Source organism: Oncorhynchus tshawytscha, linkage group LG26 (assembly GCF_018296145.1).
Source record: "Oncorhynchus tshawytscha isolate Ot180627B linkage group LG26, Otsh_v2.0, whole genome shotgun sequence".
Lineage (NCBI taxonomy): Eukaryota > Metazoa > Chordata > Actinopteri > Salmoniformes > Salmonidae > Oncorhynchus > Oncorhynchus tshawytscha.
The window spans coordinates 43,667,641-43,811,819 of NC_056454.1; the positions used below are offsets into that span (position 1 = coordinate 43,667,641).

A 144,179-nucleotide genomic window follows, 5' to 3' on the forward strand; every position below is an offset into this window, starting at 1 on the left:
TGTTGTCTTGTTTTCCCTTGTCTTGTTTTGTCTTGTTTTGATACACCTGTACTGACCTCGCCTTCTGGATGGAAGCGGGGTGAACAGGCAGTGGTTCGGGTGGTTGTTGTAGTTGATGATCTTTTTGGCCTTCCTGTGACATCGGGTGCTGTATGTGTCCTGGAGGGCTGGTAGTTTCCCCCCGGTGATGCATTATGCAGACCTCACCACCCTCTGGAGAGCCTTGGGGTTTATGGCGGTGTAGTTGCCGTACCAGGCGGTGATACAGCCAGACAGCATGCTGTAAATTGTGCGTATGTAAAAGCTTGTCAAGTTTTTAGGTGACAAGCCACATTTCTTTAGCCTCCTGAGATTGAAGAGGCTCTGTTGCGCCTTCTTCACCACACTGTCTGTGTGGTTGGACCATTTCAGTTTGTCTGTGATGTGTACACCGAGGAACTTAAAACGTCCCACCTTCTCCACTACTGTCCATTGAATATGGATAGGGGGGTGTTCCCTCTGCTGTTTCCTGAAGTCCACAATCATCTCCTTTGTTTTGTTGTTTATTCTACCTTTTAATGTTTTAATGTTGGTAAGTTGTTCTTATATCCAATAGTTCTTCCCAGATGTATGTAACAACACTTAAGATTTTTTGGGCTAACAATGTAAGAAATAATACATAAAAAACAGATTACTGCATAGTTTCCTAAGGACTCGAAGCAAGGCGACAATCTCTGTTGGCGCCATCTTGCCATTATCAGGAATGGCATGTGTTTTTGTTTGTTAAGATATTTTGACGAAATTGGACTGATTGTTAGTTGTTCATAAGTACACATCACTGTGCATAATGCCTGGCTATTGAGAAAGTTGTCAGGCCTATGCCCATACTCATTGAGGGCTTGATGATTAGTTGACAAGTTGAATCATGTGTGCTTGTTCAAGGTTACAATAAAAATGTGTACTGTTAGGGGTGTTTCGAGGACTAGAGTAGTGAATGAAACACTGGGCTATGCTGTACAATTCTATTTCAGACTGTCCATTGCATTTACCTTATAATATTAATTTACAGTATGTGAAACAAGATTATTGTTATATTGGGCTTGTTTTACTGTATCCATGTGGAAGAGGAGTTGACGTAAAAGGGCAGCATAGCATTTTTTTTAATGGAATGAATTTTATTATCAGAAAACTTAACCTCATTAAACCTGATCCTCTGGTCATCTGTTCGCTGATCAAAACACAAAGCATAGGCAATCTACGCCAGTCACATGAAGATGACAAGGTGGTGCCGGCAGCTCTGCTTCTAGCTCCTAAACAACTTTGCCATATTTTTTATTTGGTGTGTTATTTCTTACATTATTAGCCCAGGATTTGTTTTGTGTTATTACATACAGCCGTAAATAAGTTATATATTTCTTAATTCCATTATTTTACTTTTAGATTTGTGTGTATTGTTACATATTACTAGACTTGGGAGCTCGAAACACAAGCATTTCGCTACACTCGCAATAGCATCTGATAAACATGTGTCTGTGACCAATAAAATTGTTACCTGTTAGGTATTTACAGGTATTGGTGCATCATTACTGATTGGATATAGTGGGTATCCTCACCTGTCCGTCACTGGTTCCGCATTTCTGAATGCTTCTACGCTGCCGTAAAATTTGACATCCATACCGCCTCTTATTAGCTCTATGTCTCTTACATGCCAATGTTAAGAAGTCATCTTTTTAGGGGGTGTATACACTCCCCCCAAGAGGAACTATACACGCACCAGCATGTTATTTATACTTGGTTTGTCCATTCTGGGAGACATTAAAATTGCTGCTTTGCGTGCAAATGTTAATTAGATCAAGCATAACCGGGGATAGCAGACAGCCGCATAGGAGATTTTTTGGGGGGCAGTGTCGGAGGTGTAACTGCATTGGATCCGTAAAAATCGCTGAGCAGCTGTTCTTGCGATCACTTGTCAAGAAACCACACCAGTTCCACTTGCGTTAGAAGTCCAGAATGAGAAAGTGTGTTATATAGAAATAATTACGCTCAAATTGAGCCGCTTGTGGACTTGACATCTCTAATTTAGTTTCACCTCCAACACTGCCAAAACAACTGCCAAAACAACTGCCAAAACGACTGCTATGTGGACGTCGGCTAAAAAGGATCTGATTGAATAAATCCCTAAAGGACCATGTTCAGCACTAACGCATCTTGAGATCTCTCTTGAACAAATCAATCATTGAATGAATGACAGACCTCTCAATTTATTATCCCAACACAGCCCAACTTTCATCTTGATTAACTTATGCGCAGTTCTCACACAATTTATGGAGTGTCGAACTGAATAGAAATTAAGAGCGGGCTGACATGGTTGAGAGCTTTGGCTTGACATAAAGGGGGAATTCAGAAAGAGTGGGACATCTTATAAACTGGAACAGCGTAATCCTGACGCATTTATTTCTTGGTCTGACCTTGGTCTGACGAGAGAAAATCTAAACTATTGTTACTAATCCCTTGCAGAGAAACCACGTGATCAAAATCACATCACTTCATTAGCATAATGTCATAGGGGAGCTTTTTTTTTTCATTTTGATGTTAAATAATGCACTGTGCCAAATTGTGATGTAAATGTGCATACTATGTACTGGTCCCAGTTTATCTAACCTGCTGTCCCAGTCTAACAAATGCGAACTGAAAGTATGGTTTTGCCTATGAGTACACAAATGGGTGTCATGCCTACTACAAGTTATTCTTCAGATTCATGCAGAGCGGGGCGGCAGGGTAGCCTAGTGGTTCGAGCGTTGGGCTAGTAATCGTTCTGCCCCTGAACAGGCTGTTAACCCACTGTTCCTAGGCCGTCATTGAAAATAAGAATTTGTTCTTAACTGACTTGCCTAGTTAAATAAAGGTAAAATAAAAAATAAAAGAAAGAAAGAAAGAGCATCCTCTGACCTCTTGTGTTAAAGAAATGTGAATGAAACCACAATGTTAAAGAAACCTCAACGTCAAAGAAACCACAACATTACAAAAACCACAATGTTTATTTCACTAAAAAGACAAAAGACGATTCATGCACCTGTGCAGCGCTGAAGTTAATGCTTGAAACAGTGACTATTATTGGTTTAATGTGTCTTGGTTAACGTAACATGTCTTCTGATTTCAGAACTCCCTTTTACTAAGGAATCACAAAAAGTCTAATTAAAGCCTTTCTGCAATATCTGCAATAATTGGATAGCCTATTCTGTGATGAATACTGGGTAGCCCATGCAAACCTCACCGGAAAGCATTGCATTCTTTAAAAAAAAAAACGTATTCAATCATTTCACCCACACTGCTCGCATGTGAATGAGTATCTGTGTAGCTAGGAGCTAAAATATAACTTGGTTCTGTTTGAGCCGTTCTGCATGCTGCAAGTCCTCTATTGGATATCAGGAAGACACAGACCCACGTGGATACTTGAAAGACCAAGAAGGTGAGAATAATTAAAGATAACTGACTAGGTTTCCCTTTTTATCTGTGAATTAATCGTTGGAGTAGAGAAACATATATATACCTGGAACCAGATACAAAGAGGACCATACTGTACGCGTGTCAGGTAAAATGACTACCCATCTCCCAGGACAAACTAACTAGCAATAGCTAGCGAGCTAAATGTCCAAGGAACGTTTCATGCCTGTATCGACCTGCTCCGAAATTAATATAGTTTGTTCACAGTTGGTTTTGATATTAAAACCTGCGTGTCGTAACTCCATCTGGTGAGGATGGACAAAATCAGGTGGACGAAAGCGCGTGGCTGGTGTAGTCAGCATTTGGAAACTGTGTTTCAGATATCTCCTTAAAGTAGTAGAGCTGCTCCTCTCCTCACAGAAGTCCTCCACCTGCAAATCAAAGGCCCAAATTGGGCTTCTGTTACAGGTGTGGTTGTGAATCAACCTTTATTTGCATGCAATTAACATATACTGAACAAAACTATAAACGCAACATGCGACAATTTCAAATATTTTCCTGAGTTACAGTTCAAATAAGGAAATCAGTCAATTGAAATAAACTCATTAGGCCCTAATCTATGGACTTCACATGACTGGGAATACAGATATGCATCAGTTGGTCACAATTACCTTTAAAAACACTTCTAGCACTGAGATGCAGTGCCTTAGACAGCTGTGCCACTGAATTTGACTGGTTAAATAAAGGTACATTTAAAAAAATAAAAAATTATTGCTTACACCTGCCCAAACCATAACTCCACCACGACCATGGGTCAGTCTGTTCACAACGTTGATATCAACAAGCCACTCACCTACACGACACCATACACGTGGGACTGCGGTTGTGAGGCCGGTTGGGCGTACTGCCAAATTCTCTAAAACGAGGCAGATTATGGTAGAGAAATTAACATTAAATTCTCTGATAACAGCTCTGGTGGACATTTTTGCAATCAGCATGTCAATTGAATACTCCCTGAAAACTTGAGACATCTGTGGCACAGTGTTGTGTGACAAAACTTCACATTTTAAAAGTAGCCTTTTATTGTCCCCAGCACAAGGTGCAACTGTGTAATGTTCAAGCTGTTTAATCATCTTCTTGATATGCCACACCTGTCAGGTGGATGGATGATATTGGCAAAGGAGAAATGCTTGCTATCAGGGATGTAAACAAATTTGTGCACAAAATTGGAGAAATAAGCTTATTGTGCGTTCATGAAATGTGGGACCAACACTGTACATGTTGCGTTTATGTTTTTCTTCAGCGTATATTAACATGCACTACCATTTCTCCCGAAAGTGGAATAACTGCTCTGGTTCTCTGCATGAAACAGAGGCGTGCTTCCCCCGCGCTGAAAGAGTGTCAGACGCTGCTGAACTAATAGTCAAAAGTCAGATGAGTATTCTATGGTTTCAGACCGCACTCTATCCCCGCTCTTCGAAAGAGAAAGTCATGTATTTTTAAGGTTGGTGCATCAGAGTGGTGTTTGAACTAGGGATTCTTTTACATCCACAGTGACATTTAAGATGACTCATTGTATTGTTCTATTTCCAACTGACTGTATCATACCTCTATTGAGCATGTAAATTTGCCTGGAGGATCACGAGAGTTCAGATGAGGACACAGGGCATTTTAAATCATGCATTGGACATTGATTTTTACAATCAACACATTTTAAATGTAAGTTACTATATTTTGGGAAGATCCGATTGACTTGCAAAGCTCAGAATTTTAATTGACATCACAGTCAACTGAACTATTACAAGGAATGGGAATAAGCCACGTTACAACATATAATTAATAAAGTCTTCAATTTATTAATAAATATACATCTATACAATATATCTGTACAACTGCAACTATACACAACATAAAGAAGTTAAGGTAAATAAATTTCAAATATTGTTATAATCAGAAAAACCTGATTAGAGATCCTCTCTTCATACATACCTTTGTGACGTAAACTTTATCACAACCATACATTGATTAATATGGCAGATGTGTTAAGGTAAATTCCAGTCACAGGCATTTCTCTAAAGGATAGGATCTGGTCCTATCCTTTAGAGAAATGGGCTGTTATGTTTTGTCTTTTTGTTGTTGTTGTGTGAAACATATACATCAGTGACTTTACCTGGCGGAACAAACTCATCTTTCTACTTTACAGCAAAATGTTTCACCTTTGAGCATTATCCATCTTTGAAACATTACTTAGATAAATGACAGCATTGTGTAATACACCAAATTACACCATCCATTTGTTATAGACTTGAACAGATGATGATTACAGTACAGGTGGTTCATGTTCAGATCTATGATTCCCTTAGCACATAAAGGAAACACAAATGAACACTAATTAATTTAAACAAAGATCTAAAGGGTTTAGAAAAAAGGAGGTTAAAACAACATGAAGAGGCACTCTAACAGAAGGCAGTAAAGTCCTTCATTCTTTCATTCTCTCATTTCAATGTTCGTGGTCATTGCCACACGGCAGAGTTCACGGTTCACTTACATGCTTGACCTACATCTTTCAGATGTCATTTAGGACGTTCCACAGAACGATGTGGAACATCTTGAAGAATATTGGGGGTCACAAGAAGAATGATGTCTTCAGGAGTTTGTACGACACATTCAGACAGTGTGACAGGTGACATTCAATGTTCTCATGGTTCCTTTCCTTCTTTGTCTCGGTCCTTTCCTCTGCTGGTTGAGAGATTGTTCCGAAAACAAACCTGCATATTCGCTCCATATTGTCTGACAGTTTTACCGACCACATGATACACCTACAGCCCTAAACACCTGCTAAATGTGTAGTCCACTACATACATGTTTTGTAATAATCGGACAGTGGGCAAATTCCCGAGCAGAATCCCTGGAGAAGGGTTCTGGGCTCGGACTCTTGGCCATTTTCTTGTCCGGAATTCTGCAGTGACATCTCCACCTCCCAATCCACTTTCAGAGGAGAGGCCTTCCCTGATGACCAGGGGACTGGGACACAGGTGTTCAGATGTAGTACTCCCTGTTGTCATTGAGGGTGGAGCTATGACTGTCATGGAGGCGGAACTCTGTCCGGTAGGCTGGTTCTGCACGGTAGGCTGCTTCTCTCCGGTAGGCTGTTTCCAGGTTAGTCCGGTGCTCCTTCTCCTTGATGCTGGCGTCTCTCCGGGTCTGCCGGTGCTGGTACAGGAAACGGGTCATCACCACCACTACACACAGACTGATGAAGACTACTGCTGACACCACACCTGCGGGGGAGCAAAGGCAGCCATCTTTATGACTACAGAATAAGTTATTTAGTGGACTACAGAATAAGTTATTTAGTGGACTATATAATAAGTTCTTTAGTGGACTACAGAGGAAGTTCTTTAGTGGACTACAGAGGAAGTTCTTTCAGTTGTGAGGATTTGACAGATTTCTATATTATTTATTAAGTATTTATTAATTTAGCTGTTTAGACTCAGAAAAAGTTCATATTAATTTAACTGGCACTGAGATAATTGTGAACTAAAACTTAAAATCCCTTGCCAAATATGATTCTTACACTTAAAGAATATACGGTAACACTTTATTTGGCACCTAGTGTCAGAACCCGTTATGACACGGTCATAACCATGTCATAATATTTCATAAGAACATAATCTGTCATAACGCTGTCATGATATGGTCATGACACACATTTAGATGTGTTGTTACATATTGCAATATTTTATGGCTGCTTATGACACCTACATAAGAGTGTCAAAGCCCACAAATCCTACCACACACGGCAAACCATTCCATTCTACTTATAAATAATATGTTATATAACATTTCTCAAAACGGGCCATTTTATTACCATTGTTATTATACACACACTGATGTCAAACATGTGCCTAGCCCAGTGCTGTGTTGATGGGGATGAATATCGGAGTAGGACAAAACACCCTTTTTGGGACTTACGACTGACATGTGGTCATGTACGTGATAGGCCCATATGGCTTACAGTATATAATTACCCGTAATAATAAACAGAAGAGTTTTGACTGGACACTATTTAAAAGACGATGACAGAATGATCATGCCCCCCGTATTTCTTGCTCAATTCTTAAAATGAAGCACATTAATCCGCTTTACAACGTGTTAAAACAAACATTTAAAACATTTTTTTTTACCTTGATAATAAAGCAATCTATGCATCATCGCATCATCGCATTTTGCAGACTCATGTAAGATAGTCTACTATTCGTAATGTGATGAGTAGATTGCATGGTCATAATTTAGGCTAATAATATAAATCAATCACTGTTCGCAAAAAAAGCATGGAGGAGGCATGTAGAGTAGGTATAGGCTCTGTATCAGATTGTCACTGTCACGGTTTTCATATAGTGAAGGAGAGTCGGACCAAAATGCGGCGTGGTAAGTGTCCATGGTAAATCTTTAATAAAGAAAATACTGACACTGTATACAAAACAATAAACAAATGACAACCGTGAAGCTACAACATAGACAATCACCCACAAACAAACAGTGCAACCCAGGCTACCTAAGTATGATTCTCAATCAGAGACAACTAATGACACCTGCCTCTGATTGAGAACCATACTAGGCCGAAACATAGAAATGCCCCAAAACATAGAAAAACAAACATAGACTGCCCACCCAACTCACGCCCTGACCAACTAAATAAATACAAAACAAAGGAAATAAAGGTCAGAACGTGACAGTCACGCCCTGACCATAGAGAGCTTTTATTCTCTATGTTGGTTAGGGTGAGGTGTGACGAGGGTGGGTCATCTAGGTCATTATATTTCTATGTTGGCCTGGTATGGTTCCCAATCAGAGGCAGCTTTAGGCAGCCATTTCCCCTTTGTGGGACCTTGACATTGTATAGTTGCCTGTGAGCACTATAGCAGCTTCACGTTTCGTTTGGTTATTTATTGTTTTGTTTTGCTGTAAGTTTCACCTAGTAATAAAAAGATGTGGAACCCAGATCACGCTGAGCTTTGGTCCAGTTATTCTAACGATCGTCACACAGATACGTTTCTTCTTTATCTGCATTGGGAAAATGTGGCCTTTCATAACCCCATTTCATGGAGTACTACAACATTTTATATGACTGGAGACATTAGCAGAATCTTTTTTAATATGACACATTACAGGGAAACTCTGCTGACACTGACAAGCAGATCAATAAAAACAACGCTGTCCATATAATATGCCTACGAGAATGGGAGACACAAATATAATATAATATATAATATGACGTCCATCTAAACTGGAGGAGGAAATTATTGTCAAACAACAAACTTAAGTAGCACTGACCCAACAATCATAAGTAGTGAATATGCACAGTGCCACACTCAGCGGAGATATTGCCAATGCTCTCTGCTGGTGCAAATAAGATTTTGATAACAGAAAGATTAGGTTTTCATTTTCCTCTCTTTACAGCAATAACCATTTGATTTCCAAACTAGGTTTCCCTGAGATTGTATTTTGAAATATTTCAATATGCCTGGCTTGTCCTCTACTTTTCACAGACAGTCGCAACACAATAATCTCCCCAGATTGCGTGCACCGTCTTTCCTTCTGACTGTAGGCAATACGATTTAATAAAACAAAGAAGAAGCTAATGATCCTCTGTGGCCAAATCATGCTTTAGTAGCCAATTTTTTAACTATTGTATTTATTTCTGTGTAGACAGGAGAAAGCTAATTAGGCTATATAATTTTGGCAATTTAACTGAATTTACATTAGCAAAAGTTTAGCTTCCCCTAGCATTATGGACACACTGCCTATGCTTACATATTAAAGAGGTAACCACATGTAACTTTCCTATTCGATTGCAGGCTACTGATTATGCTTTTTTGTGGGCCATTATAAATACAAATTAATCTTGATGGGTGGGAATGTTATCAAGTGCATGTCAAATTGTTTATGTTGATGTTAATTAATTGTCAATTACCACAGTTATTTGCATGACCACCACAGCCCTAGGTGAGCATACATTTACGCGCTGATGGAGCCTTTATCTGATGGTCAGTCTCAGCGGAGGAAGAAGCCAGCAGGGTCCGCCTCTCAACACCCTTTGCTCTCCCTTTCCTCAATGACCAAATAGGGACACCATCTTCCAGCTGTTAACAAAACTAGAGTTGTACTGCATTATTTTTGCTTCATGCACAAATTCATGTTGTTTCTCCTATGATCAGAAAAAATACCAAAGCTGCTAAAAATAACGCAAGCTCATCAATACACTTTCCAACTCATTCATTGCAGCTGCAGTGCTTGTTGTAGTGCAAGTGGAAGTCGTCTGAAGGTAGATTTTTATGGCTTATAAAAGTGTTGAGTAGAAAGTGTTGACAGTGCTGAATAAAAACGTAAAAACATGAACTCACTTATAAAAACAGCAGCTCTTTGTTGTAATTGTTGACAGTCTCTCTCTAAAAGTTTAGAAATCTCACAACATCAGCTTTGCTGTAGCTCTCTTTTACGCCTGCTACATTACTGCAGACACAATCATCTGAGCCATCCGATTGGCCAGTGGTAGGCCTATAGTCCACTTGAATTGCTCCCCAACGACATATGAGATGGTATAAAACGGGAACACGTTTTATACCCGGCACGACACAAATTAAAGAAATAGGAACGCAAGGCTTATCTGTGGGTTTTCACAGAAATGTTTGGCAATCGACAAGGAATGCCTTGGAGCTCAACCAGTCAATCGCGATCGACCCGTTGGTGACCACTTAACTAGATGGTAGCTAACTGTTAGCTAGCTAGCTACATGAATAGTTGACAGCTAGCTTTAGCTATGCTATGAAAACATTGAGAACTGGATTGTAATGTATTTGATAATGTGTGAAAGTGTTTGCTATTGCCATAATATATTTGGTATAATGTTTCAGCTTTCTTTAGTGGTGTCACTGCATTGTAGCATACTCTATTCTGATTTATGTCTTTACTTATATTTTTCAGAGAAAGTATTGCATCTACTGCATCCAGGAGTGGAGGTGAAGACCTTGAGGCTGCAAAAACAATCTTTCAAATGAAAGGAAACTTCTTCACAGGGAAAAAAAACAGATTTGAATAAAAAATACAATTTAGGAGTTAAATCCTTGATGTTGTAATTAATTCTTTACTGTCATGTTTTTTTTTCATTGTATTTTGAAAAACTTGTAGAAAACACACTTTATGACACTATCATGAAGCACTATGACCATCAGAATCACATAAGCCAGATGGACCTATCACGTACTAATGTCAGTCATCAGTCACAAAGAGGGTGTCTTGTCCTGCTCCTGAAATCTGCTCCTGCATTCATCCCAGTCATCAGCAACAGAGCATTGGGGTATGTGCAAGTCTGACATCAATGTCTGCGCAATTACAATGATAACTTAATATGGTCAATAACAGAAAAAGTTCTATAAGATAAACATACGGTTTACAAGTAGACGATGGTGTAATGGAATGTTTTGCCTTGTGTGGTAGGTTTTGATGTAGGTGTCATAACCAGCCATAACATAATGCAATATGTGTCACAACAGATCTAAATATGTGTCATGACCATATTACGACAGGTTATGACATATTATGACACTAGGTGTCAGATAAAGCGTTCCCGAATTTAATTAGGAATGGTATTCGGTCTTCATTTTCCCCTTTTTTTATCCATTAGCTTCATTATCTACAAACATATCTGACTAAAAGTCCATTCATAAGACCTTTTAAATCAAATCAAATGTCACATGCGCCGAATACAACAGGTGTAGTAGACCTTACCCGTGAAAAGCTTATTTACAAGCCCATTACCAACAATGCAGTTCAAGAAAGAGTTAAGAAAATATTTACTAAATAAACTAAAGTAAAAAATAAATAAATAAAGTAACAAGATATATACATACCAATAACGAGGCTATATAAAGGGGGTACCGGTACTGAGTTAATGTGCAGGGGTACAGGTTAGTCGAGGTCATTTGTAAAGTGACTATGCATAGATAAGGAACAGAGAGTAGCAGCAGTGTAAAAATAAAGGGACATCAATGTAAATAGTCTGAGTGGCCATTTGATTAACTGTTCAGCAGTCTTATGGCTTGGGGGTAGAAGCTGTTAATGACCCTTTTGGACCTAGACTTACTTTACAGTGCAAATAACAGCCCTTCTGGGTAATTGCTTTGGAAGTCTCTCCAGTGCTGGAAATGTCTAAATTGTGGCATGTTATCCTGTCCTGACAGACACACATTATTCCAAGAAAACGTCTGAGGAGAGAGCAAGAGGCAGAGATAGCCGGGGCTCATTTCACAGGACACTGACTTTGGAAATTGAGCACTTTAACAACTCTGAATTGGAAATCTCACCTCCAATTACCGCATAGTTGCTTTGTGAAGCGTTCCTTAATGGCCCCCTGCCTCTGCCGACTGTCTCTGAATGATCTACCGGAAGAGGGAAGAGAGTGCGGTGACATCATGAGGAATGTATTACATCATTGATCTGTCATTTGTTTGAGGACAGGGGACCGACATAAAACAATGAGCAACGTTCCCTTGGGAACCGTCATGGTGACAATGGTAGAATCTGTAGACTGAAAACTCTATCCCGGCTTCGGTGTTGACAGTGTACAATATTAAAATGTTAGACGACATCGTCCACAGAAATACAGTATATTCTGAATACATTCTACATTCCTCACCTGATTGAGAGTGAAATATTGTTGAGTCAGCCAGCGCACCACAGTTAGACTCCACCAAGTGACCCCGTACGCTGACCAATGAGCTGGCACGGTTCAGTAGCGCTGCCTTCAGTGGAGCCATGTGATTGAACTGGACTGAGGACAGGCAGCCAATGAAGCCCTTAGATCCTGCCTGCATCACTTCCTCATCCATAGTGTCAACTATGTAAACAACAAGGAAGGTACTAATCAAACTCACACATTTACCTGATTAATCAGAATGGTAATAAAGCAATCCAACATCCACCGACGACCACAACGACATCAGTATCTCACCTTGACTAATGCACATGTTGGATAGCATCCCTCAAAGCAATCTCTCTCTTTGTCAATGTGAGATAGCATGAACCACTGAACAGGCCCTCTTGAGACTGTATGTCAATTGTCCCTGCTTGTTGTGTTCAATGAGACAGTCTTTAAATACATATGAACTCTATACAAATCCAATTAGAGCTCCACTAAAATCAAATCCAAAGTTTATTTGTTCACATGCGCTGAATATAACAGGTATTCCAACAGTACAGTTTTAATAAAAATAAGTTAAGAAAATATTTACTAAATAAACTAAAGTTACAGAAAACAATAAAATAACAATAACGAGGCTATGTACAGGGGCTACCGAGTCAATGTGCTGGGGGTACAGGTTAGTCGAGGACAATAAATTAATTTAAAGATTTCTCAGCATTTGCAGTAAATCAATCATAACAACTGCCAAATATGTAGATAGGATAATTGTCACGCCCTGGTCAAAGTATTTTGTGTTTATCTTTATGTATTTGGTCAGGCCAGGGTGTGGCATGGGGTTTTTGTAATTGTGGTGTGTTTGTCTTGGGGTTTTGGTGGTGGTATTGGGATTGTAGCTTAGTGGGTTGTCTAGCAAGGTCTATGGCTGTCTGGAGTGGTTCTCAATCAGAGGCAGGTGCTTATCGTTGTCTCTGATTGGGAACCATATTTAGGCAGCCATATTCTTTGAGTTTGTCGTGGGTGATTGTCCTTAGTGTCTTACTTGTACTCTCTGTTAGTTTGCACTAGATAGGCTGTTTTCGGTTTTCATTACGTTTATTGTTTTGTAGTGTTTAGTGTTTAGTCGTGTTTACGTTTTGTTTAATAAATATGGATCGCAATCGACACGCTGCAGTTTGGTCCGACTCTCCTTCATCACCACTAGAAAACCGTTACAGAATCACCCACCACCAACGGACCAAGCAGCGTGTTAACAGGCAGGAACCACAGGAGAGGCAACAGAGGCAGCAGCAGCAGGAGCAGCAGCAGCTGCAGTGGGAGAGGCTGCACCACCTGGAGAAATGGACATGGGAGGAGAGAGAAATGAGGGAGTTGCTGTGTTGGTGCTTTTTGCATGGAATTCGCCCGACGGAACGTGTTGGGGATTTGATGGCACCTGGGTTAGCGCTCCATACTCGTCCTGAGGTGCGTGTTAGTCGGCTGGTGAAGTTGGTGCCAGCCTCACGCACCAGGCCTCCTGTGCACATCCCTAGCCTTGCACATCCTGTGCCAACACTGCTCTCAAGATCTCCAGTACGCCTTCACGGTCTAGCCCATCCTGTGCTACCTCCACACTCCAGTCCTCCGGTAGCAGCTCCCCGCTCCAGGCTTCCTGTGCGTGTCCTCGATCCAGTACCACCAGTTCCAGCACCATGCACCAGGCCTTCAGTGTGCCTTGCCTGTTCAGCGCAGCCAGCGCTTTTCTCCTCTCCTGCGCTGCTGGAGTCTCCCGCCTGTTTAGCGCAGCCAGAGCCTTTCTCCTCTACAGCGCTGCCGGATCCTCCCGCCTGTTCAGCGCAGCCAGAGCCTTCCTCCTCTACAGCGCTGCCGGAGCCTCCCGCCTGTTTAGCGCAGCCAGAGCCTTTCTCCTCTCCTACGCTGCCGGAGTCTCCCGCCTGTTCAGCGCAGCCAGAGCTGCCAGCCTGCATGGAGAAGCCAGAGCTGCCAGCCTGCATGGAGCAGCCAGAGCTGTCAGTCCGCATAGAGCAGCCAGAGCTGTCAGTCCGCATAGAGCAGCCAGAGATGTCAGTCTGCATGGAGCAGCCAGAGATGTCAGTCTGCATGGAGCAGCCAGAGCTGTCAGTCTGCATGGAGCAGCCAGAGCTGCCAGTCTGCAAGGAGCAGCCAGAGCTGTCAGTCTGCATGGAGCAGCCAGAGCTGCCAGTCTGCATGAAGCAGCCAGTCTGCATGGAGCAGCCAGAGCTGTCAGTCTGCATGGAGCAGCCAGAGCTGCCAGTCTGCATGGAGCAGCCAGAGCTGCCAGTCTGCATGAAGCAGCCAGAGCTGTCAGTCTGCATGGAGCAGCCAGAGCTGCCAGTCTGCATGGAGCTGCCAGTCTGCAAGGAGCAGCCAGAGCTGTCAGTCTACATGAAGCAGCCCGAGCTGCCAGTCTGCATGAAGCAGCCAGTCTACATGGAGCAGCCAGAGCTGCCAGTCTGCATGAAGCAGCCAGAGCTGTCAGTCTGCATGGAACAGTCAGAGCTGTCAGTCTGCATGGAGCAGCCAGAGCTGTCAGTCTACATGAAGCAGCCCGAGCTGCCAGTCTGCATGAAGCAGTCAGTCTACATGGAGCAGCCAGAGCTGTCAGTCCGCATGGAGCAGCCAGAGCTGTCAGTCTACATGAAGCAGCCCGAGCTGCCAGTCTGCATGAAGCAGCCAGTCTACATGGAGCAGCCAGAGATGTCAGTCTGCATGAAGCAGCCAGAGATGTCAGTCTGCATGGAGCAGCCAGTCTGCATGGAGCAGCCAGTCTGCATGGAGCTGCCAGTCTGCATGGAGCTGCCAGTCTGCATGGAGCTGCCAGTCTGCAAGGAGCTGTCAGTCTGCACGGAGCTGTCAGTCTGCACGGAGCTGCCAGTCTGTAAGGAGCTGCCAGTCTGCAAGGAGCTGCCAGTCAGCACGGAGCCGCCAGAGCGGTCAGTCTGTAAGAAGCCGCCAGAGCTGTCAGCCTATATGGAGCAGCTAGTGCCGCCAGTCTGCCCAGCGCCGCCAGTGCCCCCAGTCTGCCCAGCGTCGCCAGTCTGCCCAGCGCCGTCAGTCTGCCCAGCATCGCCAGTCTGCCCAGCGTCGCCAGTCTGCCCAGCGCCGTCAGTCTGCCCAGCATCGCCAGTCTGCCCAGCATCGCCAGTCTGCCCAGCGTCGCCAGTCTGCCCAGCGTCGTCAGTCTGCCCAGCGTCGTCAGTCTGCCCAGCACCGCCAGTATGCCCAGCGCCGCCAGTCTGCCCAGCGCCGCCAGTCTGCCCAGCATCGCCAGTCTGCCCAGCGCCGCCAGTCTGCCCAGCGCCGCCAGTCTGCCCAGCGCCGCCAGATCTGCCAGTCAACCAGACTCTTCCAGATCTGCCAGTCAACCAGACTCTTCCAGATCTGCCAGTCAACCAGACTCTTCCAGATCTGCCAGTCAGCCAGGATCTGCCAGTCAGCCAGGATCTGCCAGTCAGCCAGGATCTGCTGAAACCACCAGCCAGCCAGGAGCTGGTAGATCTATCTACCTGCCTGAGCTTCCTCTCACTCCTGAGCTTCCTCTCACTCCTGAGCTTCCTCTCACTCCTGAGCTTCCTCTCACTCCTGAGCTTCCTCTCACTCCTGAGCTTCCTCTCACTCCTGAGCTTCCTCTCACTCCTGAGCTTCCTCTCACTCCTGAGCTTCCTCTCACTCCTGAGCTTTCTCTCACTCCTGAGCTTTCTCTCACTCCCGAGCTTCCCCTCAGTCCCGAGCTGCCTCGGTCCCGAGCTGTCCTTCAGTCCCGATCTGCTCCTCAGTCCAGTGGGGTTCTGGGTGGGGACTACTAGGCCATGGTCGGCGGCGAGGGTGGACTATCCAGGGACGAAGGGAGAGGGGACTAAGACATTAAAGGAGTGGGGTCCACGCCCCGCGCCGGAGCCGCCACCATGGACAGACGCCCACCCGGACCCTCCCTATTGTTTTGAGGTGCGTTCGGGAGTCCGCACCTTAGGGGGGTTCTGTCACGCCCTGGTCAAAGTATTTTGTGTTTATCTTTATGTATTTGGTCAGGCCAGGGTGTGGCATGGGGTTTTTGTAATTGTGGTGTGTTTGTCTTGGGGTTTTGGTGGTGGTATTGGGATTGTAGCTTAGTGGGTTGTCTAGCAAGGTCTATGGCTGTCTGGAGTGGTTCTCAATCAGAGGCAGGTGCTTATCGTTGTCTCTGATTGGGAACCATATTTAGGCAGCCATATTCTTTGAGTTTGTCGTGGGTGATTGTCCTTAGTGTCTTACTTGTACTCTCTGTTAGTTTGCACTAGATAGGCTGTTTTCGGTTTTCATTACGTTTATTGTTTTGTAGTGTTTAGTGTTTAGTCGTGTTTACGTTTTGTTTAATAAATATGGATCGCAATCGACACGCTGCAGTTTGGTCCGACTCTCCTTCATCACCACTAGAAAACCGTTACAATAATGGCTGCTTAGAGCACTTGAATATCATTAAATCAGAGATACGAGCTCTGAAAGCAATTTGCTATTTTGATTTGTGTTAAGGACAAGAGTAGATGGGCATAAGATACAAGAGAGATCAGTGTGAGCTTGTAATTTGTCTAAAGATATTAGATATTTAAATATAATGGAGCCAATCAGACCACGAGGGTCAACATTCAACAGCTTCTTCACTTTAAAATAATATTGTATCTAATTGGTTTGAAATCTATAATTACCATACTTCCCATAGGGGGCAATTTACTGTACAGGAAGTAGTGTAATTGACCCCAAAAAAGTTTAACGATGATCATCGCCACCATGTTCATCATTGGTCTTTGTTTGTGGTGCTGCAGCATTCCTTTTGACTTAATAGATCCCTAGGAGACATAACCCAGCCAAGAATGTATTTCCTTTCATCCTGCAGAAAACACGTTGTAAGTAGTGGATGCTGTTGTGCTGTGCTGGAGTCATATGAATACAGTACGTGTGAAAGATAGAACAGGCATACTCTAGAGGGAATGGATGTTTTGTCCTGTATACAATAACCCAGATTTACATAATGTGGTTTAGATTGTGTGTGTTTAACTTTACTTTCATGACTTTTCATGAGTTTGATGAAAAATTGGAAATCATTTAAAATGATTGATGCTTAGGCCTGCCTATGTTTAGTATTTTTGATTCAATCCTTCTAAATATCTAATACATCGTCAATGATCAATGTCTTAAAACAGTGTTCTTCTCAAAATAATGTACAGGTATAGACAGCATCTATTCGTACATATATGCATCCTCATCCCATAGGAGATCCCCAGTACCTTAATGATAAAATGAATACATTTGTTTTGAAATGCAAATGATGTTGTCAATTAGCATAGATTTACTCGTTCCCTAAACTATTGTGAATCTTTGTGTTAGACAAATTACGCTTGGTTTACTTAACAGTTCCATTTATCTCCTGACTAATGTTTGAAGTGATAAGCTTGAGTACAATACTCCCAAGATTTGTGATGCGTGTAATATGTGAAATAGATTATTAGACAGATACAATGTCCTGGTGGGGTGGCTGACAACCCTCCGAATCAGCCTGTCAAATCTATATCAGATGCGAGAAGTGATTATTTGACCAAATCTAGTGCTTAGATTGTCTATATCAAGTTATATCACAGACATGACTCGTCTAGCTCTTCCAGCTTACAAGCTTTGCCTTAATTGCAAAGACTGATTCTTCTTAGCCCTGCACTGTGGTAGGCTGTTCATTTACAGTAAAAACCATGACTGTAGCCTCCAGTCATTTAATCATTTCAAACTACCTCAACAAACACGTCCTAATTTCTCTGGTGGGCTCACCTGTGACCTTCCCCAAGGTCAGTGATTTGATGGAGATGAACTCTGTGTCTGATGACAGGCTGTACTTTAGGTTCATGTCCTTGTCAATCTAGTGGAAAGGGAAAAAAGGACATGGAGGTGTGAAGAACACACACAACCCTCCTGCTCCTCAACCTCCTGCTCCTCAACCCTCCTGCACCTCAACCCCTTCAACCCCTGCTCCTCACCCTCCTGCTCCTCACCCTTTTCACCGCCCTGCTCCTCACCCTCTTCACTGCCCTACTCCTCACCCTCTTCACCCCCTACTCCTCACCCTCTTCACCCCCTACTCCTCACCATCCTGCTCCTCACCCTCCTGCTCCTCACCCTTTTCACCGCCCTGCTCCTCACCCTCTTCACCCCCTACTCCTCACCCTCCTGCTCCTCACCCTCTTCACCCCCACTCCTCACCCTCTTCACCCCCACTCCTCACCGCCCTACTCTTCACCCCCTACTCCTCACCCTCTTCACCCCCTATTCCTCACCCTCCTCACCCCTACTCCGCACCCTCTTCACCCCCTGCTCCTCAACCTTTTCACCGCCCTGCTCCTCACCCTCTTCACCCCCTACTCCTCACCCTCCTGCTCCTCACCCTCTTCACCCCCACTCCTCACCCTCTTCACCGCCCTACTCCTCACCCTCTTCACCCCTACTCCTCACCCTCCTCACCCCCTACTCCGCACCGTCCTCACCCCCTACTCCGCACCCTCTTCACCCCCTACTCCGCACCCTCCTGCTCTTCACCCTCTTCACCGCCCTACTCCTCACCCTCTTCTCTCTCCCCTGCTCCTCACACTCCTCAATCTCTACTGTTCCTCACCCTATTCTCTTTCCCCTGCTCCTCACTCTCTGCTCCTCACCCTATTCTCTCTCCCCTGCTCCTCACCCTATTCTCTCTCCCCTGCTCCTCACTCTCTGCTCCTCACCCTAATCTGTCTCCCCTGCTCCTCACCCTCTCCTGTTCCTACATTTCTATTTCATACATCAAATATAGGAATCCCATTTGTTGTAAAAATCCCATATTTATCCTTTGCTCACCTGTAGGTAGACGTCTTTTCCCTCGCGGTGGATTCTGATACGGTGGAGGTGTCCGTCTGCCAGGCTGGAGGGTCTGGGACTGAACACATCTGGTCTCCTGTCCACATGGAGATGGTACCAGATCTGGATACTCCCTGTAGACCACAACACAAGCTGGGTTAAACTGTGAATTCAAAGGGTTGAAGCCTACCGTGATAATCCTAGACGTGTCCCTACCGTTGCGTGCCAGGATGACTGCTATGTATTGCTGGCTGAAGGTGCTGACAGTGAGCAGCATGGCAGGGCTCTGTGTGGTCATGAAGATGAAAGCCATGCTCTCTCTGGCCCTGCTGTTCCCTCTGTAGACACTGGAGGCCTGGAAGCTCCTATTCTGCATCACAGAGAAAGGCTCCTGGAAGGTGTAGGTCACCGACGACTCTCTGTTAAACGACACAGACACCTCTGTAGGGACAGGGAGAGGGATCATGGGTTAGGTAATGTATTTTATCATGGGTGACAGTCCAGCACAATATGGTCCTCTCTTACTTGTTGCTAGCCATCATGCTATAGTAACTACCCCAGAGGCAGCAACTTAAATAGCATCTGCCATTCTGCTAATATGTTTATGGCCATCTAAAAGTAAAACATTTAAAAAAATAACAATATTGTGTAAGTTCTGTGTTCAAGATGCTACGGTAGTGGGATTGGATCAAAGTGAGACTATTGTATTTCAGACCAGTGGAATATTTCAGGCTTGTCTGCTCCATGATAATGGAGGCCTAGATTAGTGTGAATGTGAGAGCAGAGACAGACCAAAGACAGCGGAGGAGGAAGGATCTGTCATCTCATCTCATCCCTCTTTTATCTCTTCGTCAGATGGACTCCAATCTGCACTCTGCCACTGATCTCAACACCTCTACTTCAATACTTCAAGAGCAAGTGAACATTAGGACTGAGGATAAGATCTTGATAAGATCTTTGGCCTAAGATCTTTGCTGGCATCGAATATTTCACTTGAAAACACTAAATATTCAAGGTTTTCATCACCTCTGAGCGATGTTAGATTTCTGTAAAAGGGCTGTCGTGACACAGCTCTATGTTAATCAACTTCTCCTGACTGCAGCAGATTGCACTTGGCGAGGGAACTTTTCACCCAGCTGTTACAAATGATACTATACAAACTGGAAGTGCATGTTTTGTATGTACACTTGAAGTTAAAGGCTAGAATCATAGATTCAGCATCAGAATGAATAGATGAAACAACATTACAGCTAAATCAACCCCTTAACCTCTGTGATGGAGTTACTATGCGTTTCACACCTTCCTTGCAGGAGGGCCCCCCATAGGCAGACTGAGAGCAGTCACAGACGTAGCCGCTGTTCTTCTCAATGCACCTCCCGCTGTTGTGGCAGAGACTGCTGGAGCCACTGCAGTGGCCGGGGCAGCCAGCGCTCACCCCCGGGGTCATCTTAGCCCGCTCCTCCAGGTTAAAGGTCACACCGTTTATAGTCAGAGTTCTGATGCAACCCAAGAAGCCCCTCTGCCTAGCCGCCGTTCCCCCTGGAGGAGGGACGACAGGTTATAACTAATTCATATGTTTATTACAGTGCTATAACACAATTAGTATATAACGCATCACATTCTACTGAGTACTAGCTGCTGTTCCCCCTGGAGGGACCACAGGTTATAACTAGTTCATATGTTTATTACAGTGTTATAACACAATTTGTATATAATGCATCATATTCTACTGAGTACTAGCTGCTGTTCCCTCTGGATGAGAGACGACAGGTTATTACTAGTTCATAATGCTTGTTACAATGTTACAACCAGACCTGGGTTCAAATCATATTTCAGGTATTCAGGTATGGGGCGGCAGGGTAGCCTAGAGGTTAGAGCGTTGGACTAGTAACCGAAAGGTTGCAAGTTCATATCCCCGAGCTGACAAGGTACAAATCTGTCGTTCTTAACTCACTTGCCTAGTTAAATAAAGGTAAAAAAAAGAATTGATGCTGGGCCAATTGTGCGCCACCCAATGGGAGTTCCAGGATGTGATGCAGCCTGGATTCCAATCAGGGACTACAGTGACGGCATATGCACTGAGATGCAGTGTCTTACACCGCTGCGCCACTCGGGAGCCAAACAATGGTGGAGATGCCAGGGATTGAAACAGAGACCACATAAATAAAAGTACTTGCTTTGTATTTGAAAATACTGTATTAGTTACAACTCATTTATATGGTTTATATGGTAACACATTTAGAACTACATATTAATCCACAGAGGGGCTGTTCACCCTAGCCCTACCAACACACAGCTGGCTGTTGAGACTGTGAGGCCAGCCCTACCAACACACAGCTGGCTGATGAGGCTGAGACTGTGAGGCCAGCCCTACCGACACACAGCTGGCTGATGAGACTGAGACTGTGAGGCCAGCCCTACCGACACACAGCTGGCTGATGAGACTGAGACTGTGAGGCCAGCTCTACCAACACACAGCTGGCTGATGAGACTGAGACTATGAGGCCAGCCCCACCAACACACAGCTGGCTGATGAGACTGAGACTATGAGGCCAGCCCTACCAACACACAGCTGGCTGATGAGACTGAGACTATGAGGCCAGTCCTACCCACAAACAGCTGGCTGTTGAGCCTGAGGCGGAGGTGACCCTCAGATGGAGCTTCCAGGAAGCGCAGGGGTAGCTGGTCCACCTGCAGGGAGGCCTCCTTCACGCTGCGCTCCGCCCTCACATAGTGCCACTGCCTGTCATTCAGGGGTACGTGGGACTTAATGGCCAGGACCACCGGCCCGTTTCCCACATCAAAGGAGAACGTCACTGCGAACGGAGCTGCGGGAACAGAACGGGGACACAAGCTGACAGTCATTCAGGTCAGTAGTGAATCTGAGACTGCTCTTTTCTATGGGACACCATTTTGTTCTATGTCGATGAGATACAAATGTGATGCATTGATCTTCAAAGGCTTTATTTGTGACCAAATCTTTACACAATTTGTTATTTTCTTGTTGGGGGGAGGCGGGGACTATAGGTGCAATACACAAATTAATATAATTGAAAAGATAGCATCCACCTGTATGTAAATAAAATAAATAAAAAGAAGTGAGCCTCTACCCCCAACCTCATCCTACGTCTCCATCCATCCAACCACCCACAGTACCTTAGTCATATTATATATGCATATATATATTATATACGCTGCACTTATTTCAGAGCTCCAAATGGAATATTCCGAAAGACTTCAAGATAAGCTTTTACAGACTCATTTTGAACTCAAGACGGTGCTAGCCAGTACATTCACAATGTAGTTTGATCATTGTTTTCTTCAACAGCCGCTGTTTACATGGCTGCCAAGGAAAATGTTATTAGAGGCTTGACAGCTTGATAACAGAGCACTGTGTGTGTCATTAGTATTACATTATGCAGTGCAGGTCAGGAGTGACACCTTGATAACAGAGCACTGTGTGTGTCATTAGTATTACATTATGCAGCGCAGGTCAGGAGGTCTTTCTAACTGCATGTCAAATGTAGGCTACTGTAGCTGGGAGGTGTAGGCTACTGTAGCTGGGAAGTGTAGGCTACTGTAGCTGGGAAGTGTAGGCTACTGTAGCTGGGAAGTGTAGGCTACTGTAGCTGGGAAGTGTAGGCTACTGTAGCTGAGAAGTGTAGGCTACTGTAGCTGAGAAGTGTAGGCTACTGTAGCTGGGAAGTGTAGGCTAGCTGTAGCTGTAGGGAAGTGTAGGCTACTGTAGCTGGGAAGTGTAGGCTACTGTAGCTGGGAAGTGTAGGCTACTGTAGCTGGGAAGTGTAGGCTACTGTAGCTGGGAAGTGTAGGCTACTGTAGCTGGGAAGTGTAGGCTACTGTAGCTGGGATGTGTAGGCTACTGTAGCTGGGAAATGTAGGCTACTGTAGCTGGGAAGTGCTTTCATCAGAAAACAGAATATTTAGGATTTCAAACCACTGGCCTCCTCCAAATGGATCCGGCTAACAAACTCACAGCTGAGCTCCACTCTAATGAAGTCCTTGAGGCCCACGTTCTCCAGGAAGACTCCTGAGGGAGCGCTGGTCTTGAAGTAGAAGGAGATGTCAGCGCTGAGCTCTGCCTGGAGGGTGGGGAAGTGCAGGTAGGATGACTCCTGGTAGAAGGACGCTGCATTCCACACAGACTCTAGAAAACAGGAAATACACATATTTTCTAAGTTTGAACACAGTCAATAGTTACTCAGCATTTTGCCTGGAAAAACAAGGATGTTCAAATGGACCATCTGTAAGATAAAAATGTTACAAAATAAAACAGTTCACCTACTGTCGCCATAACAACGCAGCGGGCCGATTCTGTAGAGCGCCTCAGAGCCAGTTCTGTTGGTGTCTCCAATCACGATCTCACTCACTGGTAAGTGCTCTTTGTAAGAAAGTACTCCTGTGTCATTAGACCTGCAATAGACAGACAGGAGAGAAGCCTCTTAATTTCACTACAGATAAACTAATCCAATCCTCAGTCAGCATTGAAACTTCATAGTAAACACTATAAAGATGGAGTGATCGATCAAGGTCTGGACTGTATCTCAGGAGATATGCAAATTAGGTTCCCCAAATGCAAAATTACATGGGGGCACACAGGGTGAGAATAAATGTTTAAAAAATAATGTACACAACAGAATTCTAGTTTAAAAGAAATGATGTAAATTAAGAATATTATCATAAGAACTGCAGTTGAATATGTTTTATAGTGATTTCTACCATCGTATAGTAATGTTTTATAGTGATTTCTACCATCGTATAGTAATGTTTTATAGTGATTTCTACCATCGTATAGTAATGTTTTCCAGCAGGTGATTTGTGATGAAGATATCCCTGTATTTAAAGTTCAATATGGAAAGTAAGTAATGCGCCAAAAACATTTTCATTATGATGACAAACGCAAAGGTCTGTCAAGCCTTGATATTGATCAATGAACAGCCCAGCAGATACACAGAGAGACATATTTGCCTAGTTACCATGAGTCGGTGTCGGCATCACAGTTGCAGAAGTAGTTCATGTCCATGCAGTTCTCCTCCAGGCTGCAGGAGCACTGCTGAACACCTGGCAGGAAGCCTCCCCAGTAGGTCCGTCTCTCTCCACCCTGGTCCACCCACCAGGACAGAGGGCTGCCATCTGGACCAGTCACAGGATTACAATTAGGTCCACATGTAGAGAAACAGAATCTGCACAGTGAATGTGATTAGAGCCCTGGGCATCTTTTGGTATCCCATGGCATTGTGTCAATGAGTCCTCAGTGATTTCAGTTAGACTCGCAGGGCTCATTTCCTGGAGCATCTGTAAGTGGCCCTGCTACAGTCTTCTGTCCCACAACATGACTCTGCCTGAGAGACACTACAGCCCTGCAGGAAGTATCCTCTCAGTTCTCTGCATAGATATAGGCTTCTATCAACACAACATGACTCTGCCTGAACGACACTACAGGCCTGCAGGAAGTATCCTCTCAGTTCTCTGCATAGATATAGGCTTCTATCAACACAACATGACTCTGCCTGAAAGACACTACAGGCCTGCAGGAAGTAGCCTCTCAATTCTCTGCATAGATATAGGCTTCTATCAACACAACTACATTCTGTTACATTTCAAACACATTACAGATGCCAGTGTTGCTTGCCTATTTAAATCAGAGTACGTTCCAGTGTTGGGCAAACATTTGAAAGCTTAATACTAGACAAATTAGTTGTTGTTTATCGTTCTGTTTTTGTAGTCATGACAAATAATGTGCCAATGTGCATCCTCAGTACTGAAACGGTACATTTATACAGTGCATTCGGAAAGTATTTAGACCCCTTGACTTTTTCCACATTTTGTTACGATACAGCCTTAAACTAAAAATTGATAAAAATATTTTGTTTTTTATCAATCTACACATAATACACCATAATGACAAAGCGAAAACAGCTTTTTAGAATTTTAGCAAATGTATTCAAATCTTAAAAACAGAAATACCTCAAGAGTTGCTCTGTGGAGATGGGAGAACCTTCTAGAAGGACAACTATCTCTGCAGCACTCCACCAATCAGGCCTTTGTGGTAGAGTGGCCAGACGGAAGGCATTCTTCAGTAAAAAGGCACATGACAGCCCACTTGGAGTTTGCCAAAAGGCACCTAAAGCGTCTCAGACCATGAGAAGCAAGATGAAACCAAGATTGAACTCTTTGGCACCATCCCTACTTTGAAGCATGGTGGTGGCAGCATCATGCTGAGATGTTTTTCAGCAGCAGGGGCTTGGAGACTAGTCAGGATCCAGGGAAAGATGAACGGAACAAAGTACTGAGAGATCCTTGATGAAAACCTCCTCCAGAGCGCTCAGGCTGAGGCGAAGATTCACCTTCCAACAGGACAACAACCCTAAGCTCACAGCTAAGACAACGCAGGAGTCGCTTCGGGACAAGTCTCTGAATGTCCTTGAGTGGCCCAGGCAGAGCCCGGACTTGAACCCGATCGAACATCTCTGAGAGACCTGAAAATAGCCGTGCAGCAACGCTCCCCATCCAACCTGACAGAGCTTGAGAGGATCTGCAGAGAAGAATGGGAGCAACTCCCCAAATACAGGTGTGCCAAGCTTGTAGCGTCATACCCAAGAAGACTCGAGGCTGTAATCACTGCCAAAGGTGATTCAACAAAGTACTGAGTTTCATTAAGGGTATGAATATTTATGTAAATGTAATATTTCAGTTTTTTATTTTTAAAACATTTGCTAATTTCTGGAAACATGTTTTGCATTCATCATTAAGGAGTATTGTGTGTAGATTTATGAGGAAAAATAAGAATTTAATCAATTTTAGAATAAGGCTGTAACGTAACAAAATGTGGATAAAATCAAGGGGTCTGAATACTTTCCGAATGCCCTGTAGATGAAACGGTATAATGAATCGAGAAGACGAGTCAAAATTACAGTGTCATTGTGGATGCTAATTGGCCTTTTCTTGTCATATTACAAGCTGCAGCTGTTGCTTATGCCCGACACTACAGACACATAATTAAACAAATGAAAATGACAAACAAATGAATAACAATCAAACATATTAAACTGATGTGAACCGTATTCCATTAATGCGTGCAGGTTACACATTCATTACAGTGTGATGTATGAGTTCACAAAAATACACTTTTTAAATCATGCAAATTTACATAAATCCATTTGCCAAATTGGTCTAATAATTAACAATTATTGATCGCTATATTTATTGAACAGTTAAGTAACATGCTGTGTATGACAGAGGGGCTGAACATCATTGATCTTCTATAGAGAGAATATGTGTTGAAGCACAACAGCCAGCAGAAAACAACCTACAGTATTCATGTTCCATCTGACACTGTTCATATATAGCCCATGAAATGACTTGTTTCCTGTCTCTTATTGATCCACTGTGAAAATTAACTTGTTTGTTTGCGCACACATGGCAGCCAGGGAATCAGGGAATTCAGAACTTCATGAATGTTTCATGATTTAGGAGCAAATGTGGGATGCCTGGGAGACCGTTTGCTCTCAAAGCAATTGAAGACTGATGCTCAGAAACATGCTGGGCGGTAGCCTTTCAAGTTATTGCAAGATAATGGGATCAATGTTTAGAGGATTGAGCGTATATTCACACACTCAGGTCAGAGTCAGGTTCATTGTTAGAATACTAACCAGTCATATTATGGAACAGGTCCATCTGGGAACATGTCTAAGTTTGACTTTATAAGGTGAACAGGATGCTATTAACCCAACTCACCTCTGGTGTTGAAGAGGCGGGACTTCCTACAGCTGTACATAACTTCCTGTTGACATTGCTCTGACCCGGACACGAGGGCCATCAGTTGTTCAGGTGAGGCGCTGTAGTTAAACTTCATAATGTAGGGATTCTGTAGTGTAGAACCCTGGACCCTGACTGGATCTGTGCTGTTGTGGGTCACTACTGTCCACACCTTGTTCTCTACAACACAACATAGAACAAAACACAAACCTGAAGACATTTTGACCTGTAACATGCTGTAAATGATGTGCAGAGCCGGTTGGTTGTGTCATTTTGAACCTTTTGATCATAAAACCTTGGATACATTCACAAGCTTTGACTTAGTACAAGCCAATATCCAAATAAACATGTTGAATGAATGATTAGGTTGATTAAAAAGGGGCTTCCTGCATGTACAGTAATCCACAGTCAAACATACGACTTTCTGTAGGCTCTCTAACCAAGGGTGAATGGTTTGCATGATTGAATGAGGTGAGAACCTCTATTCATTACCATCCCCCCATTTGATGTACTATGGGGGATTGGTGTTTACCTTGCCTGAGAGAAAATCCTCTTCCACTTTGTGATTATTCACATCCCAGGTTGTCAAGCTTAGAGTTATTTACATCTCTAATAGATTCTTTAATTGAGGTCAACCTGAGGCGACTCAATGCAAAATTATTAGGATTTGTGGGGGGCAAAAAAAAGAGGCAAACATTGTGATCTTGAGCCAGACTATCAACAGGCAGCCAGCCACGCAGCCAGCCAGCCAGCCAACCACCCAGCCAGCCAGCCAGCTAGCCACCCAGCCAGCCAGCCAACCAACCACCCAGCCAGCCAGCCAGCCAGCCAGCCAACCACCTCCGTAATTACTTAAATGTTACATTTACCTCCGTAAAGGTCAGAGCTGTAAGCTCATGACAGCAAGTAATGGATATTGTCTTGAGTGCCAGCGTTGAGGCATCAAGCTCTCATTCCTTTACTCTGTCTGTCAAAAGTCTAAAGCCCTGAAGACATGAGACACAGACTTGAATCAGAGCCTTGATCATTTTGTGTGTTCACTTTTTTCCCACTTTTTTTTTGAGTAACTTTGCACACTTTTACACAAATACGTTCTTATTTACAGCAGATATTTACCCAAATATTTATTTGAAGCTCTCATTGTAACCAAAGGGCGGGTCCATATTGAGTAACCCTAATGATTTTCCACATGATAGCTTGGCTGTCAGTTGTGCTGTGGGTCAAAGCAATGTGATCTGTCAGTGACTGAATCGGATATTTCTTACCAAAACTGGGGGCCCCGGTGGCAGCTCACCTGTCATGTTGCAGTAGACCTGTGTGGGCCCCAGTAGACCACTGCCATCTGGATCAATGGAGAAGTAGCCTGAGGAGCTGCCAGTCAGACGGTAGGCCTCACATGATGCCTCATAGATGGCTACAGAGGAACACAGGGAAACATCATGACTCATAGATGGCTACAGAGGAACACAAGGAAACATCATGACTCATAGATGGCTACAGAGGAACACAGGGAAACATCATGACTCATAGATGGCTACAGAGGAACACAGGGAAACATCATGACTCATAGATGGCTACAGAGGAACACAAGGAAACATCATGACTCATAGATGGCTACAGAGGAACACAAGGAAACATCATGACTCATAGATGGCTACAGAGTAACACAGGGAAACATCATGACTCATAGATGGCTACAGAGGAACACAAGGAAACATCATGACTCATAGATGGCTACAGAGGAACACAGGGAAACATCATGACTCATAGATGGCTACAGAGTAACACAGGGAAACATCATGACTCATAGATGGCTACAGAGGGACACAGGGAAACATCATGACTCATAGATGGCTACAGAGTAACACAGGGAAACATCATGACTCATAGATGGCTACAGAGGAACACAAGGAAACATCATGACTCATAGATGGCTACAGAGGAACACTGGGAAACATCATGACTCATTGATGGCTACAGAGGAACACAAGGAAACATCATGCCTCATCGATGGCTACAGAGGAACACAGGGAAACATGACGTCTCATAGATGACTACAGAGGAACACAGGGATCAATCATGCTCTCAAATGTCTGACAGAAATTTGATGAGAAAGTTTAAAAATGATTGTATTGGCTAGCATGTAACATAATTGCAAAGTGGCTGGCAAATTTGCCATAGTTCTGAGTGGATATTAGTTGAGAAACTCTAAAACACAGACATCTACCTTTGAAAATAGGAATATAATATATGGTACATAAATATATATGCTTTATACATGCTTTATATGAAACTACACATCCAAGTATAACTGACAAAATTATGAAAAACAAGCATAGTAATTTTGAATTCGTAAAGTGAGTGTGGAAGAGGTGAAAAAAGTATTGTTGTCTATCAACAATGACAAGCCACCGGGGTCTGACAATCTGGATGGAAAATTACTGAGGATAATAGTGGACGATATTGAGGATGATAGTGGACTATATTGCCACTCCTATTTGCCATCTCTTCAATCTTAGCCTACAGGAAATAGTGTTCCCTCAGGCCTGGAGGGAAGGAAAAGTCATTCCGCTACCCAAGAATAGCAACGCACCCTTTACTGGCTCAAACAGCCGACCAATCAGCCTGTTACCAACACCAAGTAAACTTTTGGAAAAAAACATGTTTTATCAGATACAATGCTATTTCACAGATTAACAAGAGATTTTCTGCATGCTTATAGGGAAGGGCATTCAACATGTCAACAAATGGCTGATGATTGGCTGGGAGAAATTGATAATAAAAAGATTGTGGGAGCTGTTTGCTAGACTTTAGTGCAGCTTTTGACATTAGCAATAATAATTTGATGATATAAAAACATATATGTTACGGCTTTACATTCCATGATAGTGTATGTTCCAGCAGGTATATCTCTCTGGTCCTCCCAAAACCAATTCCTCCTTTGGCCGCCTCTCCTTCCAAATCTCTGCTGCCAATGACTGGAACGAACTACAAAAATCTCTGAAACTGGAAACACTTATCTCCCTCACTAGCTTTAAGCACCAGCTATCAGAGCAGCTCACAGATTACTGCACCTGTACATAACCCATCTATAATTTAGCTCAAACAACTACCTCTTCCCCTACTGTATTTATTTATTTTGCTCCTTTGAACCAAATTATTTGTATTTCTACTTTGCACATTCTTCCACTGCAAATCAACCATTCCAGTATTTTACATGCTATATTGTATTTACTTCGCCACCATGGCCTTTTTTTGCCTTTACCTCCCTTATCTTACCTCATTTGCTCACATCGTATATAGACATATTTTTCTACTGTATTATTGACTGTATGTTTGTTTTACTCCATGTGTAACTCTGTGTTGTTGTATGTGTCGAACTGCTTTGCTTTATCTTGGCCAGGTCGCAATTGTAAATGAGAACTTGTTCTCAACTTGCCTACCTGGTTAAATAAAGGTGAAATAAAATAAAAATGTAGAGAGTTACCTGTCTAACAGAACACAGAGAGTTCTTTAATGGAAGCCTCACCAACATAATCCAGGTAGAGTCAGGCATTCCCCAGGGCGGCTGTCTAGGCCTCTTACTTTTTTTCAATCTTTACTAATGACCTGCTACTGGCTCTGAGTAAAGCCTGTGTGTCTATGTATGGTGATGACCCTATACTCTACACATGTCAGCTACCACAGCAAGTGAAATTACTTAAAGGGCTGTAGTCAGTATCAGAATTGGTGGCAAGAAATAAGTTAGTGCTAAATATTTCAAAACCTAAAAGCATTGTATTTGGGACAAGTCATTCACTAAATCCTAAACCTCAACTACATATTGTAATGAATAATGTGGAAATGTAATGAATAATGTGGAAATTGAGCAAGTTGAGGAGACTAAACTGCTTGGCGTAACCCTGGATGGTAAACTGTTATGGTCAAAACATGTTGATGCAACAGTAGCTAAGATGGGGAGCTGAGAACTGTCCATAATAAAACACTACTCTGTCTTCTTAACAATGATACCAACAGGGCAGGTCCTAGGCCCTTGTTTTGTCACAACTGGAACACTGTCCAGTCATGTGGTCAGGTGCAACAAAGAATAGCGCAGAACAGGGAAGAACAGGGCAGCACTGCTGGTCCTTATGTGTACATGGAGAGCTAACATTAATAATATGCATGTCAATCTCCCCTGGCTCAAAGTAGAGGAGAGATTGACTTTTACAACTATTTGTATATGTGAGAGGTATTGACATGTTGAATGCACCTAGCTGTCTGACACCCATGCATACCCCACAAGACATGCCACCAGAGGTCTCTTCACAGTCCCCAAATCCAGAACAAACTATGGAAGGCGCACACAGTACTACATAGAGCCATGACTACATGGAACTCTCTTCCACATCAGGTAACTGATGCAAGCAGCAGAATCAGGGAAAAAAAACTGATAAAAAAACACCTTATGCACTCTACACACACATACACATGGATTCTGTGTTGTAGATATGTGGTAGTAGAGTAGTGGCCTGAGGGCACACACTTAACATGTTGTGAAATCTGTTGTGAATGTATTGTAATGTTTTGAAAATTGTATAACTGCCTTGATTTTTTTTGGACCCCAGGAAGAATAGCTACTGCCTACGTAGGAACTAATGGGGATTGATAATACATAGAAATACAATTGGACCTTGTCATACTAATGTTGTCGCCTTCCCATATTGCATATGTCATATTGCACACAAATGCATACTGTAACTAAGAAAAGGTAGCAAGCCAGACACCATTATACATTAAAAAGAGTATGTTCGAAGTAATTGGGGGCATTTTCAATCATGTGGTGCACATTCATATCAAGGTACACTGCATCCGCTGACGAATAAACAAGAAATCACTATTCAGGAGCAGAGGGTTCTGAGAGCGCTCAGTGGTGAATATCGAAAAGGGTATCTGTCTGGAGACGACAGATGAGACGAGAAACTTCCATGTGTCAGACTGAGGATCTTGATATACAACTAACAGGGATTACCTGAGACCCAGATAGTTGTTACCCCTTTGAATTACACTTTATAAGGAGGGCAGCACATGGATAACAGCTCTATGTGATTGTGAGATACATTAAATATAGTGCATATCCCGTCATGGGGTGTATTGTGCAGTATTGTCAAGAACACATTTGAGAAAGGAGTGGTGAGTGTTACTGTAAGGTACTGTATATAGTGTAGCTAAGAAGAGCAGACGGGGACTCACAGTTGTGGCATGTGGCTCCAGTGTATCCTGTCCCAGAGCAGTCGCAGTAGAAGCAGCTCCATGACTGGGAACACTGCCCTCCATGTTCACAGAAGTTGGGCAGACATCTGGAGATAGGCAACAGCAGAAATATACATGACATTGTCATGTATAAAGATATCTATACTATGCATGAGCAAATGCCAGTGTCATAATGAAACATTTAAAAACATTCCAAAGGTAGAAAATCAACTGCAAATCTGTTTTTACAATGTCAGAGATTGATGATATACTGTACGTGTTATTTGTTTGAAAGATTCTAAACTTGTTTTCCCAGTAATAAACACAAACAATCACACAACGAAAAGTCTTAGAAGGATAAAGTGTTGGCAAACAAAGAAATGCAATCAAAGCCCAAACACATATCTGTAAGATCTCACAATCCTTTCTGTAAAGACAGGTCAACATGTGATTTGTCTTTGTGTCCAGGCCTACTATCCTGAACCTTGCATTATCTGCTAAGGAGACTCCCTCCCAATATATTTTTCATCGCCTTGTCATTATCAAGGCACGGTCTGACACCCGAGTACTCAAGAGTACTCAAGAGGTGAGACGACACAGTTTGTGCATTTTTCTTCAGACTGTTTGGGCAACTGGTAAACAAACACAGTACTGTGTTATTATGTTTGAAAAAAATAAACGGCAGCATAATCACATCAAACCCAGAACATGTGTTTATGGTTATTTGAACACCCAGCGCTTCACAGAAATTCCTCTGCTAACCTCAATTTCCTGATTAATAGTATTCTCCTCAAGCCTCCTTCAGTTTTGCGTAATTGCCCGGCTTTCAAGCACGCAGCTATACAAGCAGGCATCTACAATTTCATACACTGTCGTCTTTCTCCCATGAATTGCTATGGACCAGAGTGACCGCGGCGTGGATGAGGTAACAAGCCGTGGTTTCATTACCGTAGTACTGTTTCTATTGTTGTGTTCACGGCTGCCCTCACAGGTCATGAAATTAGAAGCCGCGGCACAGAAGTGAACACTTGCAAAAACTGTCGTCATGAAATTTGATTGGACACAGAGAAAAGAAGATTAGCACTCGTAAAGGTTAATCTTCCAATCCTTTTAATGAAGCATAGTTCTGGTAGTTACATCAAGACACGCCACTCTGATGGACGATGACACATTTCCAACCGTCTGCTTGCACTAGCCTCCCTAAATAATATTGCATGGCAGTGAAATCTACAACACAATCAGCGTACTCTTTGAGGAAGGCTCCATGAGAGGCAGCCAATATACACAGACAGCTGTTTTGTTGTCACCAAGCATCTCATTTCCTCTTTTTACAAATTATATTGCTTTAACTAACATCAACTAACATTTAATCTGTAATTGTTTCACACACTCCAACAGAATCTCAATCTGCCGGTTCGCATTCCGAACAGAACAATCAGGTATAGCTGTGATCTGACATCAGAGGTAGGATTCCCCACAGGGTGAATACAAGGAGAAATGCCTGCTCTCTTGTTTGTCTCCTCCCTGTAAGTGTTTCCGTGTTTCCACAACCTTGCCATGACATCCATTCAGCATGTACTAATTCCACCCATTGGTCCCACAACAGAGTGGGGCAATAAGGGAATGAGAGGATGCCATGCGCCACACAGGAAGCAGCTTGTTAGCAGGGCCCTCAACCAGGATGATGAGGCTACAGTACCAGGCTCCATTGCATGGTCTAATTGGCCGAGCCTATCTGTAAGGCTATCTCTATTGGCTGTGGTGGAGAGAATAAATGCCGTTTTGTTTTAGTTTCTCATCCAAACACACCAACATTTGGGGATTGGAGCACCACCTTACTTGGTATAATGTCTGCAGAAACCCTAAAGTCCAACCTGTCATGGATGCTACATGTGTCAAACTGCAGCTCCTTGTAGTCTCCTAGTTGTCCTTGGTGCACCAGGTTCAGGTCCATGGGCTGGCTGTTGATGGAGAAGAGACGCATGCACCCCTGGAACGCCAATGTGGGGTTCTCACAGCCTGAGACGTTCAGAGACGGACAACCTGTGACACAGATTGAAAAACTGTTGCAAAATCGTCATATTTTCATCATCCTGCATTTCCTGTATACATCTTTACATAATGTCTTCAGAAGCTGCACCAAAACCTGACCACCAAGACCTGGTCTCATGAGACAGTTATGCAGACAACAAGTGTGGCCTTACCTCCGAAGTAGAGGCTGTCTCCTGCCTCCATGTGGTCTCCCAGCTCCATAGTTGAGGATGGCTCATTGTCCAGAGTCATGGTGACCTGGAGACCTCGGGAGCTGAGACTCGCAGAGTGCCACAGTCCATCATTCACTCTGTGACCTGTGGACACAGCGAGGTGTTGTTTCTGTGCACGTTTCAATGAGACACCACCAATCTCTATTACAGGCTTATCAGACATCACTGGCAGGTTCTTTCAGGGACTGTTGGGATTGTGATCTCCAACATGGGTAATATTTCAGATTACGTTGTTGGTGCTAGGCCTACATATTGCAAATCAGAGCCTGTCATTGGCTGTGTAATCTATGGTCACGTGCTACGACATACTACACTGTACTATGAAGAGAAGAGGACATGGAAATACAAATGAATGACTATGTGGTTGGTCAGATTGAAGCTAAATCATTGCCAGAGGACAGAACGTAATGCAGTGACTGTACTGGTGGTTATTGTTGGATGAAACATTGATTTGGCAGTCGGTGCCAACTCAAAATAGACCTACAGTAACAGTGGATTGTGGGATATTAATTTTGATTGTCCTTTATAGTGAAGGGCTTCCAAGCTGTGGCGGTCTTTCTGTCGGGTCTATAATTCCCTCTGTGCCTGCCATCTGCTGAAAGTCTGGGCTCTGCAATCCAATGTAATTCTACATGTTATTTCTGTCTGACTGCAATCCTGCAGAACTGGCATCCAAAATACAAGATATAAAGGATGGCATTTTAACTCAAACCATTCAAAGAAGATGAAGCATCCTCTGAGTTTATAAAAGATAATAGAAATGATGTATATGAAATGTGCAAAACCAAACACAGATGGTCTCCGCCTGGATGATGGATGAGTTTTTCACTGTCTGCCCGTTTCACTGGAATGATGAGCCTTTTATACTCTGAGTCCCCATAGACAGAACCACTGATTCCAGGATAGAGTGGGTCTGGGTCAGCTAGACTAGAGGCTGTTGGCCCTCACCGGTGGAGACCTCTTCTTTCTGCTGGGCTGACATGTGGTGGGTCAGGCGCAGCCGACTGTTGCTGATCTGCAGCTCCAGTCGCTGGGGCTCCAGGGCCAGCCGGGTGGAGAGCAGTAGCCCATCTGGGTTCCACGTTCTGAACTGGAAACGCACAGCGAAGCCCCCCGAAGCAGACAGAGTGGCCGGGAGCGACAGGAAGCTGCTGCTGGAGCTCAGGAAGGTAGTGGACACCAGCTGGGGCTCAGAGCACGAGAAGGTCACGTTGCCCTGGTGACACACACAGAGCACACATATGACGGAATGATTTACTCACACCATCAACAACATGATGAATACATAATGAATCTCATGTTGGGTTTACTGTACGTTCATCTGAGCAGAATGACAAACAGTGGGCTGGTAAAGGAAGGTATCAACTGAATATGGTACTTAGATAACTAAATTGCCTGTAAGAACCAAAAAAATATTGAGAATGCCATATAAAGCCAAATGACTATCTGAATATTTAAAAGGTGCATTACAAGACCACCACAAATGCAGAAATGTAATATAATATCAAACTATGACATTTCTGAGTTTCTCCGCTCCAATCTAGGTCAGTCGTCAGGTGGGCAAAGAAAGAACACACTAATTCCAAGTGGTCGAGAGGCCTTGTGTGGTACATGGAGCTAAAGAGCAGCCATGTCAATTGAGGTCAGCGGCCCATCAATCCCAGAGCCTCAGAGGCAGGGAAGAGCAATCGGCAGCACTTGACTCTCAATGTGATCCCTCGCCACCAGACCACCACCTCAGGTTATATTCCACATTGAAATTCCATTACGGATTCCATCATGGTAGTCAGTGAGCAAAATTGCTCACTTTCTCAATTGTAAGTAAAGGCCTTTTAACATAGCAATCAGAATTTCAAGGGGAAAAAAGGTGCCTGTGATACAATTATGTGGCACTTAGGCTTCTGTCTGATTTGATGGGGGGGAGTCTATTCATGTGTTTATAATTAATGACATAGTAGTGAGGGTCAGATATAACTTAAACGGTAGAGAGAATATAGATTGGTTTTCTCACTCAATGTTTTCCTCTACGGACAGAAAGCTATGTGACTAACTCAAATACAAATGTGATTAAACATAGTCGAATCACATTGTAGGCAAACGTGAAATCTCACTGCAACAGTGCAATTAAAACAGTCTGAGTTCACAGAGGCCTTGGTTGATTAACTACTTTGTCCCCATACTATTTTAAGGATGTACTAATAATCTATGGTATGGTTGGTTGACAATGGTTGTCATACCACGCTGTAGATCTGAGGCTTGCGTCGCTTGGCTAGGTCGATGATGTTGATCCCATTGTAGTAGAGGTTCTCCATGCAGCCATGGAAGTTCTTCCTCAGGAAGGTACCAGGCTTACCTGGCAGTGGGATACCCCCGAAGCTGAGCTTTGATGAGGAAAAAGGGTGAAACGTTGATCACTATTAAACGTATACAGGATTAATTCAAATTGCCACAATTAGTAAGATAACTTGGTTGAACTATTTACTTGGTTTGAAGTGTCTGACTATTCTAAAGTAAGGTGTTTGGATAGACACACCTCATAGTCCACCTCCAGGGAGTCTCCTTCCCCCTTGGTCCTGAAGTGCTGTGTGTGGGTGTCCACGGTGAGGTTGACCTGCTTGTTGAAGCGCTCGATGAGGACAGAGTGCCAGTGCTGGTCGTCCAGAAGACTGCTGAGAGTGACCGCAACACGACCACTGCTGAACCGCAGCCTTGTGTCATCTGAAGACAGAGAACAGACAGAGAGCAAGATAATATGGTTACTTTGATATAGATCATAAAACAGCCCAGTATATTGAGGAAAGAAGAAGTCTCCTTGTGTCCTGTTACACATGACCTTTGACTCCTTGACCTCTGCGGGATGACCTTTACCAGGTTGAGGTAGAGGGCCAGCATGTCCCGGTGTGACTAACTCACCCAGGTTGAGGTAGAGGGCCAGCCTGCCCCGGTGTGACTAGCTCACCCAGGTTGAGGGCCAGCTTGCCCCGGTGTGACTAACTCACCCAGGTTGAGGTAGAGGGCCAGCCTGGCCCGGTGCAGCTCCAGTGTGATGTAGTTGCCCCTCTGACCCTCTCCATGGAGCAGCACCCCCTCAGCCTGGCGGCTCTTGAAGCGCAATGAGATCACATCCTTCACCGTGCTCATGGACTTCTGGTTAAACCGGTAGAGCAGGGAACTTCTGCCATCAAAGTCTGCCACATCTGATTCTGAAGGCAATCAACAGACAGTTAAACGGTTTGGCATTGGATTACTTGCTCCCTGTCACAAAGAGCCTATTATGAACAGACTGCTATAGCTCTCTGCACTTCATACCTATGAAGGAAATGCAAGTGTCTACATCAATGGTAGTATTTAAATGTACACTGAACAAAAATATAAAAGCAACATCTAAAGTGTTGGTCCCATGTTTCATGGGATGAAATAAAAGATCTCCGAAATGTTCCATAAGCACAAAAATCTTATTTCTCTCAAATCTTGTGCACAGAATTGCTTACACCTGACAGGTGTGGCATATCAAGAAGCTGATTAAACAGCATGATCATTACACAGGTGTGCCTTGTGCGGGGAACAGAAAAGGACACTCTAAAATGTGCAGTTTCGTCACACAACACAATGCCTCATAAGTCTCAAGTTTTGAGGCAGTGTGCAATGTGTCGTGTGGGGTGCGGTTTGCTGGTGACAACGTTGTGAACAGAATGCCCCATGGTGGCAGTGGGGTTATGGTATTTGCAGGCATAAGCTACGGACAACAAAAACAATTGCTTTTTATCTATGGCAATTTAAATGCACAGCGATACAATGATGAGATCCTGAGGCCTTTGTTGTACCATTCATCCGCTGCCATCACCTCATGTTTCAGCATGATAATGCATGGCCCCATGTCGCAATTCCTGGAAGCTGAAAATGTCCCAGTTCTTCAGTGGCCTGCATACTCACCAGACATGTCACGCATTGAGCATTTTTGGGATGCTCTGGATTGATGTGTACAACAGCGTGTTCCAGTTCCTGCCAATATACACCAACTTTGCACAGCCATTTAAGAGGAGTGGGACAACATTCCACAGGCCACAATCAACAGCCTGATCAACTCTATGAGAAGTGTTCCGCTGCATGAGGAAAATAGTGGTCACACCAGATACTGACTGGTTTTCTGAAAAATGCCCCTATCTTTTGTTTTAAGGTACACTATACAGTATATACAAAATTATTGAGACACGCCTTCAAATTAGTATATTCGGCTATTTCAGCCACACCCGTTGTTGTATAAAATCGAGCACACAGCCATGCAATCTCCATAGACAAATGTTGGCAGTAGAATGGTCTTACTGAAGAGCTCATTGACTTTCAACATGGCACTGTCATAGAATGCCACCTTTCCAACAAACCAGTTTGTCAAATTTCTGCCCTGCTAGAGCTGCCCTGGTCAACTGTAAGTGATGTTATTGTGAATTGGAAACGTCTAGGAGCAACAACGGTTCAGCCGCAAAGTGGTAGGCCACAGATGGAATCGCAGAGTGCTGAAGCGCGTAGCATGTAAAAATCATCTGTCCTCATTTGCAACACACTACCGAGTTCCAAACTGCCTCTGGGGGCAATGTCAGCATAATAACTGTTTGTCGGGAGCTTCATGAAGTGGGTTTCCATGGCCGAGCAGCCGCATACAAGCCTAAGATCACCATGAGCAATGCCAAGTGTCGGCTGGAGTTGAGTAAAGCTTGCCCCCATTGGACTCTGGAGCAGTGTGAATGTGTTCTCTGGAGTGATGAATCATGCTTCACCATCTGGCAATCGAAAGGAGGAATCTGGATTTGGCGGATGCCATGAGAACGCTACCTGCACGAATGTACAGTACCATCTGTACAGTTTGGTAGAGGAGGAATAATGGTTTGGGGCTGTTTTTCATGGTTCGGGCTAGGTCCCTTAGTTCCAGTGAAGGGAAATCTTAATGCTACCCGCATTCAATGACATTCTTGACGATTCTATGCTTCCAACTTTGTGGCAACAGTTTGAGGAAGGCCCTTTTCTGTTTCAGATGCCCCCGTGCACAAAGTGAGGTCCATACAGAAATGTTGTTGAGATCGATGTGGAAGAACTTGACTGGCCAGCACAGAGCCCTGACATTAAGTACATCGAACACCTTTGGGATGAATTGGAAAGCCGACTGCGAGCCAGCCAACCTCACTAAAGCTTGTGGCTGAATGGAAGCAAGTCCCCGCAGCAATGTCCCAACATCTAGTGGAAAGCCTTCCCAGAAGAGTGGAGGCTGTTATAGCAGCAATGTCCCAACATCTAGTGGAAAGCCTTCCCAGAAGAGTGGAAGCTATTATAGCAGCAAAGGGTGGACCAACTCCATATTAATGCCCATGATTTTGCAATGAGATGTTCGACGAGCAGGTGTCCACATACTTTTGGTCATGTAGTGTACTTGGTTTTTACCTGCATTAAGTACTAATTTCAGTTCAACAAAGACTTTCTGCAGGGCAATAAAGGCAGATTGAAACTCTGACAGAGCTTTATCAGCTGTGGGAGCAATAGCGTACACCACAGTGTCATCTGTATACACTATAAAGTTACAATTTTGTACAGATAAATGAATATCGTACATTTAAATATTGAAAAGAACCGGACCAAGAATTGATCCCTGTGGGACACCTTTTGTTATGTCCATAAAACATGATTTAACACCATCAGTAAATACTCATACACATACATGTTTGTTTGAACTCATCCAAGATTGATTTAGACTGTATTTGTCTTACAGGCCACATACACTACAACAACAAAAGTATCTGTGACCAACAGATGCATATCTGTATTCCCAGTCATGTGAGATCCATAGATTAGGGCCAAATTAATGTTTAAATTGACTGATTTCCTTATATGAACGGTAACTCTTGTAAAATCTTTGAAATTGTTGCACTGTTGCGTTTATATATTTTTTCAGTATATATTATGCTGGAAGCCATTTCCATGTGTAACTGGATAGGGAAAATCTCTGACATAGACTTGTTATTTTTCTTAGATAATTACAGTATCTAGCTCTTGTGCTCGCTCACCCCTTTCTGTCATTCACAATTGATTCCTGTAAGTGCTCAAAAAGGCAAGTTATTAGTTTGCCATAGGGAGAATTGTCAGCCTTACCCATTGAATTTATTCACTGAGAGACCTGGAATACATTCATCTCTATTTACATATCCATTAATGTAATGACATGAACATTGCAGAACAAAAAAACAACCTCTTTTTCCTCTCTCTCCCTCACTCGCTCTTTTCTCTCTGTGTCATGAATTGATCGACCTATTTTATAGTTCAAAATGAAGATGTGTATTGCCCCTCCTTTTATTTACTGTACTTTGAGCTGCATTTATTAGCAGAGCATCCAACATGAATACAGGGATCATGCTGTGGAACCATTCGGCATGATGAAAGTGCTCACTCAGGGATAATTATAACTGTCCAGTAATACACTAATGATATATATATATTAGTATGATGGTAATTCACTTGTTGATCAGAGTATTTTAATTTATTGTTGGAGCTAGTAACTTCAGCATTTTGCTGCACCTGTTGTAACACCTGCAAAATCTGTGTACACGGCCAATAAACGTTAATTTGATTAGATTGATTAATTTAATATTACCCTGGATCTCAACTGGCATGCCTGCCTGGCTGTTACTGTCTGTCTCTATTGGTCGGCATTTTACTTTAATAATTTGTGATAAAAGAGACAATTGCATCAATATCAAAATCCTATCTACTATATTTCTGCAGTTGTCCTCAAACATCCTGCTTTCATTCAAGGTTATACACAGAAGTAGGGTGTTCTGGATGTAATGGGTGGAGGGGCTACTTACTGTAGGGATTATGATATTAGCTGAATGTGTTTGGTCTGAATGTAAGGGCTGGTGGACACTTTAATGTAAGCACTGTCTATATGTTCTGAATGTAAGGGATGGTGGTCTGATCACTCACTGTAGGCACAGCCTATATGGTCTGAATGTAAGGGCTGGTGGACACTTTAATGTAAGCACTGTCTATATGGTCTGAATGTAAGGGATGGTGGTCTGATCACTCACTGTAGGCACAGCTTATATGGTCTGAATGTAAGGGATGGTGGTCTGATCACTCACTGTAGGCACTGCCTATATGGTCTGAATGTAAGGGCTGGTGGTCACTTTAATATAAGCACAACCTATATGGTCTGAATGTAAGGGATGGTGGTCTGATCACTCACTGTAGGCACAGCCGTAGACCTCCACTCTGAGTCCCACCCAGCCACTGGGGTTCCAGTCCAGGGGGACGAAGCGCAGGAAGCGGCTTCTGATAGAGTGGGACAACTTGTGGTGGACGACACCGTCAGCATTCACATTCCCCACAAACCTCTGCAGACAGATAGAGAGGAGGAAGAGAGTAGGGAGGAGGAAGAGAGGAAGGAGAGAGAGTAGTAAGAGGAGAGGGAGAGGATAACAGGCAGCAGGGAAACGCCAACATAAATATATAAATATGTATTTAATATATACACTACGGTCAAAAGTTTAAGAACACCTACTCATTCAAGGGTTTTCATTCATTGTATAATAATAGTGAATACGTCAAAACTATTAAATAGCACATATGGAATCATGTTGTAACCAAAAAAGTGTAAAACAAATCAAAATATATATTATATGTGAGATTCTTCAAATAGCCACCCTTTGCCTTGATGACAGCTTTGCACACTCATGGCATTCTCTCCACCAGCTTCATGAGGTAGTCACCTGGAATGCATTTCAATTAAGACATGTGCCATCTTAAAAGTTAATTTGTGGAATTTCTTTCCTTCTTAACCCTTGTGTAGACTTAACATTCTGTATACTCCCCTTGTCCTAAGTGTGAAAAATGACCTACCTTCACTGAACCCCTATAATAAAGCAGCTTAATTGAATTTTAAACCCCAAATCTATTTTGCATGAAGAAACAACCTGTCATTCATCAAACTTTGTGAACATCTGGGTTGTCCCTCTTCACAAAGCAGAAAGACTGCATTTAAATCAGTGGAAACCACTCATTTTTATTACACCACACCTGCCATGATTGTTTTCTTTACTAAAGTAGAGGTTTATTATTATTATTGCTAAAGGTACTGCATAGGTGTAAACATACATTTTTTAGCAAGAGATAGCATTTGTATAGCCTAAGAAAGTAGCCGAAATGTGCAGAAAGTAGTTTTGAATGCATTTTATTGAAGAGAAACAATAACAGTCTTGAACTTTATTTGGCAACATAGTGATATATTCTTATATACAATGAGGAATTCAAATACACATTTTTTTGGAGCCAATGCTCGCACCCACAAGTTGTAAAAACAACAACAATAAATAAGAATAAAATAGAGATACAAAACAAAAAAGTGAAGAACATGAATCAACTCTAATTAGCACATGTAGGACAGTATGCAAGTGTGTGTGCATGGACTTTGCAGATATATTTCTCATATGTGCAGCACATATTTGTTTTCCAGTCCTTCTTTGGGGGGCATAATTGGCATCTCCTCCTCTTGCCTGCCCCCGCTGCAGCCTCAGGTGGATCAGGACAAGATTCAGCCCCCTGAACAGCTTTCACAAGCCCTGCAGAGGCTGATATGCGGGGGAGGCGCTCCCTTCTTTGAATGTGTGGGGTTACAAGTGCCTTTCCCAGCTGCTCCAGGAACACCCTCCTCTTTTTCCACTTATCAGGCACCCAGGTAGGGTTGAACTTGTTCCATACTACAAAGTTATTGTATGAGGACACATCAATGATGTTATGGATGATGACCAGGGGCCAGTCATCCTCCTTCAGCTGTAAATTCCAATTACCTTTTCCAGGTTGTCCACCCCTCCTTTGTTGTGGTTGTAGTCCAGCATGATGACGGGCTTCCTGTCGTCGCGATCACTGATCTCAGCCGTTTTGTGCAATGTGCTCAGGAGGACCACATTCATGTTCCTCTTTGGGAGGTAAGCAACTAGAGTGATGGTGAAGGCAAACGTTGATGAGAAGGCCTCTCTCCCCCTTGTTGTGAGGAGTGCAGGGGGGAGCTCAGACTTGTTCTTTCTAACTGTGCCAACCATGGTTATCCTCCTCTTCAGGAGCTGCTGGCTGAGTTCAATCAGTAGCACACAAAGTAGCACACAAAAAATATAATTTACGGGATTTTCTCTGCTGTTAAACATAGTGGCGGGTCATTTTTTACCCCTAAAACAACACAAGGGTAATGTGTTTGAGCCAATCAGTTATGTTGTGAAAAGGTAGGAGTGTGTCATGACGTTGGCCTGGGGGATACGTTTATGAGTCATAAATACCTCTTCCCCCCTTTTTCCTCACCCTCTACCCTACTGATGTTACATTTGCAAAACCCTTGATTAACATAGAGATTCTGGGAACATCAGAAGTGGGGGAAAATGAACAATATTCTGGTAATCCGACCAATTGAACATATGATGGTACTTATGAATATGATGTCAGTTCGGTTGTCATCTGAGACATTCTCATCAATGATAAGATGACAAATTCTACAGTGGAAAGTCTAAAAATCAGAGTTATCGGATTCACATGGAATTGTTGTTCAATTTAAATGTTTGGATATGAAATTATTCGTGATGGGATGTAATGTGATTTTAGCTTCTAAAGTGTGAGATTTGGGTTTTCATAAGGTAGGGCTCTGCTCAATCAGTGGCCCGCCCCTGTGAAGGGACATGGGCTATAAAACTTGTCAAACACGCCCTCCTCTCCCTTCCTATATAAAGCCTTGACGACAATATAACCTCCTGTTCCGAGGATGTGGGGACGACGGTCCGATGTCAGAATGGTTCAGATAATAACTACAGAACGAAGCCAACATCAGCGTGAGCTTTGGTTGTGAATGGTATGAACTTTGAACTCTTATTCACTACAGAAGTGATACCTCCTATCCGTTGAGTTAGCAACAGCCACTGCAAACGAGGGTTAGGAAGGAACAGAAAGAGTATCCCGTCTATCACACAACGATGTTACTACAACGTATCCAATTGACAACCAGAGACATTCTTCAAAGGACTCGGCTGGACAACACGGCCTTCCATCTACCACCAGCCTACCGAAGTGCAGCTCAGAGTAAATATTTATTGCATTTTCCTTTTCCAAATGGGCGGTAATTTAGAATGCATAAGATACTATATTTACAATTGCACAGCTTTGCCCTTTGTTCCTCAGTCTTCCCGCTCTTTCACTCAAACCCAGCCCCGTTTTATTTGTGTAACAAGCTGTCATATCTGTTCCGCCCGCTAGGGACGTTTTCCTTTATGGCGTAATTTGAAAATCAAGTTATTTATGATTTAATTATGTGTATGTGTAATTCTGTGTGATTAGTTAGGTATTTAGTAAATAAATAATTTAACCCAATTTTTTATTTCTGATTTAACTTGTTAGCCAGGGTTCGTGAAGATAACCAAGAATTTACCACTTTCAGATGAGACTGAATTAAGATGACGATTAATATTGACTGCTATTGATGTAAAATATTACTAGTGTCACGTTCGTCGTAGTGAGGAGACCAAAGCGCAGCATGGTGTGAATACATTCTTTTAATGTTAGACGAATGAACACGAAGAACACTAAACAAACAAACAAAATAATAAGACGAACGTGACCGCTATCAATACTGTGTGCAAACATCACATAGACAATAACCCACGAACCACATTACAAAACAGGCTATCTACATATGGTTCCCAATCAGAGACAACGACAAACACCTGCCACTGATTGAGAACCATATCAGGCCAAAACACATAGAAACAGACTAACTAGACATGCAACATAGAATGCCCACTCATATCACACCCTGACCAAACAAAACATAGAAACAAACAACACAAATAATGGTCAGAGTGTGACAACTAGGTCTAAGATTTTATTCGGAAGATAACAGCACTATAAATATTATTTTGTGGTGCCCAGACTCTCTAGTTAATTACATTTACATGATTAGCTAAATCAGGTAATATTAATTACGGAGAAATTATTTTATAGAATAGCATGTCATATCACTTAATCCGGCATACCCAAAGACACGACAGGTGGTATACAGAAGATAGCTCTATTTGGTAAAATACCATATTATAGCAAGAACAGCTCAAATAAGTAAAGATAAATGACAGTCCATCATTAGTTTAAGACATGAAGGTCAGTCAATACGGAAAATGTCAAGAACTTTGAAAGTTTCTTCAAATGCAGTCGCAAAAACCATCAAGCGCTATGATCAAACTGGCTCTCATGAGGACTGCCACAATAATGGAAGACCCAGAATTACCTCTGAATTACAGCCCAAATAAATGCTTCACGGAGTTCAAGTAACAGACACATCTCAACATCAACTGTTCAGAGGAGACTGTGTGAATCAGCCTTCATGATCAAATTGCTGTAAAGAACCCACTACCTAAGGACACCAAGAAGAAGAAGAGACATGCTTGGGCCAAGAAACACGAGCAATGGACATTGACCAGTGGAAATATGTCCTTTGGTCTGGAGTCCAAATGGATGATTTTTGGTTCCAACCGCCATGTCTTTGTGAGAAGCAGTGTGGGTGAATGGATGGTCTCCGCATGTGTATTTCCCACCATAAAGCATGGAGGAGGTGTAATGGTGTGGGGGTGCTTTGCTGGTGACACTGTCTGTGATTTCTTTCGAATTTAGAATATCCCTCAAGAATTGCCCTGCATTTAACGTCATCCATCATTCCTTCAATTCTGGCCAGTTCACAGTCCCTGTCGATGAAAAACATCCCCACAGCTGCCACCACCATGCTTCCCTGTGGGGACGATGTTCCCGGGGTGATGAGAGGTGTTGGGTTTGTGCCAGACATAGCATTTTCCTTGATGGCCAGAAAGCTCAATTTTGGTCTTCTCTGACCAGAGGACCTTCTTACATATGTTTGGGGAGTCTCCCAGATACCTTTGGGCAAACACCAAATGTGTTGTCTTATTTATTTCTTTTAGCAATGTTTTTTTCTGGCCACTCTTCAGTAAAAACCAGCTCTGTGGAGTGTACGGCTTAAAGTGGTCCTATGGACAGGTACTCCAAGCTCCGTTGTGGAGCTTTGCAGCTCCTTCAGGGTTATCTTTGGTCTCTTTGTTGCCTCTCTGATTAATGCCCTCTTTGCCTGGTCCTTGAGTTTTGGTGGGCAGCCCTCTCATGGCAGGTTTGTTGCGGTGCCGTATTCTTTCAATTTTTTAAGAATGGATTTAAATGGTGCTCCGTGGAATGTTCAGAGTTTATGATATTTTTTTATAACCCAACCCTGATCTGTACTTTCCACAACTTTGTCCCTGACCATTTTGGAGAGCTCCTTGGTCTTCATGGTGCCGCTTGCTTGGTGGTGTTCCTTGCTTGGTGGTGTTGCACACACTGGGGCCTTTCAGGACAGGTGTATATATACACTGAGATCATGTGACAGATCATGTGACACTTAGACTGCACACAGGTGGACTTTATTTAACTAATTATGTGACTTCTGAAGGTAATTGGTTGCACCAGGTCTTATTTAGGAGATTCGTAGTAAAAGGGGTGAATACATACACATGCACCACTTACCAGTTTAAATAATTATTTTGTTGAAACAAGTAATTTTTTTCATTTCACTTCAAATTGGACTATTTTGTGTATGTCCATTACATGACAACCAAATAAAAATATATTTAAATGACAGGTTGTAATGCAACAAAATAGGAAAAACGCCAAGGGAGATGAATACTTTTGCAAGGCACTGTAAATGGAAGAAGTTTGTAACCACCAAGACTCTTCCTAGAGCTGGCAGCCAGGCCAAAATGAGCAATCGGGTGAGAAGGGCCTTGGTCGGGGAGGTGACCAAGAAACCAATGGTCACTCTGACAGAGCTCCAGAGTTCCTCTGTGGCCATGGGAGAACCTTCTAGAAGGACAACCATCTCTGCAACACTCCACCAATCAGGCCTTAATGGTAGTGGAAGCCATTCCTCAGTAAAAGGCACATGACAGCCTGCTTGGACTTTGCCAAAGGCACCTAAAGGTCTCAGACCATGAGAAACAAGATTCATTGGTCTGATGAAACCAAGATTGAACTCTTTGGCCTGAATGCCAAATATCACGTCTGGAGGAAACCTGACACCGACCCTATGGTGAAGCATGGTGGTGGCAGCATCATGCTGTGGGGATGTTTTTCAGCAGCAGCAACTGGGAGGCTAGTCAAAATCCAGGGAAAGAGGAACGAAGCAAATTACAGAGAGATCCTTGATGATATCCTGCTCCCGAGTGTTCAGGACCTCAGACTGGGGCGAAGGTTTACCTTCCTACAGTACAATGACCCTGTGCACACAGCCAAGACAATGCAGGAGTTGCTTCGGGACACGTCTCTGAATGTCCTTGAGTGGCCCAGCCAGAGCCCGGACTTGAACTCGATCAAACATCTCTGGAGAGACCTGAAAGTAGCAGTGCAGCAACACTCCCCATCCAACCTGACAGAGCTTGAATGTATCTGAAGAAAAGAATGGGAGAAACTCCCCAAATACAGGTGTGCCATGTTTGTAGCATCGTACCCAAGAAGACTCAAGGCTGTAATCGCTGCCAAAGGTCTTTCGACAAAGTACTGAGTAAAGGGTCTGAATACTAATGTGATATTTCCATGTTTTATTTGTTCTCGTGATCAATTAGCCTTTTAAAATTATAAACTTGGATTAGCTAACACAACGTGCCATTGGAACACCGGAGTGATGGTTGCTGATAATGGGCCCCTGTACGCCGATGTAGATTTTCCATTAAAAATCAGCCGTTTCCAACTACAATAGTTATAGTATTTACAACATTAACAATGTCTACACTGTATTTCTGATAAATTTGATGTTATTTTAATGGACACATTTCTTTTGCTTTTCTTTAAAAAACAAGGACATTAAGTGACTCCAAACTTTTGAACGGTAATGTATACTATACAGGAAAAATGAAAATCTTGAGGGAACTGTTTTCTTTAAACAAAACCGGAGAGCAATTACAGCTCTGTTATCAAAGGAGTCAATGTTAACCACTTATGTCTGAACTGACCTTGTATCTTGTCTAGGAAAATGCCTTTCAGCAAAGAATTGAAAAGGGTTTTGTGTCTTCTAGGACAAATGTTTGGATCATAAATATAAATGGATGTAGTTCCCACGAAATGTGAAAGGTATGAAACATTACTATGTTGCGACGAAGCAAAACTCTCTCCAAATGACTCTGCTTTAAGATGAAAAAGATCACGTGTTGCGTGGGTTGGAATGGTGAGAATTTCCACCAGTGCACGACCACACTACTCAGAGGGGAGGGGGGCAGTGCTGTGGCAAGTAGTGAATGTGAAAGAAAAAAAAATGGTACCACATATCGTCTGCTCCCAGGGAGATAAAAATGACCTTTCTCTGAGAATGTGAGATGTCATTATTCTTCTTCATTTCCATCCCCCTATCCCTGTAACCTCCACTGCATCAACAATCGGTATTGGGAGGCTGAGGGTGATGAACGGAGTGAAAGAGAACGAGAGAGTAGAGGAAAAAAATAAAAGAAACTGGGATGACAGATCACAAGCGACCGTCATAACGGATTCAAGGCAGGTGACGAACTAAATGGATAATGATGTGTATCACAGAGTAAAGGAAAGAGGGATTGTTGACACCGGGGCTCCAGACTTTGTGAATAGTCCAACAGGGTCATTAATTCACTTCTCCCTGCAGTTGAAAACACAAAAGCACATGGGGAGGTAGTATAAGAGGCACAAATTACACACACATGGAATGCATGCAGTAGAATGGAGGTGGAGTGTCACCTCTCTGAAGGAGAGTACATAAAGACTGGTCTCTTGGTAGACAAAGAGACAGTCCTGCAAGTCAACTATTTAGGCTGTTATTGTGATTTATGCACATGCTTTTCTGAGTCCATTTAAGTGGAGCCTGGTGACAGTATTTTGGAAGAGGTGCAAGCTAAGCACTTGCAAATGCATTGTAACTCATGTCTATGCAAGATAAGCATTTGGAAACTCGCTAGGGTTTACTCATCTATTCAGACCATGCAGGCTACTGCAATGCATATCCTCCACAATGTAAAGTAACTTATTTAGCTAATTAAATTAGAAAATTGTTTGCTTCACCAAAATATGGCATATATATTCATTACTGAGAAAAATATATTTCTCAATATCCATGAGATGATTACAGCAATTTACCACAATAACCTCCAAACACAGGCCTACTATTATTAGAGAGAAAAATCAGCTAAACAAACCCTTATATCCTTCAGGCAGGCAGTAGAGTACAGTAGCTACTACAGTAGCTAAAACTATAATAGTTGAGGTTTTCTGCACAGAATATCGACCAGGATAAAGCCAGAGTTTAGAAGAAATAGTGAAATGGTATTTGATGACAAATAAATGTCTCCTCTTTATTGCAATTCCAGATAATTGCTTTCCAGGGAGCAACATTGTGTAGACCTTTTGTTATTCAGTATTTATATAATATATGTGAGGAAGCAACAAACGGATGGACCCTGAAATAATTTGTCTTTTTTTCAAGGGAAAACAGCTGAAACTGAGCTCATCCAGTCAAAACAATTCCATCTCTTATTTCCCAAAGGTAGTTTGGGAAATACATTCTGACTGGACATTAAATGATTCCCTTGATTGCAATCAATAGTTGAGTTGTACTTCACAAGGTGTCAATATATCCATTTCCTATGTAGATGGACACAGCACTCCAAGATGACATGTTCTTTTCCAGATTAGAGGTTCTGTCCAATTATTGTGCAGATGTAAACCAAAATATCTGGAACTCTTGAGAGGACAAAATACCTCCCATTGGACCAGAGCTTCATGTTAGTCACTGTCCACATAAACAGCTCCTAACCCCACAGTGACTTCATTATTTCTATCCTGTATCCATCCTGAACCGATGGCCTCCCTCCCCGTTCATTACAACTCTACTCTTCCTCTCTCATGACAAGGTCCCTAACGTCACGTACGTCAGCTAAGAGTACATACACTCCAATGTGAAACATCCCTATTGAAGGCTTGGATGCCAGGAAATCAACATTCATTGGGGATCAAGTACATGTACAGTATCAGTCAAAAGTTTGGACACACCTACTCATTCAAAACACGATGTCCTTTTCTTTATTTTTACTATGTTCTACATAGTAAGGTGATATGGTCCTTGACTAGTCTCTCAAAGCACTTCATGATGACGGATGTGAGTGCTACGGGGCGGTAGTCGTTTAGCTCAGTTACCTTAGCTTTCTTGGGAACAGGAACAATGGTGGCCCCCAACTCAATCATCAAGTTTGCGGACGACACAACAGTGGTAGGCTTGATTACCAACAACGACGAGACGGCCTACAGGGAGGAGGTGAGGGCCCTCGGAGTGTGGTGTCAGGAAAATAACCTCACACTCAACGTCAACAAAACTAAGGAGATGATTGTGGACTTCAGGAAACAGCAGAGGGAACACCCCCATCCACATCGATGGAACAGTAGTGGAGAGGGTAGCAAGTTTTAAGTTCCTCGGCATACACATCACAGACAAACTGAATTGGTCCACTCACACACAGACAGCATCGTGAGGAAGGCGCAGCAGCGCCTCTTCAACCTCAGGAGGCTGAAGAAATTCGGCTTGTCACCAAAAGCACTCACAAACTTCTACAGATGCACAATCGAGAGCATCCTGGCGGGCTGTATCACCGCCTGGTATGGCAACTGCACCGCCCTCAACCGTAAGGCTCTCCAGAGGGTAGTGAGGTCTGCACAACGCATCACCGGGGGCAAACTACCTGCCCTCCAGGACACCTACACCACCCGATGCTACAGGAAGGCCATAAAGATCATCAAGGACATCAACCACCCGAGCCACTGCCTGTTCACCCCGCTGTCATCCAGAAGGCGAGGTCAGTACAGGTGCATCAAAGCTGGGACCGAGAGACTGAAAAACAGCTTCTATCTCAAGGCCATCAGACTGTTAAACAGCCACCACTAACATTGAGTGGCTACTGCCAACACACTGTCAATGACACTGACTCTACTCCAGCCACTTTAATCATGGGAATTGATGGGAAATTATGTAAATATATCACTAGCCACTTTAAACAATGCTACCTTATATAATGTTACTTACCCTACATTGTTCATCTCATATGCATACGTTGATACTGTACTCTATATCATCGACTGCATCCTTATGTAATACATGTATCACTAGCCACTTTAACTATGCCACTTGGTTTACATACTTATCTCATATGTATATACTGTACTCGATATCATCTACTGTATCTTGCCTATGCTGCTCTGTACCATCACTCATTCATATATCCTTATGTACATATTCTTTATCCCCTTACACTGTGTATAAGACAGTAGTTTTTTTTTTTTTTTTGGAATTGTTAGTTAGATTACTTGCTCGTTATTACTGCATTGTCGGAACTAGAAGCACAAGCATTTCGCTACACTCGCATTAACATCTGCTAACCATGTGTATGTGACAAATAAAATTTGATTTGATTTGATTTGATTTGATTGTAGATATAACAGTGAAGACAATGAAATAACACATATGGAATCATGTAGTAATAAAAAAAAAAGTGTTAAATCAAAATATATTTCATATTCTTCAAAGTAGCCACCCTTTGCCTTGATGACAGCTTCGCACACTCTTGGCATTCTCTCAACCAGTTTCACCTGGAATGCTTTTCCAACAGTATTGAGGGAGTTACTACAAATGCTGAGAACTTGTTGGATGCTTTTCCTTAATTATGTGGTCCAACTCATCCTAAACCATCTCAATTGGGTTAAGGTTGGGTGATTGTGGAGGCCAGGTCATCTGATGCACCACTCCATCACTCTCCTTCTTGGTCAAATAACCCTTACACAAACAGTGTGTTGGGTCATTGTCCTGTTGAAAAACAAACGATAGTCCCACTAAGCGCAAACCAAATGGGATGGCGTATTGCTGCAGAATCCTGTGGTAGCCATGCTGGTTAAATGTGCCTTGAATTTGAAATAAATCAGACAGCATCACCAGCAAAGCACCCCCACACCATCACACCTCCTCCATGCTTCAGATACGGACATCATCCGTTCACCTACTCCTCGTCTCACGAAGACACGGCGGTTGGAACCAAAACTATAACATTTGGACTCATCAGACCAAAGGACAGATTTCCACCGGTCTAATGTCCATTGCTCGTGTTGCTTGGCCCAAGCAATTATCTTCTTATTGGTGTCCTTTAGTAGTGATTTATTTGCAGCAATTGGAACATGAAGGCCTGATTCACATAGTCTCCTCTGAACAGTTGATGTTGAGATGTGTCTGTTACTTGAACTCTGTGAAACATTTATTTGGGCTCCAATCTGAGGTTCAGTTAACTTTAACAAACTGTATCCTCTGCAGCAGAGGTATCTCTGGGTCTTTCTTTCCTGTGGTGTTCATCATGAGAGCTAGTTTCATCATAGCGCTTAACGGTTTTTACGACTGCTCTTGAAGAAACTTTCAAAGTTCTTGAAATTTTCCGAATTGACTGACCTTCATGTCTTAAAGTAATGACGGACTGTTGTTTCTCTGAGCTTATTTGACCTCTTGCCATAATATGGACTTGGTCTTTTACCAAATAGAGCTTCTGTATACCACCGCTACCTTGTCACAACACAACTGATTGGCTCAAACACATTGAGGAAAGAATTCCACAAATTAACTTTCAACAAGACCTGTTAACACCTGTTAATTTAAATGCATTCCAGGTGACTACCTCATGAAGTTGGTTGAGAGAATGCCAAGATTGTGCAAAGCTGTCATCAAGGAAAAGGGTAGCTACTTTAAAGAATCTCAAATATATTTTGATTTGCTTAAAACCTTTTCGGTTATGACATGATACCATATGTGTTATTTCATAGTGTTGATGTCTTCACTAGTATTCTACAATGTAGAAAATAGTAGAAATAAAGAAAAACCCTTGAATGAGTAGGTGTCCAAACTTTTGACTGGTACTGTATATATCCCCCTGATAATCGTCCTATTGTAATGGGTTCTTGTATTATCGAATCAGCCTACATTTTAAAATCACACATTGCACAAAGTTACACCGATCAAATAACTACACAGTAGCTAATCAAGCATCTTGTAATTTACTCAACATTCTGTAGGGTACACAGAAGACTTATCCCATTCTGTTCACCAAAGTATTTAGAGTATAGAGAAGATATGGCACAAGGGCAATTTACTCTAATTACCCAAATCTTACAGAATCCCTCTGCCGAGGGCGCTGTTCGGTTCATTTCCAGTGTGTGTTGTTGTTTATAGCAGGCTGTGTGTCAGTGGGTCACAAACCAGTAAAATACATAGAGCCGGGTGGCTCTTTTTCACCAAATTTTGACTTAATATTCATAGCTAACAGGCATGTCAATCAATGATTACAAATATACTGAGAACACAAAACATTAAGAACAGCTGCTCTTTCTATGACATACTGTACGCTGACCAGGTGAATCCAGGTGATAGCTATGATCTCTTATTGATGTCACTTGTTAAATCCACTTCAATCGTTGTAGATTAAGGAGGATTTTCAAGCCGTGGGACAATTGAGACATGGATTGTGTATGTGTGCCATTCAGAGGGTGAATGGGCAAAACAAAATATTTAAGTGCCTTTGAACGAGATATGGTAGTAGGTGACGGGCGTACCGGTTTGTGTCAAGAATTGCAACGCTGCTGGGTTTTTCACGCTTAACAGTTACCCTTGTGCATCAAGAATAGTCCACCACCCAAAGGACATCCAACCAACTTGACACAACCGTGGGAAGCATTGGAGTCAACATTGGCAGGCATCCCTGTGGAACACTTTCAACATCTTGTAGAGTCCCGACAAATTGAGGCTGTTCTGAGGGCAAAAGGAAGGGGTGCAACTCAATATTAGGAAGGTGTTGTTAATGTTTTGTACACTGAGTGTATATACGACAGGAAGTAAAGAAGGAGACAAAAACAACAGCACCTCAACAGCCTCTTCCCGAAGGATCGTAGAGATGATATCTGAATAAGGTTTATATCCCCTCATTACTGTAGAGCAGCTGTAACAGTGTGTTTTCAACAGCACAACACACCAAGCTCATTAGATTGTGTTCTACACACTGTTTCACTCCAGGGGTAGAACAATTGGCAAATTGATGGAACAATTCTACTTTCTTAACAAGCTTAGAGGGGTTTATGTGAACATACATTAACATTGGAACTGCACACAGAGCTTTATGATGTTATGCACATTTGGAGCAGATCGCATACATTTTCTCTGAAAACCAAAGACTGTTACTGAGCTTACATTCTCAAATGAACTGATTGAAAACACAAAAACCAAAAGTGAACTAATTTCCAACACACCACAGGTACAAATAATATCATTAGACTTCATAGCACAAAATAATACAAGATTTCATCACCTAATAGCTAGCTGGTCGGTCGGTCTCGGTCGGTCGGTCGGTCACTCACTCACAATCAGTCATTTTCTTTTCTCCCTGACTTTTTCTAATTGGATCAATAGCAGCTGGTTCATGAGTGCCATCCTGTTGTTCCTAACTTTAAGAACTATACTCCGTGTTGTGCCACTGCAGTTCTGGCCTGGCTGTGTGACTCTAAAAGACAACGACAGCTGAGAGTTGCAAGAATAGATAATCATGTTGCCCTTGTGACCTGGTCTGGCACAGGGCAGAGATAAAAGGACTGAACGTCTGTCTCTGTCTTGTGGCTGTGGGTGTTGATGTGGTTGTGTGCGTGCATATGTGCGTATCTGCAGTGCATGCATGTTATTATGTGTGTGTCACAGAAAGCGAGAGAAAGGAGAGATTGAGAGTGTTGAGAAAGTGCCTATGTCAATGTGTGTATATCTTTAGTGCAACAAAACTGCTATTTTCATACGCAGCACATAATACCATGTAAACTTACCGGTGCAGAGTTGCTGCAACCTGGCAGACGCAGGCAGCTGGTGTTCTCATTAGCCCTCTCAGCCGGCACCGCCATCAGCAGGCTATTACCTTCCAACTTCCCTTCCCAGACAGATGTCAATTCTCTGTGTGGCGTACAGTGTCAAACTGTGGTCGCCCACCTCTGGTCCGCTTTATTAGGGTTGTCTCACTAATTAGCTGCCACTTCTGTTTCTGTAGGCAGGTTTCAAAACCAAATGACACCTTTTGTCTTCTTACATTAACAAAGAAGTGAATGGCATGACTATTCAGCAGATGTTGTCTCCTCTGTGTCTTGTTGATTGACACCAGGCAACTGGCATGTTCCTTGTTTTCAATTAACTAACTGAAAAATCATTAACTATTTGACTGATTTCAAAGCAGCCCATTGCAATTACAACAAGAGTAGAGAGGTAGGGGTAGGTTTGATGGCTAAAAAGCTATAGCTTTCATAAAAGAAATGGAACAGTTATCATCTATTTTGCTAGCACAGACTGGAATATGTTCCTTGATTCATCCAATGGTATTGAGGAGTATACCAGCTCAGTCACCAGCTTCATCAACAAGTGCATTGACGACGTCGTCCCCACAGTGACCGTACGTACATATCCCAACCAGAAGCCATTGATTGCAGGCAACATCCTCACCGAGCTAAAGCTCGAGCTGTCATTTTCAAGGAGCCGGACACTTATCCGGACGCTTATAAGAAATCCCGCTATGGCCTCAGACAAACTATGAAACAGGCAAAGCGTCAATACAGGACTAATATTGAATCCTACTACACAGGCTCTGATGCTCGACAACTATGAAACAGCCTATAGGGAGGAGGTCAGAGAGCTGGCAGTGTGGTTCCAGGACAACAACCTCTCCTTCAATGTGAGCAAGAAAAAGGAGCTGATCGTGGACTACAGGAAAAGGAGGGCCAAACAGGCCCCCATTAACGTAGACGGGGCTGTAGTGGAGCTGGTTGAGAGTTTCAAGTTCCTTGGTGTCCAACATCACCAACAAACTATCATGGTCCAAACACACCAAGACAGTCGTGAAGAGGGCATGACAACACCTTTTCCCCCTCAGGAGACTGAAAAGATTTGGCATGGGTCCGCAGATCCTCAAAAAGTTCTACAGCTGCACCATCGAGAGCATCCTGATCGGTTGCATCACCGCCTGGTATGGCAACTACTTGGCATCCGACTGACCGTAAGGTGCTACAGTGGGTGGTGCGTACGGTCCAGTACATCACTGGGGCCAAGCTTCCTGCCATCCAAGACCTATATACTAGGCGGTGTTAGAGGAAGGCCCCAAAAAATTATCAGAGACTCCATTCACCCAAGTCATAGATTGTTCTCTCTGCTACCACACGGCAAGAGGTACCAGAGTGCCAAGGCAGATCCAAAAGGCTCCTTAACAGCTTCTACCCCCAAGCAATAAAAGACTGCTGAACAATTAATCAAATGGCCACCCGGACTATTTACATCCACTTCACCCCCCTTTGTTTTTACACTGCTGCTACTTACTGTTAATTATCTGTGCATAGTTACTTTACCCCTACCTACATGTACAAATTACCTCGACTACTCTGTACTCCCGCACATTGACTAGGTACCGGTAACCCCTGTATATAGCCTTGTTATTGTTATTTTATTATGTTACTTTTTATTACATTTTTTACTTTAGTCAATTTTGTAAATCTTTTCTTGACTCTATTTCTTGACCTGCAGTGTTGGTTAAGTGCTTGTAAAGTAAGCATTTCACGGTAAGGTCTACACCTGTTGTATTCCGCACATTTATCATAATTTCTTATTTATTTAAACGTTTATTTAACTAGGCAAGTCAGTTAAGAACACATTCTTATTTACAATGACGGCCTACACCGGCCAAACCTGGACAACGCTGGGACAATGCTGGGACAATTGTGCACTCCCAATCACGGCCGGTTGTGATACAGCCTGGAATCAGACCTGTCTGTAGTAACGCCTCTAGCACTGAGATGGAATGCCTTAGACCGCTGCGCCACTCAGGAGCCCCAGCATGTGACGGAGCTGTCACGTTCTGACCTTTATTTCCTTTGTTTTGTATTTAGTTAGTATGGTCAGGGCGTGAGTTGGGTGGGCAGTCTATGTTTGATTTTCTATGATTTGGGGATTTCTATGTTTCGGCCTAGTATGGTTCTCAATCAGAGGCAGGTGTCATTAGTTGTCTCTGATTGAGAGTCATACTTAGGTAGCCTGGGTTGCACTGTTTGTTTGTGGGTGATTGTCTACGTTAGTGGCTTGTGTCAGCACAGGTGTCATTTGTAGCTTCACGGTCGTATTTGGTTTATTGTTTTTTTGTTACTCTTTTGTATAGTGTTCAGTGTTCACTTTATTAAAATTCACTATGAACACATACCACGCCGCATATTGGTCCTCTGATCCTTCTCGCCTCTCCTCTTCAGATGAAGAGGAGGAAGACCGTGACAGGAGCTCTCGTTCTAATTCTATTGGCTCCATATCCACTTCATGTAACTCCCTAGACAGTTACTTACTGTAACTCCCTCGACAGCTACTTACTGTAATTCCCTCGACAGCCACTTACTGTAACTCCCTCGACAGCCACTTACTGTAACTCCCTCTACAGCCACTTACTGTAACTCCCTCGATAGCCACTTACTGTAACTCCCTCGACAGCCACTTACTGTAACTCCCTCGACAGCCACTTACTGTAACTCCCTCGACAGCCACTTACTGTAACTCCCTCGACAGCCACTTACTGTAACTCCCTCGACAGCCACTTACTGTAACTCCCTCGACAGCCACTTACTGTAACGTACTGAAGAATCATTCCAATTAACACCACACACCCTTTGTAGCCCATTATGCTGGTAACGCCAGGGTAGTGGGAGCATGGTGCTGGTAATGCCAGGGTAGTGGGAGCATGGTGCTGGTAACGCCAGGGTAGTGGGAGCATGGTGCTGGTAACGCCAGGGTAGTGGGAGCATGGTGCTGGTAACGCCAGGGTAGTGGGAGCATGGTGCTGGTAACACCAGGGTAGTGGGAGCATGGTGCTGGTAACGCCAGGGTAGTGGGAGCATGGTGCTGGTAACACCAGGGTAGTGGGAGCATGGTGCTGGTAACGCCAGGGTAGTGGGAGCATGGTGCTGGTAACGCCAGGGTAGTGGGAGCATGGTGCTGGTAATGCCAGGGTAGTGGGAGCATGGTGCTGGTAACGCCAGGGTAGTGGGAGCATGGTGCTGGTAACACCAGGGTAGTGGGTAAAAATGTATGCACGAATGATTAAGTCGTTTTGGAGAAAAGCATCTGGTAAATGGCATATACGATGCATTCGGAAAGTATTCAGACCCCTTGACTTTTTCCAAAAGTGGTTGAAATTCACTGCTTGTCTGAGGGACCTTACATACAATTAATTATATGTGTGGGGTACAGAGATGAGGTAGTCATTCAAAAACCATGTTAAACACACCATACAAATTATTATGTGATTTGTTAAGCTAATTTTTATTTGTGAATGTATTTAGGCTTGCCATAACAAAGGGGTTGAATAGTTATTGACTGAACACATTTCAGCTATCCATTTGTTATTAATGTGTAAACATTTCGAAAAACATAATTCCACTTTGACATTATGGGGTATTGTGTGTAGTCCAGTGACACACAATCTCATATAAAATGTGGAAAAGTCAAGGGGTGTGAATACTTTCAGAATGCACTGTATAGCATATAAACTCTTCAAATGCACTCTGTCTGAATACAGCCAAATTATGGGACTATTCCAAGGCCCAACCTAACAGTATGTTAGAGTACAACATTGAAATACCATTACATAACACAAAAGACAGAGATGAAAAAACACAATGCACTTCACTACTGTATCCCAATTCAGTCACAATCAATCATTGAGAACAATTTCAAGGCATGTCAAGGATGGTTCTTACACTACACCATTACTTCTACATTATCCCAAATTTGAGTGTAAATAATGTATTTTTAAAGACATAGAAGATAATAAATAATTCAATAGATATTGCCATAGTGGACTGGACATGCTGTCTGCACTTGTAACTTCAACTACTGTAAATTATACACCATGTGATAGAAACTCTTGAGAATTGCTAATGTGCAAACACATTTGTCCCCGAGACATCTTAAGAAAAATTCTGAATGGCTGAAAATGCAAGAATGTTGAGTTGTATTTGACATAAATGGAGTGAACACAAAAGGTTTTAAATAATGTATGTCCACTAAAACATCATGAACAGTTTATTTTTTGTTGTTAACTCAATTATGTGCACGTGCTAACCAAGCACTAGCGATACAATCATATTAGAGGGCGAATAGGATGAATGTGCAGTGAGTCAGTGAGTATAGTACAGCCACACTTCATCCCACACTACCGTCAAACTTAACAAAATGTCTCCTTCACAAGGATTTTAAGCAATGAGATAAAAAGCAAGTTACAGTCTGAATCCTCCTAATGGTTTTCCCCACAAAGCGTGGCATCTCTGATGAGAGCAGAACAAAGACAAGGTTTAACCTTCTGCTCGCTCTCAAAAAACCCAGAGGCTAAGGACAAAAAGGGTGTTTTCACACCTCTTTCTAAGAGTTCAAATCAGAACTTGACAATCTAGACCCTCTATTTCTGAAACTATCCGCCGACATTGTCGCAACCCCTATTACCAGCCTGTTCAACCTCTCTTTCATATCGTCTGAGATCCCCAAGGATTGGAAAGCTGCCGCAGTCATCCCCCTCTTCAAAGGGGGAGACACCCTGGACCCAAACTGTTACAGACCTATATCCATCCTGCCCTGCCTATCTAAGGTCTTCGAAAGCCAAGTCAACAAACAGGTCACTGACCATCTCGAATCCCACCGTACCTTCTCCGCTGTGCAATCGGGTTTCCGAGCCGGTCACGGGTGCACCTCAGCCACGCTCAAGGTACTAAACGATATCATAACCGCCATCGATAAAAGAAAGTACTGTGCAGCCGTCTTCCTCGACCTTGCCAAGGCTTTCGACTCTGTCAATCACCGTATTCTTATCGGCAGACTCAGTAGCCTCGGTTTTTCGGATGACTGCCTTGCCTGGTGCACCAATTACTTTGCAGACAGAGTTCGGTGTGTCAAATCGGAGGGCATGCTGTCCGGTCCTCTGGCAGTCTCTATGGGGGTGCCACAGGGTTCAATCCTCGGGCCGACTCTTTTCTCTGTATATATCAATGATGTTGCTCTTGCTGCGGGCGATTCCCTGATCCACCTGCTCTTAAACGCTAGTAAAACCAAATGCATGCTTTTCAACCGTTCGCTGCCTGCACCCGCACGCCTGACCAGCATCACCACCCTGGATGGTTCCGACCTTGAATATGTGGACATCTATAAGTACCTAGGTGTCTGGCTAGACTGTAAACTCTCCTTCCAGACTCATATCAAACATCTCCAATCGAAAATCAAATCAAGAATCGGCTTTCTATTCCGCAACAAAGCCTCCTTCACTCACGCCGCCAAACTTACCCTAGTAAAACTGACTATCCTACCGATCCTCGACTTCGGCGATGTCATCTACAAAATTGCTTCCAACACTCTACTCAGCAAACTGGATGCAGTTTATCACAGTGCCATCCGTTTTGTCACTAAAGCACCTTATACCACCCACCACTGCGACTTGCATGCTCTAGTCGGCTGGCCCTCGCTACATATTCGTCGCCAGACCCACTGGCTCCAGGTCATCTACAAGTCCATGCTAGGTAAAGCTCTGCCTTATCTCAGTTCACTGGTCACGATGGCAACACCCATCCGTAGCACGCGCTCCAGCAGGTGTATCTCACTGATCATCCCTAAAGCCAACACCTCATTTGGCCGCGTTTCGTTCCAGTTCTCTGCTGCCTGTGACTGGAACGAATTGCAAAAATCGCTGAAGTTGGAGACTTTTATCTCCCTCACCAACTTCAAACATCTGCTATCTGAGCAGTTAACCGATCGCTGCAGCTGTACATAGTCTATCGGTAAATAGCCCACCCATTTTTACCTACCTCATCCCCATACTGTTTTTATTTATTTACTTTTCTGCTCTTTTGCACACCAATATATCTACCTGTACATGACCATCTGATCATTTATCACTCCAGTGTTATTAATCTGCAAAATTGTAATTATTCGCCTACCTCCTCATGCCTTTTGCACACAATGTATATAGACTCCCCTTTTTTTTCCTAATGTATTGACTTGTTAATTGTTTACTCCATGTGTAACTCTGTGTTGTCTGTTCACACTGCTATGCTTTATCTTGGCCAGGTCGCAGTTGCAAGTGAGAACTTGTTCTCAACTAGCCTACCTGGTTAAATAAAGGTGAAATAAAAAAATAAAAAAATAAATCTGCATTTTATTCATTTTGTCCTTTTGGTTTCACATTGCCAAATGTGAAGCGAACTAAAATGCCTGAACAAAACCATTAAGTCATGTGACTAATTTATTTTTGGGAGAAATATGAATCCATCTATGATTATCAAAAAGCATGACTTGTCCCAAACATCATATTACTTTTGTTTTGGTCTTCAAATAAAATCAAAGTTTATTTGAACAGGTAAGTAAAGAAATAAAACAACAGTAAAAGGACAGGCTATATACAGTAGCAAGGCTACATATAGACACCAGTTAGTCAGGCTGATTGAGGTAGTACGTTCATGTAGATATGGTTAAAGTGACTATGCATATATGATAAACAGAGGGAAGCAACGGCGTAAAAAGAGGGTTTTGGGGGGTGGGGGGTCACACAATGCAAATAGTCAGGGTAGCCATTTGATATCCTGTTCAGGAGTTATGGCTTGGGGGTAAAAACTGTTGAGAAGCCTTTTTGTCCTAGACTTGGCACTCCGGTACCGCTTGCCATGCGGTAGTAGAGAGAACAGTCTATGACTGGGGTGGCTGGGGTCTTTGACAATTTTTAGGGCATTCCTCTGACACCACCTGGTGTAGAGGTCCTGGACGGCATGCAGCTTAGCTCCAGTGTTGTACTGGGCCGTACGCACTACTCTCTGTAGTGCCTTGCGGTCAGAGGCCGAGCAATTGCCGTACCAGGCAGTGATGCAACCAGTCAGGATGCTCTCGATGTTGCAGCTGTAGAACCTTTTGAGGATCTCAGGACCCATGCGAAATCTTTTTAGATTCCTGAGGGGGTATAGGCTTCGTCGTCTTCACGACTGTGTTGGTGTGTTTGGACCATTCTAGTTTGTTGTTGATGTGGTCACCGATGAACTTCAAGCTCTCAACCTGCTCCACTACAGCCCCATCGAGGAGAATGGGGGCATGCTCAGTCCTCCTTTTCCTGTAGTCCACAATCATCTCCTTTGTCTTGGCTACGTTGAGGGATAGGTTCTTATTCTGGCACCACACGGCCAGGTCTCTGACCTCCTCCCTATAGGCTGTCTCGTCGTTGTCTGTGATCAGGCCTACCAGTGTTGTGTCGTCTGCAAACGTAATGATGGTGTTGGAGTCGTGCCTGGCCATGCAGTCGTGGGTGAACAGGGAGTACAGGAGGGGACTGAGCACGGACCCCTGTGGAGCTCCAGTGTTGAGGATCAGCATGGTAGATGTGTTGCTTCCTACCCTCACCACCTGGGGGCGGCCCATCAGGAAGTCCAGGATCCAGTTGCAGAGGGAGGTGTTTAGTCCCAGGATCCTTAGCTTAGTGATGAGCTTTGAGGGTACGAGGGTGTTGAACGCTGAGCTGTAATCAAAGAATAGCATTCTCACATAAGTGTTCCTTTTGTCCAGGTGGGAAAGGGCAGTGTGGAGTGCAATAGAGATTGCATCATCTGTGGATCTGTAGGGGCGGTATGCAAGTTGGAGTCGGTCTAGGTTTTCTGAGATAATGGTGTTGATGTGAGCCATTACCAACCTTTCAAAGCACTTCATGGCTACGGACGTGAGTGCTACGCGTCTGTTGTCATTTAGGCAGGGTTCCTCAGTGTTCTTGGGCACAGGGACTATGATGGTCTGCTTGAAAAGTGTTGGTATTACAGACTCAATCAGGGACATGTGGAAAATGTCAGTGAAGACACCTGCCAGATGGTCAGCACACATCCGGAGCACACGTCCTGGTAATCCGTCTGGCCCCGCAGCCTTGTGTATGTTGACCTGTTAAAACCTCTTGGAACTCTGGGGGCGGTATTTCATTATTGGATAAAAAACGTTCCCGTTTTAAGCGCGATATTTTGTCGCGAAAAGATGCTCGACTATGCATATAATTGACAGCTTTGGAAAGAAAACACTCGGACGTTTCCAAAACTGCAAAGATATTGTCTGTGAGTGCCACAGAACTGATGCGACAGGCGAAACCAAGATGACATTTAAAACAGGAAGTGCCCCAGATTTTGAAGGCGCTGTGTTCCAATGACTCCTTATATGGCTGTGAATGGGCCACGAATGAGCTTAGACTTTCTGTCGTTTCCCCAAGGTGTCTGCAGCATTGTGACGTATTTGTAGGCATATCATTGGAAGATTGACCATAAGACACTACATTTACCAGGTGGTCGCTTGGTGTCCTCCGTCGCAATTATTGCGTAATCTCCAGCTGCAGTACTTTTCCGTTTGCTAATGAGGAGAAACCCAACTGCCACGAATGATTTATCATCGAATAGATATGTGAAAAACACCTTGAGGATTGATTCTAAACAACGTTTGCCATGTTTCTGTCGATATTATGGAGTTAATTTGGAAAATAGTTTGGCGTTGTAGTGACTGAATTTTCTGGTTTTTTTCTTAGCCAAACGTGATGAACAAAACGGAGCGATTTCTCCTACACAAATAATCTTTTTGTAAAAAATGAACATTTGCTATCTAACTGAGAGTCTCCTCATTGAAAACATCCGAAGTTCTTCAAAGGTAAATGATTTTATTTGAATGCTTTTCTTGTTTTTGTGAAAATGTTGCCTGCTGAATGCTAGGCTTAATGCTATGCTAGGCTATCAATACTCTTACACAAATGCTTGTGTAGCTATGGTTGAAAAGCATATTTTGAAAATCTGAGATGACAGTGTTGTTAACAAAAGGCTAAGCTTGTGAGTGAATATATTTCTTTCATTTCATTTGCGATTTTCATGAATAGTTAACGTTGCGTTATGGTAATGAGCTTGAGGCTATGATTACGCTCCCGGATACGGGATTGCTAGTCGCAAGAAAGGTCTTACTCACGTCGGCTATGGAGAGAGTGATCACACAATCGTCCAGAACAGCTGATGCTCTCATCCATGCCTCAGTGTTGCTTGCGGATTAGAGTCCCGCACCTTGAAAGTAGCAGCTCTACCCTTTAGCTCAGTGTGAATGTTGCCTGTAATCCATGGCTTCTGTTTGGGGTATGTACGTACAGTCACTGTGGAGACAACGACCTCGATGCACTTATTGATGAAGTAAATGACTGATGTGGTGGACTCCTCAATACCATTGGAAGAATCCCGGAACATGTTCCAGTCTGTGATAGCAAAACAGTCCTGTAGTTTAGCATCTGCTTCATCTGACCACTTTTTTTATAGACAGAGTCACTGGTGCTTCCTGTTTTAATTTTTGCTTGTAAGTAGGAATCAGGAGGATAGAATTGTGGTCGGATTTGCCAAATGGAGGGCGAGGGAGAGCTTTGTATGCGTCTCAGTGTGTGGAGTACAGGTGATCTAGAATTTTTTCCTTCTGGTTGCACATTTAACATGTTGATAGATTTGGTAGAACTGATTTAAGTTTCCCTGCATTAAAGTCTCCTGCCACTAGGAGCGCCGCCTCTGGGTGAGTGGTTTCCTGTTTGCTCATTTCCTTATACAGCTGACTGAGTGCGTTCTTAATGCCAGCATCTGTCTGTGGTGGTAAATAAACAGCCACGAAAAGTATAGCTGAAAACACTCTAGGCAAGTCATGTGGCCTGCAATTTATCACAATGTACTCTACTTCAGGCAAGCAAAATCTAGAGACTTCCTTCCAACAACATGCGGGAGGAAACAGGGCAATAGCCCCTCTAACTGCCATGTGAATAGCCTATATTCAGGAGAAGATGGGAGAATCTCAATTGCAGACTCCTTACATCCTCCTCTCCATCTCAAAACCCATCCAACCAATGGGGAAAACACACCAGAGTTAAGAAAAAACACTCCAAAACAAAGCCCCCAAATGAATGTCTAATTTCCTTGCAGCTTTGACCTACTCCGAGTTACAGCTCAATACGCAGCTACTCTCTCATCCCAGTGTGCCAAGTGAAAAGAAAAGTCTGAACGTAGATTTTTTTTTATTTTTCAATGTTTTATTTATTTATTTAACCTTTATTTAACAATGCAATTCAGTTAAGAAAAATGAAATTGTACCAGGGTCTGTAGTGTCTCCTCTAGCACTGAGATGCGGTGCCTTAGACCGCTGCGCCACTGATTCATTTAAAGTTAATGTGACCGACTGGGTTGAAACCCGGCTATCCTGTGCGCTTGTATTACCTATTGAGCTATAGCCAAGGCATTACCTCAGGAAATAGCACAGAAGTGAAAACAAGTGTACAGTGGATGGTGTTCAGTGATAGATAGGAGGGGTTGAATGGAGCTGAAGGATGGGACTAAAAACAAACAAAAGATAACTATTGTAAAATACACTCTCTTTGTAAAATACATATAATATGTATAAGCTGGAAGTAGAAGCTTTGTAGAAGAAGTAGAAGAGTTGTTGTCCATTAGTTTACTCCAATTAGGGGAGGGATGGTAGGGTTAGGGGAAAATAATAAAATAAATTTAAAAAATAAAATATATAAACTCAGCAAAAAAAAGTAACGTCCCTTATTCAGGGCCCTGTCTTTCAACGATAATTCGTAAAAATCCAAATAACTTCACAGATCTTCATTGTAAAGGATTTAAACACTGTTTGCCATGCTTGTTCAATGAACCATAAACAATTAATGAACATGCACCTGTGGAACGATCGTTAAGACACTAACAGCTTACAGATGGTAGGCAATTAAAGTCACAGTTGTGAAAACTTAGGACACTAAAGAGGCCTTTTTACTGACTCTGAAAAACGCCAAAAGAAATATGCCCAGGGTCCCTGCTCATTTGCGTGACCGTGCCTTAGGCATGCTGCAAGGAGGCATGAGGGCTGCATGAATTGGGCAATGGGCAATGAATTGCAATGTCCGTACTGTGAGACGCCTACGACAGCGCTACAGGGAGAAAGGACGGACAGCTGATCGTGCTCGCAGTGGCAGACTACGTGTAACAACAGCTGCACAGGATCGGTACATCCGAACATCACACCTGCGGGACAAGTACAGGATGGCAACAACAACTGCCCGAGTTACACCAGGAACGCACAATCCCTCCATCAATGCTCAGACTGTCCGCAATAAGCTGAGAAAAGCTGGACTGAGGGCTTGTAGGCCTGTTGTAAGGCAGGTCCTCACCAGACATCACCAGCAACATCGTCGCCTATGGGCTCAAACCCACCATCGCTGGACCAGACAGGACTGGCAAAAAGTGCTCTTCACTGAATTGTTGCGGTTTTGTCTCACCAGGGGTGGTCAGATTCCCGTTTATTGTTGAAGGAATGAGTGTTACACCGAGGCCTATAGTCTGGAGCGGGATCGATTTGGAGGTGGAGGGTCCATCATGGTCTGGGGCGGTGTGTCACAGCATCATTGGACTGAGCTTGTTGTCATTGCAGGCAATCTCAACGCTGTGCTTTACAGGGAAGACATCCTCCTCCCTCATATGGTACCCTTCCTGCAGGCTCATCCTGACATGACCCTCCAGCATGACAATGCCACCAGCCATACTGCTCGTTCTGTGTGTGATTTCCTGCAAGACAGAAATGTTAGTGTTCTGCCATGGCCAGCGAAGAGCCCGGATCTCAATCCCATTGAGCACGTCTGGGACCTGTTGGATCGGAGGGTGATTGCTAGGGCCATTCTCCCCAGAAATGTCTGGGAACTTGCAGGTGCCTTGGTGGAAAAATAGGGTAACATCTCACAGCAAGAACTGGCAAATCTGGTGCAGTCCATGAGGAGGAGATGCACTGCAGTACTTAATGCAGTTGGTGGCCACACCAGATACTGACTGTTACTTTTGATTTTGACCCCACCTTTGTTCAGGGACACATTATTAAATTTGTTAGTCACATGTCTGTGGAACTTGTTCTGTTTATGTCTCAACTGTTGAATCTAGTTATGTTCCAACAAATATTTACACATGTTACGGTTGCTGAAAATAAACTCAGTTGACAGAGAGAGGACGTTTCTTTCTTTGCTGAGTTATATATATATACATATATGGGATGGCAGCATAGCCTAGTGGTTAGAGCGTTGGACTAGTAACCGAAAGGTTGCAAAATCGAATCCCCAAACTGACAAGGTACAAATCTGTCGTTATGCCCTTTAACAAGGCAGTTAACCCACTGTCCCTAGGCCGTCATTGAAAATAAGAATTTGTTCTTAACTGACTTGCCTTGTTAAATAAAGGTAAAATAAATTTAAAAAATATACAGTTGAAGTCAGAAGTTTACATACACCTTAGCCAAATACATGTAAACTGTTTTTCACAATTCCTGACATTTAATCCTAGTACAAATTCCCTGTCTTAGGTCAGTTAGGATCACCACTTTATTTTAATAATGTGAAATGTCAGAATAATAGTAGAGAGAATGATTTATTTCAGCTTTTATTTCTTTCATCACATTCCCAGTGGGTCAGAAGTTTACATACACTCAATTAGTATTAGGTAGCATTGCCTTTAAAATTGTTTCACTTGGGTCAAACGTTTCGGGTAGCTTTGCACAAGCTTCCCTCAATAAGTTTGTGAATTTTGGCCCATTCCTCCTGACAGAGTTGGTGTAACTAAGTCAGGTTTATAGGCCGCCTTGCTTACACACGTTTTTTCAGTTCTGCCCACAAATGTTTTATGGGATTGAGGTTAGGGCTATGTGATGGCCACTCCAATACCTTGACTTTATTGTCCTTAAGCCATTTTGCCACAACTTTGGAAGTATGCTTTGGGTCATTGTCCATTTACTTGTGTCATGCACGAAGTAGATGTCCTAACCGACTTGCCAAAACTATGGTTTGATAACAAGAAATTTGTGGTGTGGTTGAAAAACGAGTTATAATGACTCCAACATAAGTGTATGTAAACTTCAACTGTAATATCTCTCTCTCTCGCTCTCTCTCTCGCTCTGTTTACAAAAAATCTGGGAAATGATGGAGACAATTACATTGATTGAAGCCACAATCAATATGCCATATTAATGCTGATCGACCCCCTCGCAAGTAAGAGTAAATCTACAGTATGATGCAACTCACCCCCACCCCGTCCTCCTGTCGGTACTGCTTCCAGGCTCGGCCTGTGTCACTGAACAGGAGCAGGTAGCCGCTGACCCAGTCTGAGCCTCCGTAGCGCCCCTGTGTGGCGACGGCCGTCACCTCTATCCTGTCTCTGAGGTCCAGCTGCAGCCAAGGATGTCTATCTGTCACCTGGGGAGACCAGCCTCCCGCTCCTCGGGAGACCAGAGAGAGAAACATTCCTTTTAGAATTCAGTCAATGCACAGTTTGGATCGAATTGTTCTGTCTTGAGTCAAGGTAACCTTTACTTTGTGGGCCTCGCCTACCTGCAATGTAATTGCTGCTAAATTATTGCATTGCTGTCTGCATGGAGAGTATCATGTGTACGCTAGGATCCTCTGTATAGCGTGTGAAGTGATTGTTGTGCAATATGAACTAACCCCTCCATCATGCTGTGTGAACTAACCCCTCCATCATGCTGTGTGAAGTAACCCCTCCATCATGCTGTATGAACTAACCCCTCCATCATGCTGTGTGAACTAACCCCTCCATCATGCTATATGAACTAACCCCTCCATCACGCTATATGAACTAACCCCTCCATCACGCTGTATGAACTAACCCCCCTAACCCCTCCATCACGCTGTATGAACTAACCCCTCCATCACGCTGTATGAACTAACCCCTCCTCCATCACGCTCCATCATGAACTAACCCCTCCATCACGCTGTATGAACTAACCCCTCCATCATGCTGTATGAACTAACCCCTCCATCACGCTGTATGAACTAACCCCTCCATCACGCTGTATGAACTAACCCCTCCATCATGCTATATGAACTAACCCCTCCATCACGCTGTATGAACTAACCCCTCCATCATGAACTAACCCCTCCATCATGAACTAACCCCTCCATCACGCTGTATGAACTAACCCCTCCATCACGCTGAACTAACCCCTCCATGAACTAACCCCTCCATCACGCTGTATGAACTAACCCCTCCATCACGCTGTATGAACTAACCCCTCCATCACGCATGAACTAACCCCTCCATGTATGAACTAACCCCTCCATCACGCATGAACTATCCATGAACTAACCCCTCCATCACGCTGTATGAACTAACCCCTCCATCACGCTGTATGAACTAACGCTGTATGAACCCCTCCATCACGCTGTGTGAACTAACCCCTCCATCACGCTGTATGAACTAACCCCTCCATCACGCTGTATGAACTAACCCCTCTCCATCACGCTCCATGTGAACTAACCCCTCTCCATCACGAACTAACCCCTCCTGTATGAACTAACCCCTCCATCACGCTGTATGAACTAACCCCTCCATCATGCTGTATGAACTAACCCTCCATCACGCTGTATGAACTAATCCCTGTATGAACTCTATCACGCTGTATGAACTAACCCCTAACCCTCCATCATGCTGTATGAACTAACCCCTCCATCACGCTGTATGAACTAACCCCTCCATCACGCTGTATGAACTAACCCCTCCATCATGCTGTATGAACTAACCCCTCCATCACGCTGTATGAACTAACCCCTCCATCATGCTGTATGAACTAACCCCTCCATCACGCTGTATGAACTAACCCCTCCATCACGCTGTATGAACTAACCCCCTCCATCACGCTGTGAACTAACCCCTCCATCATGCTGTGAACTAACCCCTCCATCATGCTGTGAACTAACCCCTCCATCACACTGTGTGAACTAACCCCCTCCATCATGCTGCATGAACTAACCCCCTCTATCTGGAGAGATATGGAGTGTGAAAACACACCATTTGGCTTAAATAACATTTCAGATGCATCAGTGCACTTCATACACTGGTGAATAAAAAAAACATAAGCTACTTCCAAACACTAATGTGAAAGTGTGATATGGCAGTGCTGTGTACAATTAGTAGAGTCAGACCCCACAAGCCACCCAGCTATCAAGCGGAAGAAACAGGTCAGCTCTGGCAGGAAGGTTCATTACTCAGCTGCTTTGGGCTGGGACACACCACCATGGGAGCAGATGAGTGCAGCATATCAAACCAGGTTCTAAGCCACTTAGGAAGCATCGTTTACGGAGCAGGATCATTCTGGTTGTTATAGACACACGTACTGTAGCCGAGGTCCAAATCACCTGGAGTCGGTCACACTCCAAGTCATTGAAAATCATTATCTAGTTACAGAAAGTAGAATTATATGTAGATTAATTTACTGACCTGTGACCCTTGTTGTTAGGGCTAAGAGCAACATTTAAAAAATTGTCTAAACGGTGCTGACGTGCAAACAGGACCGCATCACGGATTTATCTGAAAACCTCTCTTTTTAAGATGCCCATGAGGTGGAGATAGTTTATCTCCATCTTAATTCAATAATAACATTATAGTTAACTAATCCTGGATGAAGATCTTTGGAATATGATCTCCTAGTATTACAGCCAACAAAACTACCCGGCGGCTCTGAAATCAGTAACACTTTTTATTTTATTTAACTTTTTGTAACACAAGTAGATGGTTTTAATTCGCCAAAATAAGCTTTTTTTTTAATTTTTTTTTTTACATATTACATATTCATAGTTACATATATAATTACATATTCATAGTAACATTTGATGTTTAAAAATAGTGCCATCTGACTTTTAGCTCCAACTATGGAGCGATATGGGCTATCAACTCAGTTCCAACTGCATCTGAAAGAGGAGACTCTCGACCTGGTATAGATATATTGACTGAAAGGTTCATATATATATATATTTATATATATGTATGTTTTTAAATGTTGTAGTTATCTTATCCATATTTTTTTTTCAGGGTACATAGATCTATCTACCTCTAGTGCTTATTTCACAAAGTGCATTATTGATTCAATATTTTTAGGTTTGTATACAAGAGAGAGCATTTCTATTCCTCAATATTAACACGGAAGTATTTGTTTTGTCGGTAACTAGTTACTGAACAAAGTCCTAATATTTTTGAAGGATAACGCATTCAGGGTTAAGACTATTCAATTAAATAAAAAAGATATAACTTTCCATTGTAACTCACCATCTCTTCTGTTAATCTTGGAGAAGTGTGGAGCATAACTGACAGAGGACTGAGAGGAGCTCACAAAAGAGCCCCGGGGCAGCATGGATACCAACGGGCCATTGCAGATATCTGTAAGAGTAAAATAGAGAGTACATTAGTTCATGATTGGGTATAATATATAGACCTTTAGGACCAGCATCATCTGATAGAGCAGGGGTGTCAAACGTAAAAAATCATATAGTGGGGCAAAAAAGTATTTAGTCAGCCACCAATTGTGCAAGTTCTCCCACTTAAAAAGATGAGAGAGGCCTGTAATTTTCATCATAGGTACACTGCAACTATGACAGACAAAATGAGGGAAAAAAATCTAGAAAATCACATTGTAGGATTATTAATGAATTTATTTGCAAATTATGGTGGAAAATAAGTACGTACGTACGTATATACGTGTTTCCAATTTTGTTGCATTACGGAAAAGTGGTGCGTGCACATGTATTCACCCCCTTTGCTATAAAGCCCCTAAATAAGATCTGGTGCAAACAATTACCTTCAATTACCGTCACATAAATAGTTAAATAAAGTCCTCCTGTGTGCAATCTAAGTGTCACATGATCTGTCACATGATCTCAGTATATATACACCTGTTCTGAAAGGCCCCAGAGTCTGCAACACCACCAAGCAAGGGCCACCACCAAGCAAGCGGCACCATGAAGACCAAGGAGCGCTCCAAACAGGTCAGGGACGAAGTTGCAGAGAAGTACAGATCAGGGTTGGGTTATAAAAATATATCAGAAACTTTGAATATCCCACGGAGCCCCATTTAAATATGGTGAATATGCCACCCCAACAAACCTGCTAAGATAGGGCCGCCCACCAAAACTCACAGACCAGGCAAGGTTTGCATTAATCAGAGAGGCAACAAAGAGACCAAAGAACCCAGAAGGAGCTGAAAAGCTCCAATGTGGACATTGGATTATCTGTCCATAGCACCACTTTAAGCCGTGCACTCCAAAGAGCTGGGCTTTATGGAAGAGGGGGCAAGTACAAAATCATTGCTAAAAGAAAAAAATTAGCAAACACGTTTGGTGTTTGTGGGAGACTCCTCAAACATATGGAAGAAGGCACTCTGGTCAGATCAGACTAAAATTGATATTTTTGGCCATCTAGGAAAACGCTATGTCTGGCGCAAACCCAATACCCCGAGAACACCATCCATCCATGTTTTTCATCGGCAGGCACGGGGAAACTGGTCAGAATTGAAAGAATGATGGATGGCGCTAAATACAGGGAAATTCTTGAGGGAAACCTGTTTCAGTCTTCCAGAGATTTGAGACTGGGACAGAGGTTCACCTTCCAGCAGGACAATGACCCTAAGCGTACTGCTAAAGCAACACTCAAGTGATATAAGGGGAAACATTTAAATGTCTTGGAATGGCCTAGTCAAAGTCCAGACATCAATCCAATTGAGAATCTGTGGTATGACTTAAAGATTGATGTACACCAGCGGAACCCATCTAACTTGAAGGAGCTGGAGCAGGTTTGCTTTGAAGAATGGGAAAAAATCCCAGTAGCTATATGTGCCAAGTTTATAGAGACATACATCAAGAAACTTGCAGCTGTCATTGCTGCAAAAGGTGCCTCTACAAAGTATGAATAGTTATGCATGCTCAAGTTTTCCATTTTTTTGTCTTCTTTCACAATGAAAAATATTTTGCATCTTCAAAGTGGTAGACATGTTGTGTAAATCAAATGATACAAACCCCCAAAAATCCATTTTAATTCCAGATTGTAAGGCAACAAAATAGTAAAAATGCCAAGGGGGTGAATACTTTCGCAAGCCACTGTTTATATTATCATTGTTTTTTAAGGTAAAAATGCAAACAATCTAAAATGACTAAAACCAAATCGAAACTGTGTATTAATAATAATGGACCTACAGTACCAGTTAAAAGTTTGGACACACATTCTACATTGTAGAATAATAGTGAATTGAAATGCATTTCCCGGTGACTACCTCATGAAGCTGGTTGAGAGAATGCCAAGAGTGTGCAAATCTGTCATCAAGGCAAAGGGTGGTTACATTGAAGGATCTCAAATATAAAATATATTTTGATTTGTTTTATGGTTACAACATGATTTCATATGTGTTATTTGATAGTTTTGATGTCTTCACTATTATTCCACAATGTAGAAAACAGTAAAAATAAAGAAACATCATTGATTAAGTAGGTGTGTCCTAACTCTTGACTGTTATTGTAAATGTATATACTCTTAAAATAATTGACTCTGTCCAGCTAACTAAAAATCACCGAAATGACAGTCAGAGAGCATCAAAATTAAAAACAAATATGGAATGAGGAATATTTTTTGTAAATGTTGATGGCTAGAAAATATTAACAATTATTACAGACAGGCAAAATGAGGTTGACACCATTGTACTAGAATATTATTTGGCTGCAAAACTGCACCGCTCTGCTGATCTACTACCATGCTTGTTAGACAGAGCATGAAAAAAGAAGAAGTAAGAAATAAGAAAAATGCTACTTTAAGAATAGTAACTGAAACGGAATTATCATCTTGACTTCTGTTCACCATTTTGTGGAAAATAATGTTTGACTGCAAGTACAGCACACTATGGGGTCTAAAGCCATGTATTGCTAAAATAGGGGGGGTTGCCTCACTTATCCACTCCATAAATCTCTCCCCAGCAGTCCATTAACTCAAGCAGTGACCCTTCCAACGAGGACAGTAGAATTCACAACACAATCGGCAGCCCTGTGTGTGTATGTGGCTGTATGTCAATCGTGTTCCCCTAATCCATCAGTGTGAGATTAGAGTACTTCCAACAGGCAGAAGGAGATTAAGAGGCCAGTGATCTGAACGTGTCAGCCTCATCTTCCACTGATACAGCCCTGCCCGCCAGGCCCCAAAAAGAGCAGTGAGCGAGGCTGAGCTTGCCCTGCCTGCCAGGCCCCAATCATCCCCCTCTTCATATGGGGAAACACTCTAGACCCAAACTGTTACAAACCTACATCCATCCTGCCCTGCCTTTCTAAAGACTTCGAAGGCCAAGTGAACAAACAGATCACTGACCATTTTGAATCCCACCGTACCTACTCCGCTATGCAATCTGGTTTCCCAGCTGGTCATGGGCTCACCTCAGCCACGCTCAAGGTCCTAAACGATATCATAACCACCATCGATAAAAGACAGTACTGTGCAGCCATCTTCATCGACCTGGCCAAGGCTTTTGACTCTGTCAATCACCGTATTCGTATTGGCAGACTCAACAGCCTTGGTTTCTCTAATGACTGCTTCGTCTGGTTCACATAACTACTTCTCAGATAGAGTTTAGTGTGTCAAATCGGAGGGCCTGTTGTCCGGAACTCTGGCAGTCTCTATGGGGGTGCCACGGGGTTCAATTTTCGGGCCGTCTCTTTTCTCTGTATATACAGTGGGGCAAAAAAGTATTTAGTCATCCACCAATTGTGCAAGTTCTCCCACTTAAAAAGATGAGAGGCCTGTAATTTTCATCATAGGCACACTTCAACTATGACAGACAAAATGAGAGAAAAAAATCCAGAAAATCACATTGTAGGATTTTTAATTAATTTATTTGCAAATTATGGTGGAAAATAAGTATTTGGTCACCTACAAACAAGCAAGATTTCTGGCTCTCACAGACCTGTAACTTCTTCTTTAAGAGGCTGCTCTGTCCTCCATTCGTTATCTATATTAATGGCACCTGTTTGAACTTGTTATCGGTATAAAAAACACCTGTCCACAACCTCAAACAGTCACACTCCAAACTCTACTATGGCCAAGCCCAAAGAGCTGTCAAAGGACACCAGAAACAAAATTGTAGACCTGGACCAGGCTGGGAAGACTGAATCTGCAATAGGTAAGCAGCTTGGTTTGAAGAAATCAACTGTGGGAGCAATTATTAGGAAATGGAAGACATACAAGACCACTGATAATCTCCCTCGACCTGGGGCTCCACGCAAGATCTCACCCCGTGGGGTCAAAATGATAACTAGTGAATGACCTGCAGAGAGCTGGGACCAAAGTAACAAAGCCTACCATCAGTAACACACTACGCCGCCAGGGACTCAAATCCTGCAGTGCCAGACTTGTCCCCCTGCTTAAGCCAGTACATGTCCAGGCCCGTCTGAAGTTTGCTAGAGAGCATTTGGATGATCCAGAAGAAGATTGGGAGAATGTCATATGGTCAGATGAAACCAAAATATAACTTTTTGGTAAAAACTCAACTCGTCGTGTCTGGAGGACAAAGAATGCTGAGTTTCATCCAAAGAACACCATACCTACTGTGAAGCATGGGGGGTGGAGTCATCATGCTTTGGGGCTGTTTTTCTGCCAAGGGTCCAGGGCGACTGATCCGTGTAAAGGAAAGAATGAATGGGGTCATGTATCGTGAGATTTTGAGTGAAAACCTCCTTCCATCAGCAAGGGCATTGAAGATGAAACGTGGCTGGGTCTTTCAGCATGACAATGATCCCAAACACACCACCCGGGCAACGAAGGAGTGGCTTCGTAAGAAGCATTTCAAGGTCCTGGAGTGGCCTAGCCAGTCTCCAGATCTCAACCCCATAGAAAATCTTTGGAGGGAGTTGAAAGTCCGTGTTGCCCAGCAACAGCCCCAAAACATCACTGCTCTAGAGGAGATCTGCATGGAGGAATGGGCCAAAATACCAGCAACAGTGTGTGAAAACCTTGTGAAGACTTACAGAAAACGTTTGACCTCTGTCATTGCCAACAAAGGGTATATAACAAAGTATTGTTCTAAGCCCCATACTTGAGTAAAAGTAAAAAAAACATGAATAGAAAATGACTCAAGTAAAAGCTAGTCACCCAGTAAAATACTACTTGAGTAAAAGTAAAAAAACATGAATAGAAAATGACTCAAGTAAAAGCTAGTCACCCAGTAAAATACTACTTGAGTAAAAGTAAAAATACATGAATAGAAAATGACTCAAGTAAAAGCAAGTCACCCAGTAAAATACTACTTGAGTAAAAGTAAAAAAACATGAATAGAAAATGACTCAAGTAAAAGCAAGTCACCCAGTAAAATACTACTTGAGTAAAAGTCTAAAAGTATTTGGTTTAAAAAAAATACTTAAAGTATCAAAAGTACATGGAATTGCTAAAATGTACTTAAGTATCAAAAGTAAAATTATACATAATTTCAAATATCTTATATTAAGCAAACCAGTCGGCACATTTTTTTTTTAAATTGACGGATAGCCAGGGGCATACTCCAACACTCAGACATAACTTACAAATGAAGCTTTTGTGTTTAGTGAGTCTGCCAGATCAGATGCAGTAGGGATGACCAGGGATGTCCTCTTGATAAGTGAGTGAATTGGACAATTTTCCTGTCATAAAGTAATGCGCACTTTTGGGTGTCAGGAAAAATGTATGGAGTAAAAAGTACATTATTTTATTTAGGAATGTAGTGAAGTAAAATTAAAATAGTAAAGTAAAATACAGATACCCCCCTAAAATAGTTAAGTAGTACTTTAAAGTACTTTACACAACTGATACCCATTACATGATTTTGTTTTGGATGACGTCCATGCTGGAGCTATCCTCCTAGAAACATTTCCACTGAATAATGACCATTCATTTGGTAGAAAACAACGGCATGTTGAAAATGACATCGGAAGGCTGTTTGATACTGTGGAAGTGTCTTTGAGGACAGCCCACTGCATTTCATCTGACCTAAATTTGCAGCACTTAGATCACTTGCGAGCAAATGTCCCTGAACGTTGATTTCGAGATCGACTGAAATGGATCAAGCTGTTTTTTTAAAGACCCAGATATAAACATGCAGCGCTATAGCCACAGATGCACAAATCAGAGACAATTCCCAACATGACTTCACAACTATACATTAAAGTTGTAATCTCAATGTTATTAAACATTTTGTGACAAATCTGTTTAAATGTTATCAATTTCGAGTTTCATCCTTACTTTAATCCAAGCTCACTACTCACTCTATGCATGATTCTCTCTCTCTCTATTGCTATCTCTGTCTATCTATTTATATCTATCTATTTATAACTCTATATATCTCTCTATCTATCTTTCTCTATCTATTACATCTCTATCTATATATATATATATATATATATATATCTCTATCTATATCAATGTACAGTATATATCTATCTATCTCTATCTATTTATATAGATATATATATCTTATCTATTAATATCTCTATCTATCTATCTATCTATCTATCTATCTATCTATCTATCTATCTATCTATCTATCTATCTATCTATCTATCTATCTATCTATCTATCTATCTATCTATCTATCTATCTATCTATCTATCTATCTATCTATCTATCTATCTATCTATCTATCTATCTATCTATCTATCAGTCTTCAACTGCAATCCATCCATGTCTTTCTATATAATTTCACACAATCCATCAGGCTCTGGGGATCATGGGGCCCCTTCCACACAAAGCCACCACCTTTGACCCTGATGTCCTTCTCACAAACCAGGGGCTTGGCAACATCCTCATAAATGTCAGGTTAGTCTTTCACCTCCTGCTCCATTACACCAAAATATAAAACACATGCAGTATGAGACCTTGGTACAGTGGAAAGGGTAAAGCAATACAACTGTTATGCCACAGCAGCAAACGTAAAGCAATCGGTAAGGACATAACTCATACAGGTACCTGAATACAAAGACAATATCGGTAGTTCACTGATAATAATACTTGTTTTATGAACAGTGTTTTTGTTTATAGGCTCCATCTAGTTTTTGCCACTGAGATAAAACACTGGCCTGTCAATCAGGAAGAATTATGGTCAAAGGATGGTTTGCCTGTAGAGCTGCACTGCTCTGCTCAGTGCCTCCTTGCCCTTTGGATAATTTAAAATCTCTCCAAGCTATGAATGTGATCGTGCCACGGCAAACTCGCTATGCAAAGTGGATGAGGTTTCGATCTTAAACCACACACACACTCATAAGCGTGTTTTGTGCACACACACACACAATTTGAGAGAAAGGACATAAACGCACACAAAGAAAGCCAAACCAACAGGCCCTTGTATAAACTCAGAGCTCAGATCCTGTTAGGGCATACTGTAGCAGCACTGTGTGATGTGAGAACCCACAACAGTCAGAGACATCTTGATACCTCCAGGCTAGTAGAACATAGCTGGGGTTATCAGTGATTGTGTTTGGGATAAAAAGAAAAGAAGCAGCACTTCCCTCCACCCCCCTATGTTCCCCAAGGTGTGCCGTTATGCATGGTAAGATGGATGGCTGTGAACACATTTAGATGCACACAGTGAGCTCTCTCCTTCCTATTTGGCCTATACGCTATACACCAATTAATAACCATAAAGGACATATTTTGTCATGTAAAACAATGACCCGTATCTCATTTCGTCAAATCAAATCAAATGTAATTTGTCACATGCGTCATAAACAACAGGTGTAGACTAATAGTGAAATGCTTACTCACAGGCCCTTCCCAATAATGCAGAGAGGGAAAAACTGTAGAAACAATAGAAAAAGAACGGGGTATCAGTACCGAGTAGATGTGCCTGGGTACGAGGTAACTGGAGGTAGATATGTCATCTGCTTTAAGTTTTAAATGTACAGAGTTGCTGGAACACAATTCAAAATACATTTCAAGTTGATGTTCTGGTGCCGTTCAGGCAATTTAAAGTATTGACTAGGGACTTATTGGTGGAGGAATGTAACTGTGTTTCAGGATGATATGTGATGTTTTATTTGTGCTTCCCATGACTGGGTTTTTGTATTTAGATTAGATTGATATATTGATAGATAGACAGATAGGATATAGTTTGGGTATAATGTGTAAATTTACATTGTATTAGGGCACATTTGTAAAACAGACCTAGGTCTCAATAAGTCTTCCCTGTTAAAGGATAAAAACAAATATAGGTAGGAATAAAGTGACTAGGCAACAGGATAGATAATAAACAGTAGCAGCAGTGTGTGTGATGAGTCAAAATACACAGATAGTTAAATAGTTAACCAATAGCTACCCAGACTAACTATTTAGGTGTCTTCTGGCTTGGGAGTAGAAGCTGTTCAGAGTGCTGTTGGTTCCAGACTTGGTGCATCGGTACCGCTTGCCGTGCGGTAGCAGAGAGAACAGTCTATGCCAATCTATCCACTAAACACTGCCCTTAATTATACTTTTCACACTATATTTTGTCACTTTTTTGGTGGATCTCTATGGTGGATGATGAATTTGAAAACTAACTTGCTCTCTTGAAAATATGCAAATACTTTTTACAACACAGATGCCCCTGAATTGACTTCCATCCCTAACGCTGCTCATTAGCCCGTATTCCCTCCAAACTCTTTGTTCTAAACAAACTGTGCTTCACAAAGAAATCAACAAACTGCAATTTGTAGCGTATGCGACTGCAGTATTTTTTGCTCGGTTTCAGGCCTCTGTACACCTCACAATGTCTAAGCAGCATGGTGGGAGTGGAGGATGGAGAGCTGTTTAAATACTGACACTAAACAGAAGGAACAGCACTATACTGTCTGTTAAGGTGAAAGTGTCTCTGTCTCAGTATTATATCTACGGAAGTATAAAGAAAGACTGTCTCCCTGAGACTTAGACGCTCAAAGGAGCTTCCTGGGTGTTAGGCACAGCAGGTGCTGTCTACCTCCTGTCTACACCTTCTGTCCATCCCCAGTCTATCCCCCTGTCCACCCCCAGTCTAAAATCAAATCAAATCAAATTTATTTATATAGCCCTTCGTACATCAGCTGATATCTCAAAGTGCTGTACAGAAACCCAGCCTAAAACCCCAAACAGCAAGCAATGCAGGTGTAGAAGCACGGTGGCTAGGAAAAACTCCCTAGAAAGGCCAAAACCTAGGAAGAAACCTAGAGAGGAACCAGGCTATGTGGGGTGGCCAGTCCTCTTCTGGCTGTGCCGGGTGGAGATTATAACAGAACATGGCCAAGTCTACCCCCCTGTACACCCCCTGTCCACCCCCAGTCTACCCCCTTGTCCACCCCCAGTCTACCCCCTGTCCACCCCCAGTCTATCCCCCTGTCCACCCCCAGTCTACCCCCTGTCCACCCCCAGTCTACACCCCTGTCCACCCCCAGTCTACACCCCTGTCCACCCCCAGTCTACCCCCAGTCTACCCACCTGTCCACCCCCTGTCCACCCCCAGTCTACCCCAATGTCTGCGCGCTCCTCTACGCACCCACCTACCTCCTCGTCGTCTACCCCCCACCACCCATCTACACCTGTTTACCCCCTCCTCGTCTACACCCCCCACCCCCATCTACACCTGTACACCTGTCTACCCCTCCTCGTCTACCCCCCATCCAGGTCTACCACCCATCTACACCTGTTTACCCCCTCCTCGTCTACCCCCCACCCCGTCTACCACCCATCTACACCTGTCTACCCCCTCCTCGTCTACCCCCATCCCGTCTACCACCCATCTACACCTGTCTACCCCCTCCTCGTCTACCCCCCACACCGTCTACCACCCATCTACACCTGTCTACCCCCTCCTCGTCTACCCCCCACCCTGTCTACCCCTGTGTCTAGCCCCCTGTCTTCCCATAATGCCTCAGTTCCACCAGGATCCAGAGGAACAACGACAATAATCCAGTACAGAATGTGTCTATGCCTCCGGTTGGTATAGATAGACTAGCATCTGATACCTCACATGGATTAATAGACTGGTCCATCTCATCTCTGTTCTGGCAGAGCCACGGCTGAGGTATCAGTTGACAATTAGGCTACAGACACAGGCTGAATTCGAGAAAGTGTAGGTCGATACATGTGATTGAGAAACACAGCGCTGTACTGTATCACTTTATATCCAATAATGTGTTCGATAGAGCGAGCAGCAAAACAGTTCAGAGAGAGAGAGAAAGTAGCGAAAGCTGATCTGAGGGCTGACATGTGTAGGATTACTTATAGACCGACAGATCACATGACTATCACACACTTCATTAATTCAAGTCATTTTTCACAGGTGGTGAGAATTCTCAAATCAATGCTCAAAGGAGAAATAACACAGAGGGTTCTATTTTCAGCTGGCGGTAAAGGAGGAGCAAAAAAATGCATGTCAATATGGCAATTTACCTGTCAAACATCAGCTCGTATACGCTGAGGTGGGAGAGGTGGAAATATTTTAGGTGTCCTTAAAAACTTGTACCAATATACCAATTTCAGTCAGAGCAAGTAGGGATATTTAAGACCAACCAAAATCTGATCTTAGAGGTAACGCAATTGGTTATGACATTGATTTAGCCAGTGCTGGCCCAGACAGTATGTATATCACCAATATTTTATTAAATATCACGAGCAGCAAAACAGTCTGCAGAAATTACATTTTTTATTAATATTGGACATTATTGTTGTCCAGCTTCTGTGAAAAGTTTGGACTCATTATCAGCGACGCCCATTGTATGAAGGGGTTTCTGTCACGTTTAATCCTTCTCCGGCGCTCTAGGTCACCAGGCTGCTCATAATGGCGCAAACCTGTCACCATCACCAGCGCATCATCATACTCACCTGTACACCATCACCTCCCTGATCACCTTCCCTATATACAGTTGAAGACGGAAGTTTACATACTCTTCGGTTGGAGTCATTAAAACTCATTTTTCAACCACTCCACAAATTTCTTGTTAACAATCTATAGTTTTGGCAAGTCAGTTAGGACATCTACTTTGTGCATGACACACATTTTTCTAACAATTGTTAACAGACAGATTATTTATTTCACTGATAATTCACTGTAACACAATTTCAGTGGGTCAGAACATACACTAAGTTGACTGTGCCTTTAAACAGCTTGGAAAATTACAGAAAATTATATCAAGGCTTTAGAAGCTTCTGATAGACTAATTGACATCATTTGAGTCAAACTCAGTGCCTCTTTGCTTGACATCATGGGAAATGTTTTTAAAAAGACCTCAGAAAAAAAATTGTAGACCTCCACAAGTCTTGTTCATCCTTGGGAGCAATTTCCAAATGCCTGAAGGTACCACGTTCATCTGTACAAACAATAGTACGCAACACTAAAACATCATGGGACCACACAGCCATCATCCCAATCAGAAAGGACACGCGTTCTGACTTCTAGAGATGAACGTAATTTGGTGTGAAAAGTACAAATATATCCCAGAACAACTTCAAAGGACCTTGTGAAGATGCTGGAGGAAACAGGTACAAAAGTATCTATATCCACAGTAAAAAGAGTCCTATGTCGAAATAACCTGAAAGGTCACTCAGCAAGAAAGAAGTCACTGCTGCAAAAGCACCCAAAAAAGCCAGACTACAGTTTGCAATTGCACATGGGGACAACAATCGTACTTTATAGAAAAATGTCCTCTGGTCTGATGAAACAAAAATAGAACTGTTTGGACCTAATGACCATCATTATATTTGAAAGGAAAAAGGGAGAGCCTTGCAAGCCAAAGAACACCATCCCAACTGTGAAGCACGGGGTGGCAGCATCATTTGGGGGGGTGCCTTGTTGCAGGAGGGACTGGTACGCTTCACAAAATAGATAGCATCATGAGGAAGAAAAATGATGTGGATGTATTGAAGCAAAATCTCAAGACATCAGTCAGGAAGTTATAGCTTGGTTGCAAATGGGTCTTCCAAATGGACAATGACCCCAAACATACTTCCAAAGTTGTGGCAAAATGGCTTAAGGACAATAAAGTCAAGGTATTGGAGTGGCCATCACAAAGCCCTCACCTCAATCCTATAGAAAATTAGTGGGCAGAACTGAAAAAGCGTGTGCGAGCAAGGAGGCCTACAAACCTGACTCAGTTACACCAGCTCTGTCAGGAGGAATGGGCCACAATTCATCCAACTTATTGTGGGAAGCTTGTGGAAAGCTTCCCGAAACAATTGACCAAAGTGTAACAATTTAATGGCAATGCTACCAAATTCAAATTGAGTGTATGTAAACTTCTGACCCACTGGGAATATGATGAAAGAAATAAAAGCTGAAATAAATTATTTTCTTTACTATTATTCTGACATTTCACATTCTTAAAATTAAGTGGTGATCCTAACTGACCTAAGAGAGTGTCACGTTCGTCATAAGGATCGGACCAAGACGCAGCGTACATTCTCTTTTTAATGAATGAACAACAAACAAACAAACACAACATGAAGCTATACAAACTAGTGCTGACAGGCAACTAATCATAGACAAGATCACACAACTAACAATGGGGAAAATGGTTACCTAAGTATGATCTCCAATCAGAGACAACAATAAACAGCTGTCTCTGATTGGGAACCATATCAGGCCAACATAGACATACAAAAACCATAGATGACAAAAACCCTAGACATACAACAACTAGAGTACCCACCCTAGTCACACCCTGACCTAAACAAAATATATAGAAAAACAGAGAATTTAAGGTCAGGGTGTGACAGACAGAGTATTTTTACTAGGATTAAAAGTCAGGAATTGAGAAAAACTGAGTTTAAAATATTTGGCTAAGGTGGATGTAAACGTCCGACTTCAACTGTATATATCAACTGTATAACTGTATATATCAACTGTATAACAGTATATGCAGTTGAAGTCGGATCCAAAAAAAACAAATCCTAACCGACTTGCCAAAACTATAGTTTGTTAACAAGACATTTGTGGAGTGGTTGAAAAACTAGTTTTAATGACTCCAACATAAGTGTATGTAAACTTCCGACTTCAACTGTGTATATACATATATATATATATATACACATATATACACACACACACACACACACACACACACACACACACACACACACACACATATATATATATATATATATATATATATAAATAACAAGGACATTTCTCAATGACCTCAAACCTTTGAACGGTAGCGTACACATACACACACACATACACAAACCCTTTTGCAATTATGTTAGCATATCTGAAAACTGAGCATCAGCATTTGTGGGTTCGATTACAGGCTCAAAATGGCCAGAAACAAATAACTTTCTTCTGAAACGCATCAGTCCATTCTTGTTCTGAGAAATTAAGGCTATTCTATGCGAGAAATTGCAAGAAACTGAAGATCTCATACAAAGCTGTGTACTACTCCCTTCACAGAACAGCGTAAACTGTCTCTAACCAGAATAGAAAGAGGAGTGGGAGGCACTGGTGCACAACAGGACAAGTACATTAGAGTGTCTAGTTTGAGAAACAGATGCCTCACAAGTCCTCAACTGGCAGCATCATTAAATAGTATGTGCAAAACACCTGTCTCAACATTAACAACTCCGGGATGCTGGCCTTCTAGGCAGAGTTCCTCTGTCCACTGTCTGTGCTATTTAGCCCATCTTAATCTTTTATTTTTATTGGCCAGTCTGAGATATGCCTTTTTCTTTGCAACTCTGCCTAGAAGACCAGAATCCCGGAGTCGCCTCTTCACTGCGCTCTGGTACACTCAGACAAGAGTGATCTGAAATCGGAGTAGATAGCCAGAACGAATTTACGAAAGCACCTGAATGTCCATTGAGAACATACAATCACTATACCATTCAGCTAAGCTAAGAATGATGGGAATAATCACGTCAATAAACGTTGCGTAGTCAGATAGCCTATAGTTAATATACTGTCAAGTTTCAAGTATAACTAACGTTAGGTAGATAGCTAACATACCGGTGCATACTGCTGTAATGATATGCTGTGGTTCATAAGTACAGCGTAGCTAAGAAATTGTCATCCAACATAATGTGTAAGGTAACTTATTTGAAAAGTCATTACTTTATTACATTGAGTAGCAAGCTACCACGAGAACGTGCTCTATCGACTCTGAGGTTTGAGCATGCTTTTGGTGCACAGTTGATTGCGAGCTGGACTCCGGGCAAGAAGGTTGAGGGTTCGAAACTTGCTCCCTGCTTGTTTGATTTGAATTCGTGCACAATTATTTGTTTATTATTTGGTGGATGGAGTCGGCAGCAATGGATGTCCTTAAAGGTAAATATTAATAATAATGATAATAATAGTAATAATAGGGTAGAATGAATAAATAATGGCTTGTATTATGCATATTGTAACGAGTTCCTTTCTGTATACAAACCCTTGACATCTCCTCATCAAATGTCCTCATGCTGCGTTCTGCGCTGTATTGACGTATCTCGTTTTACAATGAACGGTCATACCTCAGTTATTGTTTGCACATCTACAAAAAAAATGAAGCTATTTTCTTTACTTTCAGAGTGCGAGCTGATCATGGGGTCGAAAATGTAGATATTGCCAGATGTGTGGTCACTGTCCAAGGAACAGACCATGGAAGCTTTATTGCTGGCAAAAGTGTCCATAACCAGAGGTAATTAAACTGTTCTGTGTTGTTTTTCTCTCTTCCTCTCTCAAGTTCTACATGGAACCTGTCTCATTCATTTAAAACAAAAATCAACATGTCAGCTGCTAATTTTAAGATTTACACCACATAAACACTCAGCCATTTTCACTGGACTATCAAGCCCCTGTTGCTGCCAAGTCATGAATTCCCTGGGGGCTAGCCTTGCAATAACCAAGTGGTGAGACGCATAGCCCTCTATATTTAAATGTTTCAGGTACACTCAGATAGGTGCCTGCGTCACATACAGTCAGTAACCACTCACAGAGGCACACACAACTTGCATTTCTATAACCACTGTGTTCACGACTCATGGAGGAGATTAGGCCCCCCCCCCACACAACCTTTTCTTTCTCTCTGTTAGAGTGGAACGCTTATGGAGAGATGTTTGGAGTGCTGTGACATGTCCGTACTACAACTTGCTGCACAGTTTGGAAGAAGAAGGCTACCTTGACCTGTCAAATTCTATCTACCTCATCTGTGTGGGATATGCGTTCCTACCTCATCTGTGTGGGATATGCGTTCCTACCTCATCTGTGTGGGATATGCGTTCCTACCTCATCTGTGTGGGATATGCGTTCCTACCTCATCTGTGTGGGATATGCGTTCCTACCTCATCTGTGTGGGATATGCGTTCCTACCTCATCTGTGTGGGATATGCGTTCCTACCTCATCTGTGTGGGATATGTTCCGTTCCTACCTCATCTGTGGGTTCCTACCTCATCTGTGGGATATGGGATCATGGGATATTCCTACCTCATCTGTGTGGGATATGCGTTCCTACCTCATCTGTGTGGGATATGTGTTCCTACCTCATCTGTGTGGGATATGTGTTCCTACCTCATCTGTGTGGGATATGTGTTCCTACCTCATCTGTGTGGGATATGTGTTCCTACCTCATCTGTGTGGGATATGCGTTCCTACCTCATCTGTGTGGGATATGTGTTCCTACCTCATCTGTGTGGGATATGTGTTCCTACCTCATCTGTGTGGGATATGTGTTCCTACCTCATCTGTGTGGGATATGTGTTCCTACCGCATCTGTGTGGGATATGTGTTCCTACCTCATCTGTGTGGGATATGTGTTCCTACCTCATCTGCGGGCAGATCTGCAACATTTCAGAGAGTTGGAATAATCACTCATTAAGAACAGAGGCAAACCTGACACCTCACAGGTGTGGCATATCGGAATGCTCCAAACACCTGTGTCTGAGCCACACTATGCAGAGGTATGTGTCTGTGTGATATCAAATCAAAGTTTATTTGTCACGTGCGCCGAATACAACAGCTTACAGTGAAATGCTTACTTAGAGGCTCTATTAGGAGAACAATAGGTAAGTAAAGAAATAAAACAACAGTAAAAAGACAGTGAAAAATAACAGTAGTGAGGCTATAAAAGTAGCGAGGTTACATACAGACACCGGTTAGTCAGGCTGATCGAGGTAGTATGTACATGTATATATGGTTATAGTGACTATGCATATATGATGAAAAGAGAGTAGCAGTAGCGTAAAAGAGGGGTTGGCGGGTGGTGGGACACAATGCAGATAGCCAATTTTGATTTATTTCACCTATTTAACCAGGTAGGATAGTTGAGAACAAGTTCTCATTTGCAACTGCGACCTGGCCAAGATAAAGCAAAGCAGTTCGACACATACAACAACACAGAGATACACATGGAGTAAACAAACATACAATCAATAATACAGTCAGAAAATCTATACAGAATGTGCAAATGAGGTAGGATAAGAGAGGTAAGGAAATAAATAGGCCATGGTGACGAAGTAATTACAATATAGCAATTAAACACTGGAATGGTAGAATGTGCAGAGGATGAATGTGCAAGTAGAGATACTGGGGTGCAAAGGAGCAAGATAAATTAATAAATACAGTATGGGGATGAGGTAGATTGGATGGGCTATTTACAGATGAGCTATGTACAGGCGCAGTGATCTGTGAGCTGCTCTGACAGCTGGTGCTTAAAGCTAGTGAGGGAGGTAAGAGTCTCCAGCTTCAGAGATTTTTGCAGTTTTTTCCAGTCATTGGCAGCAGAGAACAGGAAGGAGAGGCGGCCAAAGGAAGAATTGGCTTTGGGGGTGATCAGTGAAATATACCTGCTGGAGCGCGTGCTACGGGTGGGTGCTGCTATGGTGACCATTGAGCTGAGATAAGGTGGGGCTTTACCTAGCAAAGACTTGTAGATGACCTGGAGCCAGTGGGTTTGGCAACGAGTATGAAGCGAGGGCCAGCCAACGAGAGTATACAGGTCTCAGTGGTGGGTAGTATATGGGGCTTAGGTGACAAAACGGATGGCACTGTGATAGACTGCATCCAATTTGCTGAGTAGAGTGTTGGAGGCTATTTGATAAATGACATCGCAAAGAAGTCGAGGATCGGTAGGATGGTCAGTTTTACGAGGGTATGTTTGGCAGCATGAGTGAACGATGCTTTGTTGCGAAATAGGAAGCCGATTCTAGATTTAATTTTGGATTGGACATGTGCGGGGGCACTGGTTGGTCAGCCCAATTGAGGTAGTATGTACATGAATGTGTAGTTAAAGTGACTATGCATATATGATAAACAGATACTAGCAGCAGCGTAAAAGAGGGGGTTGGGGGGCACACAATGCAAATCGTTCAGGTAGCCATTCTATTACCTGTTCAGGAGTCTTATGGCTTGGGGGTAAAAACTGTTGAGAAGCCTTTTTGTCCAAGACTTGGCACTCTGGTACCACTTCCTATGCGTTAGTGGAGAGAACAGTCTGACTGGGGTGCCTGAGGTCTTTTTTTATTTTTTTTATTTAACTAGGCAAGTCAGTTAAGAACAAATTCTTATTTTCAATGACAGCTATGAACAGTGGGTTAACTGCTCAGGGGCAGAATGACAGATTTGTACCTTGTCAGCTCAGGGGTTTGAACTTACAACCTTCTGGTTACTAGTCCAACGCTCTAACCACTAGGCTACCCTGCTACCCTTTGAACATGTTTAGGGCTTTCCTCTGACACTACCTGGTGTAGAGGTCCTGGATGGCAGGCAGCTTAGCCCCAGTGATGTACTGGGCAGTACGCACTACCCGCTGTAGTGCCTTGCGGTCGGAGGCCGAGCGGTAGTAATTGCCGTAGCAGGCAGTGATGCTCTCGATGTTGCAGCTGTAGAACCTTTTAAGGATCTCAGGACCCATGTCAAATCTTTTTAGTTTCCTGAGGGGGAATAGGCTTTGTCGTGCCCTCTTCACAACTGTGTTGGTGGGTTTGGACCATTCTAGTTTGTTGTTGATGTGGACACCAAAGAACTTGAAGCTCTCAACCTGCTCCACTACAGCCCTGTCGATGAGAATGGGGGCGTGCTCGGTCCTCCTTCTCCTGTAGTCCACAATCACCTCCTGAGTCTTGTGAATGGCTTGACAGATCTTCCTTTATATGTATCATCACTAATACAGATTTGTTAATTTTGAGCATTCCAGATTCAGCAGGTGAAGGACCTGCTTTATCAGGAGGATAATGTGGAATCTTGAAACACTGACAATGGGGTCAATGTTGCTGTGCTGCAACGTCAAGTGAAACCTAACACTGACTTCTCATCTTTTGGTCAGGACATATTCATGGATGCTCTTCGATTAGTTATGAGTCTCCAGCCTTTCTAGGTGCAGTCATTCCACATTACGCAGGATATGGTTTTAACCCCAGTGCAACTCTTGATAATGGCAAATATTTGTATTTTTTGGAGGGTGAAAGGAGAGCAGGCCCAGCTGTGAATGTGGCAATGTAGACTATTCTGGATAGAGCAGATACTTTTGTGTAGTCTATTTCTCGTGAGGATTTCTGTCCTCAGATAGAGAGAGCTGTGAAAGCCTGTATGCAGATTAAGAGGTTCCAATGAAGAGCAGCGGTTCTCAGTCCTGGTCCTGGGGATTCAAAGGGGTGCACATTTCTGTTTTTGCCTTAATACTACACAGCTGATTCAAATGATCAAGTCATCATCAAGCTTCAAGTGGTATTTATGTATTAATTTGTGACACTATCCTTGATATGATCCTGCTATTGTCATATGCTACACATTCACATGTATCTATCTAATGTTATCATGATTTGTTATAAGGGATATTATACTTATATTATACAGAGAGTATTATTAAAACTTGTTTGGAATAGGGGGCAGCATGTTCACGTTTGGATGAAAAGCATTCCCAGAGTAAACTGCCTGCTCTTCAGTCCCAGTTGCTAATATATACAAATTATTATTTGGATAGAAAACACACTGAAGTTTCTAAAATTGTTTGAATGATGTCTGTGAGTATAACAGAACTCATATGGCAGGCGAAAACAGTGGGAAATCTGAGATTTGTAGTTTTTCAACTCTTGGCCTATCGAATACACAGTGTCTATGGGGTCAAATTGCACTTCCTAAGGCTTCTACTAGATGTCAACAGGCTTTAGAACCTTGTTTGATGCTTCTACTGTGAAGGAGGGGGGAATGAGGGCTCTTTGAGTTAGTGGTCTGGCAGAGTGCCATGAGCTTCTGATGCGCGTTCACGTGAGAGTTAGCTTGAGTTCCATTTCTGAAGACAAAGGAATTCTCCGGTTGGAACATTATTGAAGATGTATGTTAAGAACATCCTAAAGGTTGATTCTATACTTCGTTTGACATGTTTCTTCGGAGTGTAACAGATTTTTTTTACTTTTCGTCTGCTCGTCTGCCCGCGCATCATGAATTTGGATTACTGGGCTGAACGCGCTTACATAAAGGAGGTATTTGGACATAAAGATGAACTTTATCGAACAAATCAAACATTTATTGTAGAACTGGGATTCCTGGGAGTGCATTCTGATGAAGATCATCAAGGGTAAGTGAATATTTATAATGCTATTTCTGACTTCTGGTGACTCCAACATGGCGGAGATCTGTTTGGCTTGATTTGTTGTCTGAGCGCCGTACTATTGCAAGGTTTGTTTTTTCCGTTAAAAAAAATTGAAATCTGACACAGCGGTTGCGTTAAGGAGAAGTATATCTTTAATTCTGTGAAAAACACTTGTGTCTTTTATCAATGTTTATTATGAGTATTTCTGTAAATTGATGTGGCTCTCTGCAAAATCACCAGATGTTTTGGAAGCAAAACCTTACTGAACGTAACGCGCCAATGTAAACTGAGATTTTTGGATATAAATATGCACTTTATCGAACAAAACATACATGTATTGTGTAACATGATGTCCTATGAGTGTCATCTGATGAAGATCATCAAAGGTTAGTGATTAATTTGATCTATATTTCTGCCGCTAGCGGAACCCCTAGCCGTAAGAAGTTAAAGAGATGATTTACATTGAAATACAGATAGAGATGTAGTAGTCCCAGAGTTAATGATCCAAGGTCAGTTTTCCATTTCACCTCCTGATCATTATGATGATTGACAGTGTTAGAATAAAAAAAACAAGGCTTAATCGTGTTCTCTCTCTCTCCATCCATCTGTCTCTCTTCTGCAGGTATGTTTTGATGTGAGAGAGGAAGCCAGTCCCGGTCCTCATCCACTCTTAAGATAACCTTCTGGCTGTCTGGGAGCCCAAGGCTGGTTAGGAGACACCGCTAGAGACACTATGTAATTGTGATGAACTGAGAGAATATTAGGGTAGCACTGTAATTCATTAATCATATGCTGTCTTCCCTGCTCCTCTGTTTTACCTCTTTCCTTTTCTATACTCTATACCTCTCTCACCACCTCCTCTTTCTTTCCCTTTTTTTATAATGCACACCATATGTGCATTGAAGTACAGATTGAACTTGTATTTATAATATACTTTTACAATTATAATATTTAAAATGCATGAATTATGTATTTATAAACACCTGGATAATGAACTTTCAATAAAGCGTTTCACATTCTCCACTGGTTGAAATGAAGTATCTCATTGAAATACTACACCTATCCTGTGTCCTCAGATGAATGCAGATGAAGGGAAGTGTAGTGTACTGTTTTATTTCTATGTAGGAATTACAAATCAGCCTTTACTTAAATCATGTTTCTAGTCCATTGCATAGTTACACTGTGTAATCATTGATGTCCCAGGAGCAGGAGTGGTAAACACTGTTGACGTGTATAATTGTAATACATACATGCAGACACAGCATCATTCAAAGAACAGAGTTTGATTCACCTGGTATTGGATATGACTGAAAGAGAATGTCTCACAGAGATTCCTACCTGATGTAGCCTCGTTACTGTATATAGCCTGTCTTTTTACTGTTGTTTTATTTCTTTACTTACCTATTGTTCACCTAATACCTTTTTTGCACTCTTGGTTAGAGCCTGTAAGTAAGCATTTCACAGTAACCACCTGTTGTATTCGGCGCACGTAACAAATAAACTTTGATTTGATAACCAACTAATACTCAGGGGCAATCAGGCCTTAGAGAAAACACATAACAATAACACTTACAGTAGTAACAAAGACAACATATTGGCTGACTCAGCTAACTGAGATGTGATGACAGACACTGATATGGTTTTCAATCACAGAGCAGTTTCTCAGGGGAAATGTATATCTCTGCTTAAATATTTCCCAAGCACTACAGTCTGGTTTCTGCAACACCTACAATACATTGTTGTTCGTTATTAGGCACCTGTGGCTTGTTTTGGACTTTTTCCCCAAAAATCCCATGGTTAGCCTGCATACTATCAGAACATTGCTTTGTCTGTATGATACATTTTACAGACATGATGAGTATTGTCTTCTGTCTAATGTACAAACGTCATTTATATACATATGGCCTACCCACCGTTCTATATTAACCAATCAAGTGGCAGTCTTGTGTGACAATCAAATGAGGAACTCTCTAGGACCTCCTCCTAAATCTGTGTGTTTATACTACTACGCCATTATCATCCCAGTGTGTATTTTCCTGCATACATCGAGTTACTAAAGAAGTTCAAGTGAAGTTGTGATTTTTTTTCAGTTTGGATATGCGTACAACCCTCCTTAGGGCTTTAATTAAGCAATAAGGCCAATACACCATGGCTAATGGCTATTCTTAAGTACAACGCAATGCAGAGTTACTGGACACAGCCCTTAGCTGTGTTATATTGGCCATATTTCACAAACCCCTGAGATGCCTTATCGCTATTATAAACTGGTTACCAATGTAATTAGAGCATTAAAAATAAATGTTTTGTGGTATACGGTCTGATTTACCACAGCTGCCAGCCAATCAGCATTCAGTGCTCGAACCAACCAGTTTATAATCTTGCTTATCGACAACGTTTGGAATGTGCATGACTCAGACAAATGTATTTTACAGTAGGCCTATATCAGTGTGAACGCTATGTTAAGAATATTTTTTCCATACTGAAGCCATGCTGCTATTGTTCAAAAACATATTTAACATATTTAGCAAATATGGGATAGACCTACATTTTGTTATTTTGTTTCAGGTTGGCATACATGGTACTGTCGCCACTCTTTTGATTCAAATTTCTCCTGATTAGTCTTTCTGGTTGCATCACCTCTGTGTGACAGGCTACTCCACACGGAACTCATCATTAGCCAACACTGTGTGTCACTATGCAAAGAAACCAGAGGTTACTGGCTGATTAGCCCCTGGTGAATACCAGACTGGAGCCAAAAGGGCTCCCATTGGACGAGAATGACAGCTTGGCTTCCATATCCCAGCAGCCACAGATGGTGGGTCTGATACGGTTGCCCTCTCTCCTGCCTGTGGAAATGTCACCAGACCACTCACATTAAATACAGGTGTATTGAAGGCTCAACTCCATAAGAACTGGGAAATAACTCTTACAATACTGTCTGGAGAAACAGTTCAAAGAGCGGCAGTCTGTCATACAAAAAAGACAACAGGTTTCCCAATCCCAGATGTACTCATTTGGTAATTTGGTTACAGAAGCTATGCTGTTATAGCTACCAGTCTGGCTCAATCATGGGTCCTGCTCAAAATGTGTACAGGATCCACCCTAATCCCTGTATCATCAATTGAATCTGCAGAGTAATAACTGCTTACAGAAAATGCTTGGCGGTCTTCCCAAGTTTAAAACCTTGCTTCCTGTCTGCTCGGTCTACATTGGAGATGAAAAGTAAAGAAATATCCCTTGTTATTCTTGTGACTCAGACAAAGCTCCTGCATCATAGCTCTCTTAATGGCATTGTCAATATTAAGTGGGCGTTTGTAATCCTTTGCCAGTAACACCAGAAATAAATAGAAGATGGAACTTAGAAGATGGAACGTAGAAGATGGAACTTAGAAGATGGAACTTACGGACTTACTGCTATTTGTAGCATATTCATTTCACTCTATAAATAGGGAATTCTGTTGCACCAGAGTGTGAGCGATACGATTGGAAATGCAAATGCCTCCACTGGCACCACATTCATCAAATAGATTTTTCTTTTCCCAGGGTGCTCCCAGGTTGCGCAGCAGTCTAAGACACTGCATTTCAGTGCAAGAGGCATCACTACAGTCCATGGTTCAATTCCAGGCTGTCACATCTGGCTGTGATTGGGAGTTCCATAGTACGGCGCACAATTGGCCCAGCATCGTCTGGGTTTGGCCGGGGTAGGCTGTCATTGTAAATACGAATTTGTTCTTAACTGACTTGCCTAGTTAAATAAAGTTCACATAAAAAAATATACAATTATTTCTCTAAAAAGCATTGTATATCTCAAAAGTTGTTGCTTTGTTTGTTTGGTTTTAGCATAGACCGATACCAATTACCTGTCCTCTCCAGACCAAATTAAATATCTCATGATAAACAACCAAGGATAATACAACTTTGACACAATTTGCAGAGAAACATTGGAGATGAATTTACATTGATAAATTAGGGTTCATTATGCCTCCAGTATTCAGAATATACAGCTTACACTATGGGTGGTTGTGAGGAGATAACATAAACAAGCACAGGTGTATGGTAGTAGAACAAAAAAAACAACTTTTTACAAAGATAAGAGGTATACTGTCACAACGGGGAGTACCACAGACATACCTAGGAGGGTACGCCAACATACATAATTGGTTTAATACTGCAATACCCCTTTCCTCATCCATTAGCTTAAGATGCATAGGGTTTCTCTTTAATGACACCCTTAGCAAGGCATGCCTCTCATCTCTAGTATCTCTGAATATGTTAGGCTACATTCAAGGGTGAGTTGACTCCTGCACTAAACGGAACCCGCGTCTACAACACAAGCTGGAGGTTGCCAAGATCCAAAGCCTTTTTTCCTCACATTTCAAATGAGCAACATGCTCCCTGAAGTCACACACCAGAGGAAGTGCAAAACAGACTCCATCCATCCATCCATCCACATATCCATCCATCCACATCCATCCATCCATCCATCCATACTCTAAATATAACAAACAACAGAGAAACCGGTTTCATTTCATTAACGCAGTAGTAATTGAATTCTTCAAGGAAACATTTGGAATCTGTATGAATAAGGCGTACTGAAAAGAAAATCAATTGTAATCAACCTGATTTGTTGACTTCTTGTTGCCATTGTGATGTCTTGACTGTATGTGCCTTCAAAAGGTATCCAAACCTCTTTTCCCACATTTTGTTGCATGCAGAATTGAAATGGATTAAATTGAGATGTTTTGTCATTGGCTTACACACAATACTCCATAATGTCAAAGTGGAATTATGCTTTTCAAAAATATTACAAATTAATAAAAAATGAAAAGCTGAAATGTCAATAAGTTTTTAACCCCTTTGTTACGGTAAGCCTAAATAAATTCAGTCACATAATAAGTTGCATGGACTAACTCTGTGTGCAATAATAGTGTTTAACCTGATTTTCAAATGACTACATCATCTCTGTACCCCCAAATTATCTGTAATGCAGTGAATTTCAAACACAGATTCAACCACAATGACCAGGGAGGTTTTCCAGTGCCTCGCAAAGGGCAGATGGGTAAAAATAAAAGAAGCATACTTTGAATATCCCTTTGAGCATGGTGAATTATTAATTACACTTTGGATGGTGTATCAATACACCCAGTCACTACAAAGATATAGAGATCCTTTCGGAGAGGAAGGAAACCGCTCAGGGATTTCACCATGAGACCAATGGTGACCATCTTGCCTATGCCGTTCTGTACCATCACTCATTCATATATCTTTATGTACATATTCTTCATCCCTTTACACTTGTGTGTATAAGGTAGTTGTTGTGAAATTGTTAGGTTAGATTACTAGTATTACTGCATTGTCGGAACTAGAAGCACAAGCATTTCGCTACACTCGCATTAATATGTGCTAACCATGTGTATGTGACTAATAACATTTGATTTGATTTGACTTTAAAAGTTAGTTACAGAGTTTAATGGCTGTGATAGCAGAAAACTGAGGATGGATCAACAACAGTGAAGTTACTCCACAATACTAACCTAAATGACAGAGTGAAAAAGAAGGAAGCTTGTACCGAATAAAAATATTCCAAAACTTGCATCCTGTAAGCAACAAGGCACTAAAGTACTACTGCAAGAAATTTGGCAAAACAATTCACTTTATGTTCTGAATAGAAAGTGTTGTTTTGGGGCAAATCCAATACAACACATTACTGAGTACCACTCTCCATATTTTCAGGCATAGTGGGGGCTGCATCATGTTATGGGTATGCTTGTAATCGTTAATGACTGGGGAGTTTCAGGATTTAAAAAAATAAACGGAATGGAGCTAAGCACAGGACAAATCCTAGAGGAAAACCTGGTTCAGTCTGCTTTCCACCAGACACTGGGAGATGATTTCACCTTTCAACAGGACAATAAGATAAAACATCACATATACACAAGTTGATCACAAAGAAGACAGTGAATGTTCCTGACTGGCCGAGTTACAGTCTTGACTTAAATCTACTTGACAATCTATGGCAAGACCTGAAAATTGTTGTCTAGCAATGATCAACAACAAATTTGACAGAGCTTGAACATTTTTGAAAATAATAAAATGGGAAAATGTTACACAATCCAGGTGTGGAAAGCTCTTAGAGACTTACCCAGAAGGACTCACAGCTTCTAAAGTTGGTTCACTTTGTCATTATAGGTTATTGTGTGTAGTTGGGTGACAGAAAAATATATTTAATCAATTTTGAATTCAGGCTGTAGCACAATAAAATGTGGAATACTTTCTGAAGGCACTGCGTGTCCACACAGTGAACGATGCATCATATGGATTGCCTTGAGGACTTTACCAGTCCTGCCAAGCCATGCCAACTCAAACATTCAATAACCCCATCACCAGAGTACCTCATACAAGGCAGGCTTTATCAGTGGGTGCCCTTTTATTTGGGTATTTGGTTGAATGTCAATGTGTTTTGCTGTATGCCATCCATATTGATGTGCCTTTCTACATCTGCCAGTGTGCTGTCCATCTCTGATCCATCCACATAATCACCAACAACAGTAATGCCTGCACTATACACTGTACAACATGATCAGAATTGATCCATTACATGACGTCAGATATATGAAGGAAATCCAGAACCATTACCAACAGGGGGAGAAAAATTAATTGGATCGTTATAATTCAGAGAAGGCTGGTGGGAGGAGCTATATTTTATTTTTTACCTTTATTTAACTAGGCAAGTCAGTTAAGAACAAATTCTTATTTTCAATGATGGCCTAGGAACAGTTGGTTAACTGCCTGTTCAGGGGCAGAACGACAGATTTTGTACCTTGTCAGCTCGGGGATTTGAACTTGCAACCTTCCGGTTACTAGTCCAACGCTCTAACCACTAGGTTAGCCAGCCACCCCTATATGAGGATGGGCTCATTGTAATGGCTGGAATTGGATAAATGGAACGGAATCAAACACATGAAAACCACATTTGACTCCGTTCCATTAATTCCATTCCAGCCATTACAATGAGCCCATCCTCCTATAGCTCCTCCCACCTACCTCCTCTGAGTGAATTACATACTTATACTCCCTCCCATTGCCTTTCCATGTTGTTATACATGCACTTTTCATCGACCCGTTCATGTGAGGTGCTTTTGAACATTCATTGCCTATGGCGGTCTGTATATACCAGGTTCTAGCTAGCTGAGATTTTCCTCCATACTGGAGACTGGAGTCTAAACAGCGGAGGAAGTAGCCTTGTACTGCTGTGTTCTGCCTCATGTATCTCTTGATAAATTCATCAACCTTTTATGAATCTCAACAACAGTAGGAATTCCTTACATTCTAGAGACTGAGTAAGAGCCTGCATTGCATGAATCATCCAGTAGAATATGTTGAGGATTCAGGACTGTTTTCACACCTGCATGCGTCGACAATACGATGCTGTCATCTCAGCTGCATTGTGGGTGGTGCAGTACGAAATGTACTGCAGTAAGTGCCTCAGTCAAGGGATGTCATTTATTCTGAAAGGTCTGTTCAAAGAGTTAATACAAACTGAAACCGAATGGAAAATCAAAGCAAATAAATCATAATATGGTGTTGTCTGTGTGACAGTTTATATAGTAGCTGTGATAGAATCGCTGGACAACTGAAGCACTATTCCAGCCACAGAGCATGTTTTCCTTGTGTTTGATACCATTCTATTCACTTCATTCAAGTCATTATTATGAGCCGTACTCCCCTCACCAGCCTCCTGTGCCACAGAGGCATGGTGAAGTGTGTCATATCAAGAGATAGCCCTGGTAATGAAAGCCCCGCTGTTTCCAGCTTGGTAAAGAAAGTCCTGCTGTTTTCCAGCCTGGTAATGAAAGTCTCACTGTTTCTAGCCTGGTAATGAAAATCCTGCTGTTTTCCAGCCTGGTAATGAAAGTCCTGCTGTTTTCCAGCCTGGTAAAGAAAGTCTCACTGTTTTCCAGCCTGGTAAAGAAAGTCCCGCTGTTTTCCAGCCTGGTAAAGAAAGTCCTGCTGTTTTCCAGCCTGGTAATGAAAGTCCTGCTGTTTTCCAGCCTGTTTATGAAAGTCCCGCTGTTTCCAGCGTAAGTCAACCTTCAAAATCACACTTTCACTCCCGGCAGGAAACTTTCCTTTTCAAGCACAATTCAATAAGTACAAACAAATGATAAAACAAGTCCAAACGCCTGCTGAGATTCAATGTGTACCATGTGAAGAGGAGGGCCCAGCAGCGTATGCTGGTAATCATTGGATGAATTAGGTTATATAGATGCAGGACAGTGTGGATATTAAGTATAAATTATGAAGATTTGCTCGTGGAGCCAGATCCGGTAGCCTTCATAGGGCACCAGACCTAAGAGTGCCCCCTTGTTATCTCTCTGTGATAGAGGAGTGCATGAGGACATGCTCCTCTGAGAGAATGCGGCTGCCATTATCTCTGTCACCTGACACAGGGGCCACACAAACCTCCCATGATAGATCTATGGCTTCTAATTTTGTTTCTCAAAGGTAAATATGAGAACAGTCATTTGCTTGTCCTCTAGAAGAATCTAGCCATTTCATCTCTGAGCAGCATGTCAATCCTGATCACTGGATACATTTGAGAACCACAAGAAAGTCATAAATGAATAATGCAGCTGTCAGTTTAGCTCAGTTCACTGGGTTACATGACTAGAATAAACAGCCCATCTTACTGGCGCCAGGTCTCAGAGTAAGCAGCCACCCACCAATTCTAAGTTTTAGAAAACAATCATAGGCTACCAGTATTTTGGTCATGCCTGGTTCTGAAGTTGGATAACACAGAATAAACCGACCAACAGCCATTAGGATAAATAACCTATAGGGCCATAGCTGTGGGAGTTAGGGGTGCTGCAGCATCCCTGGTGGTGAGATGGTCAAACTGCAATAATTAGTGTTGAAAAATATTAAACTATGAAAACTATAAAACTATTTTCCCGTTGCATTACTGATAATGGGATTTGGGTAGGGGAAAGACAAAAACATGGGATATTTATAAATGAACCCCATTGTGCATTGAGAGCTCTCAGCTCTGTTTCGTAAACGATGTGCTTATTATATGCTATTATTTGTATTTGTATTTATTATGGATCCCAATTAGCCAAGGCAGCAGCTACTCTTCCTGGGGTCTAGCAAAATTAAGGCAGTTATACATTTAAAAAAACCATTATGATACATTTGTACATCAGGCCCCACATTACACAACATATTATGTTTGTGCCCTCAGGCCCCTACTCTACTACCACATATCTACAACATGTGTGCGTATAAGTTGGCTATTTGAGCCAGAAAAGGGGGCTTTACTATCCTTAGGTAGGGGGATGACTTTTGCTTCCTTCCAGGCCTGAGGGCACACACTTTTTAGTAGGCTTATATTGAAGATATGGCAAATAGGAGTGGCAATATAGTCTGCTATTATTATTTTCCATCCAAGTTGTCAGACCCCGGTGGCTTGTCATTGTTGATAGACAACAATATTTTTTTCACCTCTTCCACACTTACTTTACGGAATTCAAAATTACAATGCTTGTCCTTCATAATTTGATCAGATATACTTGGATGTGTAGTGTCAGCGTTTGTTGCTGACATGTCATGCCTAAGTTTGCTATTCTTACCAATGAAACAATTATTAAAGTAGATGTCATTGGGTTTTGTGATGAATGAGGCATCTGATTCAATGAATGATGTAGCGGAGTTTGCCGTTTTGCCTAAAGTTTTCATTTAAAAATTTCATTTAAGGTGCTCCGAAGCGTTTTACTATCATTCTTTATTTCTTTATCCATCTTTGTTTCATAGTGTAGTTTCTTCTTCTTTTTATTGAGTTTAGTCACATGATTTCTCAATTTGCAGTACAATTTGCCAATCGGTTGTACAACCAGACCTATCTGCCATTTATTTTGCCTCATCTCTCTCAATCATAGAATTTTTCAATTCCTCATCAATCCACAGATTGTAACAGTTTTTACCATCATTTTCATAATAAGTGCATGCTTATTAGTAACTGGGATAAGAACACGACACACCATAAATATTATTTACATAAACAACAAAGGAATCACTACAACACTTATTGTATGACCTCTTACACACTATATTAGGCCCAGCCTTAGAAACGTTGGTTTTCCTAGATATGGCTACAAAATTGTGATAAATACATCCGATGGATTTGGATTCTGCTTTCAAACAAATTTCTGAGGCATTAGTAAAGATGTGATCAATACATGTTGATGATTTCATTCCTATGTTGTTTGTAACTACCCTGGTAAGTTGATTGATAACCTGAACCAGGTTGCAGGCCCTAGTTACAGTTTGAAGCTCTCTCTGGAGTGGGCAGCCTGATGAAAGACAGTCAACATTTAAATCACACAGAAAATATATCTCTCTAATGATATCACATACATTATTATCAAGCAGTTCACGCATGTTATCTAGACACTGAATGTGTCATGACTCCCGTCGAAGTTGGCTCCCCTGCCTGTTCGGGCAGTGCTCGGGGGTCGTCGTCACCGGCCTACTAGCCGCCACCGATCCCTTTTTCCTTTTCTGTAAGTTTAGTCTTATTAGTTGCACCTGTTCCTATTTGTGTTTTCTTGATTTTCTAGCCTATTTAAGCTTGTTAGGCCCATTCTATTTTGTGCGGGATTATTTTGTGTTCACGTTTAGTGTTGGCTGTGGTTTTGTGCTCCGGACCGTTTTACCCTGTCTTTTGGGTTTGTCAGTGTTTTCCGCCCTGTGTTTGGGCATGACCGTTTGTGCTGGAATAAATTGCCTATTTTTCTTGAACCCTCTGCTCTCTGCACCTGACTCCTACCTTCCACTCCTATTCACCCGTGACAGAATGATAGCACATGGTGGTCAATAGCAGTTTCCCACCAGAATGGGCTTCAGGTGAGACAGATGAACCTGTAGCCATATTATTTAAACAGTATTTAACATGAGATCCTCTCTAAGCTTTACAGGAATCTGGTTCTGAATATAAAAACAGCCACACCTCCACCTTTGGCATTTCTGTATTTTCTTTAGATCTCATAACCATGTATTGCTACCACTGTATCATCAACGATATTATCTAAGTGAGTTTCAGAGATTGTCAGAATATGAATGTAATCTATTACTAGCAAATTATTGATTACAGGAACCTTGTTTCTTTAGTTACATATGTTAAGGTGGGCTATTTTTAACACCTTTCTGTGATGCTTAAATGTTATTCTTGCTTTACTGGGAAGCTTAGCAGAGCTAGACATGCTCAAGTTTTTTGTGTTAGTGCAGGGTGAGCTGCACACAGTGGACTTCCTGCTTGGGTGATGTAGAGGTTAATCCAGGACCTGCACTGCCTAGCTCCACTCCTACTCCCCAGGTGCTCTCATTTGTTGACTTCTGTAACCGTAAAAGCCTTGGTGTCATGCCCACCCGAGACGCAATCGTCTCATCTAGCCATCAGCAAATGCAAATGCGCTACGCCAAATGCTAATAGCACTCGTTAAAACTCAAACGTTCATTAAAACACACATGCAGGGTACTGAATTAAAGCTACACTCGTTGTGAATCTAGCCAACAAGTCAGATTATTAAAATGCTTTTCGGCGAAAGCATGAGAAGCTATTATCTGATAGCAACACCCCGAAATACCTGAATGCGACGTAAACAAAAGAATTAGCGTAGCCGGCGCTACACAAATAGCAGAAATAAAATATAAAACTTTCATTACCTTTGACGAGCTTCTTTGTTGGCACTCCTATACAGTGCCTTGCGAAAGTATTCAGCCCCCTTGAACTTTGCGACCTTTTGCCACATTTCAGGATTCAAACATAAATATATAAAACTGTATTTTTTTGTGAAGAATCAACAACAAGTGGGACACAATCATGAAGTGGAACGACATTTATTGGATATTTCAAACTTTTTTAACAAATCAAAAACTGAAAAATTGGGCGTGCAAAATTATTCAGCCCCCTTAAGTTAATACTTTGTAGCGCCACCTTTTGCTGCGATTACAGCTGTAAGTCGCTTGGGGTATGTCTCTATCAGTTTTGCACATCGAGAGACTGACATTTTTTCCCATTCCTCCTTGCAAAACAGCTCGAGCTCAGTGAGGTTGGATGGAGAGCATTTGTGAACAGCAGTTTTCAGTTCTTTCCACAGATTCTCGATTGGATTCAGGTCTGGACTTTGACTTGGCCATTCTAGCACCTGGATATGTTTATTTTTTAACCATTCCATTGTAGATTTTGCTTTATGTTTTGGATCATTGTCTTGTTGGAAGACAAATCTCCGTCCCAGTCTCAGGTCTTTTGAAGACTCCATCAGGTTTTCTTCCAGAATGGTCCTGTATTTGGCTCCATCCATCTTCCCATCAATTTTAACCATCTTCCCTGTCCCTGCTGAAGAAAAGCAGGCCCAAACCATGATGCTGCCACCACCATGTTTGACAGTGGGGATGGTGTGTTCAGGGTGATGAGCTGTGTTGCTTTTACGCCAAACATAACGTTTTGCATTGTTGCCAAAAAGTTCAATTTTGGTTTCATCTGACCAGAGCAAATTCTTCCACATGTTTGGTGTGTCTCCCAGGTGGCTTGTGGCAAACTTTAAACAACACTTTTTATGGATATCTTTAAGAAATTGCTTTCTTCTTGCCACTCTTCCATAAAGGCCAGATTTGTGCAATATATGTCTGATTGTTGTCCTATGGACAGAGTCTCCCACCTCAGCTGTAGATCTCTGCAGTTCATCCAGAGTGATCATGGGCCTCTTGGCTGTATCTCTGATCAGTCTTCTCCTTGTATGAGCTGAAAGTTTAGAGGGACGGCCAGGTCTTGGTAGATTTGCAGTGGTCTGATACTCCTTCCATTTCAATATTATCGCTTGCACAGTGCTCCTTGGGATGTTTAAAGCTTAGGAAATCTTTTTGTATCCAAATCCGGCTTTAAACTTCTTCACAACAGTATCTCGGACCTGCCTGGTGTGTTCCTTGTTCTTCATGATGCTCTCTGCGCTTTTAACGGACCTCTGAGACTATCACAGTGCAGGTGCATTTATACGGAGACTTGATTACACACAGGTGGATTGTATTTATCATCATTAGTCATTTAGGTCAACATTGGATCATTCAGAGATCCTCACTGAACTTCTGGAGAGAGTTTGCTGCACTGAAAGTAAAGGGGCTGAATAATTTTGCACGCCCAATTTTTCAGTTTTTGATTTGTTAAAAAAGTTTGAAATATCCAATAAATGTCGTTCCACTTCATGATTGTGTCCCACTTGTTGTTGATTCTTCACAAAAAAATACAGTTTTATATCTTTATGTTTGAAGCCTGAAATGTGGCAAAAGGTCGCAAAGTTCAAGGGGGCCGAATACTTTCGCAAGGCACTGTATGTCCCATAAACATCACTATTGGGTCTTTTTTTCGATTAAATCGGTCCATATATACCCAAAATATCCATCTATGGAAACTGTGTGATTCAGAAAAAAACACAGTTTCAAAACGCTACGTCATTTTTAAAAATTAAAGTCGACGATAAACTTTCACAAAACACTTCGAAATACTTTTGTAATCCAACTTTAGGTATTAGTAAACTTTAATAATCTATCAAATTGATCACGGGGCGATGTGTATTCAATAGCTCCACGTTTTGAAATCATGTTCCGAAATCTCTCTTCCAAAACTTCCTGTCGGAGACCGGATGGAAAGTGGTCTCTCTTCCTCGTTTGACCAAGAAACAACGGGAAGGCAATTGACAAGACTGGCGACATCGTGTAGGACTTGCAATCTCTGCCCCATTTAATTTGGTGTCCCTTAAACAATACATGCAAGTGGCGCATTGATATTTTTTCCAGTTTTCAGTGATCAGTTTTTCTTGCGCCTTTCGATGAAACACACGCTCTGTTATAGTCACAGCCGTTATTTAACCAGTTTTAGAAACGTGAGAGTGTTTTCTATCCACACATACTAATCATATGCATATACTATATTCCTGGCATGAGTAGCAGGACGCTGAAATGTTGCGCAATTTTTAACAGAATGTTCGAAAAAGTAGGGGGTAGGCTTAAGAGGTTTTAACATTAGAAGCCTACTCCCTAAGTGTGCTTCATTAACTGCTTTAGCACATTCTGCCAACCCGGTTGTCTTATCCGTGTCTGTTTCCTGGCTTAGGAAAACCACCAAAAATCCTGAAATTTCCATCCCTAACTATAACATTTTTCACCAAGATAGAACTGCCAAAGGGGCTGGTGTTGCAATCTGCTGCAGAGATAACCTGCAGAGTTCTATCTTACTATCCAGCTCAGTACCAAAACAAATCGAGCTTCTACTTCTAAAAATGCACCTTTCCAGAAACAAGTCTCTCACCGTTGCCGCTTGCTATAGACCACCCTCTGCCCCCAGCTGTGCCCTGGACACCATATGTGAATTGATTGCACACCATCTATCTTCTGAGCTCGTGCTGCTAGGTGACCTAAACTGGGACATGCTTAACACCCCGGCCATCCTACAATCTAAGCTTGATGCCCTCAATCTCACTCAAATTATCTATGAACCTACCAGGTACAACCCCAAATCCGTAAACACGGGCACCCTCATAGATATCATCCTAATTAACTATCCCTCCAAATACACCTCTGCTGTTTTCATTGCCTCATTGCCTGCATCCGTAATGGGTCTGCGGTCAAACGACCAACCCTCATCACTGTCAAATGCTCCCAAAAACATTTCAGCGAAAAGGCCTTTCTAATCGACCTGGCCGGGGTATCCTGGAATGCCTATGACCTCCTCCCGTCAGTAGAGGATGCCTGGTTATTCTTTAAAAGTGCCTTCCTCATCATCTTAAATAAGCATGCTCCATCCAAAAAATGTACAACCAGGAATAGATTTAGCCCTTGGTTCACTCCAGACCTGTCTGCCCTTGACCAGCACAAAAACATCCTGTGGAGTTCTGCATTCGCATCGAATAGCCCCAACTTTTCAGGGAAGTTAGGAACCAAAATACACATGCAGTTAGGAAAGCTAAGGCTAGCTTTTTCAAACAGAAATTTGCATCCTGTAGTACAGTGGGACACTGTAAAGTCCATGGAGAATAAGAGCACCTCTTCCCAGCTGCCCACTGCACTGAGGATAGGAAACACTGTCACCAACAATAAATCCACAATAATTGAGAATCTCAATAAGCATTTTTCTACGGCTGACCATGCTTTCCACCTGGCTACCACTACCCCGGTCAACAGCCCTGCGCTCCCCACAGCAACTCGCCCAAACCTCCCCCACTTCTCATTCACCAAACTCCAGATAGCTGATGTTCTGAAAGCTGCAAAAATCTGGACCCCTACAAATCAGCCAGGCTAGACAATCTGGACCCTATCTTTCTAAAATGATCTGCCGAAATTGTTGCAACCCCTATTATTAGCCTGATCAAACTCTCTTTCGTATCGTATGAGATTCTCATAGATTGGAAAGCTGCCCCGGTCATCCCCCTCTTCAAAGGGGGAGACACTCTAGACCCAAACTCCTGCAGACCTATATCTATTCTACGCTGCCTTTCTAAGGTCTTTGAAAGACAAGTTAACAAACAGATTACCGACCATTTCGAATCTCACCGTACCTTCTCCGCTATGCAATCTGGTTTCAGAGCTAGTCATGGGTGCACCTCAGCCACGCTCAAGGTCCTAAATGTTATCATAACCGCCATCGATAAGAGATATTACTGATAGCCGTATTCATCGACCTGGCTAAGGCTTTCGACTCTGTCAATCACAACATTCTTATTGAAAGACTCAACAGCCTTGGTTTCTCAAATGATTTCCTCGCTTGGTTCACCAAATACTTCTCCGATAGAGTTCAGTATGTCAAATCGGAGGGCCTGTTGTCCGAACCTCTGGCAGTCTCTATGGGGGTGCCACAAGGTTCAATTCTCGGGCCGACTCCCTTCTCTGTATACATCAGGGATGTCGCTCTCGCTGCTGGAGATTATTTGATCCACCTCTACGCAGACGACAACATTCTGTATACTTCTGGCCCTTTGTTGGACACTTGTTAACTAACCTCCAGATGAGCTTCAATGCCATACAACTCTCCTTCCGTGGCCTCCAACTGCTCTTAAATGCAAGTAAAACTAAATGCATTCTCTTCAACCGATCGCTGCCCGCACCTGCCTGCCCGTCCAGCATCACTACTCTGGACGGTTCTGACTTAGAATATGTGGACAACTACAAATACCTAGGTGTCCGGTTAGACTGTAAACTCTCCTTCCAGACTCATTAAACATCTCCAATCCAAAATTAAATCTAGAATCGGCTTCCTATTTTGCAACAAAGCATCCTTCACTCATGCTGCCAACCTACACTCGTAAATCTGACCATCCTACCGATCCTTGACTTCGGCGATGTCATTTACAAAATAGCCTCCAACACTCTACTCAACAAATTGGATGCAGTCTATCACAGTGCCATCCGTTTTGTTACCAAAGCCCCATATACTACCCACCATTGCGACCTGTATGCTCTCATTGGCTGGCCTTCACTTCATACTCGTCGCCAAACCCATTGGCTGCAGGTCATCTACAAGTCTCTGCTAGGTAAAGCCCCGCCTTATCTCAGCTCACTGGTCACCATAGCAGCACCCACCTGTAGCACGCGCTCCAGCAGGTATATTTCACTGGTCACCCCCAAAGCCAAATCTTCCTTTGGCCGCCTCTCCTTCCAGTTCTCTGCTGCCAATGACTGGAACGAACTACAAAAATCTATGGAGCTGGAGACTCTTATCTCCCTCACTAGCTTTAAGCACCAGCTCACAGATCACTGCACCTGTACATAGCTCATCTGTAAATAGCCCATCCAATCTACCTCATCCCCATACTGTATTTATTTATCTTGCTCCTTTGCACCTCTGTATCTCAACTTGCACATTCATCCTCTGCACATCCTACCATTCCAGTGTTTAATTGATATATTGTAATTACTTTGCCATCATGACCTATTTATTGCCTTACCTCGCTTACCCTACCTCATTTGCACATGCTGTATATAGATTTTCCTACTGTATTATTGATTGTGTTTGTTTATTCCATGTGTAACTCTGTGTTGTTGTATGTGCCGAACTGCTTTGTTTTATCTTGGGAACTTAGCATCACAATGGTAGGGATTAAATGGGCACGGCTTGGGTCATTGATAAGTCATTGTCTCAGTGCGGCCTTATAATGCTGTGAAAGGATCCAGGAACCCACATGATTTGGGTGGATCCTATCCTCCTTATAATACAAGATTTGTTTCCAGAAGTTATCAAAATTGTCAATAAATGTTACACCCACAGAGCTGCAATAGTCTCGTAGTCAGTTATGGAGGGCTAAATGTCTGCTGAACTGTTCAGTGCCATGATTTATGGAGGGCAGAGGGCCTGATATTATGGGGGGTTTGTCGGTGTCAAGTAGTGACCCAATCAGTTCTTTAAAATCCATCTTCAGCTGTTCTGAGCTGCCCTTCATAATGTAATTCGACCCCACATGAACCATGACAGTATCAGCCCCAGGTGACTGACGCACAGCCTCTGGAAGAAACCTGTTGATATCCTGAATTGTTGTTACCTATTCAGTTGTGGGGCTTTGGGGGTGGAAATACTCTCTGCGGCACGATAAACAGTTTAGTTTAATTTAAGTCAGGGCAATCCTTCGCTTGATCCTCTCCCCCCTCTTCTCTGTGGTGGATATGAAGTGATCTGGAACAGTACTGACAATAGTTTTCCACTTCTATTTTCTATTAGTTTGCAATTCTAAACTTGGCGAAAAGGGAATGGGAGCAATATCAAAAAAGGAACATGGCATTCTCTCACTCTCGGCTCGCAGGCCTGCTCCAGCCCATGTCAAACACGAAGGTGTACTAGCCAAGCAAGCAAGAGTGCTGGGCGTTTTTCATCCGGTGCTGGATCGGGGTGAGCGCTTTTCTCCACACTGGATCACATAGCTGTCCATTTGTGCTGAGTTTTATTGGGCACAATCTTAGCTACAACACCCCTCGTTATCTTTTTCCACACACACCCGTTGTATTTATGCAGTACAAAGAAATGTGAGCTCTGTTCACAACGGTCTATTGCTAGGCGGCACATCAGTTTAAAGTTTTGGGTTAGGGTTAGCTAACAATTTATTCTACCACTTCTACCGATCTGCGTGCCAGTTAAGATTTTCATATGTTCATTTTCGTGGAACAGTTTCATTTCAATAATAACGCTTTCATTTCTCAAAATGATTGTCATGTTGTTAATAATACAAATCGGAATGAAAATGATAAAAATCTATAGGTAAAAATTCCACTAATGCGAGAGTACCAGCTTCTGCCATATGGACACATTGATTCACCGTGAGCCAGTGGCAGGAAAAATAAATTAGCGCATGGGACTAAGATATAGGCTAGGGCAATGTAGCAATAGACCTATAACTTATTTTGTCAATTAAGAGCATGACATTTTGCTCTTTCACACCAGGGCCTGATGATTATTGAGGTGGAGAGTGTTTGTAAAGAATGTTAAAAAAAAAAACAGCTGACTTCGTTCACTTACTAATTGAGGTGAAGAACAATGACTTAGCTTATTAGTGCATATTAGCTGAGTGTCACGATCCTCTTCCTGTAAATGACTGGACCAAAGTGCAGCGTTGTATGTGTTCATGATATTTTATTAAAATCAGAACACTTGAACAAAAAGAACAAAGAGGAAAACTAATAGTTCTGTAAGGAAACTAAACCATACAGAAAACAACTACCCGCAAAAACCCTTTGGGCAAACGCTACCTAAGTATGGTTCCCAATCAGAGACAACGATAGACAGCTGTCCCTGATTGAGAACCATACCCGGCCAAAACAAAGAAATAGAGGAAAAAAGAACATAGAATGCCCATCCAAATCACACCCTGACCAAACCAAAATAGAGACATAAAAAGCTCTAAGGTCAGGGCGTGACACTGAGCTTATTAGTTAAGGCAATCAGAAATCACACATCCCCAAATAGGCACTTCCCTACATTTATTTCAATTTATTTTAGGCTGCATTGACTACTGTTACCGAATTAGATATTTTATTGTTAGTCTGCAAATGTCTATTTTATTTAAACATTTATTTAATGAACCCGATTGAGACCAGTGTCTCATTTACAATGGTGCCATGAGGACAACACTTACATCAAGACAGCTATGAATACATTATATCAAGACAGCTATAAATACATGACATCAAGACAAGGGAGTAATGAAGTGATCTACGTGACTTTAGTGAGGTCCGGCCGACTGTCTGAAACAGGATGCAGTGATGAGTATTAAAACAGTCACCTGTAATAAAGCGAAGAGCGCTATGGTAAATAAAGGTCCAATTAAAATGGTAGACGGCATTAAATGGTTTAAGAGTAGTGGCTGCTGCATTCTGGTAAATGGTGTCACCATAATCATGAGCTAGCAGGAAAGTTAACTGTACAATCTTCTTCCTGCTGTTCATGGAGAGGCAAGATCTATTTAAAAAAGCCTACTTTAAATCTTAGCTAATCAGTATGTTTGTTTTAAACGTGAGGTCTTTATCAATCCAAACGGCGAGATATTTAGAGGAGCGAACCAGCTCAATGAGAGAACCACCCAATGAGTGAATATGTGGCCATCTGAGATTTTTTTTATGTGAATTAGAGAAAATATACAGTATTTAGTTTTGCCCGCATGAAGTACACGTTTTAAATCAACAAGGGCTTTCTGTATTATAACAAAGATTGCAGCTCTAACATAGTTTTGTCAACAGCATACAAATGAATATTACAGGATTTAATACATAGACCAATATTTTTTATCTAAATAGTAACGAGAACAGGTCCCAAAGTCGAGCCCTGCTGTACACCTTTTGTAATATCGAGGAAACTAAACTTGACACCATCTGAAAGCACACATTGTGTCCTTTCTGTCAAATAGTTCTATAAATAGAAATGTCTATGAATAAGGCACAATGAGTTTTATGATCTAGGCAATTTAACAAATATAATACAAGCATAGTGGCTGAAACAGTGCTGTCCAGATCGGTGCATATTTAGAATAGAGTGAGAACTTAAAACATTTCTTAATCAGGAGTTGTCAGGGATTCTAATTCATTGGCTAGGAATGACCATTTTGAAATTATATTTCAAAATAGTAGGTATATGATCTCTTTTATCATTAGTCTTTTGTACGGCGCATGTTTATCTGCAACAGAGTTAAACAATTAAGGGCCTAATCACATTGATAGTTGACATAACCCACCACTCACTCAACCCCAGCCACAGTATGTGAGCGAAGTTGAGTGGTTGGAGTGGCGGTGTTTGGGCTCCAGTGCGTCACATCCTTTCCAACCTCTCTGCTAAAAAACGCTCTTACAGGAAAAACAAATGCCGCTCCATTAAAATCACAATTTAACCAACACCCATCTACACTACATACCAAAAGTATGTGGACACCTGCTCGTCGAACATCTCATTCCAAAATCATGGGCATTAATATGGTGTTGGTCCCCCCTTTGCTGCTATAACAGCCTCCGCTCTTCTGGGAAGGCTTTCCATTAGATGTTAGAACATTGCTGCAGTGACTTGCTTCCATTCAGCAACAAGAGCATTAGTGAGGTTGGGCACAGATTTTGGGCAGATTAGGCCTGGCTCGCAGTCACTGTTCCTATTCATCCCAAATGTGTTCGATAGGGTTGAGGTCAGGGCTCTATGCAGGCCAATCAAGTTCTTCTACACTGATCTCGACAAACCATTTCTGTATGGACCTTGCTTTGTGCACAGGGGCATTGTCATGCTGAAACAGGAAAGGGCCTTCCCCAAACTGTTGCCACAAAGTTGGAAGCACAGAATATCATTGTATGCTGAAAAGTTAAGATTTCCCTCCACTGGAACTAAGGGGCCTAGCCTGAACCATGAAAAACAGCCCCAGACTATTATTCCTCCTTCACCAAACTTCACAAACGGTAGCATTCTCCTGGCATCCGCAAACCACGATTCCTCCGTCAGACTGCCAAATGGTGATATATAATTCATCACTCCAGAGAACGCGTTTCCACTGCTCCAGAGTCCAATGGCGGTGAGCGTTACACCACTCTAGCCGACCTTTGTCATTGCACATGGTGATCTTAGGCTTGTGTGTGGCTGCTTGGCCATGGAAACCCATTTCATGATGCTACCGACGAACAGTTCATGCGCTGACATTGCTTCCAGAAGCAGTTTGGAACTTGGTAGTGAGTGTTGCAAGGACAGACGATTTTTACGTGCTACGCGCTCAGCGGTGCCGTTCTGTGAGCTAGTGTGGCACACCACTTCGCGGCTGAGCCGTTGTAGCTCCTAGACATTTCAACTTCACAATAACAGCACCTACAGTTGACCGGGACAGCTCTAGCAGGGCAGACATTTGACAAACTGGCTTGTTGGAAAGTGGGCATCCAATGATGGTGCCACGTTGAAAGTCAATGAGCTCTTCAGTAAGACCATTCTACTGCCAATGTTTGTCTATGGAGATTGCATGGCTGTGTGCTCGATTTTATACACCCGTCAGCAGCGAGTGTGGCTGAAATAGCCAAATAAAGTCATTTAAAAAGGGGTGCCCATATATAGTGTATTTTGTGACTACCTGGACCTACCATTTGGTTTTGAAGTATTGAAACCAAATCAAATGATTTGAATGAAAAGTATTTTGAGAAACAAAAACGAAACTACAAGCGCTCATAATTTCAAATAGGCTACATGTGTAATGGCTCTCGTTTGTAGAAGGAGACCAAGGCGCAGCTTGGTAGGCGTTCCACGTATTATTATTGATGACACCAAACAAAATAACAAAGACAAAAAAATAAAAGCGCACAGTTCTGTCAGGCTCAGCTCTGTGATCCCCAATCAGAGACAACGATAGACAGCTGCCTCTGATTGGGAACCACACTCGGCCAAAAACAAAGAAAGAGAAAACATAGACCCGAGTCGCACCCTGACCTAACCAAACATAGAGAATAATAAGGATCTCTAAGGTCAGGGTGTGACAACATGTCGTATTAATCAGCATATAAACACTCTAAATAGGACCCAGACAGGTAGCCTAAGAAGGAACGGAAATGAATTATTTAGTCTATATTATTTAAATTATTTCAAGACCTACAAAGAAAAGCATTGTGAATCATTTGTGAGTGCGACACACTAGGCTGATAGGGACATAAAGCACTCAGAATTTAAACAACATTTTGTTGTATTAAATTATTATAGTCTATAAATTGCACATATAGGCTGTGAATTATAATTGCACTGAACAAAAAATATAAATGCAACATGCAACAATTTCGAAGATTTTACTGAGTTGCAGTTCATACTGTATACCTTAGGGTTGTGGATCAGAAAACCAGTCAGTATCTGGTGTGACCACCAGTTGCTTCATGCAGTGCGACAAATCTTTCACAGAGTTGATCAGGCTGTTTATTGTGGCCCGTGGAATGTTGTCCCACTCCTCTTCAATGGCTGTGCAAAAGTTGCTGGATACTGGCGGGAACAGGAACACGCTTATCGTACACGTCAATAAAGAGTATCCTGCTCAATGGGTGGCATGTCTGGTGAGTATGCAGGCCATTCATTCATCCATCCATTCATGCTTTTTATATGTTCTATTTATATCTGTAAATTAACAAATGATATCAGGCCACACCCAGCCATGATTGCAGACTAGAGGTCGACCAATTAATCAGAATGGCCGATTAATTAGGGCCGACTTCAAGTCTCCATAACAATCGGAAATCGGTATTTTGATTTGCTGATTTTTAAAAATGTATTATAACTAGGCAAGTCAGTTAAGAACGCATTCTTATTTTCAATGACGGCCTAGGAACGGTGGGTTAACTGACTTGTTCAGGGGCAGAACGACAGATTTTTTACCTTGTCAGCTCAGGGATTCAATCTTGCAAACTTACAGTTAACTAGTCCAACGCAATAACTACCTGCCTCTCTCTCGTTGCACTCCACAAGGAGACTGCCTGTTACGCGAATGCAGTAAGCCAAGGTAAGTTGCTAGCTAGTATTAAACTTATCTTATAAAAAACAATCAATTATAATCACTAGTTAACTACACATGGTTGATGATATTACTAGATATTATCTAGCGTGTCCTGCGTTGCATATAATCTGACTGAGCATACAAGTATCTAAGTATCTGACTGAGCGGTGGTAGGCAGAAGCAGGCGCGTAAACATTCATTCAAACAGCACTTTCGTGCGTTTTGCCATCAGCTCTTCGTTGTGCGTCAAGCATTGCACTGTTTATGACTTCAAGCCTATCAACTCCCGAGATGAGGCTGGTGTAACCGAAGTGAAATGGCTAGCTAGTTAGCGCGTGCTAATAGAGTTTCAAATATCATTCGCTCTGAGCCTTCTAATAGTTGTTCTCCTTGACCTACATGGGTAACGCTGCTTCGAAGGTGGCTGTTGTCATTGTGTTGCTGGTTCGAGCACAGGGAGGAGCGAGGAGAGGGACGGAAGCTATACTGTTACACTAGCAATACTAAAGTGCCTATAAGAACATCCAATAGTCAAAGGTCAATGAAATACAAATGGTATAGAGGGAAATAGTCCTATAATTCCTATAATCACTACAACCTAAAACTTCTTACCTGGAAATATTGAAGACTCATGTTAAAAGGAACCACCAGATTTCATATGTTCTCATGTTCTGAGCAAGGAACTTAAACGTTAGCTTTTTTAAATGGCACATATTGCACTTTTACTTTCTTCTCCAACACTTTGTTTTTGCATTATTTAAACCAAATTGAACATGTTTCATTATTTATTTGAGGCTAAATTGATTTTATTGATGTATTATATGAAGGTAAAAGAAAAGTGCTCATTCAGTATTGTTGTAATTGTCATTATTACAAATAAATGATTAATCGGTATCTGCTTTTTTGGTCCTCCAATAATCTGTATCGGTATTGGCGTTGAAAAATCATAATCAGTCGACCTCAAGTATAGATAGAATGAAAATGAACAAAACTTTTAAGAGATAAGATGATTTATTTATAAATACTTTGATACAATGACACACTTAGCTAGCTCCCCACCTTGTTCCTTTCTGTTAGCATGTGCACGTAGTAATAAGTACACCATCATACTTGGGATACCCATCTTTTCAGATTACACCATGATTATTTAGTTACTACATCACCACACACCCTCTCTTGGTTCTCCATATTTTTCTAAGTCACCTTGATATTTCACCTGCGTGTTTTATCAGTTTCTTTATGAAAATATTTAGCATACTAGATGGCAGTAGCTAAAGCAAGGGGCTATTGTAGCACACGATTACAAATGCATGCTGGAGCCTGAGGCCCTGAGCTTGTGAAGTGAACGCCACTGGACGGAATTGGAGAAGGCGAGAAGGCTGATGCTCCAGCCTTTGGGAAACTCGCTCCATGCGCCAGTCAAATTGGGCACACTTCACCCCTCTCTCCAACCCCAGCTCAGACCAAAAATGTTGCTCATTAAAATTCCTATAATGTCTCGTTGTAATAATGTCTAAGCGAGATTTAGGTAGCTTAACATCTCTTATGCAGGCAATGGGACAATGGTCACTGAACTCATTATCAAATATCCCATTGGCTGTAAACTTACAAGGGACATTTGTTACAATAATATCTAACAGTGTAGATTTTTCAAGGTGTTTAAAGGCTAGTTGGTTTAGTTATCAGCTGAATTAGATTTAGCTCAGTACAAATACCTTTCAGCCTATCAGATACTGGCATCCACCAATTCAGATTAAGATCATCCTCTATTAATAATTCTGAGTTAGCATAGTTAGACAGCAGGTCAGACAATATGCTAAAAGCACATATGGAGGCAGAGGAAGGGCGATAACCTCAGATGGGCATTATTACCAAGGCCCACAATTAAGGCTAGAAATTCAAATAGCTCAGGTACAGAGGTGGTAATGGATACAGAAACAAATACTTTATTATTAAGGTGATATTTATCAACCCCCCCGGGGCTTTGTACAGGGGGCTTACAGGGGGCCCCGGGGCTTTGTACAGGGGGCTTACAGGGGGCCCCGGGGCTTTGTACAGGGCCTTCCTAGAAAAGTTTGGGTAATCGTTAATGTGGCAATTGATAGCTAAAACATTCAAAGTAGTAGTAGTAGTTTAATTGGTCTTTTTCTTTTATAACTGTGGTGCACATTAGAAACGTATCATTACATTTCGTTATGAGAATTCAGTCAATTTATCGTGAAATGGATTTTATTCAATATTTCCCAGCTCTGCCTGGTTCCTATTTAGCAGATAGGCAACACACACACACATACACATATATATATATATATATATATAAAAACACATATGTATGTGTGTACATACATACATACATACATACATACATATATATTTGTAATTGGTTAGACAATACACCATTTATCCTCCAACTAAAAACTCAGGTGAGGAATGATGACCTCTAGCGACGACAATATCAAAACAATTGGACTAATACACTTCATTATAAGGGATTCTCGCACAGCAAAGAAAAAACAATTGAATGTCGATGTAATATAAGGCATACCAGAGAGAGAAACAGATACCAACGATGGCGTGAATGACAATAGAATTGAATATAACAAGATGATGTTACTGCTAATTGTGCTGCTATGACAATTGTGTTGCGGACTGATATTTCAATAGCCAAGTGATTGAATCATCCGAAGATAAGCCATCTAGAACAATGTATATCACAGACAGTGGGCGAAGAAAGCACATTTCTCACTTTATAGCTTCAACAAATGGCCCTACACCTATAGCCTACATAAAAAATACCCTTAGAAACAACGTTATTAGCTAGGCTATTGCTTCATCAGGCACATCTGTTTTTTTCATTCATTCGAGTCATACGACTACTGCAAAATGCATGTCACAAAACGCGCGCGGTTTCATTTCCAACTTCTGATACTCACGGTGATTGGCAGCGGATGCAGAGCTGGAGGTGTTCAAAACACAGACAATGAAGAAATATAACCGTGACAACTTTCTCAATTCCATCATCCCTACTGTGATATATCCTTGTTGTAAAAAGAGATTAAATCTCATGAAAGCGATGCCTCCAAATGTCTCAAGCGCGGACGGAATCATGCGCTGTGCTTGAAGCGAAGTGAAAAAGTAAACCACTCCCCCGTTACCAGTCCTTCCCAGATGCACAGGGAATATCGAAGAATATCTCCCTCTCTCTCTCTATCAATTTCTCTGTTTCAATTTCTCTTTAGGGTGGGTGGGGGTACTGTAGTGTGTGTGTTTACGGTGCCTTCAGAAAGTATTCACACCCCTTGACTGTTTCCACATTTTGTGGGTACAGCCTGAATTTAAAATAGATTAAATTGGATTTCGTGTAACTGGCCTACACAAAATACCCCAATAATGTGGAATTATATTTTAAGAAATGTGTACAAATTAATAAAAAATGAAAATCGGAAATGGCTTGGGTCAATAACTATGTAACCCCTTTGTTATGGCAAGTTTAAATGTCAATTCAGGAGTAAAAATCTGCTTAAAAGTCAAATATTGCCTCCCGATTGGCCAGCTGTCTAAGGCAGTTCATCTAAGTGCTAGAGGCGTCACATCAGACCCTGGGTCAATTCCAGGCTGTATCACACCTGGCCGTGATTGGGAGTCCCATAGGGTGGCGCACAATTGGCCCAGCATCATCCGGGTTTGGCCGGGGTAGGCCTTCATTGTAATTAAGAATTTGTTCTTAACAGACTTGCCTAGTAAAATAAGGGTTAAATAAAAAAGTCAAGGGGTATGAATATTTTCTGAAGGCACTGTAACTAGTTTTAACACTCCTCTAGCTATGCACTAGAAAATTTCAGAACCACATTAGTGGACAGCTCCTCACTGTCAAGTGTTTTTTTTTATTTTACCTTTATTTAACTATTCAAATCAGTTAAGAACAAATTCTTACTTTCAATGACAGCTTAGAAACAGTTGATTAACTGCCTTGTTCAGGAGCAGAACAACAGATTTTTACTTTGTCAGCTTGGGGATTTGATCTTGCAACCTTTCGGTTACAAGTCCAACATTCTAACCTCTAGGCTACCTGCCACCCCAGTGTATGCCAATATTACACTCTATTGAATTCTTTTTGATTAAATCAGTTCAAAATATGTCTGTGTATGATCAAATAAGATTAGGAAATTATATTCAGGAATTTAGTAGGAAGTTAAGTTTTATGAATAATTATCTCTTCTCCAGGCAGCTATTAGACTAAGGCATCCCTGCTGACACTGTGCCACCGGCTGTATGTTAAACATCCTATAGGCTCTGATTACTGATACAGACCATGGTTTATAAAATAAATATAGCCTGGTCCACTTTTTTTATTTTATTCCCATGTATCAGCTCAAGTCTTTCATCACTGCCAGTGGACAGTCACCAGACACTTAGAGACATGGATATATGCTCTCTAAGGTACCGCCTGTACACCGTGGAGAGAATATTGAACTAATGTAACCAACTGGGATTGAACCCAGGTTGCCTGAGCAGCACAAGCCTGTTCAGCCCATTGAGCTTAAAGGAATTGTATTTTACATTTTTATTTAATGAGGCAAGTCAATTAATAACAGTTTCATATTTACAATGACAGCCTACCAAGAGGCAAAAGGCCTCCTGCGGGGATGGGACTGGGATTAAAAATAAAAGTGTAGGAAAAAACATAATGACAAGAGAGACACCACAAAACTACGTAAAGAGAGACCTAAAGACAACAACACAGCATGTCAGCATCACACATGACAACACAGCATGGTAGCAACACAACATGACAATGACACGGTAGCAACACAGCATGGCAGCAATACAACGTGGTAGCAGCACAAATCATGGTACAAACATTATTGGGCACAGACAACAGCACAAAGAGAAAGAAGGTAGAGACAACAATACATCACGCGAAGCTGCCACAAGTGTCAGTAAGAGTGTCCATGATTGAGTCTTTGAATGTAGAGATGGAGATAAAACTATCCAGTTTGAGTGTTTTTTGCAGCTCGTTCCAGTCGCTAGCTTCAGCAAACTGAAAAGAGGAGCGACCCAGGGATGTGTGTGCTTTGGGGACCTTTAACAGAATGTGACTGGCAGAACGGGTGTTGTATGTAGAGGATGAGGGATGCAGTAGGTATCTCAGATAGAGTGGAGTGAGGCCTAAGAGGTTTTTATAAGTAAGCATCAACAAGTGGGTCTTGCATCATGTATACAATTTACAGAGGAGTATAGAGTGCAGTGATGTGTCCTATAAGGAGCATTGGTGGCAAATCTGATGGCCGAATGGTAAAGAACATCTAGCCGTTCGAGAGCACACTTAACTCTATGAAATACGCCTCTGTAATCTAGCTTGGGTAGGATGGTCACCTGAATCATGGTTAGTTTATCAGTTGGGATGAAAGGGGAGTGATTACGATAGAGGAAACCAAGTCATTGGACATTCTTCTTACCAAAACACATTACCTTTGTTTTGGAGGTGTTCAGAACAAGGTTACGAGCAAAGTAAGCTTGTTGGACACTAAGAAAGTTTTGTAGAGCATTTTTACACAAAATCCGGGGAGAGGCCATGTGAGTATAAGACTATCATCTGCAGATAAATGGATGAGAGAGCTTCCTACTGCCTGAGCTACAGTATGTTGCTGATGTAAATTGAGAAGAGCGTGGAGTCTAGGTTCGAGCCCTGGGGTACTCCCTTGGTGACAGGCAGCGGCTGAGACAGAAGATGTTCTGACTTTACACACTGCACTCTTTGAGAGAGGTAGTTAACAAACCAGTTCAAAGATCCCTCAGAGACACCAATACTCCTTAGCCGAACCACAAGAATGGAATCGTCTACTGTATAAAAAGCTTTGGCCAAGTAAAAAAATAGCAGCATAACATTGAATCAAGGGCAATGGTGACATCATTGAGGACCTTTAAGGTTGCAGTGATACATCCATAATCTGAGTGGAAACCAGATTGCATTCCAGAGAGGATATGATAGACATCAAGAAATTCAGGCTGTACCACATCCGGCCATGATTGGGAGTCCCATAGTGCGGCGCATAATTGGCCCAGCGTCGTTGGAGTTTTGGTGGGGTAGGCCGTAATTGTAAATACGAATTTGTTCTTAAGTGACTTGCCTAGTTAAATAAAGGTTACAAAGCCAGTCAGTTGATTATTGACAAGTTTTTACAGCACTTTGGATAAACAGGGCAAGATAGAAATTGACCTATAAAAGTTAGGATCAGTTTGCTCTCCCTCTTTAAATAAAGGACTGCTTGGCTGCTTTCCAAGCACTGGGAACCTCAACAGAGAGGAGAGACAGGTTAAAAAGGTGAGAGATAGGCTCGGCGATGATAGGGGCTGCAACCTTATAGAAGAAAGGATCTAAACCATCTGACCCAGATGTTTTTTATGGTCAAGTTTAAGAGGCTCCTTTACCACATCAGACTCAATGACTGCCTTCAGGGAGAAACTGTGTAGCGGGGCAGGGGAAAAAGAGGGAGGAGCACCAGGGATAGTTGCATTGGAAGGGCTGGGAGACGAGGAAGTGAAAATACTACCCCAAAACTATCTTTTGGTATTTGTTTCATTAGTCTATTGTTGGCAAAGTCACAAATTGTTTTACTTGTCAGCAATCAAGTTTTTAAGATATGTAACTTTCAAAATACAGAAATCATCCCTGTGTGCATTAGCTCAGGGAGCCATCTGTTTTCAATAATGGGTAGAATTGTTACATCGTCGAAGTTTTTATGTACTTCTAGAAAAAAAAAAAGTATCAGGAGCGCTTCAGGTACTTATTTATTGTTATTTAACTATGCAAGTCAGTTAAGAACAAATTCTTATTTACAATGACGACCTACCAAAAGGCAAAAGACCTCCTGCAGGGACAGGGGCTGGGATTACTTTTATTATTATTTATTTTTTAACTAAAAACAACCACAGGTGCTCTTGGAGGGAATTTATTTGAGTCACAAAAGGCAAAAAAATATATCCACAAATAGTTGCTAAGTGGCATACAAACCCAAGTCCAGGCACTCGTGTGGGTTTGAAAGTTAAAACACCTTCAATGTATGGGTTAAGGCACAAGTTATCTACTGTAGTCAGAAGTATCACTTTGAAATACTGTGAGAGACATGTGACATGATTGCTGTAGAAGCCCTTTGGACTTTACTTATGGTTATGGGTCACTGGTCACATGACCAGAAAGTAGGGAAGCCCAGGTATGGATGGAGAGCAGGCCATGCAGCTCTTACCATTCTCACAGTTAACACATTGACCACTGTAATTATATCAGCCTTTAGGGAAGTCTTGCTATGTTTTTACCTTTTGCTGTTAATAAATGGGTGAAAGACCTTAAAGACCCACTTTTGGAAAGCAGTTATGTTTATGAACATTTGCAATCCCACTGGCTATCTATTGACCAGGTTAGCAACTACAAAAGTAAGAATTTACCTCTCAAGGGAGATTGGATTAGTTCATGGACATTAGATGAAATCCTTTTTTCTGTAACGGATTACAACCCCCACTGAATATTTCGGTTGCCGACCAACAGGAGGAAAGAAAACTAATGTCCCCCACCAAAACGCATGAATGATGGCGACTGATCAAATTACTATATAAGCCAGAAGAGGAATTTGATGTAAGCTTCAGTGTGCAGTGTTCTTCCTCTTTGGGGTTTATTGAAGGATTGCAACCAACAAATAAAGGTGTTTTGCCACCAGCTGCTGTGCAGGATGAAAAAAATAAGACACAAAAAAATAAATATTCATACTAACTACCAGAAAAAGCACTGAACAAAATGCACCCTAGCCAAATATGTTCCCTGCACAGGCTGAGAAGCCTGGGAAGGTAGCACATCTTTCATTGCCGATACCCGTTGTAGATCTGTGTGAACATTTGTGTGAACTCTTGAAGTTCCAGATACCTTTCTATCGCAGCCACAATAATGTCCAATTTCTTCAACTTCTTTGACACTTGAGCTGTACAGTTTGTCAATCAAGAAATCTGGATATGCTCTGTGTAAGAAAGGTGGATTTTGTGGCATTCATTGCAACTGTTATAAACATTCACAGGCTGTGGTGTATCCACTGCAAGGCAATGTCTTAGACCGCTGTACCACTCGGGAGGCCATGACTACATCTGGAACACTATTGTCACTTTCCTTCTTAACTCTTTAGATTGCCTCCGCATACAAGATCCAATAGACCGCCCTGACTTTTGCCACCTCAACTTCCTTCAACCTTACAGGGCCATCCAAGACCTCTGAATCATGAACCTTATCACAGTTACAACTCTTGACGTTCTTCACTCTGATCTTCAGTATACTCAGTTCATCTGCGCACATTTGCAACATGGCCAAATCATTTACAGTTTTGACAATTTATGGAATGGAATGTACAAAGACAGACAGATAGACAACTGTAGACCACTATACACCGCAACAGTAGGCCCTGACCAAAATAGCTCCTTTATCCGTGATGATGTTACACTGTGTTGCATCTCTGTGTGTAAATTGGTTTTATCTCATCAAGTATAGATTGTACTCTTTAGGTTCTTCCAATTGAACGTGCTTTAAAAAAGCTTGGCTAACGGAAATGCTATTTACGCTCCCTCTCATTGTTACAGTCATGCTGTACTTCAACAGAGGGAGAGGACCAGAGCTAATATGAAAAGGCTAATGCAGCCACAATTAGATGAGAAATCTGGCCCCTCTCTGGGTAATACAATAGTTGAGCACTCATGTTGCTTCAAGATCCCGGCAAATATATCAGACAAAGAGAAAACAAGGATTTATTTACAGGCGACATGAAATCTGATGGATTCACTGTAAATGGACCAATCTTGGGACTCATCTGCTGTAGATCCTATTCAATGTTTATTTATATTTATCTAGTTGCCACAGAGGGTAATTGTAGTTTCTGAAAGATACACAATTTCTATCAAGTAAATTATAGCATTTTTCAGTCAAAAGGCAGTTGTTAGCTCATTGAAAACAACAAACAGAGTCCAATCAGTTTAGCTGGATGTTGAAGACAGACAGCAGTGTCTCTGCTTGGTGGATTAGGCTGAGGTTTAATTACATAAAATATTTTTGTAATCAAGAAAGAGTACAGTAATGTAAGCTGCTTGTATAATTACCCTTTCACACTAACAAATGGTAATCCTCAACAATAGCACCATGCCAGAAAATCATAGAAGAATTCCATTCGTGTATAGAAACTTTTAAAATGGTACCCTCATCCAGAGACATGAAAGTATGTTTTCGGGTTACTTGGGTCTTGTGATTGTGTGAGAGAACAATATTTCAAGGGCGTCGTCATCAGAATCACTCAGCCCTAAATGTGAGAGTTCTTTGCATCCCAGATCTCAGCCTCATCCATCAACCATATGAGTGGAACTTTAGGGTGTCTCTGTTTCCCAAATTAAATTCTCCACCGTGCCTCCATCTGAGGGTGTTCACAGAAGAGTGATGTGATGGAGAGGAGAACCTGAGAATGCAGCAATCAGAGAGGTGTCAAATCTCTAGGTGATCTTTGAGTCATGAACCCAGAGGCCATCTTGCCTACTGTTCTCCTCAGGTAGCGGCAACATTTCACACATTACAACGTCACACACACATCACACAAACCCAAGATTCCTATGTTGGGCATGATTTCAAACAAAATACGTGAGACATGCAGCATCTGTACTTTTTTCCAATAAAAGTTTTAAATCTAGCACTACTGTAGGTTTCTGTGCCACAATGCAAGCACAGCACTATCCCTATGGTGATTGTAATTGTCTATACATCTCTTCCACTTGCCGTACTGGGACGACTTTGCATGGTGTTTCTGGACAATGCCACACAGCAGACACACAGAGATCAAAGGGACCAGTTGCTGAAGGATTCTTACAAGACCAGTGCTGCAGTAGCACAACGGAAACAGCTAACTGTCATTGTCAGCCATTTTATTTTAATTGGATGGATTATGGAGCTCGTTTCCAAAGATAATGTTTCTTGCTTCATTGCCTTCCACCCTGCTTTATTGCTTTCCAATGAAAAGCTTATTCATTTCCTCCTTGTATTCATCAGATTCACACAGCTCCTTTCATTTGCTCCAAGGCCAATGCCCAAATGTGAGATCCGGAAGTGCTTATCATCACTTGAGTAGAATACGGTATGGGAAAACTGGGAGAAATCAATGACAAGTGATTTGTTTTAAAAGTAGGTGCATATAGAGCACTGAGGATATAATTTACTGGATTGTTATTCACAATGTTATACCAGAGTTTGCCACACAGCATAACTGAGAGGAGGTCAAAGAGATGTGGGGTGGCAGGTAGCCTAGTGGTTAAAGTGGGCCAGTAACCGAAAGTATTGCTGGATCGAATCCCCGAGCTGACAAGGTAAAAATCTGTTGTTCTGCCCCTGAACAAGGCAGTTAACCTGCTGGTAGGCCATCATTGTAAATAAGAATTTGTTCTTAAACTGACTTGCCAAGTTAAATAAAAAAAGAAAACAAATGTCTACAGTATGTGTTATGGAAAATCTCAAGTTCACTCAGTGATCGAGGAGAAAATTGTAATTAAAGGGTCCACCGACTATACCGTAGGGGTGTCAGTCCAGGAGCCATTGAGCTAAAAGTCAAGTCTTTTTCACAGCTTGTTGAAAAGACAGCATGGAATATATAGTAGCTCCAAGCATCCTTGTGAGTTTTTGTGTTGCAACCACACATCTGAGGTCTTACCAGGCTTTGAATCAACATGGAATTAATATTAATATAATATAAAATTGCTTTTATTTTAACTGCTCTAATGAACTTGGTAGCCAGTTTATAATAGCAATAAGGCACCTCAGGGGTTTGTGGTATATGGCCAATATACCATGACTAAGGACTGCATCCAGGCACTCTGCGTTGGGTCGTGCAGAAGAACAGCACTAAGTCGTGGTATAGTGGCCATACCACACCCCTCGAGCCTTATCGCTTAATTATATAATGAGAACACATCATCACAGCAAGTTATAGTAGACATTGTGTACACTTAAAACTTTATTTTACACAATTACTTTTATGAACCATTTCTTAATGGAATTATTCATTTTTTTGTTATAGACTCAAGCTCAAATGTCCTCTCACTGTCAACTGTGTTATTTTCAGCAAACTTAACATGTGTAAATATTTGTATGAATATTACAAGATTCAACAACTGAGACATAAACTGAACAAGTTCCACATACAGGTGACTAACATAAATGGAATAATGTGTCCCTGAACAAAGGGTGGGTCAAAATCAAAAGTAACAGTCAGTCTCTGGTGTGACCACCAGCTGCATTAAGTACTGCAGTGCATCTCCTCCTCATGGACTGCACCAGATTGCAGGAAATCACAAACAGAACGAGCAGTATGGCTGGTGTCATTGTCATGCTGGAGATTGCCTGCAATGGCAACAAGCTCAGTCCGATGATGCTGTGACACACCACCCCAGACCATGACGGACCCTCCACCTACAAATCGATCCCACTCCAGCGTACAGACTTCAGTGTAACGCTCATTCCTTCGACAGTAAAAGCAAATCTGACCAACACCCCTGTTGAGACAAAACCGCGACTCGTCAGTGAAGAGCACTTTTAGCCAGTCCTTTCTGGTCCAGCGACGGTGGGTTTGTGCCCATACTCGTCATTGTTGCCAGTGATGTCTGGTGAGGACCTGCCTTACCATAGGCCTACAAGCCCTCAGTTCAGCCTCTCTCAGCCTGTTGCGGACAGTCTGAGCACTGATGGAGGGATTGTGCGTTCCTGGTGTACCTCGGGCAGTTGTTGTTGCCATCCTGTACCTGTCCCGCAGGTGTGATGTTCGGATGTACCGATCCTGTGCAGGTGTTGTTACACGTGGGCTGCCACTGCGAGGATGATCAGCTGTCCGTCCTGTCTCCTTTAGCGCTGTCTTAGGCTTCTCACAGTGCGGACATTGCAATTTTTTGACCTGACCACATCTTCAGTCCTCATGCCTCCTTGCAGCATGCCTAATGCACGTTCACTCAGATGTGCAGGGACCCTGGGCATCTTTCTTTTGGTGTTTTTCAGAGTCAGTAAAAAGGCCTCTTTAGTGTCCTAAGTTTTCATAACTGTGACTGTCACGAGTCCGACCGAGGGCGGTTTCCATTCCCGGGCGGGTGGCGCTCGGCGGTCGTCGTCACCGGCATATTAGCTGCCACTGATTGTCTTTCCTCCCCCTCCTTGTATGTTTATTGGTATCACCTGTTTATGTATGATTAGTTTGTCTTTATTAGACAGCCGGCCCGCCTGGTTGTTGTGCGGGATTATTTCAGTGTAACCTTCGGCTCTGTTGTAGAGGTACGTGTTAGTGCCTGGTCGTGATTTTTCCGTTGTACATTTTCATTCCCTGTGTTTGGGGCCGTTACTATTGTGAGCACCCTGTGGTGCGTTGGTGCTATTAAAGACGCACAGCATTGCACTCTCTGTCTCCTGCGTTTGACTCCACACCCACGACACCCGGAGCATTACAGCGACCTTAATTCCCTACCGTCTGTAAGCTGTTAGTGTCTTAATGACAGTTCCACAGGTGCATGTTCATTAATTGTTTATGGTTCATTGAACAAGCATGGGGAACAGTGTTTAAACCCTTTACAATGAAGATCTGTGAAGTTATTTGTATTTTTACTAATTATCTTTGAAAGACAGGGTCCTGAAAAAGGGACATTTCTTTTTGTGCTTAGTTTATTCTTAGATCACTGAAAAAAATAAAAAGGATATGAATGAATAAGAAGTTTCTTTCATTCAAGGGCAGCACTTCCAGAATAATAAGTCAAATGTTCTCTGTTCAATTGCTGAGGCATTGTCTTGAATGAATAGAATCAGACAGACAGTATTACTAATTTTCATCATATTCCAACCTTGGTAAAACTTAAAAGGATTTTATATTGTACTGAGCTATTGTTATATGATAAGCCATCAGAAAGGACATGAAGGAAAGGTTTAGGGCTGTAATTACAGTCTGCTCCGTCTTTTTCATCCCTAAGGATTTCTTGTTATTTCCTGTATATCCCAGCAGTCAGCTACTATATTGCAGTGGGTGCTAGGCTAAAGATAAATATTTGTTTATCAGGTTGTATTTTAGGTGACTAAGGGGTTTTATTATCTCGCTGTATGGTGTCTGCTTCGCAGGTCACGGTTTCTTCTTTTCCTTATTAACCTGGGACCTGGCCTAAACACAGTGACGACCAACTGTATTGACTCACTTACTCACTCTATAATAACAGTAACACTTCTTTGTTCGGCTTTAATCGACAAACACAATTTTCTCAGTGTGTTGCTGAACCAGGGGTCAATTGTAGCCGACTACCAAAAACACACCTCTAGATGTGGCTTCAGTAGTTCATATAGAAAGCAAACTGACAGGTTGAGGGCTGTAATGCGGTATTACATTCATTATTCCAGCTCATTATATCTGTTTTCACTGTAGAGCACATAGCCACTCCACACCTTTAATAAGTCCCCAAGGAACCGATGGCACGCTCACAACTTTCACCCATCAGTGTAGCATTAAAGCTATCTAAAGGTATGTTGGACACGGTAGTCTGCTTTCCCTGTAAATAAACCATACAAGGATTGACAGACTCCACAAAAATCTCACATAATGTTCTCAGTTTAGGGAAGCTTTTTTTTTTTTATTGATTTATTTCACCTTTATTTAACCAGGAAGGCAAGTTGAGAACAAGCTCTCATTTACAATTGCGACCTGAACAAGAAAGCAAAGCAAAGCAGTTCGACACATACAACAACACAGAGTTACACATGGAGTAAAACAAACATACAGTCAATAATACAGTATAAACAAGTCTATATACGATGTGAGCAAATGATGTGAGTTAAGGGAGGTAAAGGCAAAAAAAAAAGGCCATGGTGGCGAAGTAAATACAATTTTGCAAGTAAAACACTGGAATGGTGAATTTGCAAAGTAGAGATAGAAATAATGGGGTGCAAAGGAGAAAAATAAATAAATGAATAAAAACAGTAGGGGGAGAGGTAGTTGTTTGAGCTAAATTATAGATGGGCTATGTACAGGTGCAGTAATCTGTGAGCTGCTCTGACAGCTGGTGCTTAAAGCTAGTGAGGGAGATAAGTGTTTCCAGTTTCAGAGATTTTTGTAGTTCGTTCCAGTCATTGACAGCAGAGAACTGGAAGGAGAGGCGGTCAAAGGAAGAATTGGTTTTGGGGGTGACCAGAGAGACATACCTGCTGGAACGCGTGCTACAGGTAGATGCTGCTATGGTGACCAGCAAGCTGAGATAGGGGGGGACTTTACCTAGCAGGGTCTTGTAGATGACCTGGAGCCAGTGGGTTTGGCGATGAGTATGAAGCGAGGGCCAGCCAACAAAAGCATACAGGTCGCAGTGGTGGGTAGTATATGGGGCTTTGATGACAAAACGGATGGCACTGTGATAGACTGCAACCAATTTATTGAGTAGGGTATTGGAGGCTATTTTGTAAATGACATCGCCGAAGTCGAGGATCGGTAGGATAGTCAGTTTTACAAGGGTATGTTTGGCAGCATGAGTGAAGGATGCTTTGTTTTGTAGGAAGCCAATTCTAGATTTAACTTTGGATTGGAGATGTTTGATGTGAGTCTGGAAGGAGAGTTTACAGTCTAACCAGACACCTAAGTATTTGTAGTTGTCCACATATTCTAAGTCAGAACCGTCCAGAGTAGTGATGCTGGACGGGCGGGCAGGTGCAGGCAGCAATCGGTTGAAGAGCATGCATTTAGTTTTACTTGTATTTAAGAGCAATTGGAGGCCACGGAAGGAGAGTTGTATGGCATTGAAGCTTGTCTGGAGGGTTGTTAACACAGTGTCCAAAGAATGGCCAGAAGTATACATAATGGTGTCGTCTGCGTAGAGGTGGATCAGAGACCCACCAGCAGCAAGAGCGACATCATTGATGTATACAGAGAAGAGAGTCGGTCCAAGAATTGAACCCTGAGGCACCCCCATAGAGACTGCCAGAGGCCTGGACAACAGGCCCTCCGATTTGACACACTGAACTCTATCAGAGAAGTAGTTGGTGAACCAGGCGAGGCAATCATTTGAGAAACCAAGGCTATCATGTCTGCCGATGAGGATGTGGTGATTGACAGAGTCGAAAGCCTTGGCCAGATCAATGAATATGGCTGCACAGTATTGTTTCTTATCGATGGCGGTTAAGATATCATTTACGACCTTGAGAGGGGCTGAGGTGCAACCATGACCAGCTCTGAAACCAAATTGCATAGCGGAGAAGGTATGGTGGGATTCGAAATGGTCGTGATCTGTTTGTTGACTTGGCTTTCGAAGGCCTTCGAAAGGCAGGGTAGGATAGATATAGGTCTGTAGCAGTTTGGGTCAAGATTGTCTCCCCCTTTGAAGAGGGGGGATGACCTCAGCTGCTTTCCAATCTTTGGGAATCTCCGATGACACGAAAGAGAGGTTGAACAGGCCAGTAATAGGGGTTGCAACAATTTCTGCAGATCATTTTAGAAAGATAGGGTCCAGATTGTCTAGCCCGGCTGATTTTTAGGGGTCCAGATTTTGCAGCTCTTTCAGAACATCAGTTGACTGGATTTGGGAGAAGGAGAAATGGGGGAACGGGGAAGTCTTGGGCGAGTTGCTGTTGGGGGTGCAGTGCTGTTGACCGGGGTAGGGGTAGCTTGATGAAGACAATTTAGAATTGTGAATGCAATGCTATTTTTGTTGAAATTGATTATTTGTCCAAATTCATGCATTTTCCTCTATCTGGGTACCCAGACATTAGATATACCATGAAGCTTTCACAGACTTCAAAATCAATCTCTACACACGGTTTTCAGCTTATGAAAGGCTTATGAAAGACATATGAAAGCCTTTTGAAAGCCTGATGAAGACAATTTACAATGAAAATATGTCTACTATGATACTGTGATTTCATAACCACATCACTTTCAAAATAACAAAGCAACTGGAAATAAATGATAATGCAAACAGTGATCAAATGGTTGGCAGGACTGAGGATACTGCAGGTCATTGTGAGATCCAAAATCGTCCAATTCATGTGTGGCATCAATGTTAGTTCTTGACTTTTGAATGTGTCCTCGCTTCAGTACAGTGTACTTAAATCAAATTATGTCCCTGCCCCTTAGTTATTCAATTTGTCCTATTACCCAAAACATTCAGTCCCCTTTCTTCAAACAGGTTACACCAGGGAGAATGTAAAGTGGGAAAAAAAAACTATTTAGTCAGCCACCAATTGTGCAAGTTCTCCCACTTAAAAAGATGAGAGAGGCCTGTAATTTTCATCATAGGTACACTTCAACTATGACAGACGAAATGAGAAAAAAAAATCCAGAAAATCACATTGTAGAATTTTTAATGAATTTATTTGCAAATTATGGTGGAAAATAAGTAAGTAAACAGGTTACAGCAGGGAGAATGTACATACCAATGCTGTCCTGTACAACCATAGAATAGAACAGAGCTGAGAGGCAGCGGAGAGAGACTCCATTATATGTCTGGGATAACATCAGTCATTTTTGCAGTGTAAAACCTGAATTAAACGCTATCACCCAGGAATGAATGCCTGCTTTATACCCATCACGCTGATGATGTGTCGCTTTAGTTAAATTGCCCGGAAAACCAGCCCAATGATCCAGGAAACAGGAGAAAATCTCAGAGCTTCCAATGACAGGAGTCAAATGACATGGAGATGACGCTTTTCTGATTGTCTACCTCAACATGGGGATTGTTGCATTTCAATATTGGATTTCACTGAGTTCTTCAGTCCAAATGTATCTGATGGGGAAATAGCAGCATTATGACAATAAGAAGTTATTCAAATCTTAGATGTAAAAAGTTTAGTTTTGTAAGTATAAGTTTATCCATCTAAAGTCAAATCAAAGTGTTTCCAAAGTTAGAGGCATAAGGACACACAAATGTGTATCATCCACAAGAGGTTGGTGGCACCTTAATTGGGGAGGACAGGCTCATGGTAATGACAGGAGTGGAATTGGTGGAATGGTATCAAATACATCAAACACATGGTTTGATGCCATTCTATTCACTCCGTTCCAGCTATTATTATGAGCCGTTCTACTGTAGCTAGTCTGACCAATGGCCATTACTAGCTACTGTAATACTTACATATACTGTATACTTAATTAAGCGATAAGGCCTAAGAAGGTGTGGTATATGGTCACTATACCGCGGCTAAGGGCTGTTATATGCAACGAAAAGTGGAGTGCCTGGACACAGCCCTTAGTTGTGGTATATTGGCCATACATCACAAACCCCCAAGGTTCCTTATTGCTATTACAAACTGGTTATCAACATAATGATGATACCCTGATGAAGACAGCTTGTCTGTCGAAACGTTGGACATAAATATTTTTGCATCTGAGCTCCTAGAGTGTGCGGCTCTCTTTTATTTTTTTAAGTGTTCCACTCCGCTAGACAGGACCTCGCCTAAATAGGTGTGCTTTTCTTTTGACTCTAGATTATCAACATAATTAGAGTTGTAAAAATAAACATACCCGTGGTATACAGTCTGATATACCATGGCTTTCAGACAATCTGAATTCAGGGCTCCAACCACCCAGATTATAAAAGTAATAACCATTAGGCTATATGAGAGGGTATAAAATCAATATTAAAGAAAATCTTGAGTCCTTTCGTTTGAGAGACTACCCCTGCATACATGGCTGGACTGCAGGTCTTTCTCTATGGTCACGGAATTAACACAACCTGACAGCCCATTTGCAATTTGCAAGTGTTTGCTGAAAAGTGAATTAGAAAATCTAAATAGCTGGCAGCATGTAGAGTGATAGAAAGGATAATTAGACATTATGAATGTGCTGCATGCATCTGCGCGAGCACACACACACACACACACACACACACACACACACACACACACACACACACACACACACACACACACACACACACACTGACATGGACTGTCTACGGTGTTCAGTTTAGGCACAGCTCAGTCTGTGCTCTACAAATGAAGGGAATTGCAGAACAGATAACCAGAGGCTGATTGGCTTGTTAATGAAAATGGTTAGAGGCAGAATAATGGAGTAAAGCGTTTCCTTGAAAAAAACTCAAGGGGGATATAACATTTGTTTAAATGAGTGAATTGCCATGTCAAGATTATAATTATTAACCCTCATACTACCAACATACATGTACAGTGCAATCAGAAGTATTCCCGACGTCTTGACTTTTTAAAAACATTTTGTTATGTTACAGCCTTATTCTAAAATGTATTAAATTGTTTTTTCCTCATGAATCTACACACATTACCCCATAATGACAAAGTAATGATATGATGATACACGCATGGCACACCTGTATTTGGGGATTTTCCCCCATTCTTCTCTGCAGATCCTCTCAGGCTCTGTCAGGTTGGATGGGGAAGTTACTGCACAGCTATTTTCAGAAACATCTCTAGGATGATCAATGGAAACAGGATGCACCTGAGCTCAATTTAAAGTCTCGTAACAAAGGGTCTGAATACTTATGTAAATTAGGTATTTCTGTTTTAGATTTGTATTCATTTGCAAAAACTTCTAAAAACCTGCTTTTGCTTTGTCATTATTGGGGATTTTGTGTAGATTGATGAGGGAAAAAATATTGTATCAATTTTAGAATAAGGCTGTAACATAACAAAATGTGGAAAACGTCAAGGGGTCTGAATATAACTTAATGTTGTGTCTCGAGAGGAACCTTGATTCAAAAAAATACTTTTTATTTTATTTTCCCTAGAATAACTACTTTTAGAGAATACAAAACAATTAGTTGTTTTTGGATGGGGTCAAAATGGCCCTGAAAGATTTGGATGTTTTAAAATTCCCTTATTGATACAAAAACACTAAACAATGATTTAGATTTATTAAGAACAAGTTCATTGACAAAGTCATAACAATTTGAAGAATGGAATAAACAATCTTTCGGCTATGATAATCAATTATACCTCTTGGGTAAAAATGACCCCATTCGGTTGTATGAGGGTTAAACAGGAGATGACATACGAAAATCTAATTGCCTGTAGCACAGGACCTGCAGCAAGAATATGCATGTTATTGATACTATTTGAAAGGAAACACTTTGGAGTTTGTGGAGATGTGAAATGTATGTAGGAGAATATAACACCAATAGACCTGGTAAAATGCATTTTCAATTTTTTCATCATCTTTGAAATGCAAAAGAAAGGTCATAATGTAGATGTCCACAACAGGACAACAGTGTGTTTGCAAAGTTTCAGACTGATACATTCAAGAATATTTAGTATGAAGTCTCACAGGTGTGCCTCACAAGGCCGAATTGGTAAATTAATACATTTTCTATATAATACATTTGATATGGTAATACAACATTTAAGTTTACATATAAAGATGCAGATCCTGGCTGCCTTTTAAGTTGAAATGTTGATGGAAGTGGCTCAACATCATCCTCTAGCACAGTGTGCCAACGGTCCTCTCCGGCAATTGCCGCTGGTGCACTGGCCCTCCTCCACTTCTGGGCTGGACTCATAACACCCCTAGATGGCCTGGTGGGGGTGGGTGTGGAGCCAGAGACAGCAGCAGGGGTCAGACTGGAGGAACCAGTTCCTACGTTTGAATGAGTAGGGGATGGAGGACTTGAATGTGGTCACTTTGGAGTTGGCTCCCAGAGGTCATCTCTACCACTATTGAAGATGTGGGATATACATTGTCCTATCATGATGGAACGGTGCCAACCCCACAGTATATACTAGACCTGAGCGACTCACCCACTATGGAGAAGTCCTTATCTGTTTTTAAGGTCTACTGCAATTAGACTAGACAGCCATGACAGAAAGGTGAATGCTGTCGGAGACCCACTAAAGCAACATCGCCCCCCTCAAGAATCTGAACCTGTCTTGCAGGGTTGGTCCAAAAACCAAAGCCCCCGGATGGGTCAGAATAATATACAATGATTTTCTCAAAGCTGCTAATGAGAACCTTGACGACATCGTACCTAGCCAGTAGGAATTTCACTGGAGTATCCCACTCAGGTAGTGGCAGTGCTGGCACCACTGGTTGCAGTAACCCATGGAAGGGAGTCACACACTGACAATCAGAGAGGGGGCATATTATTGTGGCCCTGGCGGCACAGAATAATCAAATGGTCTGACTGCCCAGAGGTGCTTGGGAAGATGGGTCACAATGGGGGACCAGCGTGTGCAAGTGTTGGGGGGCAATGGGGGTATCCAAGCTCCATTAGCTAGGACTAGATATTGGTTAATCAAATCTTCACATTCCTGCTCAATTGAATTTGGCATGCCTTTGTAACCACCAAACAGTATACACATTCACGCATCAAGTCTTCTCTTGAGTTGGGCTCGGGATGGAACAACTGTTGAACATTTGACTTTGTGCTTGTCTGTGGTTTTGTGTGTGTGTGTGCGTGTGTGTGTTTGTGTGTGTGTGTGGGGGGGGAGGGTGTAGATCGATCTATGGGTGGAAGGGGGAGAGGGGCAGAGGTGTTTGTTTGGGTGGGGTGTGTGAATGTATGCATCTGCTGACAAAAATGTAGAATTCCTACTACCTGACGTTGTTATAGGTAACAATTCTTCATCGAAGTGCTTATATTATTTGTGAGTTGTGGGAATAAATTAATATATCTATATATATATAAAACATTCTTACATATCACTGGAACGACAACAACTTCGAATGGGGGGAATATTGGAGGACAATTATTGGTTTACTTAGTCGCAGATACTGTCACGACTTCCGTCGAAGTTGGCTCCCCCGCCTGTTTGGGCAGTGCTCGCCGGTCGTCGTCACCGGCCTACTAGCCGCCACCGATCCCTTTCCCCTTTTCTGTTAGTTTTGTCTTATTAGTTACATCTGTTTCCGATTTGTGTTTCTTGATTTGTTTCCATATTTAAGATTGTGGAACCCGCCCTTTGTTGTGCGGGATTATTTTTGTGTTCACGTTTGTGTCATCGGTGTCGTTGTGCTCTGGACCGTGTTTACCCTGTGTTTGGGTTGGTCAGCGTTTGCCCCCTGTGTTTTGGGCATTACCATTTCGGTGCCGAATAAAGTGCATTTTTCCCCTGGAACTCTCTGCTCTCTGCACCTGATTCCTACCTACATACATAGTCAGACATGACAGATACAGTATGCTTAACACTGCAAATAACATGGTACCACCATATGGACACTCAATTATCATGGTACTTCTCAATGGTACGTTTACAAATATGTACAGTGGTGGAAAAAGTACCAAATTGTCATACTTGAGTAAAAGTAAAGATACCTTAATTGAAAATGACTCAAGCAAAAGTGAAAGTCACCCAGTAAAATACTACTTGAGTAAAAGTATTTGGTTTTACATATACTTAAGTATCAAAAATACATGCCATTGCTAAAATATACTTAAGTATCAAAAGTAAAAGAAAAAGTACAAATCATTTCAAATTCCTTATTTTAAGCAAACCAGAAGTCACCATGTTCTATACACACGGATAGCCAGAGGCACACTCCAACATGCAGACATAAATTACAAACAAAGCATTTATGTTTAGTGAGTCCACCAGATCAGAGTGAGTAGGGATGATAAGGGATGTTCTCTTGATAAGTGTGTGAATTGGACCATTTTCCTGTCCTACTAAGCATTCATGGTGTAACTGGTACTTTTGGATGTCAGGGAAAATGTATGGAGTAAAAAGTACATTATTTTCCTTAGGAATGTAGTGAAGTAAAAGTAAAAGTTGCCCAAAATATAAATAGTAAAGGGAAGTACAGATAACCAAAAAGTAGTACTTTAAAGTATTTTTTACTTAAGTACTTTACACCACTGAACACATATTATGATAAATATCATTGAAACGTGTATCTCATTATGTTAAGTGTTGAAAGATGTATAGGTAGTTAGAATTGTAATGGCTTAGCAGATAATAAGAAAAGACGATAAGTATTTACGTGGCTAAAAGAAGAAGCTCTTCCATACAACTTTAGAAGAAGTTGTATGGAAAAAGGACTCAAAATGATTCATGGTACTAATATTAATTAACAACAATGTTGATCTGAATGTGCACTGTTCAAACAGATCCGTGAGTAAAGTGGATCCTTTTAAATATGCTGTTAGACCATAAACACATTTGGTTCCTTAATCTAATTGGTCCAAATAATGAGGATCCAGGCATCTTAGAAAATATATAGAATCATTTATCGAGCTTACAGGCAATACATTACTCAATAAATGACTCAATTATTATGGTGGGAGATTATTATACACTTTTAAGTACCTCAATGGACCGTACAGGAAATCCCACTATGAAACTATCACCCTCATGCACCTAAGGAAATTACGAATATTATAGATATAAAGGAACTAGTGCATATATGGAGGCTTAAAAACCCCTGAGGTATACATGGCGGAGGCTCAATGAAGCTAGTCGTCTTGACTACTTTCTTATGTCATTTTTCGCTGGCACCAACAGTTAAAAGAGTTTTGATAGGGGACAGAATGCTGTCAGACAATCAAATAATTGGTGTACACATTTCTCTTCATATCACGCCTACTCCCGCTCCCTTCCCCAGGGATCGAAGTCGCCAGTCTACTAACCACCGGTCCTGGCAGCGTCACTGCACACACCTCCCCATCATTATGCACACCTGGAGCTCATCATTAATGATTAATGATTAATGATTAATATCCCTTTATTTAGCCCTATTTAGCCCTCAGTAGCCTCTGTCAACAGGCAGTGTCGGTTATGTCTCGTTTTCCTGTTCTTTTTATCTGCAGCAGGGCGGCAGGGTAGCCTAGTGGTTAGAGCGTTGGACTAGTAACCGAAAGGTTGCAAGTTCAAATCCCTGAGCTGACAAGGTACAAATCTGTCGTTCTACCCCTGAACAGGCAGTTAACCCACTGTTCCTAGGCCGTCATTGAAAATAAGAATTTTTTCTTAACTGACTTGCCTAGTTAAATAAAGGTTAAATAAAAAATTATTATTAAACTCACCTTCTGCACCTGCTTCCTGACTCCAGGCGAATACATTACATTTACAGTATTTCCGCAAGGGCGAGGATATTAGAAATGTAATAAAAGCCTACTGGATGACAAATTGTTTTTAATCAAGACAGAAAAATAAATAACTTACTTTTTCCTACATAACATAGGTACAGTACATCCAATTATTGTATAGGACACTGTTAAATGTGCCTTTAGAGGCCATGCAATTCAGTTCTTATCTTTAAAACAAAAACAATTTTTAGGTCAAATGAGTTCATCTTAAAAGAAGAAATAGAGGAACTAACAGAACAGAAAGATAACAATAAAAATAAACAGAGGCACAGAATAAGTTGGAGGAAAAATGTATGCAAGAAAGATCAAGTGTCATATATTATAAAAAATAAAGAATAGAATAGAATATGGGGAAAAATGCACCAAATATTTTTTTAAATCTTCAACGTAGAAATGCTACAAAAAAATAATTAACAAAAACTTATTACAAATGACAGAGTCATCCCTGATTCAACAAACAATCATTTGAAAGAGGAAGCAAAGACCTTTTCATTTCAGTCTCCTCCATTTCCACTAACTGAAGTTAATTTTAAGGATTGTTTTTCTATTAATAGTGTAAAATGAACAGCTATACAGAAAACTGATGTGAAGGCCTAATTACAGAGGAGGGAATTCCAGATGCAATTAAAGCCTTCAAGTCCGGGAAAACTCCAGGGCTGGATGCATACCAGTTGAGGTACACTATACAGTGCCTTGCGAAAGTATTCGGCCCCCTTGAACTTTGTGACCTTTTGCCACATTTCAGGCTTCAAACATAAAGATATAAAACTGTATTTTTTTCTGAAGAATCAACAACAAGTGGGACACAATCATGAAGTGGAACGACATTTATTGGATATTTCAAACTTTTTTAACAAATCAAAAACGGAAAAATTGGCCGTGCAAAATTATTCAGCCCCTTTACTTTCAGTGCAGCAAACTCTCTCCAGAAGTTCAGTGAGGATCTCTGAATGATCCAATGTTGACCTAAATGACTAATGATGACAAATACAATCCACCTGTGTGTAATCAAGTCTCCGTATAAATGCACCTGCACTGTGATAGTCTCAGAGGTCCGTTAAAAGCGCAGAGAGCATCATGAAGAACAAGGAACACACCAGGCAGGTCCGAGATACTGACGTGAAGAAGTTTAAAGCCGGATTTGGATACAAAAAGATTTCCCAAGCTTTAAACATCCCAAGGTGCACTGTGCAAGCGATAATATTGAAATGGAAGGAGTATCAGACCACTGCAAATCTACCAAGACCTGGCCGTCCCTCTAAACTTTCAGCTCATACAAGGAGAAGACTGATCAGAGATGCAGCCAAGAGGCCCATGATCACTCTGGATGAACTGCAGAGATCTACAGCTGAGGTGGGAGACTCTGTCCATAGGACAACAATCAGTCGTATATTGCACAAATCTGGCCTTTATGGAAGAGTGGCAAGAAGAAAGCCATTTCTTAAAGATATCCATAAAAAGTGTTGTTTAATGTTTGCCACAAGCCACCTGGGAGACACACCAAACATGTGGAAGAAGGTGCTCTGGTCAGATGAAACCAAAATTGAACTTTTTGGCAACAATGCAAAACGTTATGTTTGGCGTAAAAGCAACACAGCTCATCACCCTGACCACACCATCCCCACTGTCAAACATGGTGGTGGCAGCATCATGGTTTGGGCCTGCTTTTCTTCAGCAGCGACAGGGAAGATGGTTAAAATTGATGGGAAGATGGATGGAGCCAAATACAGGACCATTCTGAAGAAAACCTGATGGAGTCTGCAAAAGACCTGAGACTGGGACAGAGATTTGTCTTCCAACAAGACAATGATCCAAAACATAAAGCAAAATCTATAATGGAATGGTTAAAAAATAAACATATCCAGGTGTTAGAATGGCCAGGTCAAAGTCCAGACCTGAATCCAATCGAGAATCTGTGGAAAGAACTGAAAACTGCTGTTCACAAATGCTCTCCATCCAACCTCACTGAGCGAGCTGTTTTGCAAGGAGGAATGGGAAAAAATTTCAGTCTCTCGATGTGCAAAACTGATAGAGACATACCCCAAGTGACTTACAGCTGTAATCGCAGCAAAAGGTGGTGCTACAAAGTATTAACTTAAGGGGGCTGAATAATTTTGCACGCCCAATTTTTCAGTTTTTGATTTGTTAAAAAAGTTTGAAATATCCAATAAATGTCGTTCCACTTCATGATTGTGTCCCACTTGTTGTTGATTCTTCAGAAAAAATACAGTTTTATATCTTTATATTTGAAGCCTGAAATGTGGCAAAAGGTCGCAAAGTTCAAGGGGGCCGAATACTTTCGCCAGGCACTGTATATACAAACGTATGTGGACATCCCTTCAAATTAGTGGATTTGGCTGCTTTAGCTAGACATGTTGCTGACAGGTGTACAGTGCCTTGCAAAAGTATTCATCCGCCTTGGTGTTTTTCCTATTTTGTTGCATTACAACCTGTAATTTAAATATATTTTTATTTGGATTTCATGTAATGGACATACACAAAATTGTCCAAATTACTGAAGTGAAATTTAAAAAATAACTTGTTTAAAAAAATTCAAAAATAATTACAAAAATGGAAAAGTGGTGCATGCATATGTATTAACCCCCTTTGCTATGAAGCCCCTAAATAAGATCGGGTGCAATCAATTACATTCAGAAATCACATAATTAGTTAAATAAAGTCCACCTGTGTGCAATCTAAGTCTCACATGATCTGTCACAAGATCTCAGTATATATACACCTGTTCTGAAAAGCCCCAGAGTCTGCAACACCACTAAGCAAGGGGCACCACCAAGCAAGCGGCACCATGAAGACCAAGGTGCTCTCCAAACAGGTCAGGGACAAAGTTGTGGAGAAGTACAAATCAGGATTGGGTTATAAAAAAATATCAGAAACTTTGAATATCCCACAGAGCACCATTAAATCCATTACAAAAAAAATGAGAGTATATTGCACCACAACAAACTTGGCAAGAGAGGGCTGCACACCAAAACTCACAGACCAGGCAAGGAGGGCATTAATCAGAGGCAACAAAGAGACCAAGATAACCCTGAAGGAGCTGCAAAGCTCCAAAGCGGAGATTGGAATATCTGTCAATAGGACCACCTTAAGCCGTACACTCCACAGAACTGGGCATTACGGAAGAGTGGCCAGAAAAAAGCCATTGCAGAAAGAAAAAAATAAGCAAACACGTTTGGTGTTTGACAACAGGCATGTGGGAGACTCCCAAACATATGGAAGAAGGTGCTCTGGTCAGATGAGACTAAAGTTGAGCTTTTTGGCCATCAAGGAAAATGCTATGTCTGGGGCAAAACCAACACCTCGAGAACACCTTCCCCACAGTCAAGCATGATGGTGGCAGCATCATGCTGTGGGGATGTTTTTCCGACCATCGCTGGAGGCTCCGGACTGCGGATCAACGCTGGAGGCTTCGTGCCATGGCTCCTCACTGCAGGCTCTGTGGCATGGATCATCACTGGAGGCTCTGTGCCATGGATCATCACTGGAGGCTTCGTGCCATGGATCATCACTGGAGGCTTCGTGCCATGGATCATCACTGGAGGCTTCGCGCCATGGATCGTCACTGGAGGCTTCGGGCCGTGGATCATCACTGGAGGCTTTGTGCCATGGATCACCACTGGAGGATACGTGCCATGGATCACCACTGGAGGCTTCGGGCCATGGATCGTCACTGGAGGCTTCCTACGTGGAGCCGGACCAGGTCTGAGGAGACGTACTGGCAGCCTAGTGAGTGGAGCTGCCACAACACGTCCTGGTTGGATACCCACTCTAGCTAGGTGAGTGTGGAGAGCTGGCACAGGACGTACTGGGCTGTGACGGCACACTGGAGGCATAGTGCGTAAAGCCAGCGCAGGACACACTGGACCGTGGAGGCGCACCGGAGGTCTGGAGCGCAGAGCTGGCATAACTCTTCCTGGCTGGATACCCCCCTCAGCCCGGCAAGTGCGGGGAGCTGGAACAGGTTACACTGGGCTTTGCTGGCGAACAGGGGACACCGTGCGTAGAGCTGGCGCAGGATAACTTGGGCCGAAGAGACGCACCGGAGACCAGGAACGCTGATCCGGGACAATCCGTCCTGGCTGAATGCCCACTCTCGCACGGCCACTGCGGGGAGTTGCACAGAATGCACCGGGCTATGGATGCGCACTGAAGGCATGGTGCGCAGAACCGGATAACGTGGTGCTTGACCGGTCACTCACTCCCCACAGTAAGCACGAGGAGTTTGAACGCTCCCCATGTCCCCCCCACACAATTTTGTGGGCTGCCTCTCGTGCTTGCCTCTTTGCCGTGACTCCTGGTATCGCCGCCGTTCCTCCCTTGCTGTTTCCGCCTATTTCCATGGCAGGGTCTTGTCCCCTGCCATAACCTCCTCCCATGTCCATGAGGTCCTCCACTTACTCTTCCCCCGGGCCCAGGATCCCTGATCCTCCTGGCCAAGCTGCTTGGTCCTTTGGTGGTGGGTAGTTCTGTGCCGTCTCTCGTCAGAATGAGGATCGGACCAAAGCGCAGCGTGGAAAGTGTTCATGATTTTTATTTATCAAAACACTCGAACAAAATAACAAAGTGAAAAAACGAACAGTTCTGTACGGCAAATAAACTATCCAGGAAACAACTACCCACAAAACACAGGTGGGAAAAAGGCAGTGGTGGGCCGTCAGGGCCAGCAAGGCCTTCTCTGCTGGCCTAAACATCATCAGAATATAATTTTAAAAAATATATATTTTCCCACAAATATGTATTAAATTATTTCCCAGAGTAAGAGTTATACTCTTCATTTCATAGCTTTCCTCTTGGTTGCACTGCTTCCAGCCCCAGGTTGAGATTTGGAGGGCTGGTCTTTATGTTTGATCTTTTATCCAATCATATTCAGCCATCATGTGTTGCCAGTTGCCCTCAGGCCTTCAGAATCAACAGTGCGGGCGCTTAAAGTGAATGGAAATGAAAATTTAGTGTCAACCAATCAGCTTTAGAGTTGGCTATTGTACGCCTGCTGGCTGGCTCCAGTGTTACACAGGAGCCAGCTAGCAGGCGTAGTGCGTGCACGTCTTTTGATTGGATTACCAATATTGAGAGGCAGGTCCTATATGGGCAGGTATATGCAAACCTCAGAACTAGGAAACTGAATTTGATAAACTAATTAATTTGCTACTAAGCTGTTTTTTTAACCCACAATGGCGGAAGGAGGAGAAGATATCGATTTGGTCGAGGATATAATTATAACGCCATTCTCAAGACAAACTTTTCAAGAAAAGTTAGACATTGTCAGGAGAGGTCGCCCGACGCTACAAAGCCTGTCACAGGCGGGAAAGGGGTTCGTTCGCCACTTTCAAAGTTTCAACTACGAGCGCTATCAATGGCTCACAGGCTCCGAGAAGCACTGCAAACTGTACTGCTGGGAATGCCTATTATTTGCAAGTGATAGATTTGGTGTTTGAAGCCACACTGGCTTTGCAAATTTGAGTTGTCTAACCAAGGCAGCAATGAGTCACGGCTGGGCACATACAAGCAATGGTGCTTTTGAAAACTTTTGGGGACACCCGAGTGGATCTACAGCTCAACGAACAAGCGCGCAGGGAAATGGGAGCTGCACAATGAAAAGGTATTGTACTCTTCCCCTGCAATTCTATGAATACAAATGTAAATTTCAAGGTGACGCAACGCCTGGTTTTATACTGCGTTTCTGTCTAAATGTATAGTGTCTAGAGCCATGGCATCATAATGATGGTAATAAGCGGTGGCTTAATTTGGGTGGGACTGTGTAGGACCTCACTGAAGGCCCAGGCCCACCACTGGAAAAAAGGCTGCCTCTGATTGAGAACCACACTCGGCCAAAAACAAAGAAATAGAAAACATAGAAATAAAGAAACAAGAATGCCCACCCTAGTCACACACTGGCCTAACCAAAATAAAGAATGAAAGCCTCTCTATGGCATGACAGTTAGGGGAAATAATAAAGAGGGAATATATATAAAATGTATATGGGGGATTGGAAAACATGCAGAAAATTACATTGATAGAAGCCACAATCTATCTGCATTATTAAATCTGATCTGCCCCTTTAAAAATAAAAAATATATAAAAATATAGTAATAATAACTAAATGTACTGAATAAAACTCACATTCCGTTCAATCTTTTCCCTAGATTTTAGCAGCGGTGAAATGGGTTTTTGTGTTTTTCTCAGGAATTCCATATTTTCCACAGAAATGAGAAATTCATGGCAGGTGGCTGGATTCACTCAGGGTCTTGAAATGCAGTCTCATTTTGAAGGAGATTTGTCATAATACCTGAATCGGCCAAATGCATTCCCCCATTGTTAAAGCTTTTCCTGCTCAATGGCTCTACCTGTCAAATATAGAGAAATGTACTCTTTGTTATGGCCGGCTCCAAAAAATCCCACAAAAACCAAGTGGATAGAAAAGTAATTTTGCTAAAATCCATGGATCTGAACGAGCTGCTCCGGTGGCCAGTACTGCTGTATACTGTATCTTTGGATATACACTGTAGCTGAAACATTTCAGGTATTTATGACCAATGTTCATTTTGCCCCCCTTGTGGGTCATGTTGTTTTAAACAATCTTACATCTTACAATTTATTTAAAAAAAAATAGATGCAGTTCTTTTACGTAATCATATTGGGAAATAACTCTGTTCTCAGAAGGGTCATGATGGCTATGAACCAGGACAGGACTATGGTTCAGTGGTATAATGCTTGTTAATTTCCCTCAAGAGATCCAATACTGCCAGACAATCAGCTAATCTTGCCTTTGTACAGCACATTAAGAAATTGTCCATCCATGCCCTCTCAGCCTGAGCAATTAATATGATGTAACTTTTTTTGAAAACGTTTCCACTAACATGTATAGTGCACCTTGGATTATCTTACAGTATATCACTAAGAAAATTACTGTCAGTAGGCATAAGGGAGCATAATTTAAGCATACTGCAAGTTTCTTTCATTTTGTGTCAGTGAAAAGTGAGATTCAATTATGAAGACGAAACCTAAGTTGTCAGTGTCGGCCGGCTTTCATTTAAAATTCCCAGTGGGGAGCTTAGCCCCCTCTAAATTATACCCACAACAATGTGATGGCACTGCACCTCGCTGTGAGTCACCCTCTCTCTGCATTGAGACTTTTTATAGCCGAGCCATCGGCAGAGTTGAACTCACAACATTCTCTTTACTCTCTTCTCAAACAAAGAGGGAGAAAGTACAAACTGAAAAAGGGCTGACTAAATAAAACATTAGCTATTGTGTTTCTTCATATATTTTGTGAAA

The 144,179-nt window shown here is 42.1% G+C and overlaps 1 protein-coding gene across 1 annotated transcript; it reads right to left on the minus strand.

Annotated features, from left to right (window-relative positions):
• Positions 1–5,265: 5,265 nt before the first annotated feature.
• On the minus strand, positions 5,266–116,984 carry LOC112225650 (contactin-associated protein-like 5). Its single transcript, XM_042306899.1, has 24 exons — positions 116,756–116,984; positions 71,578–71,688; positions 68,541–68,734; positions 41,498–41,645; positions 37,266–37,469; positions 36,800–36,984; positions 36,504–36,647; positions 35,215–35,482; positions 34,207–34,350; positions 33,877–34,045; positions 32,003–32,109; positions 28,065–28,184; positions 26,750–26,950; positions 23,989–24,145; positions 23,298–23,425; positions 22,989–23,159; positions 21,604–21,822; positions 20,294–20,533; positions 19,211–19,435; positions 18,995–19,128; positions 17,939–18,026; positions 12,122–12,322; positions 11,790–11,864; positions 5,266–6,704 (listed from the first exon to the last, which is right to left on the minus strand). The coding sequence occupies exons 1-24, from the start codon at positions 116,928–116,930 to the stop codon at positions 6,463–6,465; spliced, it is 4,050 nt and encodes a 1,349-aa protein (XP_042162833.1). The 5' UTR covers positions 116,931–116,984; the 3' UTR covers positions 5,266–6,462.
• Positions 116,985–144,179: the final 27,195 nt, after the last annotated feature.

What these genes read in the sequence shown, in the direction of transcription:
- LOC112225650 (XM_042306899.1), bottom strand. Translation starts at nt 116,930, where the DNA reads ATGATTCCGTCCGCGCTTGAGACATTTGGAGGCATCGCTTTCATGAGA. An exon ending in TGCATCCGCTGCCAATCACC is followed by an intron (nt 71,689 to 116,755) that starts GTGAGTATCAGA and finishes TTACTCTTACAG; the next exon opens with ATATCTGCAATGGCCCGTTG. An exon ending in CCGCCTCTTCAACACCAGAG is followed by an intron (nt 24,146 to 26,749) that starts GTGAGTTGGGTT and finishes TGACTGGTCCAG; the next exon opens with ATGGCAGCCCTCTGTCCTGG.